The sequence below is a fragment of the Schistocerca serialis genome, chromosome 2 (assembly GCF_023864345.2).
Source record: "Schistocerca serialis cubense isolate TAMUIC-IGC-003099 chromosome 2, iqSchSeri2.2, whole genome shotgun sequence".
In the NCBI taxonomy this organism is placed as follows: domain Eukaryota; kingdom Metazoa; phylum Arthropoda; class Insecta; order Orthoptera; family Acrididae; genus Schistocerca; species Schistocerca serialis.
Genome location: NC_064639.1, coordinates 225,831,561 through 225,975,739, shown reverse-complemented (window position 1 = coordinate 225,975,739; position 144,179 = coordinate 225,831,561). Strand labels below are relative to the sequence as shown.

At 42.4% G+C, this 144,179-nt stretch overlaps 1 protein-coding gene across 1 annotated transcript; it reads left to right on the top strand.

The window, feature by feature from the left end:
- The first annotated feature begins 43,455 nt into the window (after window positions 1-43,455).
- On the top strand, window positions 43,456-143,383 carry LOC126456974 (UDP-glucosyltransferase 2-like). The gene is made up of 7 exons (XM_050092918.1): window positions 43,456-43,573; window positions 50,474-50,652; window positions 77,697-77,875; window positions 90,436-90,895; window positions 99,933-100,155; window positions 111,283-111,502; window positions 141,587-143,383. The coding sequence occupies exons 1-7, from the start codon at window positions 43,555-43,557 to the stop codon at window positions 141,855-141,857; spliced, it is 1,551 nt and encodes a 516-aa protein (XP_049948875.1). The 5' UTR covers window positions 43,456-43,554; the 3' UTR covers window positions 141,858-143,383.
- The last annotated feature ends 796 nt before the right edge of the window (window positions 143,384-144,179 follow it).

Sequence of the window (144,179 nt, the reverse complement as noted above, 5' to 3'; positions counted from 1 at the left end):
TGATAGTGAGATCAATTTTTGCAATTTTACCCAGAAGTCAGAGAGAGCAATATCTACAACATTATGCAACCTATGTAGAAACAGGGTGAGGGTGTTTTGACCACTCAGTGGAAGTGGGAACATGTTGTCATAGCTCCGCCACCCGTGAATGATGTGTAAGGTCAGCGCCAAATCAAACCTGCTCCTTCAACACAAATATTCTACCATCGTTGTTCTGAACCATCCAGCAGAGAAAAATTACAAATTATAGAAGCTCCGCTAATTTCATCCATTAGATTTTTACTGCACCTCTCCTCTGATATATCGAAAACAAATACCATCTACATGCTGGCATCGATCCTACTAAATACACAGGAGTTGATCCATTGGAGGAGGCGGCCTGTTACCAACGTCGCTTGCTGCAGGTCGTTTGACCACTTTTTTATTTCGTTGCTCCGCAAGGATGCACCAGTTCTGTGACATAACCTGCATTCGACTTGCATGCAACTGCGTCTTGTGTGTGTGACTTAGAGCACTGTCTACTTGCGATAGTTAACAGCAAACCTCTCGGTCATCAGAGGGCTTCCATGCTGTTTTTACACATTCCTCTAGACTAATGAAGATTTATGCGACGTACTCTATTCCCCTGCCACATCTTAGGCATAAAATCGAGTCTTCAGTTTCATAACTACGGTGATTCTAAGTTAGCGGCAGGTGTTTATGAGGTATTACAATACTCGTGCACACATCTGCTTGACAGATGTCCTGCTTACAGAGTTAGTTACGGAATGACGTGTAACCTCACATGTCAGACACCGCTGCTATGCGTTTGTCCCTTTCTTTGTAAGAGGTATTCTCCATTACTAACGATAATTTTATATAGGACTGATGTGAGCATAGTATAATTTCTGAACCTTGATTGGATGCGATTAGTAGGGCCTATACACCTCTGGAAAGCTATATTGTACGTTTATCGCAAGGAATCGATGTTTTAAGGAAGTAGTTTTTCATTTTATAGTTTATCGCCATAGTTTATTGTAGAGAAACCTGCAAGGAGAATGTATGTCATGCGCTGGAAATATATTTCTTACATTGGTATAGTAACAGCGTTGCTTTCCATACAACTAATAGGTCGGAAACCGCAACGATCTAACATTATAGCGTGTTATAAGTACAGAACATTGTAGCCTTAGGAGTGCATGTGTTTGTGTTCTCTCTAACCAATACCTTCTTGGTAATGACCCCAGACACTAGAACAATACTTTAGAATTGCTAGTGCTGTTGATTTACGTAAAACGCAGCAAACTCAGCACCATCATGCATAAAAACCACCCGTTTCTTGTTCTTAACCATCTGAACCATTTGTTATATCATCACAACAGTTTCATACTTACTGTACTTCGATAAGGGGTGCTAACCTCCTAGACGTTCGGACATCTGGAGAAATCTAATGCTCTTGGATGGATGTGAGACAGCAGTTACAGCCTCGGTTCGCACTGTTCCTACACGAAACGTGGAATGTAGCGGTCTAATTCTGGTCAGCTGCAGGGAGCGTTGGTCAAAGACAATGCGAGGAGGTATCTCGGTCACTAACTTTATCCTAAGGATATGTGAATGCCCTGTGACTCACATCAACATAGAGAAAGATCCTATATTACGCACTATGAACTAAGTGCTAGAGATGTGTAGGTTGCTGTCTGGTATACTTTGATGATGTAGGTGTTTGAGAAGAAACAATGAATGGACGCACTGCACACTCATCTATTTACATTCGCGATGGTACATGCAAAGTAGCGGAGGGGCTGTTTAGCGATGATACAGAAACTGCTAATCATGCTGCCGCATCATTGGTCAGTGTTGTAATTAGATAAAATTGCTAAAATTGATCGAACTGTCAACTATGATGCTTAATGTTACAGTACATCAATGGTGTCTTTTCTATCCCAACGGCCCACTGGTACGCTGTTGATTACCGCATAATTACTGGCTGACTGGCATCAACTGTTTGAGATGGAGAAAGAGTATTGTTGGACAGGGCAACACCTTCCAGGGATGGCTAACACCGAAACAGTGATTTCGTGCATGGCAGATAATGAGGAATCAATCAAATGCAACACAGTGTCATCAGCTGTTCCATCACTGTGACTGATGAGTTTAAATGTAGAGGTCGTCAATCACATTCGGACAACAGTTTGGAAACGCTCCACAATGCTTCAAAACTCTTCCAGTTTCCTTATGTTGCGAGTGCCTCTTATTTCAATCACCCAGTGGATGGGTGTGTTGTGGAATCAGTAGCACCAACATGATTTACACCGTCAGATGATTTTCTGGGGGAGCCAATGGACCAAAACATGTTAATGTCAGTTTAGAACCTGACACAGACGTCGAAGTCGTAGGGGTAAGACAACAAAATGTATGGCAGTGCACAAAGCGTGTTTTAGCAGAAAAAGTGGTGTATCAAACAACGAAACAGGGACCCTCTCCTTCGGCTGAAAATGTGTGGGAGATGGTCCTCATAAGTGCAGGCGATGAAACACTACACGGGTCTGTGCAAGCGATGTTGATAACAGACCGCCTGCTCCAATGGATCAACACCTCTATGTTTAAAAGGATCGCCACATATGCTCGATACCGGCACATAGATAGTATTTGTTTTCGATAAATCAGAAGAGAGGTGCGGTAAAAATCTATTGGATGAAATTAGCGGAGCCTCTATAGTTTGTTATTTTTCTCCGCTGGATGGTATAGAATAACGATGATAGAATGTTTGGGTTGCAGGATCAGGCTTCATTTGGCGCTGACCTTACACATCGTACACAGGTGGCAGAGCAACGACAACATGTTCCCACTTCCACCGAAGGGTCAAAACACACTCCTATAACATTAAATCAGCTCACTCTGTTTCTACACAGGTTGCAAAATGTGGTAGATATTGCTCTCTCCGACTTCTGAGTAAAATTGCAAAAATTGATCTCGCTATCAACTGCAGTGTGTATTACAGTACATTGCTCCATATCAGTGGTGTCTTTCACATCCCAACCGTCCACTGGGTACGATGTTGATGACTGCATAATGACTGACACCACTCCGTTGAGATGGAGGGAACCTTGGCAGAACACTGGATATCTGCTACTTGTTACTGTGGAACGTTGGCTTAAATGTAGAGGTCATCACCTTAATACAGTTGTTTGGAAGCGTTCCTCATTGCTACAGAATCGTCCTGTCTCCATCTACATCTACATCTACATCTACATCTATACTCCGCGAGACACCTTACGGTGTGTGGCGGAGGGTACTTATTGTACCACTATCTGATCCCCCCTTCCCTGTTCCATTCACGAATTGTGCGTGGGAAGAACGACTGCTTGTAAGTCTCCGTATTTGCTCTAATTTCTCGGATCTTTTCGTTGTGATCATTACGCGAGATATATGTGGGCGGTAGTAATATGTTGCCCACCTCTTCCCGGAATGTGCTCTCTCGTAATTTCGATAATAAACCTCTCCGTATTGCGTAACGCCTTTCTTGAAGTGTCCGCCACTGGAGCTTGTTCAGCATCTCCGTAACGCTCTCGCGCTGACTAAATGTTCCCATGACGAATCGCGCTGCTTTTCGCTGGATCATGTCTATCTCTTCTATTAATCCAACCTGGTAAGGGTCCCATACTGATGAGCAATACTCAAGAATCGGACGAACAAGCGTTTTGTAAGCTACTTCTTTCGTCGATGAGTCACATTTTCTTAGAATTCTTCCTATGAATCTCAACCTGGCGCCTGCTTTTCCCACTATTTGTTTTATGTGATCATTCCACTTCAGATCGCTCCGGATAGTAACTCCTAAGTATTTTACGGTCGTTACCGCTTCCAATGATTTACCACCTATGGCATAATCGTACTGGAATGGATTTCTGCCCCTATATATGCGCATTATATTACATTTATCTACGTTTAGGGAAAGCTGCCAGCTGTCGCACCATGCATTAATCCTCTGCAGGTCCTCCTGGAGTACATACGAGTCTTCTGATGTTGCTACTTTCTTGTAGACAACCGTGTCATCTGCAAATAGCCTCACGGAGCTACCGATGTTGTCAACTAAGTCATTTATGTATATTGTAAACAATAAAGGTCCTATCACGCTTCCCTGCGGTACTCCCGAAATCGCGCTCTGCGATTTCCTCAATATGTTTTTTTTTCACCAAAAAGGTAACAGTACCTCTTTTTATTTGTGCTACCTCATGCATATTGTGAACAACATATTCCCCCAATGGTCAACCCGGAACATGATATATGTAATCAAAGTGTGTGGCAGTGTACACTGATTGGGTGTGTTATAACCGAAAAAAACCATGTATTAAGCTGCTTATGAAGGAACAGTACAGGAAACTTCTCGTGTGATGATTGTCTTTTGGATATGATCAACCAACAGTATAGGTGATGAAACTTTACACCGGTGTGTGGAAGGAACTTCGATCACAAACCACATGCTGCAATGTACCAATATCTGTGTATTTAATAGGTTCGCCACATATGTTTGGGTGACACACATGACTGCACCCTGAGAGATGCAGATTTCCTTTCCTTTGCAGTACCTGTATGTAGTTCGGAGATGTGTCGCAATGCAGTTGCAAAATCTTCATTCTTCCTCCATAACATGTATGATGTGTAGTCTTCCTAATTTTCCAACAAGAATCACCACCGCAACTTCTTGCACTATCTCTTCTTATACTTCGTGTTATTGGGAAAGCTTCCTTTGGTACTCGCCTTACACACTGTACACAGTTGGCGGAGCTATGACACCATGTTCCCATTTCCAGCAAGTGGTCAAAACGCAATCCTGTTGCATTAACTCTGCTCGTCCTGTTTCCCCACAGGATGCAAAAAGTCTTAGATATAGCGCTCTCCAACTTCCGTACAGGTCAGACTTAAATTGGGACGATCACATAGAATAACCTGCAGGGTGGACAGGGCAGAGACATATGAGCAGTTACAACGTTCAGAGGGACTATCTAAAAACAGCGCTGGAGTTCTTGGTGTATGGGATCCTTAGCAGATAGGTTCGAAAAAAGGTGACTCGTTTCGAGGTACGAGAGTGGCACAAATATGATTCACCAGTGGCTGTAATCATTAAAAGATGTCACTACACGATGCAACGCAAATATGTGGTTGAATGGATAGAGTTGGTTCCAAATTGTGGACAGGATTTCGGACACCATTTCTCCCTGAAAGCATAACACTCTCAGCAACCGTGTGTGCCTGTAGACTCAACACCCCATTTTATGCAGTGTGATGGTAACACAGGCATTATGATCATGTTTCTAATAGTGCGGTATTTACGCGAAATATATGTTGTGGGTTGTAGAATCCCACTGTGGTCAGCTTCAGATGTCATTTCTCAATAGTGTTCCTCGAAAAGAACATCGTGTGTCCTCCATGGATTCCCAGTTGTCCTTCTTGTTGAGTGTAACCCGACTGCTCAAAAATAAATTATTCACCATACAAAGTCACTCTCATGATAAATTTAATTAATCAGCCTATCAAAGTGATATCAATGGCGTGCCACCTGGCGGGTGGATGAGATGGCTAGGTCACCACGGAATGAGTCTTGACAAGCGTTTCTTTTTTTTCATTGCACCGATATCTTTTAACAAAATTTCAATCTCCCACCTACACAGGGCGATACAGGCTCTCACGATCTGTTTCATAAACGCTAGTATGATATAGTATCACATTGGTAAAAGGGGACGTGTCATAGCGTTCAAAACAGCAGCATTCTCATCAATTATAGATTCCCGTTGTCACACGTAAAATGAATGTGTTTTTTCCAATATGTGTGCCAATGGCGTGAAGATTGCCTGAAATGTTTGCAATACAAACATGTGTGACAGTTTATTTACAGACACTGAACACGAGAGACTCTCTCAGGTCGTGTAATTTGTTCAACAAGCTGAAAGAAATTGCTAAATACAGATTCTTTTTTTCTGCAGTCGAATATAAAAGCTATACCGAGTTTTCTCATAGAACTAAAAGAAAATGTATGGTACTTTACCTATTTTCGTGGTCGGAAATGTGTTTTCCTTTCTTTAATACATGCTTGATTATAGATGCGTTGACATCAAATATCGAATTAAACTGTTTTCCATCACAGAACGAGAGGCCTATTGGAGGCGTTGGGGGCCTGCCTAGTCTGTGTAAGGTCGCTGCTGCAGGTGCGCTCGCTAACAATTGGGGGCAGATGTGTCACTGTACTTTAGATGAACAAGTTGCATTTGAGGTGGCCGTCCTTTTATCTCCTACTGTTTAGTTGACTATACACGCTACTGTATTGGAGTAGGAGCGTCGACTTAAGGCGGCGACCAGATGGTGGAAAGCCGAGTGCTGCAGGACATCTGGACCGTTCTCCGGATGGGTGGAGTTATGCCTGTAAATTTCCCTTTTGTACTAAGGATCGCCACCTCAAAGGCATGCCGCATATCGCGACTGTCCGCAGAGGGCCTGGTGAGGCCTGCAGCCGTAGGCGGATCAGCAGAAAAAGGGCAAAGGGCAGGTGGAAAAGGGTGCGAGAAGCTCTGTGTAGTATCTGGCCATTTGAAGAAGCACGTGTCCTCCCTGTAGATGGTTGAATGGAGGAGGGAGGGGGAGGAGAATGCATGAGGGGAAGTGAGAAGTCCTTGGTTTTTGGCAGTTCGCGATTGTATATCGAGTAGAATGCATTGATTGGCGAATCCATAGAGTGCTGTGTGCACAACGACCATATACGTGAAATTAGAAGGAAGGTCAGCATTGGCCGTAATATTGATGGTTTATTGACAGTAAAATCGATTTTCATTCACATAGTGATCATCTTCAGTGCTGTGGTGTATAAAATAAACTCATATAGGCACTGGTGTCCAGTTATTATCAGTAACCAAAGCTATGAAATGATCACGATGACAATAGAATGCACGTTCAACTACCACCCCCTCTCCATTCTTTTAGGACGACGATCTTCACCAGTAAATGTGCTGCATTATGACCAGTTCATTACGACTGCTGTTTTTTTTCACGACAATTTCCAAGTGTAATTAGAACTGTGTTGCATTTCTTTCCATCAGTCGTGGTAGCGTGTATTGGCTTTGATTACCTGGGCTGCAGGATGGTTTCTGAGCAGGCATCTGTAGCGAACTCTGACGTCAAAAGCGATAGATACTGTACGCTTACAGGTAATACACTTTTTAAACTCTTCTCTATCCAACACCAGCGTCTCTTCAGTTGAACGTATTTCCTACCAAAAGGAATAAAGGTAGTACCTTACACCCCTACCTTTTTCCCACCACCTCGTAGGTGTAGGGCAAAGTTTGAGTGTGTCTGTCGCTAGTTTCGAGTTTTATTGCAAAATTTTTTCTCAACAGGATAACACGAGTTGTATGGTATCGTCTGTTTTTGAGTTGTACTGCGATTTTATGCCATTCATGTGTAGCACTATGCATCACTTGTGTAATTAGGTCGAATCTTTGTGATTAATTATGTAATTAGGATCGATCTTTGCGTCAGTTTCCCGTCCAAAATAAATAAAATGCACTATCCTAATCTTCCTCTTCCGCATCTGGACAGTTTCCATGTGTTAGGGGGTGAACTAGTGCTTTCCCCCAATAGAATCTGGGTACGAGTCTTCCCATGAGTCCCATGCGCCTTTGGTTGGGGCACACATGCAGGCTGAGGAAAACGTGACGTCATCTGGGTCGGAGGTGTGCGTGCTCTGGGGTGAGCGGGGGTAGGGGTGATTAATTGGTCAATTTAATTAATTTGATATAAAAATTGCACCTGTGCCGTCAACTCCCTGGTACTTCCGTGTTTTTGAGTTTTGAACTAATTCTGAATAACATAAAGCCATAGTGACACAACACAAAATAATCATGACCTGCAGTTAATTAATGCAATGACAACAGGTGTTCTTGTTCGGGAGGTGCAAGGTTTTAGAAGCAGATAGGTAACAACGAGTGTTGGAACCAAGGGCAGTGAGGAAAGCCACAGGCACTGCCATTTCGTTCTGTTAGGATCCATCCGGTACTCAGCTTCCTAACAGATTATCATCGGCGGGAAAAATAGGCAGGAAGCATCTGTTCAGCTTACCTGGCATCTTAAAGTTACCTTAGACAGTTCAGCGTTTTCCATTTGCATGACACCGTTGCACAACATTATAACTAAGGTGTAGTGTATGGCCTATTCAGGACATACTGAAAAAGAGTGTTTGTTAGTGCACAAATATCATTTTAAATGACGGATGATACCTAAACAGGGCGGTGAGAAACAGTCTGAAAAGCTTGCAAGGATGGTGCGGGGTAGGTTGTCCTGAGCAACAATTGTTAAGGAAAAAATTCGATACGTTTCTCATTGAAGTTAACCAATCAGGCCAGTTCAAGTGCAAATTCAAGTGGCCCACCAGATACATTTAGTCTCTGTTTTTCCCACTGCCTGCACTATCATAGTGCACAAGACTGCTAAGACTTTGGCTCTGGTTCGATCCTTACTACTGTAACATGCTCGATACTTTTGTATTTCTCTCTTATTCGCTTTTAGGAGACCAAACGAGGAACGCATTTGGCGACACCGTCTCTGGCGGGTCCCTTGAATTAGCTCTCACAACGGCCTGATCGGCTATTTCAATGCTAATTTACTCGGAAATGACGGGACGTACAAATTTTTTTACTAACAATTATTTCTTAGCACTAGCTACCTCGCAGCACCCTCACTTTTTGTGACCATGGATCCCTGTTTAACACAGGAAATATTTGAACCTTTTACTTTTAGAGCATCGCTTTTTTGTCATTAGTCGTTGTTTTGTAAAATTACAGTTTTGTTCTGAAATGAGTTTATACACTCGAGATTCCCTTTTTATTAATGCATTAGCATCAAAAATGGGAGCGTCTCTGCCAAATGGGGTTCATATTGTTTTAAACATGATTTATCTCAATAACGACGGCGCACCGCCTGGATGCACCGATAATCACGACCGACGTCACGCCATACAGAGCGGTTCAATCAGGCCGGTGCGTTGTTGGCTCTTGTGCGCTGGTCAGGCATAATTTCTTAGTGAGTGCTAGTGACGTGCTTGAGAAGGAACCGCATCTCACACAGAAAACAATTTCCATTTTTCCACACGACATCAGAAGCATTTAGCGAGTCGGTCCATGTCAAGGTAAATACACTGTTCTGCACACTGCATGCACCAGCATTTTAATTTGTGGTCCATAATAGCACGCTCTCACACAGCACTACGGCGACTGTGTCGTCGAAATTTTACTATTGGTGTGGTCATCATTGACCTATCTTTCGTCGTGTTTACTAACGAAGTAACCTCTTGAAGCTGAATCCACATTAACACAGTTCATTTTTAAGTTATTTATAGTCCACTTTTCCACATGGAACCCATGATTTTCTATATAATGTTAATTAGGTAGCTTGTTCACAGAATAAGTATATACACAAACCTTCTTCTACAAATCTTACCTATTGGCAATTACATAGACATATTTAAAGTCATTTATTAGCTACCTTTTTGTGATTATGGCGGTCTTAGTCTACTAATGTTTTCCGAAGGTAACATAATGACATAGGATAGGACAAAATTGTTTATTACTGGGTAGAGTTCAACCTCTGCGTAGAATGTCAGACCAACTCAAAAGCGGAATTCGAAAAGACAAGAAATGCAACGAACCAAATACTCAGAAGTGGGCAGAGTATATGCACGTACTTATAGTTCACGAAAAGCTCGAAGTACAGTAATCATTTAAAGCCTGCTTACTCTCTTATTCTAATATCTACATGGCTTTGTCATGAGTAACACTAACAATACTTTAGTAAAAATATAAGTTTGGGAAGTTAAAGCACCTCCCTTTCTTCAGCTGAGCCTTAGATCAGGTATCTCAGAAGTGCTGGAAAAAATATTTACATTGGTGTGCGTTATTCAGCTAACTACTCAAGATTCCAAGTTTTACTGTAGTCTGCGCACACTGTGAGCAATTAGTTTATATACACATGTCAGTGTCTGCTATCTAATCCGTTCGTAGATATACTAAGATTACACGGAACAGGATCAGTGACATCTGGAAATGTGAAATAGTGAAAAGTCTCATTTTCTTTAAGTCAGTATTTCATCCCTAAGAGCATCACAAGATGTGGGACAAGTTTTGATAGACCACGTGTCCATATGCAGCTCAGACTTATACTATAGTATCTCTCAATTGATAATCCTTACACCAGCTATTCATATACGTATACATACATTGACAATTATCCAAATGGTTAAGGCAGCAGTGTGCCTAGCAGATTAGTCTTTCTCTAGATAAATAGCCAGAAAGTGAGAACTATGTCAATTTATTTTAAGTATTACCATTAGACCTCCTCTTCTTCTAAGAATTATTAGCATTCTTAATTTAAAAGTATTTTTCCTTAACGTCATTAAATATCTCACTTTCCTGTTAGAGTCTTAGCTTCTTTAGACATTACTGGTTAACCGGTTATAAATCATGTTCAATAAGTACATTTAAACAAATGCTACATATATGAAAATAATAGCAATTACTTGCGAAAATACTTCTTCAAATGTAGATAGGAAAATAATCCTTTTATTTTATTATTTATTGGACGAGCGAGAAGATAACTTCCATCTTGAGGTATCCTCATAGTTTTATAAGGACCGCTACATAAAGAGTTAACAATTACAGTTTGTCTTATGCAGAAGTTACGACTTTGGATGAATTCTTAAAAGTGTCTAATCCACTACTTGGTATATTTGCACTTGTCGTAGTTTCCTATCACAGCTTAATTTATGTAACCATACCTGTTCTGTAACTGATACTTTCCTTACCCTCTGCTCCCACGAACACTGTTCTCTGCCTAATAGTGGAAGTGGATTTATCCCTTCATCTTTCTCATTCGATATAGTTATGAGACCAACTGGAGTGAATTCTGTGTTATACAAAGGCAGGTTGTTTAATACTTGTTCAAAGATTTCCAAATTTCATTTGACGATTGTGTGCATAAGTCCTGATGAATCTGTTAAATTCTTTTAAGACACATTCACGTGGATTTCCTGCAGAATGAAAACATGAAATTATCTTTGTCTAGTAGCAGTGCAGCAAGTTTGTGAACCATTCTCTTGATAATTGGAGCTGCTATTGTAGACATTGTAGTGCATAACGTAACATACTCGTACTTGGTGACTACATCATATAAGGATACGACATACTTAAGTTCACTCCTCGCAGAAGGGAATATCCTATAATATTCATGCAGACTGTAAGGACTGGTTGTGTTGTTGTGGTGGGATCTAACGTTGTGTGACGGGATTTATTGGTAGGTTTAGATTTTTGACAAATAGGCAATGTTTTTAGCTGTTGTTGTGTTAATATTCTTGTGTTTGGAAAAGAGAAGTATAAATTAATCTTCTGTATACAATTAGACATGCCATTATGTCCCAAGCATTATGTATATACCATATTAATGTATCTTCATATGTGCTAGGAATGCAAGCACACCAAGTGTCAGACTTAGGACTGAGTCTATAGAACAGGACCTCATTCTGTATTATAGTCCTGTTTCAGTTTGTCTAATGGAAATTTGTGACAGTAATGTTTTTTGCCTTCTGACAAAAGTATCTGCATTTTGCAAATCAGCTATGTTTCTGCACATGTCTGAGTAATAGTGGTGGTAACTACAATCTTGCATTAACAGTTTTCAATAGGAGATGTTTATTCAGTTAATGCGGTGTAGTCTGACAAGGCTTGTGGTAATCTTGGCAGTCCATTTGCTACAAATTTGTGTGTTCCAGATACGTAAATAACTTCAAAATTGTTTCCCTGAAGAAGCAAAGACCATCAAACTAAGCAGAGCTGACATGAGAAAGCTCTATGACTCATGGTCACAACAGAGTTCAACGTTTTTCCATAAATATAACAGCTGAATTTTCTGAACTCTCAAACCACTGGTAATGTTTTCAATTCAGTAGCAAAGTGTGAGTGTCCACATACAGATGATGCGGGACTAGCAAAACGTTTGACTTGAATATCTCAATTTCCTTCTTCCTCGCGAAGCTGAAATAAAAAAGTTCCTAGTCCAGAAAGTGACACATCAGTAGCTAAACAGAAATACTTAGACATATCAGGATGATGTTGAGTGCCAAACTTTGCTAAAGCCTGTCTTACTGCGTTACAACCAGTCTCACAGTCACTCATTCATACGCACAGTTCATTTTTCTTCAAAATATTTAGTAACTTTCTACTTTTTAAATGGTGACTGCGCAAACACCCACAAAAATGAGCTTAAGCCAAAGAACGTCTTGCGCTGTTTCTTAATGAAAGGGTGTGGAAAATTTTTGATGAAACTAACCTTCCCCGTGTCAGGTGTTATTCCAGTAGAGGTAATAATGTGACCAAGAAATTTAATCTTTTTTCTGACAAATGTAGTCTTTTCCAAATTGTCTGTCACTTCTGCCTCTAAGAAATTGTGTAGCATCGTTTCTTGCAGTTCCATATGTTCTTCCGTTGTCTGAATAGCCTTTAGTATATGATGAGTATACAGTGTAACTCGGTGAAGCAGTTCTGATCCTAATACTGCATCTAATGTGGTTATAAATAATCCTGAACTCACATTTAAGCCAAATGGCAGCATATGGGTCTGGTAGTTCCTTCCACTGTAAATAAGTGCAGTGTATTTCCTGTACTCCTTGATGAGACTTACCTGCCAGTATGAACTTCGAAAATCAGTGCCAACGAGGAATTAAACCCCACGATATTTCTGTAATTGTTCATCAAAATTCTCTGGACAAGTTTGTACAGAGTTGGTAGTTGCCCTCACATCCAAAATCAAGCGAACACTGCATCCAGTTTTTCCAAAGCTAATAGCAGAGTACACTAGAATGACATAGAAGCCACTCAACTCTGTAATTGTTCATCAAAATTCTCTGGACAAGTTTGTACAGAGTTGGTAGTTGCCCTCACATCGAAAATCAAGCGAACACTGCATCCAGTTTTTCCAAAGCTAATAGCAGAGTACACTAGAATGACATAGAAGCCACTCAAGCATCTGTTTTATTTCACTGTTAACTGCTGCTCTTTTATAGCATGTTATGGAATATGTATCATGGCAATAAATCTCATTAGTGTGGACTTCTGTATGGAAAAGTAAGTGTTTATGATACCAAGTTTTTTACTAAATAGATGCACATATGATTGAAATAAGAATTTTTTAAATTCAGTTCGTTCTAATGATTCGGTACTTTGACCATTATATGGTTCTCAATATCTTCAACCTGACTAATTTGTACAGATGTGCTACACGTTGGTGCTGTCTTGTTTTTAATCAACTTTACTTTTAACCCTTGACAGCATGTACCATAGTATACTTTTGTCTTTACTAGATAAATTATAATTCCTTGGCAATCCATATTCAGTTAACATTTGCCTCAAGAGACGTCTGTAATTGTAACCTTCTGTCATGATCTGCACTGCCCAAAATACATTCAACTACCAGTTCATTGGTGATTAATAATGGTCATTTTGTCACTTCATTTCCTAACCTTATATCTACCTGTGCCTATATCTTGACACTGCACAATCTAAAGCCAATGGCTTCCATGATTCTACAGTTCTGGAGAGGATATGAGGGCACATTTGTTACATTGCGTATTTTATTGTATAAAATAGTTGACATAATGCTTAGCATAGCACAGGCATCACTCACAATGTTAGTGGGTGTACCTCCTACTAATGCAGGTATAGTAGCTTGTACAATCTCTTTAGTCCGTTGCAGCATTTAAACTGATCTGCAGCTAATTTTTTTCATGATATCTACATCATCATTATAATGTAGCATATTTGTTAGATTCTCTATGTTGTCCCCAATCCATTCCATGCTCATCATGTGAGGGATTAATGTGACAATGTCTGGTTTGTTGACACCGTATTGGACAGGTGTGGCTCATCTGCCACTTCAGTTATATTTGTAAGCAGATGCTGGGTTTGTCAGACTCCTGTAATAGTACAGGTATGCACTTCCACCTCATATAAACTGTTATTATGAGTAAGCATTTGCGGTTGATAATGGGGTAACGTCCTTCACTAGTAAGCAAAATGTCTACAGGCCCAGATTTGAACACAGGATTTTTGAATCATCAGCAATGGCTGAAACGCCCCCTTAGAAAAATTATACATGACTGTGCTTAAAATGACACACAAAATTTTTTAGCGCAACGCAATCTGACTTTCAATAATCCCTACAAGAGAATGGCCCTGACTAAATTAACCTACACGTTTCACAAATCACTTACCTTACAAAAATCTTCGTTACTCGAACTACTCAATACAACGAGCGCCACTACTGCCAGCTAAATAAAAGATTCAAACTAGTGAAGGCACTAACTACTGACAGGCATAGTTAGCAAAAGAAAGATTTTGATAGAGAACAAACAATGTATTTACCTTAATAGGGTTCAAAAGTCATAATATATATATCAGACGATGATATCCAATATTACAAATTTACTCTTTCTGATGAACACACGTCCAGATCGTCCGCTCTCAAAATTCTGCCATCTCTCTCCCCACATCCACCACTGCTGGCGGCTCACCTCCAACTGCGCAACGCTACGCACTGTTAACATCCAGCTGCTCAACACTACAATGGCAGACAACAATGCAAACTAGCCACAGACTGCACACAGTACAGCCAGTGATTTTCATATAGAGCGCTACATGGCGTTACCAATAAGAAAACCTAAACAGCCTACTTACATAGCCCCCAAGCTCCCAACAAAAAATTTTACAAATTGTTTTGGGCACTGGCCAATACATATCTGTTAAAATTTTTTCACAATTACAATAACAAAGAAATCAAATGCACACACTTATTGATACAATGTTGGTCAAAAGCTAAAATTTTCTCACAGTCCATAAAGACAGTCCTGATCATTCATCACAGTAAAAGTGCAGTGTTCTTTTTTTTCATGAAGTCTGAGCAGAAGTAGTGGATTTACATGCAGTCTTGAAGAAGTGGTGTTGTCCTTCAAACGGAAAGACAGTGCTGACTCTTGACATGCAGACAGGTAATGGGCCACAACAGAGCAAACCCACTGCAGAGTCAGTCGAAGTTTTGAAGAATATTGGTAGGTAGGTCATCACAGACCAGACCCACTGTAGTCCTGGTAGTGATTATGGTATTGGTGGGCCACCAGAGGTGCAGACCGAGTGCAGTCCTTGTAGAAATAATGGTATTGGTGGGCCATCAAAGATGCAGACCCACTGTAGTCCTTGTAGAGACGGCCAGCAGCCATCTTTTGCGACTGTGCAGGTGCACAATCAACATCGAAGAGTCTTGCGGAGAATATAGCAAGTCCATAAACCACCACTTGTGCATGCACAAAGTTTTTGGAATGGTCCTTAGAACCAGCAATGCTCTTAATCAGTCCCTTTCTGAATTATTAACACACGTCCAAACACTAACAGTCCTCTTTTTTCACATATTGTGCATATACTATGACCAACAGAAATATGTGCAATGAAATGAATGCTTACAAGTTACTTAATTTGATGAACTGGTGTCAATTACATTTTTATAACATTAGAATACAATAAAAAAGGTACAAAATACATCATTAAAGAACATAACAATACAGATAACATTTGTAGTAATACAGGCTTTACAAAAGAATCGAAATAACATATACAATCCTGGAAATTGAAGTAAGAACACCGTGAATTCATTGTCCCAGGAAGGGGAAACTTTATTGACACATTCCTGGGGTCAGATACATCACATGATCACACTGACAGAACCACAGGCACATAGACACAGGCAACAGAGCATGCACAATGTCGGCACTAGTACAGTGTATATCCACCTTTCGCAGCAATGCAGGCTGCTATTCTCCCATGGAGACGATCGTAGAGATGCTGGATGTAGTCCTGTGGAACGGCTTGCCATGCCATTTCCACCTGGCGCCTCAGTTGGACCAGCGTTCGTGCTGGACGTGCAGACCGCGTGAGACGACGCTTCATCCAGTCCCAAACATGCTCAATGGGGGACAGGTCCGGAGATCTCGCTGCCCAGGGTAGTTGACTTACACCTTCTAGAGCACGTTGGGTGGCACGGGATACATGCGGACGTGCATTGTCCTGTTGGAACAGCAAGTTCCCTTGCCGGTCTAGGAATGGTAGAACGATGGGTTCGATGACGGTTTGGATGTACCGTGCACTATTCAGTGTCCCCTCGACGGTCACCAGTGGTGTACGGCCAGTGTAGGAGATCGCTCCCCACACCATGATGCCGGGTGTTGGCCCTGTGTGCCTCGGTCGTATGCAGTCCTGATTGTGGCGCTCACCTGCACGGCGCCAAACATGCATACGACCATCATTGGCACCAAGGCAGAAGCGACTCTCATCGCTGAAGACGACACGTCTCCATTCGTCGCTCCATTCACGCCTGTCGCGACACCACTGGAGGCGGGCTGCACGATGTTGGGGCGTGAGCGGAAGACGGCCTAACGGTGTGCGGGACCGTAGCCCAGCTTCATGGAGACGGTTGCGAATGGTCCTCGCCGATACCCCAGGAGCAACAGTGTCCCTAATTTGCTGGGAAGTGGCGGTGCGGTCCCCTACGGCACTGCGTAGGATCCTACGGTCTTGGCGTGCATCCGTGCGTCGCTGCGGTCCGGTCCCAGGTCGACGGGCACGTGCACCTTCCGCCGACCACTGGCGACAACATCGATGTACTGTGGAGACCTCACGCCCCACGTGTTGAGCAATTCGGCGGTACGTCCACCCGGCCTCCCGCATGCCCACTATACGCCCTCGCTCAAAGTCCGTCAACTGCACATACGGTTCACGTCCACGCTGTCGCGGCATGCTACCAGTGTTAAAGACTGCGATGGAGCTCCGTATGCCATGGCAAACTGGCTGACACTGACGGCGGTGGTGCACAAATGCTGCGCAGCTAGCGCCATTCGACGGCCAACACCGCGGTTCCTGGTGTGTCCGCTGTGCCGTGCGTGTGATCATTGCTTGTACAGCCCTCTCGCAGTGTCCGGAGCAAGTATGGTGGGTCTGACACACCGGTGTCAATGTGTTCTTTTTTCCATTTCCAGGAGTGTACATCAAAAATGGTTCAAATGGCCCTGAGCACTATGGGACTCAACTGCTGAGGTCATTAGTCCCCTAGAACTTAGAACTAGTTAAACCTAACTAACCTAAGGACATCACACGCATCCATGCCCGAGGCAGGATTCGAACCTGCGACCGTAGCGGTCTCGCGGTTCCAGACTGCAGCACCAGAACCGCGCGGCCATTTCGGCCGGCAACATATACATCAGTGTTACAGAAATTATGACATAAGTGCATACATAAAAGATCATAATAACTTTTGAAACATCAACTTCACACATGAGCAACAAAACAGAACAGATAAATAAAGTCTAAACATCTTTACAAAGTAAATAACATAGTATTAGAAAAATTCTACAACATAACTCTCATCAGCTAAACACATAAAGACAGGAAAAACACAAATACACAAGGGTACACAAACACAACAGAATAACACAGGAGGAAAGGGTAGGGTTCGTTTTCAGTGTAGCATTTGGCACTGCAGCCCAACCCAAAACTTCATTCCACAGATCTTTCCTCTTATTTCAACATTTGCTCCTGCAAAAAAAAAAAAAAAAAAAAAAAAAAAAAAAAAAAAAAAAAAAAAAAAAAAAAAGAAATCAAATCTAACCCTATTAAATAAATATTTCTCATTGTACAATACTCATTTTTGCCCAAATCTTTTTAATATAGCTTCTCAATGCATTCTTTCCCTATTCCTAATAGTTAGTTTCCTACTGAGCTCAGATATATATACCAAGGGACAAGGAAATGCAGCAGCACATAACAAATTAACACAAACAGCAATGGCAAAAAAAGGAAATTGGCAAAGCAAGCAGCAGTATATCTAAATTAGCAAAGCAAATGCAATATTACAACTAATATGAGCCAATGTGTAGCAACAAGAAAAATAAATCAGTAGTAAAACTAGCTTAATACAATGTAAAATTCAGTAGAACTATGCCTGGCAAACAGCAGCAACAAATGCAATAACTTATACCTAAACATGATAAAGCTCAAGCAGAAAGAATATTTCAGTAAAGATATGAAATGTCTAATACCTATTTCAGATCTTAACACTAGAGTGATGTATCACCTTAACTTGCACTACTACTAGTCATTGACAAAAATTATGTAAGCATTTCCTGTGAGATGAAATGTATTTTGTGCTCCCTCGTTTTTTTTGTTTTTTTATGTAGATCATAAAGTTATTATTTACTGGATCTGTAGGCATAAAATATTTATATTAGTACATCTATAAAATTTTATTTTAATCAATGCTACAGTGCAGCTAGAAACTAGATATTAAACAAAATGATCAATCTCTCAACTAGAAAGACAATAGATGTAAAATGTTTCTCACCATTTCATTAGGCTTTTTAGTAAATATCATAAATTAAGAGCTCCACAGTGTAATCATATGTTTTCAAGCTTGAGCGTGTCGTATTTGCGATGGTTTCTACAAAGAAATGTCAATAGCGAGGATAATGGTCTCCTTTTTTCTCCACCTGTGCCTCTGATAGGCACACACTAGTGGCTTTTTCCCAGGCGACTGTCGCGCAGCTGGGTGCCTACAGTGCATTATGTCAAGGTCACTTGGCTTTCTTACCGAAATATTTACGACAGCAGTTTGCACTACAGTGACAGTCTCATATAAAAAATTTCACAGGTCAAGAATTGGCTTTACAAAAGTGTAGAAACAAAATCCTATTAATATAACAGTGTCCAAAAAATTTTCACTGGCATTGTGAAACATTCACGCATGTACACACATTTCATAACTCTTAAAGTACAATTCTTGGTTTCCAACATCCGTTTTCACAAACCAGAGTCCCTAACCACTACTTATTATTCCTTACTTTATTACAGATATACATATTCGTAGACACTGCTTCTATATTTTATCATAATAAATACATAACATAATAAAATTCCTCATATAGCATCAGCTTATTGATCGTAAACATACCTCAACAGCATAATACACATCGTCATCGTTATAGTAACATCATAACACCTCAGTCAAATCTCAAAATCGTCGTAGCTTCCTCAAATAATTTCAAAACCTAAAAAAAATCCTCTGCTCATTTAAATAGTGTCATCTACTTCAAACGTACTTTAAAATCATGATCCCGTACCAAACACATCATTCAAAGTTCTCATAGTATCACAATGGTTCCGAAAAAATATGAAGAGTTCACAAAGTACATACAAAATACAGTTTCATGAGTGTGAAGTTATCCAACTGTGTGACTGCGTAAACATCTGTCACTGATGTAGTAAAAGAAATGTTTGTTTCTCTGTTAAATAATCAGGTACCTGTGTAATTCTGTGTTGGAGAAATATGGTACTGATGTGTAAAGTTGTATAAGCAAATACCATATTAGCTAGGGCTCCTTGTGCTTGCAACACACATGGTACACAAAGTAAGCATGTACTCCCCTGAGGATTAATATAATTATAACCTCAGGTGTTACGGATTACAGCAATGGAATGAAATGTATCATGGAAAACCTTTGTATCATTGTAATTCAAAAATCTTTAAAAATAAATGTTTTAAGTACAAAATTAATCACTCAAATGCGTGTCCTGTAGCGCTAAATGTGCGTCTTGCTGTAAGATAATTCTGTGGAACTGTCGTAGTTATCGTCCTCTGTAAGCGAAGTTCTGCTCATAAAAAAAGTGAAATGCTTTGCATATAGATATCTTAGTTGTTACGCTTATTGCCGTGATGAAGAAAGTACTGTGCTGTAACGTATTGTTGTGCTACGGAAAAGGCTGTCTCATTGTAGCTATACCATAAAAGTTACAACTAAAACATGTGTTACTTTCCAGAAGAATTCAGAAAAACTGTGCAGATATAAAACAGATACAGCGCAAAAGCAATAATATACAGGGTTATTACAAATGATTGAAGCGATTTCACAGCTCTACAATAACTTTATTATTTGAGATATTTTCACAATGCTTTGCACACACATACAAAAACTCAAAACGTTTTTTTAGGCATTCACAGCATTCACAAATGTTCGATATGTGCCCCTTTAGTGATTGGGCAGTCATCAAGCTGATAATCAAGTTCCTCCCACACTTGGCGCAGCATGTCCCCATCAATGAGTTCGAAAGCATCGTTGATGCGAGCTCGCAGTTCTGGCACGTTTCTTAGTAGAGGAGGTTTAAACACTGAATCTTTCACATAACCCCACAGAAAGAAATTGCATGGGGTTAAGTCGGGAGAGCGTGGAGGCCATGACATGAATTGCTGATCATGATCTCCACCACGACCGATCCATCGGTTTTCCAATCTCCTGTTTAAGAAATGCCGAACATCATGATGGAAGTCGACATCCGTGGGCTACACGTGAAACTTGCCCGCACGCGTTCAACCGTTTCTTCGCTCACTGCAGGCCGACCCATTGATTACCCCTTACAGAGGCATCCAGAAGCTTTAAATTGCGCATACCATCGCCGAATGGAGGTAGCAGTTGGTGGATATTTGTTGAAATTCGTCCTGAAGTGTCGTTGCGCTGTTATGACTGACTGATGTGAGTGCATTTCAAGCACGACATACGCTTTCTCGGCTCCTGTCGCCATTTTGTCTCACTGCGCTCTCGAGCGCTCTGGCGGCAGAAACCTGAAGTGCGGCTTCAGCCGAACAAAACTTTATGAGTTTTTCTACGTATCTGTAATGTGTCGTGACCATATGTCAAGAAATGGAGCTACAGTGAATTTATGAAATCGCTTCAATCATTTGTAATAGCCCTGTAAATTCTGCCACTCATTAGTAGCGTCGTGATATAATCGTGTAGCTGTCAAATAAACTAACCACTGTGTCATCTGGTATCTCTCAGAAAGTACTTTAAATCCAAAATGTATTTTCAAGTAAACCAAAATGTTACATTAAAATCTCATTAGCAGTACTGGTACATGTTCTAAGTACGTGAGCCTTGTAGTCGTTATGTAATCGTGCAACTAACAAGCAAGAATGTACACACACAATAACACTGTGTCGTCTGTTCACTATAACAATGCACTCGTAAATACTGTCTAAATATGTTCCCTAGGTTCTAGACTGGATAGTTAACTTCAAAACATTGTTGCATGTTAACAGTTTCTCAGTGTGACAAATTGTACTAGTAGCGTGAAGTGAAAAATTTTATGGCAAAGACTAAGTTAAAAAGCTGATTATCTCTCAATAAATGGTTTTACATGTGAAATGTGGTGCAATCCTTTACTCTTCCTAGTACGCAGAGGTTCAACTTGAACGCAATTATCATGCGGTATACGTCGGTAAGGAGTGCTAAAATTTTTCTCTAGGTTACCGTCTATGTTATTTTTCTCTGAGCCAGCCGGCGCACGAGGCTGCCTGCGGTGCAAGTCATTGTCTGTCTCTTGGTTCGCGCGCGTCGTTATTGGGATTTGGAGATCTAACTTCTACAAATTCAACTTGTCGAGAGTGCCCTGCTCTGTTTGAATCCCGGCAGTTCTGATGAAATTCAGGTCTGTCGTTTTGTCGGTAGTTTACATAGTTTCTTTTTTGTTGGTCACATGGTGGAGAATTTCTCCCTGAATCGTAACTGCGTAAATGTTCAGGCAATTTGATTAAGCAAATGCGGATGAGTTCTGAGGGGCTGTAGGGGTTTGATAGGTACTGATTCTTGTGCAACATCTCTTCAAAATATTTCACAAGACTGGAAAATTCAGATTGTTCAAAATGTTTCATCATTATGATGCCATGTTTTACTCGGTCTTGTGTAGCTTGAGACCAATATGCTGAGAGGAAGGCATGATAAAATTCTTCTTCACTGTGACAATCGTGAATGACCGACCTCATTCTTACAGCTGGTTCATTCTCTAAATAGCCACACATAAATTCTAATCTGTGCTCTAATGACAAGTTGGGAGGAAAACAATGAGAGATTTGATGAAGCCACGCTTGTGGATGAATGTTGTTGCCGGAATTCTTAAATGTTTTGAATTTACGTGTAGTAATAAACAGCTTATAGTCAAAATCATTATGTCGGCGAGTCGCATGTTGGTCATTGTCACTTCGTTTCGGCGGTTCCATCTCAAAATTCGGTGTACCTTGCTAATTTCTTTTATAATTTCCGAAGTGCCTCGTGTTATTATTTTGTCGCTGTTCCGTATTTCCATGTCTCTCTTCCTGTACTGGCCGGCCGCTGGTGGCAGAGCGGTTCTAGCTCTACAGTCTGGAACCGCGCGACCGCTACGGTCGCAGGTTCGAATCCTGCCTCGGGCATGGATGTGTGTGTTGTACTTAGGTTAGTTAGGTTTAAGTAGTTCTAAGTTCTAGGGGACTTATGACCTCAGCAGTTGAGTCCCACAGTGCTCAGAGCCATTTGAACCATTTTCTTATTTTCTTCCTGTATTGGAGCGCGAGTGTCCTCTGAAATATGTAATTCTTGTATTACCTGCGTCAACTGATCTTGTACTTCCTGGATTTCTCTTTTGTACTGTGTATTGATTTGGGTTTGATTTTGTTTGAATTTTCTAATTTGTTCATACTGTTCTGTGTCAGTGAAGGCTACGGGTCTTGTGTCATTCAGATCATCATCTACCTTTGTAGATAAGTTGGTGAACTGATCCGAAAGTTCGGCTACTTTCTCCGATAGTCAACAGATTTCCTCAGTGTGTTTTTCTGAACCAAGTTTCAGAGTGTCCATTTGTGTTGAAATCGTATCTACTGTGTCCTTTAAGTTTTCCTGAGTTTTTGCAAGTTGCGTAACCGAATCGGCAGATGCAACTGAGTCAATTTTAGCTTGCAAGGTGTCGTGATTTTCATGAACAATAGTTTGTAGTTCGTTTATGGCTGCTTCGTGATTATGTAATTACGTGAAAAAATAGGTTGAAAATGCTCACAAATTTGTGTTTTTACGTCATTACAGACTTTTTGACATTTCGATTCGATTTTAAGTAACTCAGCAGTTAAACCTTCACGTGTTTGTTCAAGCGTTTGTTCCAATGAGTCTAACTTTTGAAGCTGTTGCTTTGTTTGTCTCTGATTTTGTTCCATCGTGTCTAACTTTTGAAGATTTTGTCCCATTTGTTTCTGATTTTGTTCGAGCGTTGTGTCTAACTTTTGTAGCCTTTGTGCCATTTGTTGCATTAACTGTAATAACAATGCACTGGTGTCTGAAACATGTTCCTCAGTGCTATTCGGCAGTGCATTTGAACCGGCAATATTCGCATTTTGAAAAGCAGAGAATGTGTCTTGACTTATTTGAGAAAACGGTGAGGACGCAAAACCTGAATATACAGTATTTGCAAGATCGTGTCTTGTCATTTCGGATTCCTGAGGCGAGCTGTTGCCGACCGATCGATCGATAATGCTTCCCTGTTCACTAATTGTTTCACTGTCTACACCATTATTTGCAGCCCGCTCCATTTCCCTATGCACAATTATCAAATTACTACTTTGAACATTAGTTCATTCATTACACGGTGGCGCTAACACACTGCCTTCGTCTTCACTGTCATTTCTTAGTTTACTTTGGTGCCTAGTATTACGTTTCTCACACGCCATTATTGTCAAAATATTTCACACGATAACACAGAAAAGCACAATTTGAAGAGCAAAATAAGAAAAAAAAACATTGGCATAGCACTGAAAATAATCTCTAGTTAATTACAAGCGCAGCTGCGAAATACTTGGTGCAAATCTACATGTATGCCGTAACTGTTTTACTGTACAACAATGAAAAACTACAACTACAAAGAAGATTCTCTCTACAATTACGCGCTAGCAATAAACAATAGCTACACTGATTACACAAACTACAAGAAAAAATCAGAAGATTCCAGTGAGGTATCCTCGGCTAAGGGTCGCCATATGAAACGTTCCCTTAGAAAAATTATACATGACTGTGCTTAAACTGACACCCAATATTTTTTAGCGCAACGCAATCTGACTTTCAATAATCCCTACAAGAGAATGGCCCTGACTAAATTAACCTATACGTTTCACAAATCACTTACCTCACAAAAATCTTCGTTACTCGAACTACTCAATACAGCGAGCGCCACTGCTGCCAGCTAAATAAAAGATTCAAACTACTGAAGGCACTAACTACTGACAGGCATAGTTAGCAAAAGAAAGATTTTGATAGAGAACAAACAATGTATTTACCTTAATAGTGTTCAAAAGTCATAATATATATATCAGTCCATGATATCCAATATCACAAATTTACTCTTCAGATCGTCCGCTCTCAAAATTCCGCCATCTCTCTCTCCACATTCACCACTGCTGGCGGCTCACCTCCAACTGCGCAACGCTACGCGCTGTTAACATCCAGCTGCCCAACACTACAATGGCAGACAACAATGCAAACTAGCCACAGACTGCACACAGCACAGCCAGTGATTTGCATATAGAGCGCTACATGGCGTTACCAACATAAAAACCTAAACAGCCTACTTACATAGCGTCCGACGACTCCTCTGCCAACGATCTTGTCAAAGTGGGTGGAGGAGTTGAAAGGGGTTCAGGGCACTCACCTGTTCTTGAGATGGTAAACTGTCCTTAAAAAGTGGAAGAATCAGCAATGATCAACGACATGAGGATGCAGAAGGCTATGGAAACCACTACATTACAGACAAGTAATGTGCACCCACAACACGTGGGTCCATAAGTGAAAGTGTTATAATGAGATCTAGATTGGACTAGTGACCCACTTGGACTTTCGGTAGGGGACTGCCATGGGAAAGGTGACCATGAGAAAAGCGTGGAATAATCAACGACTAGTCTGAGATTGGAGTGTCACAAGTTTAAACGAGGCAGGAAATCTGGAAAATCTGAAAAAGGAATGCTGAAGCTCAATCTAGAAGTGAAATGAAATGGAAAGAAGACAAGAATATCTTGTCAGATGAGTAGACGGTAATATCAACAGCAGGAGTACATGGAATAACAAGAGTAGGATTCGTTATGAATAGGAAGATAGGGCAGGCACTGACTTACTGTGAACAGTTCTGTGATAGTATTGTTCGCATCAGCATCAACGACATTGAGAACAGTAGTGCAGGTACACATGCAACATAAGACGAAGAGATAAAGCAATTACATGAGAATAATGAAGAGGTAACTCAGTATGTAAAGGGAGATGAAAACCTAATGTACATGAACCATTGGAATGCGGTTGTAGGGGGAGTAGAAGAAATAGTTATGGGAGAATGAGAGAGGAGAGACTAAGGGACAAAGTGATAGGACCTGTTAAGACAAGAGGGGATGATTTACTTGGTACTACAGGCAGATGTAGACGATAAAAACCGTAAGGGAAGACAGAGGTTGGAATCCATCCAGCGAATAATTGGGGAGTAGGCTGCCAGTGCTATTCTGAGGTAAAAAGGTTGGCTCATGAGAAGAATTCACGGAAGGATGCATCAAATCAATCAAAAGACTGATGAGTCAAAAAATGGTTCTTACGGTTCTTATGAGAGTCACAGTTTACATTTACGTAATATCCTGGGGAATACCGGTTGTCACATCGCTTTCTTTTCTTTAACTCAGGTGTTCTGCGATCTATGTGTTATAAATTTAGTGAGGAGAAGGTGCTGGCTGCTTTATAGCAGGTGCTCTATTGTCTCCTGGGTCGCTGTGGTTGTACCACTGCGCTCACGATGTAGAAGATTGGGCCACACTGTTGTTGTGGTTGTTTGCTCTTGAATCTTCTTTTATGAGGTCAGGAGAATCCAGCACTGACATACGTGACGAAAGTTGGTGTACTGATTTATCCCGGAGATCCATTGACAGTTAGGTGTTAAAAATTATGCGAACGTCCTGATTAGATATAGGTTCACCCGGAATTTTGTTTCCCTTAAAAATTCGGAGTGTATCCTGTCTGCCGTTAAAGGGATGTAGATTAAATATCTCCTACCTAAGTCTTTCCTGCAGTCACTCAGACCATTACTTTAATAAGAATGTTCCCTGAAATTGAGCATAATCTTGCAGTTCTCTGCTGCCTCAGTGGCCCAAAAAGCCGCCATCCCCTTCGATAAAGCCTGTCAATTTTTTGTTTATCAGTCCGTGTCCTGGATAGTACATTTTTAAAGGCCTTGATGAACATGATAGGAATGAATACTTGAACTTGTCTATGCTTAAGTATGTTTTCGTCCGATAGAATGGATGACAATAGGGGCACTACCCCTAAACTATGCAACACACGGTCAGACGATAGTTTCCATTTCTAATCACCCATTTACCTTACCCTTGACCATAAGACATAGGACAAATATTTTTATTGACTCTGTTAACAGTGGGCGAAGAATCATTTGCACAATACTTAACTTTCCCTAGCTCTTGCTCAATTTCAGGGACCTGTGACGCCACTGCGGCAGATCTTTGTCCACCATTGCCGCCCTGAGTGGCCGTGCGGTCTTGGGCGCCATGTCACGGATTGGGCGGCCCCTCCCGTCGGAGGTTCGAGTCCTCCCTCGGACATCGGTGTGTGTGGGTGTGTTTGTGTGTGTGTTGTTCTTAGCTTAATTTCGTTTAAGTTAGTGTAAGTAGTATGTAAGACTAGGGACCGATGACCTCAGTAGTTTGGTCCCTTAAGAATTCACACACATTTGAACATTTGCCCACCATTGTCTTTAGCTGTTTTCACTCTGTATTAAAAGCTTCTCCTGAACTACACCTCTATGAAAATATCTCAATAACAGATTGCTAAACTACGTGATTCATTTCGGAATCTAAATATTCATTTACAAATTTATCTTCACTTGAAAGCCATTCGCCGGCCGGGGTGGCCGAGCGGTTCTAGGCGCTACAGTCTGGAACCGCGCGACCGCTACAATCGCAGGTTCGAATCCTGCCTCAGGCATGGATGTGTGTGATGTCCTTAGGTTAGTTAGGTTTAAGTAGTTCTAAGTTCTAGGGGACTGATGACCTCAGAAGTTAAGTCCCATAGTGCTGAGATCCATTTGAACCATTTTTGAAAGCCATTCGAAAGGTCCTTGACAAAACTTCCTAGATGTGCATCGAATTGCAATTCAATGTTAGCCCGTTGCTCTGCAGTAAAATTTTCTGCTTTAGCACCTACCTTGTTAACCGATTCTGCAGTGAGTGTATGCACCTCAGATGACTGCTTCATTTTGTTAGCCAAGTCATTGTTTGCAACTTTTATTCCAGTTACATCAGTATTTATAGCGTCGTATCTTAATGATAAATTTGTTACAGTCACATCAAATGGTTGGGAATTACATCATAATGTTAACTCTGATACGTCCGTAAACAGACTCATTATTTGAGCAGAAATTTCGCTACGGAACTCATGTTTTACGGAAAATTCTGACGATACTGAAAGGTGGCTACACTGAGCCACTGCGCCAAAGAGTATTATTAAGCCGCCTACACAGTGCTTGGGGAGAGCTCGTAGTAGTGAGTGCCTGTTAAGAACTCGTGGCAGTCTGTGCTGAGATGTCGTAGTGAAGAGTGTTTGTTGAGATGAGCTAGTAGGCAGTGCTTGCTGACATGTGATATTGGAGAGTCTTGTTGAGATGTGGTAGTAGAGAATCGGTGTGGAGATATATTGTCAGGATTAGAGTGATTTTCATCAATATAAATGAGGTAACAAACTCCTTTTCTTTTTTTTCTCATTATTTCAATGTCCTGAATAATGCATCATTACAGGTTCAGTCAACAAAGCATCTGGCTTGTGTTCTTGTATTAGAGTGTAATTCTGCTTTCCTTACGCAATTATAGTATTTCTAATTTTCTTTTATCACGTCAGTATAATTGGTATTTAAAAATTCTTGTCTTGTTGGAGAAGAACCGTGCCTGATATGTACGTTGAATCACACTCCCACACACAGAACAATTACACTTGTGCTTTGGTTTAGTATGTTTTATAGTTGCTGGGGACTTAATTAATTAACTGTGTTAACGAAAATTTTCTTTCATTGTTTGTTGTTATTCTATGCAGTCAGATTGCGTACAAAAACTAGTCAGGGCCAACCGTTTACGAGACATAGCGTAATCGGACATATAGCTAACTAAAAATATTTGCATTATATTTAATTAAGCCCCCATGCACGTGGCGACCCTGCCAGGATCGTCCCTTGGAATTCTTCTGATTGTAGAAATAGTAGACAGTAGTATTGTGGTAGTAATTTGTAGTTTAGTAATTGTAGTCTATTTTGCATGTGTAGATTTAGTAATTGTCATTCTTCTAATGGTATTTTTCTCAGAATTTGATTTGTTGTCTTGTATACGCGTTTGACAATTTAGTGCAATTATATCAATTGTTCGTTAATCGTGTTTGAAGGAAACATTTCGTGTGAATGGTATTGTTGGAGATAAAGTGTCATTGTGTGCAATTTTCATATAGTGACAAGTTTTGTATATTTTGTAAATGATTACGTGATCAATGAAAAAGGCAAAAATGATGAATAGTCAGAATAACGAAATTGTTAACATGGCGAACTCGCCAACACAGGAGAACAGTGTGATGAATAATGAAGTGGAAAACAATTTAATAAGTCGGGAAAATAGTCCGGAACCATTTCAAAATTTTTCTCAATCAGAAAATTCACAGAATACGAGATTAACGACAGAAGATTCTGTAGTAGTATCGAACAAAGCTTTACAGCTATGACGAAAGAAGTCGATATCGCGGGAAACGTTATGGGTGAAAAGAGTTTCGAACCAGTTACTATGGAGCAGTTGATGGGTGCTATATTAAATTTGGGATCACGAATGGAAAAACAGTTTGAATCACTACTAGGAACAATTAGAACTGAGATAAAAGCAATGACAACACGGTTAGACTCACGAACAGGGACATGTTTCAAAAACATGAAAGATGAATCAAAGAAAGAAATTAGAGAAGAAATACAACCGATTTTGAATGCTCACAATAATAGTTCAATTTCAACAGAAATCAGACAAGAGGAACAGGACAGAGAACGGGAAGAAAAAGATCGCGTGATAGTACAAAAATTTTCAGAGTTAAATTTACAATGTGCACACGATAAGGAAGAAATAATTGAAAGAATCGAGGAATTCGTACCAATTGACAGAATAAATAACTTAACGCAACAGTGTGTACAGTTAACTACTAAATGTGACAACACCGAAACCCGAGTCGCGACATTTACAGAAGACGTAAATAAACAGAAAGAACAATTAAGTGACTCATCGGAAACAGTTAAGGAGATCTCAGATAAATTGACAAGTGTTAGTTTAGCAGAAGGGTTTGAAGAAAATAATTTGTTTCATTTACGTGATGCAACAAGAGAGCGCCAGGCGCGTGAATTTAACAATAATCGTCATTGTGACTGGGACAGACGCGGTAGGTCTTTGTCGCCACGAGGCGAAAACTTTGACTATAAACACTTCTTAACTGTTCGGAAGATTAAGATATTTCGCAATTCTAAGAATGACATACATCCATGTGCATGGTTAGATCAATTTATGTACGCACTTCCGCCAGATGTGCCACAAAGTCACAAACTGGAAATTATGTGCCGCTATTAATGTCCTCAGGGGATTCACTACTCTAAGTGAATATGTGCCATAGCGAGCATAGGGCCCCGAGCTGTAGTGGTGCTATTTCTCTTTTAGTTTTCTGTACCGCTGCCTACTCTTTTAATATTCTTTGCATCTGTCAAACCAACTCTTCGACTATCAATCTATCTAGTGAGTAAGTAAACAATAACCGGATATGACTAATTTACCCAAAAGTGACTTCGGAAATTACCGTTTGGACTTACTATATTTTCTGCAGCATTCATTCGTAGCTTAAACGAAATTTTACCTGTTTATCTTCGTGACAATATTACTTCATATGTTGACGACATTCTTATTGCTAAACGTACTTGAAGTGAGCGCAACAAAATTTTGGAATCATTATTACGTATTTTTGCAAGAGTTGGCATTACTGTGAACTTGAAAAAAACTGAATTTGGTCGTTCTCAGGTGAAATTTCTCGGTCACATTATTTCTACAGAAGGTATTCTTCCTGATCCAGAGAAATTAGACGCTATTCGTAATTATGCTGTACCTACCACAAAACGTGATGTTCGTAGTTTCCTTGGTGTCTGTAATTTTCTTAGACGCTTTGTTAGATTGGACAATTTGGCTACACCTCGTTTATGCAATCTATCTGGAAAGTTCTTTTTAAATGAAAATCGGTCGACAACTCTGTTTGGTTAGTTTGTATTCCTGATGAGTGGGTTAATAAGCTGATTTGGTATACGCATTTCAGTTATGCACACTTTGGTCCCAGAAAATGCTTTCATAAATTACGGGAAAATTGCTACTTCAGTAATATGGAAAAACGTACTCGATCTGTTCTGGCCAAATGCAAATTATGTCAAAAGGCTAAGCCGCCAACAATTTCTCACAGAGCACCGTTGTTTCCTATCATTCCAGCGAAATTAAAGGACATGGCTGCAGTCGATTTGTTCGGTCCAGTGGTTCGTTCTACTAATGGTTTTGCGTAGATTTTCGTAGCAGTGGAGTTGACGTCAAAATATGTGTGTTTTACACCTTTACGCAAAGGAACAGCTCGTTCAGTATCTAACGCTTTCATCAAACATTTTCTTAAAGAAGTTGGTCATGTTGATAAGGTTATATCAGATAATGAATCACAGTTTCGTTCTAAAATTTGGCTTCGTACTCTACGGCGTCGTAAAATTAAACCAATTTTCATTTCACTTTTTCACCCTCAATCTAACGCTTCAGAGAGATGGATGAAGGAAATCAATAAAGTGTGTCGTCTTTATTGTCATCAGAATCACAGAACGTGGGATCAGTATCTTCATATTTTTCAAAACATTCTGAATGAACTTCCTAATGACTCAACTTCTTTACCGCCAATACTGATATTAAAAAACAAAGCACCGACAAATCGCATTTCTGAAATCGTTCCTTTTCCGCCTACACGGAAACTGCGGCATTCTGAAGTTGTCAACCTGGCTCTACAAAATATTGCATCTGCGGCTGCGAGAAGAGAGAAATCAGCTAAACATCCTGGTCGTTTAAAAATCTTGTCAGTTGGTCAGAAGGTGTTAATTAAGTCTCATCGTTTGTCGCACAAAGGAAAAGGCTTGTGTCGCAAATTTTTTCTGCTTTATAACGGTCCATATAGAGTTCGCAAAATTATTCATGATAACACTGTTGAAGTAGAAACTCTTAAATCACGACGCTCTAAGGGAATACATCATATATCTAACGTTAAAATTTTTGTGGAATGAGATACTTTTGAAAAATTTTTGTGGAATGACATACTTTCGAGAAACCAACAGTTTACGTAAACATGCGGAGAGTACAAGGATACTGCGCTGTGTTTTGGCGGCGGCATATACTCAAAGCAACAGTCAAGTCTGCGCGCCGCACAAGGCAGTCGTTGACCGCAAACAATTGCTTCCTACGTCACGCGCCTACAGCTGATCGAGCGCTCAGTGCGAATGCACTGACAGCCGTAAACAAATACACAGTCTAATTTCTCCGATTAAATTCAGTATAGAGCTATAGTGACTTGATGAATTATGTTATTAACATTCAGTATTTTTCAGGATACGGTTGTATAAAATATTTAAGAACTTCAGGTAAATTCTGTGTGTCTCCGACGTTAAGAGGACGTGCTATCGAGAAAATTTCAGAAAGAATGTAATTTCGAAGAAGAAACTAATAAACTAAGAAAAAGGTAACTATTAATTGAGTTCATTTTTCAGGTAACATATTTCCACTTAGGTACGTACTTTAGACGTAATTTGCTGCTCGCAATTACGTGATTCATACTTTGAGCTGATTTCATGTTCTATGAATTTACTTGTGAAGCGACGTGCTTGTGTAGTTAACTGATTTTGACAATGATTATTAATGAACTGGGTTGTAACTTGTGTATATTATGCACCGCTTGGCTGCACTGCTTTTCCACTGATGTCATATTTTTTTATTATGTGCCTGCTGTGGTTACTTATTTAAATTATAATTGTCACCTGATTTATTGTGCTGACTGTGATTATGTACGTAAGTTATACTTTGTGATTTATCTGCTTGCGCCTTCATGTTTACTTATTAAGATGACATATGAACATTTATTTGCTTATGCTGATATGATGCTAATGACCTGTTTATTGCGTAAGAGATGTTTACTGCTATGCGTATGGATTGCATATTTATACATTTCTGTTTGTCGTCACAACTGCTCTTTAATTTAGTATATAGAAATGCTGATATACTGTGTATAAACATAGAGTTTAGGTCACACTGTTGTATTAATTATAGATTGTTCGCTTGGCAGAGCCTAGTTGTAAGAATTATGCTGCATCCACTTGCTGACATTCTGTTCTCTACTGGTATATTTACTCGCTATTGCTTGTTTTGCTTACGCTCAGTGCCTTATATTTTTAAGATAAGAAAATGAACTGCTATAATTCGACGAACGACATTGGTACAAAGAACTTCGTTGAAGTCACATGAGCTGGAGGTTTTATGGAAGCTGTATAAATTTATGCTAATAGGAAGGAAGCTAACGACATGACATACCGAAACTAGGTTTAGACCATTGACAGTTATTACACTGCATTTTTCGTGAGCAATTGAAATAGGAAGTGACACTTGACACAAGAAATACTCCACATGTTTGCTTCTGTTTGCCATAATTCTTGAAGTGGTGTACACACTGTGAAATATTATGATCATTCACACTCCGTAATCGTACTTAATTACTGAGAGTTATTCGAACTAAGTCTGTTAGAGGTCATGTATGCATTTCTTTCGTTTATAATTCATAATGAGTAGAAGATTTTGGTCAGATGGATTACACAGAGGTTGTGTGTTGACAGTGTGTCTTCGGATTATATGGGATGATGAGGTTTGTATTAGGATTTTATCTGTACTTGTTCGAGGAGACTGACTAGAGGAAAGAGTTGTTATGGAAGTGAAATGATATTGGTAATAAGGTTTATATGTATCGACGCATTGAAGAGGTATTATTGAGGTATTATTGAGATTATGTGAAGTTGATGATTATTGGAGTTTTGGTGGACAAGAGGTTAAGTAAGTGAGGTGCATTTTTTTTTGTTGGTCTATATGGAACAAGGAGGATGAAGATAGCGGACTAGAACACTAAAGTGGAAGGAAGATTGTCTACACACACTTTGTTAAATCAATAAGCAGTACATATTTTTTTTTTGGAGAGAGGAAGTATTTGCATATCTTGGCACACTGACAGTTGTTCAGCAACAGTACATTTTGATCTGGCTTGGCAAACATTGGTCTTGACATGATGACTATGACGTTGACTTAACTATTATTGACTGTTATACATTGCTGCCACTACTACTTGATACACATGATGAACATCAAATTTTGACAGAATTGCATTTACACAGTTAACACTATTCAATTACACAGTAGTACTTAATGTGGATGAAAGATGAGTGAGTGTGTTTTGTGTGTTTTCCTTTCCTAATCCTACCCACCTATCTCCTAAATACACTCCTGGAAATTGAAATAAGAACACCGTGAATTCATTGTCCCAGGAAGGGGAAACTTTATTGACACATTCCTGGCGTCAGATACATCACATGATCACACTGACAGAACCACAGGCACATAGACACAGGTAACAGAGCATGCACAATGTCGGCACTAGTACAGTGTATATCCACCTTTCGCAGCAATGCAGGCTGCTATTCTCCCATGGAGACGATCGTAGAGATGCTGGATGTAGTCCTGTGGAACGGCTTGCCATGCCATTTCCACCTGGCGCCTCAGTTGGACCAGCGTTCGTGCTGGACGTGCAGACCGCGTGAGACGACGCTTCATCCAGTCCCAAACATGCTCAATGGGGGACAGATCCGGAGATCTTGCTGGCCAGGGTAGTTGACTTACACCTTCTAGAGCACGTTGGGTGGCACGGGATACATGCGGACGTGCATTGTCCTGTTGGAACAGCAAGTTCCCTTGCCGGTCTAGGAATGGTAGAACGATGGGTTCGATGACGGTTTGGATGTACCGTGCACTATTCAGTGTCCCCTCGACGATCACCAGTGGTGTACGGCCAGTGTAGGAGGTCGCTCCCCACACCATGATGCCGGGTGCTGGCCCTGTGTGCCTCGGTCGTATGCAGTCCTGATTGTGGCGCTCACCTGCACGGCGCCAAACACGCATACGACCATCATTGGCACCAAGGCAGAAGCGAGTCTCATCGCTGAAGACGACACGTCTCCATTCGTCCCTCCATTCACGCCTGTCGCGACACCACTGGAGGCGGGCTGCACGATGTTGGGGCGTGAGCGGAAGACGGCCTAACGGTGTGCGGGACCGTAGCCCAGCTTCATGGAGACAGTTGCGAATGGTCCTCGCCGATACCCCAGGAGCAACAGTGTCCCTAATTTGCTGGGAAGTGGCGGTCCGGTCCCCTACGGCACTGCGTAGGATCCTACGGTCTTGGCGTGCATCCGTGGGTCGCTGCGGTCCGGTCCCAGGTCGACGGGCACGTGCACCTTCCGCCGACCACTGGCGACAACATCGATGTACTGTGGAGACCTCACGCCCCACGTGTTGAGCAATTCGGCGGTACGTCCACCCGGCCTCCCGCATGCCCACTATACGCCCTCGCTCAAAGTCCGTTAACTGCACATACGGTTCACGTCCACGCTGTCGCGGCATGCTACCAGTGTTAAAGACTGCGATGGAGCTCCGTATGCCACGGCAAACTGGCTGACACTGACGGCGGCGGTGCACAAATGCTGCGCAGCTAGCGCCATTCGACGGCCAACACCGCGGTTCCTGGTGTGTCCGCTGTGCCGTGCGTGTGATCATTGCTTGTACAGCCCTCTCGCAGTGTCCGGAGCAAGTATGGTGGGTCTGACACACCGGTGTCAATGTGTTCTTCTTTCCATTTCCAGGAGTGTATTATTTTATTTGTTTGTTGTGGCTTGCACTGACACCCATAAATATTATAGGTTTATTGATATTTGAGTATTTGTAATAGTTAATATGACAATTATCTGATATCATTTGTGTGTTTATTAGAATTTATATGTCTAGTGTGTAAAAGCATTTGTATGTGTGTTCAAACTATTGTTCATGCCTGAACTGTCTGATTAGTGATGGTGAATATTATGAACTGTTACCTGCACCTCTTCAACATAATGGGTGCCACTTAGAAATGTTTAATTTCTGCTGATGAACTGTGTGATCAGTGATAGTGAATATTATGGACTGTTACTTGTACCTTTTCTACATGATTGGTGCCACTAGGACATGTTTAATTTCTGCTTATAAACTTTGATGAACAGTGTGATCAGTGATAGTGAATATTATGGACTGCTCTCTGGACCTATTCAACATTGCTGAGTGCCACTAATGGAACTGATTCTATTGAAATAATGTGACTTGTTGGTGTCTGCACCTACTCAACATTACTGGGTGCACAGATGAAGCTACTTCTATGGAAATGATGTCACTTGCCGGTGTCTGCACCTACTCAACATTGCTGGGTGCCACTGTTAGAACTGTTTCTACTGAAATAATGTCACTTGTTGCTGTCTGCACCTACTCAGCATTGCTGGGTGCCACTAATGGAACTGCTTCTACTGAACTAATGTGACTTGTTGCTGTGTGTACCTATTCAACATTGCTGGGTGCCACTAATGGAACTGCTTCTACTGAACTAATGTGACTTGTTGCTGTGTGTACCTCTTCAACATTGCTGGGTGCCACAGATGGAACTGCTTCTACTGAAATAATGTCACTTGTTGCTGTCTGCACCTACTCAGCATTGCTGGGTGCCACTAATGGAACTGCTTCTACTGAAATGAATCACTTGTCGGTGTCTGCACCTACTCAACATTACTGGGTGCACAGATGAAGCTACTTCTATGGAAATGATGTCACTTGCCGGTGTCTGCACCTACTCAACATTGCTGGGTGCCACTGTTAGAACTGTTTCTGCTGAAATGATGTTACTTCTTGCTGTCTGCACCTACTCAACATTGCTGGGTGCCACTGATGGATTGCTTCTACTGAAATGATGTCACTTGTTGGTGTCTACACCTGTTGACCATCGCTGGGTGCTACTACTGGAACTAATCATTGAAAGCATTTTATGTTAATATTTGTATGTACTGATTTTTTGTGTATTGTGTGAACTATTATGTAAAGTCACATGTATGAAAAGAATTTGTATTGCTTACTGTATTTTATATATTAGGTTATTGAAAGGTCAGTGCAAAGCCAAAATTTTAACTAATTATGTGATATTTAGGTATTAATATTATCTTTTATTTTTGTCTGTATTTTTGTGGACGAATTTGGTGGTATTTTCACCACCAATGGTGCAGAAATACCATCAAATTCTGGCCTGTGGAGGAGGGGCATATGAAAGGTGGCTACACTGAGCCACTGCGCCAAAGAGTATTATTAAGCCGCCTACACAGTGCTTGGGGAGAGCTCGTAGTAGTGAGTGCCTGTTAAGAACTCGTGGCAGTCTGTGCTGAGATGTCGTAGTGAAGAGTGTTTGTTGAGATGAGCTAGTAGGCAGTGCTTGCTGACATGTGATATTGGAGAGTCTTGTTGAGATGTGGTAGTAGAGAATCGGTGTGGAGATATATTGTCAGGATTAGAGTGATTTTCATCAATATAAATGAGGTAACAAACTCCTTTTCTTTTTTTTCTCATTATTTCAATGTCCTGAATAATGCATCATTACAGGTTCAGTCAACAAAGCATCTGGCTTGTGTTCTTGTATTAGAGTGTAATTCTGCTTTCCTTACGCAATTATAGTATTTCTAATTTTCTTTTATCACGTCAGTATAATTGGTATTTAAAAATTCTTGTCTTGTTGGAGAAGAACCGTGCCAGATGTGTACGTTGAGTCACACTCCCACACACAGAACAATTACACTTGTGCTTTGGTTTAGTAGGTTTTATAGTTGCTGGGGACTTAATTAATTAACTGTGTTAACGAAAATTTTCTTTCATTGTTTGTTGTTATTCTATGCAGTCAGATTGCGTACAAAAACTAGTCAGGGCCAACCGTTTACGAAACAGCGTAGTCGGAGAGACAGCTACAAAAAAATCTAAAAATATTTTCATTTTATTTAATTAAGCCCCCATGCAATACTTTCGCTGGTTAACAACAGATTTGACATTTCAACGAATTTAGGTGATATGTCAGTAGACAATTTAGAGTAATTAAAATGGAGAAACAGTGTTGATAAGGACGCTAAATGAAAATTTTTGTTTTCGTAAGTCACTGGAAGCACGGTGACTGATTATTGACGTGTTTTGATTACAGCCATCACCATAAAATCTGGAAATGTTACAAAAAACACAAGAGTATCTCAGTGAAGATGGCTAAGAGACAAGTAGTTAAATACATTAACAGATGAATCTTTCCTACCATCTAAAATTACGCCAGCATGCTCGGTCTCATCACCACTAGATTCTTTACGAAAACGTAAGCAACAAAAATTGTATCTTTGGTTCAGTTACGAGGACAACAACCCAATTTTTGTGTTCAATTAAATAAAAATTTAATTTTCCTGCTTTAGTCTCTAGGAAACTGAATTTTTTTCACATTTTCGTCAACAATATTTTCTGCTCAAAACACTGGTTTCAAAACAAAGAAATATTATCCCGCGATAATAAGCAATATGATGTGCTGGGTTGCCGGAGGAAGGATAGCGCATTAATGTTGCCGTCATAGTGGCGGAATTATCAGTTCCACTGGTGGCTGTCTGGAGAATCTAAAGCTGCGAGAAGCAGATTACGTAACAGTAACACGAGATAGTGGAGCGCTCATAAAGCTGTCAAAGGAGGTAAGATCACGAGTAGATACAATTAAAAAATAGTCTTTAATTACACTGACGCGCCAAAGAAACTGGTACAGGCATGCGTATTCAAATACAGTGATATGTAAACAGGCAGAATACGGCTCTGCGGTCGGCAACGCCTATATAAGACAAGTGTCTGGCGCAGTTGTACTGCTGCTACAATGGCACGTGGTGTTACAGTCGGCGCGAGAGTGATGGGACACAGCATCTCCGAGGTAGTGATGAAGTGAGTATTTTCCCGTATGAACGGCCATTTCATGAGTGTACCGTGAATATCAGGAACCCGGTAAAACATCAGTCCCTGACATCGCTGCGCCCGGGAGAAGATCCTGCAAGAACGGGACCAACGACGACTGAAGAGAATCGTTCGAGCTAACGGAAGTGTAACTCTTCCTCAAATTGTTGTACATTTCAATGGTGGGCCTTCAGTAAGGATCAACGTGCGAACCATCATCGAATGGGCTTTCGGTGCCAAAGGTCCACTCGTGTATCCTTGATGATTGCACGACACAAACTTTTATACCTCACCTGGGCTCGTTAACATCGACATTGGACTGTTGATGACTGGAAACATGTTATCTGGACGGGCGAGTCTCGTTTCAGATTGTATCGTACGGATGGACTTTTACGGGGAATGGCGACAACTTCATGAATCCATGGACCCTGCATGTCAGCAGGGGACTGTTCGAGTGGTGGAGGCTCTGTAATGGTACGGGGCATGTGCAGTTGGATTGATATGGGACCCCTGATACGTATAGATCCATCGCTGGCAGATGACACGTACGTAAGCATCCTGTCTGATTACCTGTATCCATTCATGTCCATTGTGCATTGTGACGAACTTGTGCAATTCCAATAGGTCAATGCGACACCCCACACGCCCGCATCTCGTGGTCGTGCTGTAGCGTTCTCGCTTCCCACGCCCTGGTTCCCGGGTTCGATTCCCGGCGGGGTCAGGGATTTTCTCTGCCTCGTGATGGCTGGGTGTTGTGTGATGTCCTTAGGTTAGTTAGGTTTAAGTAGTTCTAAGTTCTAGGGGACTGATGACCATAGATGTTAAGTCCCATAGTGCTCAGAGCCATTTGAACCATTTGACACCCCACACGTCCAGAATTGCCACAGAGAGGCTCCAGGAACAGTCTGCTAAGCTTAAACATTTCCGCTGGCCTCCAAACTCACCAGACATGAACATTATTGAGCATATCTGGGATGACTTGCAACGTGTTATTCAGAAATGTCCCCCCCCCCCTCCCCCCCCCCCCCCCCGTACTCTTACCGATTCATGGTGTCAGTTCGCTCCAGCATTACTTCAGATATTAGTCAAGTCCATGCGACGTCGTGCTGCGGCACTTCCGCGTGCTCGCGGGGGCCCTACACGATATTAGACAGGTGTGCCAGTTTCTTTGGCTCTTCAGTGTATTTAACACGCAACACATTGTTGGACTGCAGAAGTTAGGGGGAATGAGAGCTGTTGAATCACAAGGTAAACACTACTTAGTTTATGAATAAAACTATGATAATACGGTCGTACACAGGTGGTTTGTGTCTCGTGTTTGTAGAACCGTATTAAAAGCTGGCACAGTTAAACTTAGCCCACTTCCGCTTTGAATGCGAGTACAATATTTCGAATTCTGAAACGAACAGCTACAACAATGGACAGTTTTATGTAATAATGGATTGTTAGCTTCCTTCAGTCAGCATTTCAGCTTATTTCATCAGTAAATTTAGTCGTTTCTCTTTGCGGTCTGAAAAATGGGCTTCTCGACATAAAAAAGAACTGAAATATGTGTGAAAACAGGCTCGATTAAGAACACTCGCGAAATTTTCAGGGTCAAAAATTACAAGCAAAGAGAGCACTAATGACTCTGTATAAAAACTGGCGGACCTACGGATCTGTGAACAATGCGAAACGTCAAAGAATTCCTGCATTTCGCATACCACAAGTTATTGTAGACATTTTTCAAAGAATGATTCAGACCCAAAAGAAATTTACTCCAAAACAGGCTCAACTGGCCCATGTGAGTAGGAGGAGTTGCCAGCAGATATTGAAAATATCTTAATTTGATGCCATATCGTGTGACGGCTGTTCAGCAATTACGAGAGGATGACTGTCAGAAACGTGTAGTTTACTGCACGTGAATAACATTAACGATGTTTTGTTAGACCCTTTCCATTACATCATGAGTGATGAATCAAGGTTTCTTCTTTCCGGTCATGTGAATTCACGGAATACGATGTAGTGGGCAACGGAGAACCCTAACACTGAGTGTCAGCAACCAGCAAACAATCGGCGTTTGGTTCGGTGTAACAGGAACGCGCATCATTGGACTCAAACGCTTTGACACTACCCTCAACACGATTGCATGTATGGAAATTTTTGATACATTTTTTGCTCAGCTCACTGAATATGAAAGACAATATTACTTCTTCCAGCAAGATGGGGCAACATGCCACACGGCTAGGGTACCCTGGAACAAGTCCGTGATGTTGTCACTGAGGAACGAACTGCCAGCAAACATTTATGGCCACCACGTTCACCAGTTATAACAACATGTGATATTTTTCCTGTGGGGACACCTGAAGAACAAGTCATATGAAACAAATCCACACACAATACAGGAACTGGTTGACAGCATCAGCCGTGAAGTTGTCGCCGTCGATACCCGCACTTTATGACGAATGTATCGGAATATGCTTAGATGTGCACAGCTGTGTATTGAAGTCACTTTCAGCATCTTCTATAGCTGAAGAGATGGCTCTGAGCACTATGGGACTTAACATCCGAGGTCATCAGTCCCCTAAAACTTAGAACTACTTAAACCTAACTAACCTAAGGACATCACACACATCCATGCCCGAGGCAGGATTCGAACCTGCGTGGTAGCGGTCGCGCGGTTGCAGACTGAAGCGCCTAGAACCGCTCGGCCACTGCGACCGGCTCTATAGCTGAATTCTTCACTCTATTTTTCATTGTAAGTAAATGGTAGGTCGATTTCAGCTCTTTATTCCTGTAATTTCACTGCATTTCCTTTATATTTACGCGGGTTACTTTTATCTGCGGCAACCTTTACAATAAAAATTGTTCCAAAAGTCCACACACTTGTAGAATCTTGTATAAGAGAGTTATCTCGCGCGCGTTGTAAGAATACAACATGTTTTTTGGGGAAATCTGTCCTTTTTTGTATTCTATCCAAGTTTTGTAAAGAAAACAAAGAACATGACAGCACGTGGAAATCGGAGTCACAAAGTAAAATTAATACATACTAACCATAGTTGACGGTAACATGCTTCACCTCTCTAGACGCTTTATATCTTAAATTATTATCTACATTGGAGTTATGACTTAAAGTGTTACGCTGCGTAGCACTTTAAGTCAGTAAAGTCATTTAAAAAACCAATCATGATATTCAGCTAGATATTACCGCAGAGGGCCACTCACACACATTCCTGATTTGTCAAACATTCAGGTGCGCTAAATCACACGGTCTTAGTCGTATAGAAAACGCTTGGCCCCGCGCGTAGTAAAAGTTATTTAATACTCTTAAAAAGTTGTAGGTTTAAAACACGAGAATTGCTTATGATCATCGGCAAACAATTTCGTAAGAAAATCCACGTTGTTGTAGTGACCGCCGAAGGCGCTTCAAAATGAAGAAAAATACATATGGTCTAAATAAGACTTTTATTACAGTCACAAAAGACGGTACCGGTATATAACCTCTATTACTTGTATAACTACCACTTCGGAAAAGAAGCTTAGAAATAAATAAAGCCACACGTAACAGGCCCGTATTTTGGTATCTCTACGGTATCTAATACCCTCAGACTTCAAGAAGAGTATAATAATTCCAATCCCAAAGTGAGCAGGTGTAGACAGATGTGTAAATTAGCGAACTATCAGTTTAATAAGTCACAGCTGCAAAATACTAACGCGAATTCTTTACAGACGAATGGAATAACTGATAGAAGCCGACCTCGGGGAAGATCAGTCTGGATTGCGTAGAAATGTTGGAACACGAGAGCCAATACTGACACTACGACTTATTTTAGAAAAAAAAGATTAAGGAAAGGCAAACCTACGTTTCTAGCATTTGTAGACTTAGAGAAAGCTTTTGACAATGTTGATTGGAATACCCTCTTTCAAATTCTGAAGGTTGCAGGGGTAAAATACAGGGAGCGAAAGGCTATTTGCAATTTGTACAGAAAGCATATGGCAGTTATAAGAGTCGAGGGGTATGAAAGGGAAGCAGTGGTTGGGAAGGGAGTGAGACAGGGTTGTAGCCTATCCCCGATGTTATTCAATCTGTATATTGAGCAAGCAATAAAGGAAACAAAAGAAAAGTTCGGAGTAGGTATTAAAATCCATGGAGAAGAAATAAAAACTTTGAGGTTCGCCGATGACATTGTATTTCTGTCAGAGATAGCAAAGGACCTGGAAGATAAGCTGAACGGAATGGACGGTCTGTTGAAAGGAGGATATAAGATGAACATCAACAAAGGCAAAACGAGGATAATGGAATGTAGTCGAATTAAGTCGGGTGACGCTGAGGGAATTAGATTAGGAAACGAGACACTTAAAGTAGTAGGGGAGTATTGCTATTTGGGGAGCAAAATAACTGATGATGGTCGAAATAGAGAGGGTATAAAACGTAGACCGGCAATGGCAAGGAAAGCATTTCTGAAGGAGAGAAATTTGTTAACATCGAGTATAGATTTAAATGTCAGGAAGTCGTTTCTGAAAGTATTTGTATGGAGTATAGCCATGTATGGAAGTGAAACGTGGACAATAAATAGTTTAGACAGGAAGAGAATAGAAGCTTTCGAAATGTGGTGCTACGGAAGAATGCTGAAGATTAGATGGGTAGATCACATAACTAATGAGGAGGTATTGAATAGAACTGGAGAGAAGAGAAGTTTGTGGCACAACTTGACTAGAAGAAGGGGTCGGTTGGTAGGACATATTCTGAGACGTCTAGGGATCACCAATTTAGTATTGGAGGGCAGCGTGGAGGGTAAAAATCGTAGAGGGAGACCAAGAGACGAATACACTAAGCAGATTCAGAAGGATGTAGGTTGCAGTGGGTACTGGGAGATGAAGAAGCTTGCACAGGACAGAGTAGCATGGAGAGCTGCATCAAACCAGTCTCATGACTGAAGACCACAACAACGTACTGGGAGATGAAGAAGCTTGCACAGGACAGAGTAGCATGGAGAGCTGCATCAAACCAGTCTCATGACTGAAGACCACAACAACAACAACGGTATCTAATCGTCAGTCAGTGATTTGAACTGCACAAGGCAGAGGTGAATATACTCGTGGACTCTTTTCTTCGTCGAATTGGCACAGTATCAACGATGGAGTCGGTGCTTCACGGTACTAGAGCGATGTACCGTGGGAGGTGCCCGCTTGTCTGCCCAGTATGCGTGTTTTACAACAATTAAGGAGCAACGACAAGAGCGAGAACTCCAGCTTCTGACGGACGCGAAAGAAACACTTGCGTAACTGCCTTCGCATACCCACGTGGTGGGGGAACGCGTCTGCAGTAATGGCTCTCTAGGTCAACAGCAGTAGCGGCAGGAGTTCCATGCCGGGCAGCTGGTGATCGTCGCTTTCCCGAGCGCATCGCTTCCCAACCGTAATCAGCTGTTGTTAAAGATGTCGGGATACCTTTACGGTAAGGAAATCAATCTGTTCATTATCGTCCTCGCTATAGGGGTAAACTACGCTACCAACAAATTTGGACCATTTCAAAGTATGACTGAATCAGTTATTTCCCAGTTATGATACCAGAGGACTCACTAGTGACGAGGTGCATATGGGTGGCGGTTCAGTGAGAGCTTTACGATTCTCTTACTGAGCATGAAAATTTTTCAATAGTACTTTACTTTCGTGTGCAGAATTACGAAACCGAAATTAAAAGAGGAGGAGGAGGAGATTACTGTTTAACGTCCCGTCGACAACGAGGTCATTAGAGACGGAGCACAAGCTCGGATTAGGGAAGGATGGGGAAGGAAATCGGCCGTGTCCTTTCTAAGGAACCATCCCGGCATTTGCCCGAAGCGATTTAGGGAAATCACGGGAAACCTAAATCAGGATGGCCGGACGCGGGATTGAACCGTCGTCCTCCCGAATGCGAGTCCAGTGTGCTAATCACTGCGCCACCTCGCTCGGTAAATTAAAGGAAAACAATGATTTTATTCGTACGGTAACTGCAAGATTATTGTAGGTATGATCAATGATTCAGTATCCATTGTATTTATGTTATAATGTTACTTACCAGTAGAAAATCATTCACGCACACGAACATTCATATATACCAACTATGTTAACTCACAAAAATAATGCTGTAACCAATATTAAAATGTGCAGCTAGTAAGATCCCGTGAAATGAGTGTAATCGCTTTTACATTTAAATATTGTCACGAAGAATTCGTGAAGCGAAATAAAATAACCGTTTGTGCCAAATTGCATTACTATAGCAAATTGATCCTTACATTTCCACGAAATAACTAATATTGGTTTATCATAGTGGGCTTCAAAAAAAATTAGAAAAGAGTAATGACGGCTGCAAACGATATATATCGATGACGCGACTGTCACGGAGCCAGATACAACGTTAGCAACTACAATGACAGAAGACGAACGATATGGATTTTGTTAATACCTGAATATCGTTCATTAAATGTAATTTCGCTTACCTTACTCGTCATCGATATCTTGGTTCTGTACAATTCTGCCTGATGTGTAGGCTGCCAGTATGAGTCCTTTTTTTTTGCCGTAGCTGTATACCTTAAGAAAATTGGCAAAGTCCCACAGGGAAGTTCCGTACCACGTAAGCGCAAATTGTGGAAGTACAGGCACTGAAAACTGTACTGTCCGTCTCCTAGTCGGCCTTCTTTTTTAATAGACGATTCCCAATATTTCCATAATCGCTCGATGTCCTGCGTGTGAACCGACGGAACCTCAGAAGACACGAATTACACTGAATGGTTCAAAATTCGTGGTCAAATCGTTCTTTCTTCAAAGTACTGTACGGCTTCCAGTTTTCTGTTCTTACTTTGGTTCCATACAAGATAAAGTTCTTAATAAGAGGCATTAAAGTTCGTTTATACCTGGAATACACTTTAACAATGAATTATTTTCTAGACTCTCTTTCTTTACCTCCGAACACCCAAATCTGTTCAGTTTAATTCTTGAGAAACCTTCCTTTCCCTCATTTTAGAGTTGTGATGTGGGGTTTAACTATTTCAACAATCGTTTTGACGCCACCTTTATGAACGCTGTCATCGGTCATAATTATTAACATACCTCATGATAGAAACCACAGGAAACACCAACAGTGTTAATCGTTAATTCGGTTTCCGAAGATGTTTTTTTCCTGTGTATATTCTTTAACTCAGCGGGAAACCAAGATCGTACTCCGCTGTGTTGTCAATTTACAACTAACAAAATGGTTCAAATGGCTCTGAGCATTATGCGACTTAACTTCTGAGGTCATCAGTCGCCTAGAACTTAGAACTAATTAAACCTAACTAACCTAAGGACATCACACACATCCATGCCCGAGGCACGATTCGAACCTGCGACCGTAGTACAACTAACAACATGTTTTTTCTTATACTGGTTCTTTTCAGACATTTGGTACAGTATAACCGGAATGGGAAGTTAAAATCGCTAGTGTTTGAACCCAGTTTGACCCCCATCTGTCCATTACAGTCCACGTAATTTCTAGTGTCGTGAGTCGGCAATAGATTGCATAAGCAACAGAAGTCTAAAGAATTTTGCACAGTAATCAGTCTAGGAATCAAATCACATAACGTGATAGTAATGCTACTCGAAACTGCACTGGCGTCAGTCATCTCTGTAATCAGATATTCAGTTGTCAACGAAAGTCTATCAGAAACATTCATAGCTTTCGCAACTTTTTTGAAAACAGCTGGCATGTATAACCATACGTCTCGAAACGATTCTTTATTATATATGTCTTTGAATGTATCAAATGTGTCTGCAATCCGTAAAGAAACCTTTGAAACGATTTAAAATCTACACAGTTACATCACAATGACTTTTATATTTTATCTTGATATTAACACGATACGAGAAATTTCTTTAATGTCATACTGAAAAAGTCGCTCGGAGCGTGATTCTTTGCCGCAGATTGTGCCATCGCAGTAAACGAAATCGATATCTGGCTCCGTGACAAACACGCCTTCGATATACAGGGTGTTAATAAATGTTTACCCTGTTTACAAAACAGTATAACTCTTTGTTGCATACAGTACATGAAACATGTTATACTACGTACGCCTCGACTAGTTAAGTTTTGAACTTCACATTAACACTTAATGCTGTTAAAACACTTCAACATTTAAATCACTTTAACATGTGCACCCTTCATAAAACGCAAAATTGCAAACTGTTCACGATTCGAGCGATCATCTGGTTATAGGTATACAATTTAAGACGTATGCGAACCACTTTATGCCTGTAGAAATTAGCACTCGAAAATCCCGCGAAGATTGTCTAATTCAGTTCTGTGGCGACCTCGTGAATGCAGTTACAAGTACCTGCACAGTCTCCTCTGAAATAGATGGTCTCCCGCTGCTTGCCCGTTTCTAAACCGATCCCAAAGTTAAAAAAGTTTCTATCCATTTCTGATTAACTTGACATCAGGTACTTTGTTTCCGTAATGGGGCACAAACGTTCGCTGCACAGCAGTCGGTGATACGATATGTGCGTTACACAACACAACGAGCCTTCTCCTGGGGGAAACAATTTTTACGATGTAGCTCACACAGCTCTCCTTGTGGCGAAAGTGTTGAATGAGATACAGGTCTACAGAAACTTCATGGGTTCCATGGTAGACCTGTAACAAAAAACCAAAGTTATCATCATAAATGTACTTAATATCTAATCTTGAAATTAGGGTAATCGTTTATGGGCACGCAGTACTCCGCTTGCAGGCGTTCTTGGAAATTACAAAAAAAAAGTGGCTTTGTTCAAATAACTTTTAACTTATCATTATCAAATAAGTTAAAAAAATTGAGAACTACACTTCGAAAGGCTTATTGCTTGACATATCTCTGTAGGCGCGTCACTCAAGTGGATATCGTGACTTTAGTAGCAGATTGGCATCTTTCTCTTTGTCTCTCTCTCTTTCAGTGTCTCCGTGGCAATTTTGTGTTAAATAATCAATGGCGGCAAACATCTTCCCCCATCATCTCAGTACACCGCCAGCACACATATACGAAGCCTCATGTTTTCCTTCGGATACGATAAGTGCACATTTACACGTGCATTGCCTCGTCAGCAACAGATGTCAACTGTTCGACTCTCTTCCAAAAACAAATATGTCTTTGGCCTACCCAGTAGAGTTCTCCTTCAAATGTAGCAACAATGTTTACACATATTTTATTTTATGTAACACCCTCTATTGACTGAATATTATTTATGCCCGCTCCTGCACAGCGGTTGTCCAGTGTCGGAAACATGAACAATCCCCTGCGTCAACAACGGGTAGAAACATTAAGTTAGCTAGTTTTCTTCTTCAATATTTCCAGTGTTTTATTCTCAGAAATACAACACACGCAGTTAATACAGGTATACAATGAAATAAAGTTTAAACTTTTCACAGGAAGCGCACACAGATTTTACTCCATATGGACAACAGCCGTTTTTGGTCTGAAACGACATCCAGCCACCGTATCGTAATAATGTTATCAAATTTGGTATCACAAAAACAATAAGAAATAAAATTGCAATTTTACACAGATAAAATAAAAGTATTTGCTTTACTAACAGGTGAACTACTTATTATGTTTACGTAGTGTTGGCATGTATTGAGATACTTCAAAATTCATTACTTAAAAAACTGACAAACGAAAGAAAGAAAATTATGTTGTACAGCAATGTCTCGAAATTTTGTGTGTCTTGAATGCGTGTTATTGTCTTGAACTTACTCTTTCGTTTCAAGAAGTCCTCTGACGTTACTCTTCTTCGTTTCCTTGACTGTGTTGGCTGTGCCTCCCACTTGTGACAGGGTCTGTCTATAATAGTCAGTCACCCATTCACAGTTTTTCGCTAACGTTATTTTGGTACGGTGGCTGGATGTCGTTTCAGACCATAAACGTCTGTTATCTACATGGAGTAAAATCTGCGTGTGCTTTCCGTGAAAGGTTTAAACTTTGTTCCTTTGTATATCTGTATTAACTGTGTGTCTTGTATTTCTGAGAATAAAACACTGGAAATATTGAAGAAGAAAACTAGTTAACTTAATGTTTCTACACGTTGTCAACGCGGGGGACTGTTCATGTTCGCGACACTGGACAAGCGCTCTGGAGGAGCGGTGTTTATATCTTCCCCTAGCCACACTGATTCACGTTTCGTGGTTTGCCCAACTTTGTTACGGTAAATGGTGGAAAATAGGGGGGGGGGGGGGGAGGGAGAGTGGTGGGGCATTCCTCTGTGATGGGCGTGACCGATTTTCTCTTTCATCTTTTCGTATTCGAATTCGAGCTCCGTCTCTGACAATTTAGCCGTTGGTGGTATTTTAAACTATTAGCTTTTTTGTTTTGTTTCGACATCAAGAATACCTTCGTCTGTCCTATATGTACTCCACAAATAGAATAAACGATTATAACACGAAAATTAGTGCACGACGTTCATCGTTCTGAGTAACGACAATGAAACTACAGGACGAAACACTACATGCTCTTAGATACATTGACAATGACGAGACCAAGCAATTTGAGTCTAACCTGCACAAACTAGGCCAAGAAAATGTTCAAATGTCCTTCATAATTTTCTGTGTGTAATCACGTTAGGTCATTCATGTCTGTATAATTTTATGTATACCAAGAGTTGTCTACCTTTCCTGCTCTGCAAAACCCTAATACTGAACCCATTAATTTAACGCAACAAATGAATCACTCCAAATACATGAAATATTCTATTTAACCGTAAGTTGTAATCATGAACAGGTTGTGTGAATGTTTTAATAGAGTACAGCAATAAAAGATAAGCAGCGTCGAACATTCAATCCACTATGCACAGCGTTACATAACAGGAACAAAGAAACGCGCAGTATTGTTGACTGCTTCGTGACTAAACTAGAGAAACTTCTTTTACGAATTGCCTAATGCTTGGCGAGGGAAATTTCATTGCCAATATTCCTATACGCTCATGTTTATCTGAAACTGTACTTGATTGCAAAATGAAATACAGCTGTGGCTGATGTTTGTGATACTGATATAGGATGTTTATGTGCAGTTTTGTTCGATCCCGAAACCGCTATCCATCAAAAATAATTTTTTGTACACTTGTGACAAATTCCCAGGTAGTAAATCCGAGAACTCACTCCAGGATCTGATTTTTTAGCTCGGGTTTTAAGAAGGCCGCCATTTCAGTTTTTACAGAAACAATGCAGGAGAAACAGTTTTTTTCTATTAAACTATTAACTGTTTTAGAAAAAAAATTATGCATTTTGGTATACATCCTTACAAGGTACCGGAGCAGTTTTACTAGCTCAAAAACGTGGTTTTAAAAGGATTTACTAGGTTCTAGAGGTAACGAAAATCGCTGCCCATACGTTTGTTTGTGTTACAACTGCTCATACATGTGACAGATGTGGCCATCTCAGTTATGATAGTTTCCATAAAACTCCAACATCTCTGGTTAAGACACTCCATCTTCAGGCCACAAGTGGTCTACCGGGACCATCCGACCGCCGTGTCATCCTCAAGGGAGGATGCGGATAGAAGGGGCGTGGGGTCAGCACACCGCTCTCCCGGTCGTTATGATGGTATTCTTGACCGAAGCCGCTACTATTCGGTCGAGTAGCTCCTCAATTGGCATCACGAGGCTGAGTGCACCCCGAAAAATGGCAACAGTGCATGGCGGCCCGGATGGTCACCCATCCAAGTGTCGACCACGCCCGATAGCGCTTAACTTCGGTGATCTCACGGGAACCGGTGTATCCACTGCGGCAAGGCCGTTGCCTCCCTGGTTAAGAAATACAACGTAATTCTTTTGACCTTTCACCTCTCACTACAGAGGTACACTGATGATCCAAAACATTATGATCACTGCTCACCGCGAGTTTGAATACCGCCTGGAGGCGCTGCATGCACTTGGCGGGGGAAGTCTATAATCGAAGAAAAGACGAAGAAGCCGGCCGGTGTGACCGAGCGGTTGTAGGCGCTTCAGTCTGGAACCGCGTGACTGCTGCGGTCGCAGGTTCGAATCCTGCCTCGGGTATGGATGTGTGTGACGTCCTTAGGTTAGTTAGGCTTAAGTAGTTCTAAGTTCTAGGGGACTGATGACCTCAGATATAAAGTTCCAGTGCTCAGAGCCATTTGAACCGAAATCGAAGTACAGTCATAATATGAGTTCTACCGATCGTTTTCTCTATGTCTATTGTGTGCGCAAGACTCATAGTTAGACACAATTTCAACTTAGTCACATACATTTATATCAACATTTCTCACAATTTATCACACTACAAATATTTATACAATCTTGTTTTCATAAAACCAGTTTAAGACGTGTCATTTAAATGTAACAAACATTTTTGCAGAGAAAGCACTTATCACACTTCTGCTACTTTGGCTGATGAGTCAAGCGTGTAGTAGCTCCAAGATTCTGGTGGTGTGCCCGACGCCATCCATCAGCCACCAGAAGCCTTTCCACATTTTAACCAAAGCTCTGCTCCAGAGAGGTCACAAGGTCACGTTTTTCACCGCCAACCCACTCAAGGTAGGTCTCGCTAGATGGCTAATCTTCATTTAAACGCACTAATTTGTTTGACTGTAAGACGAAGCTATATGTACTGAGGTGATAAAAGTCAGGGGATAGCGATATGCAAATGGCGGTAGCATCGCTTACACATGCAAAAGAACAGCGCTTTGACGAACCTGTTGTTTGTACTCTGATGATTAATTAGAAAAGATTTGCAACGTGGTTGAGACCGCAACGACGGGAATTAACAGACTTTGAGCACGGAATGGTAGTTCGAGCTAGACATAGGGACATTTCATTTTGGAAATCGTTGATGAACTCAGTATTCCGAGATCCACCTTGTCAAGCGTTAGGGGATTCAATATTCCTAGATCCACATTGTCAAGAGTGGGCTAAGAATACAAGATTTCTGGGATGACCTCTCACCAAGGGCAACACAGCAGCTGACGGTCTCACTTAACGACCGAGAGCAGTGTCGTGTGAAATAACCGCAGACATCAATGTGGCACCTATGACCAACGTATCTGTTAAGACAGTGTGGCGGAATCTGGCGTCAATAGAGAATGTCAGCAGACGACCGACGCGAGTGCCTTGGCTAACAGCACGACATCCCCTGCAGTGCCTCTCCTGGGCTCGTGACCCTATCGTTTGGACCGTATACAACTTGAAAAACGTGTGCCTGGTCAGATGAGTCCTAATTTCAGTTGGTAAGAGGTGCCGGTATGGTTCAAGTCTGGCGCAAACCCCACGAAACCATGGACTCAAGTTGTCAACAACGCACTGTGCAAGCTGGTGGTGACTCGATAATGGTGTGGGCTGTGTTCACACGGAACGAACTTGGTGCACTGGTCCAGACGAACCGATAATTGACTGGAAATGGTTATGTTCGACTACATTTGCAACCATTCACGGACTTCATGAGACCAGACAACAATATCATGTCACTAGGCCGTAATTATTCACTATTGGTTTGAAGAACATTCTGGACCTTTCGAGCGAGAGATTTGGCCATCCAGGTTGCCCGATATCAAACCAATCGAATATTTGTACTGCATAATCGAGAGGTCAGTTCGCGCACGAAACAGTGCACCGGCAACACTTTCTCAATTAATGGACGGCTATAGAGACTATATAGACATTACACTGCTGGCCATTGAAATTGCTACACCACGAAGATGAAGTGCTACAGTAGCGAAATTTAACCGACAGGAAGAAGATGCTGTGATATGCAAATGATTAGCTTTTCAGAGCATTCACACAATGTTGGCGCCGGTGGCGACACCTGCAACGTGTTGACATGAGGGAAGTTTCAAACCGATTTCGCATACACAAACGGCAGTTGACCGGCAGTGTCTGGTGAAACGTTGTTGTGATGCCTCGTGTAAGGAGGAGAAATGCGTACCATCACGTTTCCGACTTTGATAAAGGTCGGATTGTAGCCTATCGCGATTGCGGTTTATCGTATCGCGACATTGCTGCTCGCGTTGGTCGAGATCCAATGACTGTTAACAGAATATGGAATGGGTGGGTTCAGGAGGGTAATACTGATTGCCGTGCTGGATCCCAACGGCCTCGTATCACTAGCAGTTGAGATGACAGGCATCTTATCCGCAGCCGGCCGGGGTGGCCGAGCGGTTCTACGCGCTACCATCTGCACGAACAGTTCGACGACGTTTGCAGCAGCATGGACTATCAGCTCAGAGACAATGGCTGCGGGTACCCTTGACGCTGCATCACAGACCTGAGCGCCTGCGATGGTGTACTCAACGACGAACCATGGTGCACGAATGGCAAAACGTCATTTTCTCGGATGAATCTAGGTTCTGTTTACAGCATCATGATGGTTCAAATTGGCTCTGAGCACTATGAAACTTAACGTCTAAGGTCATCAGTCCCCTAGAACATAGAACTTCTTAAACCTAACTAACCTAAGGACATCACACACATCCATGCCCGAGGCAGGATTCGAACCTGCGACCGTAGCGGTCGCGCGGTCCAGACTGTAGCGCCTAGAACCGCTCGACAATCCCGGCCGGCCCTTCATGATGGTCGCATCCGTGTTTGGCGACGTCGCTGTGAACGCACATTGGAAGCTTGTATTCGCCATTGCCATACTGGCGTATCACCCGGCGTGATGGTATGGGGTGCCATTGGTTACTCGTCTCGGTCACCTATTGTTCGCATTGACAGCACTTTGAACAGTGGACGTTACATTTCAGATGTGTTACGACCCGTGGCTCTACCCTTCATTCGATCCCTTTGAAACCCTACATTTCAGCAGGATAATATGCGACCACATGTTGCGGGCCTTTCTGGATACAGAATCTATTCCACTGCTGCCCTGACCAGCACATTCTCCAGATCTGTCACCAACTGAAAACGTCTGGGCAATGGTGGCCGAGCAACTGGCTCGTCACAATACGCCGGTGACTACTCTTTATGAACTGTGGTATCGTGTTGGAGCTGCATGGGCTGCCGTATCTGTACACGCCATCCAAGCTCTGTTTGACTCAATGCCCAGGCGTATCAAGGCCGTTATTACGGCCAGAGGTGATTGATCTGGGTACTGATTTCTCAGGATCTATGCAACCAAATTGCGTGAAAATGTAATCACATGTCAGTTCTAGCATAATATATTTGTCCAATGAATACCCGTTTATAATCTGCATTTCTTGTTGGTGTAGCAATTTTAATGGCCAGTAGTGTATTTCTGCAGGGGACTTCCGAGTATATGCCACGTCGAGTTGCTACACTACGACGGCAAATGGAGGTCCGACACGTTATTAGAAGTATTGCATGACTTATCAGGTCAGTGTACTAGGCTTTGTGGAAAGCGTGTAAGAATCAAATTTCCATTACTGAATGTTAATATGCTAACAGTTTCTGTATCTGTAGTCAGACCCGCTGCTGTATCACACACTGTTTAGGGCATCCTGAGCGAAGCTGAAACATATACAGTGTCGTCTCGTGATCAGATCATTTTTTTACTAAGAATCGAGCAATTGTGTTGGCGCCGAACACAACAAAAATACATAGGTCTACACTGAAGAAATGTAGAATGACAAACACTAATAGGCCGCGTACTGTTTAACGTAATGCTCTGTTACTGTAAGCGGCTGTTTACAAGGGAGTGGGGCACTGTGTTGGTACTAACCTACCTACCAGTACTGAGTCCTTGTCGGATAGTCGTATTAATCCACATGTCAAACGTACCTGACGTTATCCCGAAGTGCAGTTATCAGTAATACGCTGCGCTGCAAAAACGTGAATTTGGTCTACTTAAACTTTCAACACATACACCCTTGGGGAATTTGAAAGCTAATCGATGTTGGGGAGATGCTGTTAACACTCTCTGCCATTCGGAACTTCTCACAACTCACCAGGATAGTTTCAAAAGACGAATTCTCGAAGTCAACAAATCTCACAACTTGCGAGCCGCTACCAATCGGTCATCATCGACGACAGTATCACAACACTTGAGCAGTTAACTGTTTGACAATATGCCGGTCTCTACCTGTCGTACCTACTCCAAGCTTTACTCATTAACTACCTAGGTCTAAGCCTCAGCAGTTTGTCGCCTGCAGAAATACACTCAAAACATTGATAAAGTTCTCTGCTTGCTCTACTTTGACAACGTTATTAGCACAGCATGTGCATTTGCGTTACTTATTGTGCAGTCAAGCCAGAGCGACGTTGGGCACACGTCCGCTTGTTTCAACGGCAGAGTCGCGTCTCCCTGACAATGGCACGTCGCCCCACTGCTCATGATTGTTATAAACGGTCGTGTCAGACACTGCAGTTCACCAAATTATTAAATCTGCTTCTAATCCTATCCTGCTCTACGATGTGCTGACATCAAAAGAAGTTCTAAACTTGTAATAAACACAGAGAATACTCTACTGTCCACCACAATACAATGTAAGGTGGAATATTTTTTTCTTTTGGCAGTGTCTGCCAAGTTTCATACCTGTTTCACTTGGTCGATCAATACAGGTATGGTTAATGTTGGTTATGGATGACCCTGGACTTGTCGTCTGATGATGTCCCATGTGTGGTCGACTGGAGACAGGCCTGGTGATCGAGAACGCCATGGCAACGTGTCGACACTCTGTAGAGAATGCTGGGTTACAACAACGGCCTGTGTGCGAGCGTTATCCTATTGGAAAACACACCCTGTAATGCTGTTCATGAATGGCAGTACAACAGGTACAATAACCAGATTGACACACAAATTTGCAGTCAGGGTGCGTGGGATACACCACGAGAGTGCTCCTGCTGCCATACGATTATGCATCCCAGACGATAACGCCAGGTGTAGGCAATCTGTGCCTAGCACACTGACAGGTTGGGTGCAAGCCTGCAACTGGCTTCCTTCTAACCAACATGCGGCCATGATTTGCACCGGGGCACAACAGGCTTTCATCAGATAACCCAAGAGAACTCAACCCTGTCCTCCAATGAGCTCTCGCTTGATACCATTGAAGTCTCAAATGGCGGATGTTTGGAGTCAGTGGAATGCTCGCTACAGCCGTCTGGCTCGGAGCTGTCCTTGAAGTAACCGATTCCTAACCTTTGTGTCACTGTGGTGGCAAATGCTGTTCAAATTTATGCTGCAGGTGCAGTACGATGCGACAGAGTCATAAGCCGAACACGATTTTCTTACCTGTCGATAGTGCTACAAGGCCGTCAGGATTCCTGTCTTCTTGTGACTGTACACTCTCGTGACCACTGGTCGCAGCAGCCATGTACATTGGCTATATTCCTGCCACGTATTTGTGCAATATCACAGAAGGAACATCCAGCTTATCGTAGTCCTATTACACGATCTCGTTTGACATCAGTGAGGCGTTGACAGTGGTATGTTCGTCGACTTAAAGGTATGCATTCTTGACTAACATCAATTCACCACGTTCGATCTCAAAGGTAGCTAACGCTCACGACCTTTACATCGTGTATTTAAAGCAAACCTGAGTTGCATCCTCATAGTGGCGATACGATACTACCGCCACTTTATTGCATCTGACATGAAATTTGAATAGGCATCACCTCTGAGATGTAGAAATAGGCCTACCGACGTTGGTTTACGTAGCACAACTCCTTGGTGTAACGATTTATTTACTTATTTTTTATACTGTCAGAGTACGTCTCAAAAATGAGATCGACAGGAAGTGAAAAATGGCTAAGCAGGGATGGCTAGAGGATGAATGTAAGGATGTAAAGGCTTATCTCACTAGGGGTAAGATAGACACTGCCTACAGGAAAATTAAAGAGACCTTTGGAGAAACGAAAACAACTTGTATGAATATCAAGATCTCAGATGGAAACCCAGTTCTAAGCAAAGAAGGGAAAGCAGAAAGGTGGAAGGAGTATATAGAGGGTCTAAAAAAGGGCAAATAACGGCCTTGATACGCCTGGGCATTGAGTCAAACAGAGCTTGGATGGTATGTACAGGTACAACTACCCATGCAGCTTCAACACGATACCACTGCTCATCAAGAGTAGTGACTGGCGTATTGTGACGAGCCAGTTGCTCGGCCACCATTGACCAGACGTTTTCAGTTGGTGAGACATCTGGAGAATGTGCTGGCCAGGGCAGCAGTCGAACATTTTCTGTATCCAGAAAGGCCCGTACAGGACCTGCAACATGCGGTCGTGCATTATTCTGCTGACATGAAGGGTTTCGCAATGATCGAATGAAGGGTAGAGACACGGGTCGTAACACATCTGAAATGTAACGTCCAGTGTTCAAAGTGCCGTCAATGCGAACAAGAGGTGACCGAGACGTGTAACCAATGGCACCCCATACCATCACGCCGGGTGATACGCCAGTATGGCGATGACGAATACACGCTTCCAATGTGCGTTCACCGCGATGTCGCCAAACACGGATGTGACCATCATGATGCTGTAAACACAACCTGTATTCATCCGAAAAAATTACGTTTTGCCATTCGTGCACCCAGGTTCGTCGTTGAGTACACCATCACAGGCGCTCCTGTCTGTGATGCAGCGTCAAGGGTAACCCCAGCCATGGTCTCCGAGCCGATAGTCCACGCTGCTGCAAACGTCGTCGAACTGTTCGTGCAGATGATTGTTGTCTTGCAAACGTCCCCATCTGTTGACTCAGGGATCGAGATCCATGCGGATAAGATGCCTGTCATCTCGACTGCTAGTGATACGAGGCCGTTGGGATCCAGCACGCCGTTCCGTATTACCCTCCTGAACCCACCGATTACATGTTTTGCTAACAGTCATTGGATCTCGAACAACGCGAGCAGCAATGTCGCGATACGATAAACCGCAATCGCGATAGGCTACAATCCGACCTTTATCAAAGTCGGAAACGTGATTGTACGCATTTCTCCTCCTTACACGAGGCATCACAACAACGTTTCTCAAGGCAACGCCGGTCAACTGCTGTTTGCGTATGAGAAATCGGTTGGAAACTTTCCTCATGTCAGCACGTTGTAGGTGTCGCCACCGGCGCCAATCTTGTGTGATTGCTCCGAAAAACTAATCATTTGCATATCACAGCATCTTCTTCCTATTCGTTAAATTTCGCGTCTGTAGCACGTCATCTTCGTGGTGTAGCAATTTTAATGGCCACTAGTGTACTTTTACAGGCGCTGGCGCTAACGGCGTATCCGTCCGCTTTTATCGCGCGTGTGGCGGTGGAAAAAACATGTATGAACAAGAATCGCAAATACATCCTCGCACGACCATCACTTATGCGTAAAATCTGTAGTCACTTTCCGCGATAAGAGTGGAATACGTCACAGTATGAGACTTACAGCAACGAGAACAGAGAGCGAGAGAATTAGCGACCCACGGCTTGGTGCTAGCCTCAACCCAGAGAAACAGTATGACAGCAGCAGCGTGCCACAACGCTGGAACAACTGACGTAGGTCGCACTCCGTGCTCGCACGTGGCATCAGACTGTTGTATCTGGTCCTAGACATACTGAATACTGACACTGGGACAGAATGGAACACAATAACGTCCAAGCCTGTTAAACACATGATCAATCGTCTACTGCAGAAAAAGCGCTTCTCCGCTTTATGACACTGTGTGAATTATTCGCGTTTTCGTGATTATAGAAGCAATACCTACAGTTTTATATGGAAAGAACGCGTCTATAATACATCCGTAGCCTACAGCCAGGAGGTAAAATTTCAGTTTAGTGCAGAAACGACGCTCCTCCTGGAGGGGTACTGTTTCTGCTCTAAATGTGTGCGTGAGATATCAGAATAGGAAGCGTTCTATGCAGGAAACTCTCCATTAATGTAGTTAATATCAACAATACGATGAGAAATAATGCAAAATTTTATTTTTATTATGCGGGGAGGCTTTCTATAATCAACCGTACATTGTTGCCATGTGCTCCTGCTTATCCACACAGCTATATGGGACTAAACGAGAAGAAATTAGTTGCATAAGGAAACTTCAGTCGTACGTATCAACAGAACAACGTGACCTTTATGGTGAACTACTAGCTAAACCCACAACAAATGCTGGTTTAAAATTATGTTAACAAATCTCTTTACGTAGATGTGTTGTTTTTATGTGCTCTCATTCTTTATTGAATTTCTAACAGTGTAACTTTATAATGTAACAGAAATGTAGTAAAATTATTTCCTTTTTCTTTAAAGAAACATGTCCTGAGTCGAAATTTGTGAACCATAACAAATAGTAACTTTTTTGTTACTAAGAACACCTGGGATAGTGTAGGAAAATAAGTCCTATAATACACTATCAGTTTAAAATATTTTCTGAAGTAAGAAATAAAGTTTCTGAATTCATTACAGTCTATTAAAATCGATTTACTGCTTTTTGTTTTCTAAGTTATTAATCTTTATTTTAGAAACAGCACTTCTCCATCACTTTTAAACAATTCTGTAGGCTTTTGTATTGCTCTCATGTTATCGAACAAGTTGTAACAATATTTTCACTAAGCACTAGGTAAGGAAAGAATGTCATAGCTCTCCTTTGCTCACTAGATTATCCCTTACACAATGTTTTTTTGGGATTTTCTTTTGTTTTCTGGGAGAAGCGTTGTCTCAGGAATAAATGATTCTGCTGTATAGGGGACAGATCTGCGGATCTTGTTGTCCAGAGGAGTACCTCAGCACCACGAATGCAGTTCATAGACACACCTACCATCTCTGGACGATCATAACGGTGTTGAAAAGTGGCATCATGATACTGTTGCGTGAGAGGTAACGCATGGGGGTGCAGGATGTTTGCGATGTGCCATTGTGCCATCAGAGTTCCCTCAATCTCTGCTAGAAGTCATACCCGATGGCTCCCCACTTCATGATACCCAGAGTAACACCACTGAGCCCAAAACACTGGAAGAAAATGACCTCTCCCCAGACTGCCATCATACCCGCCGGTGATTGTAATCCAGATAAGTGTAGAACCGTGATTCATCGCTCATCTCAGTGCGGCACCACTCGTGAGCAATCTGTGCTGGCTGGTCCTGACATCACTCCAAGCGCAGCCTTCTGTTTCTTGATGTTAACAGCACTCTATACATGGGAAGGCAATTCCCCCATCCGACTGATGCTGGTTTCTGACCGAGGGTTGGGATGACTTAATTTTGCAAAGAGACCATTATTTGTTCTCATATGGCAGGTGCAGATGTGTGGAGATTACCATGTGCTTGGTGCATAATACGACCATCCTCCCTTATGCTGGCTTCAAACATATAGTTTTTCCAGCATATCAAGTAGATTCAAATAGCCACCGACTATAATTGTATGATTGGGGTACCAGTTTGAAATGGGACTCAAGTTTCTCTGAAATGTTCAGCAACTACATCTTCAGAGTCGAGAGATCGGTAAAACGATCCAATTAATAGTTTAAACCGATTGTCAGGTATAACTTCTATCCATACCATTTCGCAGGAACTATCTACTTCAGTTTCACTACACGGCAAACTACTCCACCAACAATTGTATTTAATCTGTCCTTTCTGAACACTGTTAGATCGTTTGAAAAAATTTCGGCTGAACTTATTTCCGGTTTTAGCCATCTTTCTGTACATATAACTATTTCAGCTTCAGTTCTTTCGATTAGGGCTTGGAACCCTGGTTCTCTCCCAAACTATGACAATGACTACAATACCGATCGTTTCTGCAACTACCTTACTGTGTTTTACCTGCGCCCTTTTAGACGGACGCCCTTTCTGTGGTTCCCTGAGACACTCTAACCTAAAAAACCTCCCATTCCCTTCCACACTGCCCCCGCTACTCGAGTAGCCGCTTCCTGTGTGTAGTGGACTCATAATCTATTATGCGGAACCCGGAAACCCATCACCCAATGCCGCAGGTCAAGGAATCTGCAACCTTCCCGGTCACAGAACCTCCAGAACCTCCGATTCAGACTCTCCACTCGGCTCTGCACCAAAGGACCACAGTCGGTTCTATCGACGATGCTGCAGATGGTGAGCTCCGCTTTAACCTCGGAAGCTGGCAGTCTTTACCATTTCCGCTAGCCGGTTGAAGCCAGAGAGAGTCTCATCCGATCCAAAGCGACACATGCCATTGGTACCGGCATGAGTCACCACCTGCAGTTGGCTGTACTCTGTATTCTTCATGGCATTCGGAAGCACCCTTTCCACATCCGGAATGACTCCCCCCAGTATGCACACGGAGTGCACACTGGCTTCCTTCCCCTCCTTGGCAGCCATGTTCCTAAGCGGCCCCATTACGTGCCTAACGTTGGAGCTCCCAACTACCAGCAAACCCACCCTCTGTGAATGCCCAGACGTTGCGGGCAAAGAAACTTCCTCTGGAACAGGGTGGATGACTGCATCTGGTTTAGAGACATCGTCAGCCACAGTAACGCCCGAAACCTGTCTGTCAAACGAACTGGGGAGGCCCTACGAGTGGCCCCTTGGAAAGTTTTTCACTGCTCTGCCAAACTTTTGAATGATCTCCCACTCGACTACAGGTGGTGGGTCAGCCTAAGTGCAGGCAGTACCTGGGGCGGCCACAGCATTGGACCGGTCGAGGGACACGTGGGAAGCGCTCGACATCCCTCCCATCCCCGCACCTGGCCCCCCACGGTAATGCCCCTTGGCAGCAGCCTCAAGCAGTGTGATGGAAGCCAATGCGGCTTCGAGCTGTGAGCGAAGGGTCGCCAACTCAGCTAGCATCTGTACACGGCAATCACAGTTCCTATCCATTACTGCAGTTGTTCCTGTTTGAAGTTCGTAAAAATATACAACAAACGAATGGTGCACTCATTTTATCAGCAGCAGGAGTTCGAAGTGCTTTCTCACTGACGGCCTATCTGACACTGAGTTACACTAACGAAAACAAACAAAAGCCTGTACGATACGAGGGTCGATAACAACGGCGGTACTGTATGCTATGCTGTTATTAAAATAAAAATAAAAGGTTGTGCCTAGTAAGCACTCGCACAAGCAAGAAATTACAAAAATAATCTAGTATCTACACAGGTATCTGTAAATAAGTCGTTCCTGTTGGAAGCTCGTAAAAATATGTAACAAACGAACCGTGTACTCGCCTTGTAAGCAACAGGAATACGAGTTGCTTCGTCTCTGACGGTCTATCGACACTCACAGACGCATTCCTGTAACTGAAATCGGTATAAGAACCACGGCCCACGTACAACACTATCATTGTTTAAACTACGACAGACAATGCAAAATTTGAGATGAATATCACAAGATTAGGTAACTTTATATCAAAGGTATTATGAAGGAACTTTTCATTTGAAATTTCATAAATGCAATATTAAGAAACCATGTAGCGTATAAAAAAAGCTCTTTAAAATCTGAAGGTTTTTGTTTAATACTAAAAATTTTAAAAGTGATTGAAAACGTTTCCTTTACTCAAAAGCTTAACCCTTACTCAGGTGATAATACAGGTTCAAATTAAATGATTAATGGCGATACTTGAGATTTCCTGTTAACATACTTCCACATTTAAATAACGCAAGTGAATTCATCATTAATCCAGTTTATTCTAGAGGACGAGAACAACCCCAGGAACTCTGGTCACCAATCTCCACAACAGACAACATGAGGCAACCAGTGTGCACCGCACCACCTTAACAGTATGGCACTGCGCGCTACGCGCTATGCTTTCTACATGCCAGGGCATCAGCAGCCCAAACTAGTTACTTCCCGCGCAGCTTAAGACAGCATTATTCTACAGCAAGCCACCTTGACAACACTAAATATCCCTAGATACCACTTGAGCTAGATAACTGTTCAATATAACAGCCTAAGGAAGCGTGGTGCATCACATCTAACTTAGAACTAAGTGGCTGCTCTATTGGGCACCAGAAAATTCCTTATAATAGTACTTGTAATGTAACTAAGCAGAACACTGGCAACCAGTATCAAAAGGCCGCACCGATTGTGCTTTAACACAAATTACAATATATCATTTATCTGCACACACTGACTATGATAAACTGCAAATATACTCGTACTTCCTGGTGTATTTCGCCAGAACATATTAAGTGTTTAATACACCACTGGCCATTAAAATTGCTACACCGAGAAGAAATGCTAATGATAAACGGGTATTCATTGGACAAATATATTATACTAGATCTGACATGTGATTACATTTTCACACAATTTGGGTGCATAGATCCTGAGAAATCAGAACCCAGAACAACCACCTCTGGCCGTAATAACGGCCTTGATACGCCTGGGCATTGAGTCAAACAGAGATGGATGGCGTGTACAGGTACAGTTGCCCATGCAGCTTCAACACGATACCACAGTTCATCAAGAGTAGTGACTGGCGTATTGTGACGAGCCAGTTGCTCGGCCACCATTGCCCAGACGTTTTCAGTTGGTGAGACATCTGGAGAATGTGCTGGCCAGGGCAGCAGTCGAACATTTTCTGTATCCAGAAAGGCCCGTACAGGACATGCAAGATGCAGTCATGCATTATCCTGCTGAAATGTAGGGTTTCGCAATGACCGAATGAAGGGTAGAGACACGGGTCGTAACACATCTGAAATGTAACGTCCAGTGTTCAAAGTGCCGTCAATGCGAACAAGAGGTGACCGAGACGTGTAACCAATGGCACCTCATACCACCACGCCGGGTGATACGCCAGTATGGCGATGACGAATACACGCTTCCAATGTGCGTTCACTGCGATGTCGCCAAAAACGGGTGTGACCATCATGATGCTGTAAACACAACCTGTATTCATCCGAAAAAATTACGTTTTGCCATTCGTGCACCCAAGTTCGTCGTTGAGTACACCATCACAGGCGCTCCTGTCTGTGATGCAGCGTCTAGGGTAACCCCAGCCATGGTCTCCGAGCCGATAGTCCACGCTGCTGCAAACGTCGTCGAACTGTTCGTGCAGATGATTGTTGTCTTGCAAACGTCCCCATCTGTTGACTCAGGGATCGAGATCCATGCGGATAAGATGCCTGTCATCTCGACTGCTAGTGATACGAGGCCGTTGGGATCCAGCACGCCGTTCCGTATTACCCTCCTGAACCCACCGATTACATGTTTTGCTAACAGTCATTGGATCTCGAACAACGCGAGCAGCAATGTCGCGATACGATAAACCGCAATCGCGATAGGCTACAATCCGACCTTTATCAAAGTCGGAAACGTGATTGTACGCATTTCTCCTCCTTACACGAGGCATCACAACAACGTTTCTCAAGGCAACGCCGGTCAACTGCTGTTTGCGTATGAGAAATCGGTTGGAAACTTTCCTCATGTCAGCACGTTGTAGGTGTCGCCACCGGCGCCAATCTTGTGTGATTGCTCCGAAAAACTAATCATTTGCATATCACAGCATCTTCTTCCTATTGGTTAAATTTCGCGTCTGTAGCACGTCATCTTCGTGGTGTAGCAATTTTAATGGCCAGTAGTGTACTTTCACAGGCACTGGCGCTAACGGCGTATCCGTCCGCTTTTATCGCGCGTGTGGCGTTGGAAAAAACATGTATGAACAAGAATCGCAAATACATCCTCGCACGACCATCACTTATGCGTAAAATCTGTAGTCACTTTCCGCGATAAGAGTGGAATACGTCACAGTATGAGACTTACAGCAACGAGAACAGAGAGCGAGAGAATTAGCGACCCACGGCTTGGTGCTAGCCTCAACCCAGTCAAACAGTATGACAGCAGCAGCGTGCCACAACGCTGGAACAACTGACGTAGGTCGCACTCCGTGCTGGCACGTCGCATCAGACTCGGACAACCCTGACCTCATTCCGCTCCCATTCACCTTGTGTATGACCCACCACACGAAGACCGCATTTAACTTGAAGCGGCTGCTGTCCAAGGGCTTCTACAGAACTCCGGTCTTGGTCGCTGCACACGCAATAGCACCTCTTTTTTCACTATGAGAGATTTTCTCTAAATCATAAAAGTAGTCATAAAAGTAATAACAGATAAAAATATATGTTCATGAACTTGAAAAAAGTCAGCCCATAAGTTTAAGTAAACGCTATCAGCAATACAATAAGAATCAGCTTAATTTTTCACGGAACTCCTCGACAGAATAGAAGGAGTGACCCATGAGGAAACTCTTCAGTTTCGATTTGAAAGTGCGTGGATTACTGCTAAGATTTTTGAATTCGAGTGGCAGCTTATTGAAAATGGATGCAGCAGTATACTGCACACCTTTTTGCACAAGACTTAAGGAAGTCCGATCCAAATGGAGGTTTCATTTCTGCCGAGCATTAACCGAGTGAAAGCTGCTTATTCTTGGCAATAAACTAATATTGGTGACAAGAAACGACAATAAGGAATATACATGTTGAGAGGCCAATGTCTAAATACCCAGACTGGTGAACAGAGGTCGACAAGAGGTTCGTGAACTCACACCACTTGTTGCCCGAACCGCCCGTTTCTGAGCCAAAAATATCCTTCTAGAATGGGAAGAGTTACCCCAAAACATAATACCATACGACATAAGTGAATGAAAATAAGCAAAGCAGACTAATTTACGTGTCGAAGTATCACTCACTTTTGATACCGTTCGAATAGTGAAAATGGCAGTATTACATCTTTGAACAAGATACTGAACGTGGGCTTTCCACGACAGCTTACTATCTATCAGAACACCTAGAAATTTGAACTGTTCTGTTTCATGCCCGTTCTGTGAGATTAAAAAGTCAGGTTTTGTTGAATTGTGTCTTAGAAACCGTAAAAAGTGAGTCTTACTGTGATTTAACGTTAGTTTATTTTCCACAAGCCGTGAGCTGAGGTCATATACTGCACTACTTGAAACCATCCCGCACCATATTGTAATACCATCTACCAAACAGATAACTCAGAAAAGTCATGCGGAATTTACAGTGCAAAAAGGCCGTATCAACAATGTAACCACGGACCCCGACCATTGACACTTTGTCCAATAATGCCCGAGCCGCACAACGCTGATTCCGCGATGAACAGGAAGGTATCACTTGCATCAAGTCACAGGGCCGACAGACATCTCGTCTCAGGCCCAGGAACTGGATGTTTGTGTTGTCTTCATCATGTCATCATAATTCAGGAAAAGTGGTGGTACTGGACAATGAAAAGATTGGGCATTTGTACGGACGCTGATAACCACGCAGTTGAGCGCCCCATAAACAAAATATCATCATCATCTTCATACTCATCGTCATCATCATCCTGGCCTCAGCCGTGCACCGCGTGTGTTCACTCGACAGGCTAGAAGCTACGTCGGTTCCCTCTCAGCCCCCCCAAGTGCAGCGTCCACCAAACAGAAGTGAGAGTTCAGATCGCCGGAACGACGAACATCCAGCACACGCTGATGCAGGTCTAGAAGCGGTTTTTTCCACAGGGACACTAGGGAGAGTGGGGAAGTGAAGTTTTCGGACACTGTCACTGTGGTATTAAGTTCCGATGGACGCACACATTCTTCCATCAGTCTCCAATGGGCACAGTATTTGCCTTCAGAATCGGCCAGCAGTTACCAAAGGGCACAGTCCCTGTCTTCAGGCTCCGACGGCAACTATACTTCTACATCGTTTGGTACTTACTCCTTTGCTACTGGTAAACCTTTCGAGGTGTGAAGTCGTGGTCCACGAAACTCTTCTATACCTAACGTTTCGTCGAGAACTGCGCTGCTGTAGCTAATTTCTACATGGCGAAATTCGAACAGTCAGTCTTTAGAAAAAGCAAATAAGAAACCATTTCGCTGGTATTGGTCTGTGGATGACACATTTGTGGTCTGCTCACATGGCACCGAAGTTTTGGACGAATTCTTTGGTTCTCTAAATAATATAAATCAAAAAATCCAGTTCACCAAGTAAACAAAAAATGACAACAAAATACCTTTCTTGGATGTTTTAGTTGTGAGACCGACCGATGGAAGTTTGAAACACAAGGTTTTTCGAAAAGTATCGAACACGTATATTTACATAAGGGTTCTAATCATCATTCACGACAAGAGAGGTGTCATTAAAAGTCTTATGGATAGAGCCAAAAGGATTCGCACGCCGAAATACCTGGACGCCGAATCAAAATATCCAAGGCAGGGGTTAGAGAAAAATGGCTACTCGGTAAAGGAAGTAAACAGAAATCTACGACCAAATAACAAGAGGGCTGAAGGACCAGCATGAAAAATGACTTTGGAAGACTAAAGTTTCTCTCTTTATCTTTCATTAAAAAAGTAACAGATCAAATCTGAAATACCTTGCAGCAACATTACACTAGACTGGTTTTTAGACCAATTAAGAAGATAGGTCTGGCACTCCGATCCGTGAAGGATAAACGCCATCCTCTGTCAGTATGTGTGGTATGTAAAATTCCTTCTACGTATGGTAAAGTTTATACTGGAACAACCAAGAGAAGCATAAATACACGGCTAAATGAACACGAAAGTCTTTGCCAACTAGGGAGAATAGGCAAATCGGTAGTAGCAGAGCATGCTCTTCAGCAAGGAAGCCACTAAGTGAAGCTTTGTGAAACAAAAATGTTATCTACGACGACTAACTATTATCCATGGCTATGTAGAGAAGCCATTGAAATATAAAACATAGGGATAGTTACATAGGAAAGATGAGACCATGTAACTTAGCAACATATAGACAGTAGCTCTGCAGAAACAGTAAACAGTTCTTAATCTTTGACAAGATGACAATGGATAGTTAAATCTTATCTTTGACAAGGATCGTCACTGCTTATCACGTGTAACTTCAGTCACGTCCGTTTTTCTACAGTACATATGTCGTCTCAGACGTCTGACCCGTCAGTTAACAAGACTCAACAGAGGAGGAACGCCTCTGAAGATGTCCACCGCAGTTCCACACGAAATGTTACGAAGAGAGGAGTTTCGTGGACCACGACCTTATACCCCGAAAGGTTTACCAGCAGCAATGTCATCCGGTCGTGAAAGCCTTCTTCCTACACTGATCAACCAAAGAAACTAGTACACCGACAATATCGCGTAGAGCCCCCGCGAGCACGCAGAAGTGCCGCACCACGACGTGGCATGGAGTCGACTGATGTCTGAAGTAGTGATGGAGGGAACTGACACTATGAATCTTGCAGGCCTATCCATCACTTCGTAAGCGTACGAGGGAGTCGAGATCTCTTCTGCACAGCACGTTGCAAGGCATCCCGGATATGCTCAATAATGTTCATGTCTGTGGGGTTTGGGGGCCAGCGGAAGTGTCCAGGCTCTGTTGCAATTCTGGACGTGTGGTGTGTCGCATTGTCCTGCTGGAATTGCCAAAGTTTGTCGGAATGCACGATGCAAATGAATGGATGCATGTGATGAGACGGGATGCTTACGTACGTGTCACCTGTCACATTCATATCTAGACGTATCAGGGGCCCCATATCACTCCAACTGCACACGCCTCACACCATTACAGAGCCTCCATCAGATCGAACAGTCCTCTGCTGACATGGAGGGCACATGGATTCATGAGGTTGTCTCCATACCCATACACGTCCGTCCGGTCGATACACTTTGAAACGAGACTCGTCCGACTAGCAACATGTTTCCAGTCATCAACAGTCCAATGTCGGTGTTGACGGACCCAGGAGAGGCGTAAAGCTTTGTGTCGTGCAGTCACCAAGAGTACACGAGTGGGCCTTTGGCACCGAAAGCCCATATCGATGATGTTTCGTTGAATAGTTCGCGCGCTGACACTTGTTGATGGCTCAGCATTGAAATCTGCAGCACTTTTTGGAAGGGTTGCACTACTCTCACTTCGATCGATTCTCTTCAGTCGTCGTTGGTCCCGATCTTGCAAGATCTTTCTCCTGCCGCAGCGATGTCAGATATTTGACGTTTTACCTGATTCTTGATATTCACAGTACACTCCTGAAATGGTCGTACGGGAAAGTCCCCACTTCACCGCTACCTCGGAGATATTGTGTCCCATCGGTCGTGCGTAGTCTATAACATCACTTTCAAACTCACTTAAATCTTGATAACCTGTCATTGTAGCAGCAGTAACCGATCTAACAACTGCGCCAGACACTTGTTGTCTTTTATAGGCGTTGCTGACCACAGCGCCGTATTCTGCTATTTACGTATCTCTGTATTTGAATACGCATGCCTATACCAGTTTCTTTGGCGGTTCATTGCATAAGCACTCCTTTTAAGATGATCGATGTCGATAGGAGTTGCATAGGACAAAGGTTTGAGCAGACGTTATTTATTCTTACGGGGTTTTATAGCGCTATGTGCTTACTCAGCTCCATTTTTACTTTTCTCTGTCTGGCGTGTGGCCATTACCCTAGTAAACAGAGTGCAATCGTTCGCAAAAGATTGTTCATACAGTGTAAAGTGTTTTCCGTTAACTTCTTGTATGTCTGATTAACACCTCCTTGAAATAACATGATATCTGTAATTCTTTCTGCACCACCATTGAGAGCAAATTTGATCGAAATTCTTAGACATTATAATTTCCATTTTCCTTTATCAGTTCCCTGCGGCGTACCCACGAGTGATTAATGTGTGATTAAAGCAGTTGTTTCCCATGCTTATCTATACGCAATTATCTCTTATATTTCTTGTTGTGGATTGGCAGGAGAGCCAACCACGTATTATTAGAGGAAGCCGAAAGGCACGCCTTTTAGCTCACGCAGGCTGGCGTGAGGTCATGGAACAGGTCAAGGAAATTTGAATTTAGAAAAACGGACGTAGCTGGTGGAATACTTAACTTTAATCCATAAATGATGAGCATCGCTCTTGACGGTACATGTTTTACAGTATCAATAGTAACTGGTAATGGCGCCTTGCTAGGTCGTAGCAATTGACGTAGCTGAAGGCTATGCTAACTATCGTCTCGGTAAATGAGAGCGTATTTTGTCAGTGAACCATCGCTAGCAAAGTCGGTTGTACAACTGGGGCGAGTGCTAGAAAGTCTCTCTAGACCTGCCGTGTGGCGGCGCTCGGTCTGCAATCACTGATAGTGGCGACACGCGGGTCCGACGTATACTAACGGACCGCGGCCGATTTAAAGGCTACCACCTAGCAAGTGCGGTGTCTGGCGGTGACACCACATTCCTCCCCCGCAAATCGGCGGACGGTTGTGGCATAAGGCTCCCGCCCGCCGTGGGGAGGACCCCATGTGGACGTATGCGACGAGGTGGGGAGCCGAACAACAGGCGAGGCTATGCCACCCGCACCCTGCCATTCGGACCGCGGGTAGCTAGGAAACGCCTGAAAATCTGCTCCAGGGTGCACGCCAACATGCGGTGTATGCGCCCGCAGAGAGACAGGAGGGGCCGAAGGGTCGACCTCCATCGGGCCGGGGCACCCGACGGGCGAAGACGACATATGGTCCGGAGCGGGCAAGAGTTTCATGTCGGAGGACAACTGGTCACGGGAAGCGATCGGCGGCGCGTGACCCAGGGGGGCGCCCGGCGGTTGCAGCGACGCGTCCACTGCGGGCGTCGCCGGCGGGAGAACAGGCGGCGGCGGCGGCGGCGGCGGCGGCGGCGGCGCCGGCGCCGGCGGCGGCGTGTCGCCATGGGGCAAAATGGAAGGCAGCGTCGGTAACACCTGGGGCTGAGGCGAGCCAGTAGATGGGTCCCTAGGGCGCTGACCGGACGGCACCGTCGCTGAAAGCAGACGGGGAGCGGCAGATCCCGTGCGACGACAGAGGCGCAGCTGATTGAGATGCCGACGCAACTCACCAGAGGCCCCCAAAACAAGATACACAGCGCGGCCGAGGCAGCGAAGAATGCGCCCCACGAGCCAACGCCGTGAACCTCGATAGTGGCGGTAGTAGACAACGTCGCCCGGGGCAAAAGCAGGTGTCTGCCGCTGCACAGGAACCTGATGCGGCGGATGTAGCAAAGACATCAAGGTGCGATGAGGGCGACCGTGAAGCAACTCAGCCGGCGAGCGACCATCTCGGGGCTGAGAGCGATACGAGGACAAAAAGAGCAATAACGCGTCCTCCCGAGAATGCGACGCTTTCAACTTCAACATCTGTGACTTGAAAGTCCTGACCAATTGTTCAGCGGCACCGTTTGACTGTGACGAAAACAGCGCGGGCGTCAGATGTTGAATACCATTGGCCTTGCAGAATGACTGAAATTCTGCGGACACGAATTGTGGGCCATTGTCGGAAACAACAGTCTGTGGAAGACCTTCAATGCAAAAGATAGCCGATAACGCTTGGATGGTGGCAGATGACGTCGTGGAAGACATCCGGACAACAAAAGGAAAATTACTGAATGAATCTACCACAACCAACCATCGAGCATTCCAGAATGGACCAGCAAAATCGATGCGTAAGCGTTGCCAAGGGGAAGTAGCTTTTGGCCATGCAAAGAATTTCCGCAGTGTTGCTGATTGTTGTTCGGCACACACCATGCAAGAAGAGCACATATTCGTAATCGCGGCATCGATTCCGAACCAAGTACAGTGCTGATAAGCAAGTTGTTTCGTTCTCACTATACCCCAATGTCCTTGGTGGAGAAGGTGTAAGACAGAGGACTGTAACGAACGTGGGACCGCGACTCTGGACTGATCATTATCAGACCGCAACAGCAAAACACCACGTCGTACAAAAAGTCTCTCCTTGTGAGCAAAAAATAGGCGAATCAACGGATCCGCGATCCGTGACTTCGACAAGGGCCATTGCGTAGCAACAAAACACAGAACGGTAGCAAGGACAGGGTCGGCAGCTGTGGCTGTAGCTACACGACGAAAATCAATCGGAAACGATTCAACCACGTCATCGGTTTCCGAATCAATGAACATGCAAGCAAGTTCGGAGGAATCGAATGCTCTATCCTCAGCAACAGGCAAACGGGACAACGCATCGGCGTTTCCGTTCTCAGCAGTGGACCGATACAAGATATCGTAGCGGTACTGCGAGAGAAAAATATACCAGCGAATGAATTTCTGCGCTGTATGTGGAGGTACAGGCTTGGTTGGATGAAAAAGCGATGTCAAAGGTTTGTGGTCTGTGATGATGGTAAAGTGACGACCATACAAGAAATCATGAAACTTAGTAACACCAAATACGAGAGCCAATGCTTCTGTCTCGATCTGTGAATAATTTCGTTGCGCAGACGAGAGCAATTTGGGCGCAAAGGCAATAGGGCGATCGTGCGATCCATCTTTGTGCGCAAGCACAGCACCGATCCCGAAATCCGATGCATCCACCATCAACAAAAGGGGCTTCTGGGGATCGAATGGCGTAAGGCAAGTAATGGAAAGCAACGCCGATTTCAACTGACGAAAGGCGCGTTCGCAGTCTGTCGTCCAGACGAACGGAACACCTTTACGGCGTAAGCGATGAAGCGGAGCTGAAATGGAAGAGGCGTGTGGGATGTATTTGTTATAGTAATTTATTTTTCCCAGCACACTCTGTAGCTGCTTCAAATTCTGCGGCGAAGGCAAGTCTTGTATGGCACGGAGGTGCTCTGGACTGGGATGTATGCCTTGGGCATTGAGTACACATCCCAGGTAGGGTAAGTCACGAGCAAAAAACACACATTTGTCCTTCCGCAAGCGAAGACCATTTTGTCGCAAGACCTGAAATAATGTCCTGAGATTGGCTAAATGTTCTTCTTCCGTCTTTCCAGAGTTCACAATATCGTCCAGATAGTTTGCTGCAGTAGGGGCCGACGCACAAACAGTTTGTAGATATTGCTGAAACAATGCAGGGCCGGATGCACACCCGAATGGCAGTCGTTTGAATCGATACAAACCAAGATGCGTGTTAACCACCAAAACGCGCTGGGATTCTTCGTCCACCGGTATTTGCAAGTACGCATCTGCTAGGTCCAACTTCGAAAAATATTTACCAGGGCACAGTTTGTCAAAAAGATCTTCCAGGCGGGGTAAAGGAAAAGTTGCAGTCACTAGTTGTGAATTCACTGTTGCCTTGAAGTCCACACAAAGTCTCAATTTTCCCGAAGGTTTTGGCAAAATTACTAAGGGTGATGCGCAGAGAGAAGCCTGCACTCGTTCAATTACACCTTGAGATTCCAAATTGTGTAATGTTTTTGCGACCTCATCACGCAATGCGTGGGAACATTGCGTGCTCTGAAAAATTTCGGTTGTGCGTTTACTTTCAGTTCCAAATGTGCTTCATAGTCCTTAGCGCAACCGAGGCCCGGTGCAAAAATGTCTGCAAATTCTTCACATAGACGAGAAACACTGTCTGAAGGCACAGTCTGGTTCACTGATAGGACCTGATTTACTATAGACAAGTTAAACAACTGAAATAAATCGAAACCAAACAAGTTCACTGCAGAAGAAGAACGAAGGACGTAAAATGACACAAGTTTTGTTTGTCCCTTGTACGTTGCAAGAAGGCTGCACTGTCCTAACACAGGGATCTTGTGGGCTAAATAGCTAGTTAACTTCACAGTTGCGGCACGCAATGGAGGTGTGCCCAGCAGTTTGTAAGTGTCTTGATTGATCAGTGAAACTGCAGCCCCGGTATCGAGCTGGAATGGTATCACTTTGCCATTAATGTCCAAGTCCACAAAAAGTTTATTGTTCTGCTGACGACAAGAGTGACTGTCTCGTGCAGCGCAAACTGACACTGGTACAAAATCACTTGTGACTTGACGTGAGTTCCTGCGATGTCGACACACACTATTTGTGGGATGAACACAGTCACTGTTAGAGAGAGTGGCACTGGGCGGAGTGGCATGAACTATATGAATTTCCATGGGCGAAGTTTCGCGAGCCTGAATATCCTTGGTTCGATTCCGATTCCGGCGCGAAGCAAAGGGCCTGGAATGATTTTCAATCTGAGCTTTTTCTGGCAAACACCTTGAACATGTCCTTTTTTATTACAGTAAAAGCAAATAGCTTGGCGTGACGGGCAGTTCTCACGCGAATGTCTAGTAGCACACCGCGGGCATGATTTTAGCACTGCATTTGCTTGCCGGCGCGGTACACGTGGCCGAGAGCCTGGCGGCAGCGGCGCGGTCGGGCACGAATACTGTTTACTGTTCCATGCAGCTCGCCCGGCGGGCCGGTAACCTGACACACGGGTGGCGAAGTGTCAAATGATTCCTGAGCAAAGCCAAGTGTGTCCTGCCGATCCAATATGTCCATCACTTGTTGAAGGGAGGGATTGACTAGTTTCAAAATCTGTTCCCTTATACGAACATCAGAAACGTTCTGTGCAATTGCATCACTTACGATAGTATCTGAATAAGGGAGTCCACATTGACACTCAAAAGCACAATCCCTAGTAAGGCCTTGCAAGGTTGCAACCCACTCCCGATTAATCTGACCTGCCGTACGTTTTGTAAGAAAGAAGGTATACCGTTTGGCAACTACATTGACAGATTCTTTGAAATATGCATCTAATGCAGACAAAATTTCGTCGTAGGACAGAGTTGCTATGTTGCGTCGGGGAAATAATTTGACTATCACACAGTACGTGTGCACCACTATGGAGGACAATAAAAAAGGCTACCGCTCGTTACCTTGAATTCTGTAGGCGGCGAGATGGAATCCAAATTGGCGTGACCACTCCGTCCAGCTTTCCAGTGCAGCATCAAAAGGACGAAAAGTTGGTGCAACTGCGTATTGTGGCTGCGTTAGCGGTGGAGCGGCGGCTGCCGCATCGTTTTGCGTTGCACGTTGACCCTGGACGAGCTGTCCAAGGGCATCCAGTAGGGCCTGCGTCTGCTGATTCTGTAAGCGATAAAAGCTGGACAGTACATATGGAGATGGTGGCGAAGAAATTACACAAGTAAATCAGGGCAGTATAGTTACGAACGCGGTGTTGCCTCGTCGCCAATGTTGTGGATTGGCAGGAGAGCCAACCCAGTATTATTAGAGGAAGCCGAAAGGCACGCATTTTAGCTCACGCAGTCTGGTGTGAGGTCATGGAACAGGTCAAGGAAATTTGAATTTAGAAAAACGGACGTAGCTGGTGGAATACTTAACTTTAATCCATAAATGATGAGCATCGCTCTTGACGGTACATGTTTTACAGTATCAATAGTAACTGGTAATGGCGCCTTGCTAGGTCGTAGCAATTGACGTAGCTGAAGGCTATGCTAACTATCGTCTCGGTAAATGAGAGCGTATTTTGTCAGTGAACCATCGCTAGCAAAGTCGGTTGTACAACTGGGGCGAGTGCTAGAAAGTCTCTCTAGACCTGCCGTGTGGCGGCGCTCGGTCTGCAATCACTGATAGTGGCGACACGCGGGTCCGACGTATACTAACGGACCGCGGCCGATTTAAAGGCTACCACCTAGCAAGTGTGGTGTCTGGCGGTGACACCACATTTCTTTTCTCGTTTGTGTGCTCATGAAAGACAATAAACTGGGCAAATTTCGACTCGTATCTATTTCAATATTATGCAACCCTTGTAACTTGAGCAAGGCCCCCATGGCTCATTTACGAGGCCTCTCTGTATTATCCATTATCTGAAACTTTTGTATTACATATCTAAACACATGGGTAGCGTTCTGATTTCTAGAAAGTCCAGACAGAATCAGGCATTTAACCGGCAAATTAAGTTGAGACTCACGACTGGCCACTTGCAATTTTATAACATTATTATATTAATCTGGTTCGTTATTATATTTAAGTCTATTAAAAAACACATTTATACGCTCTGAAATAAGGTAAAATAAAATCTGTCTTACTGAATCTATTGCAGTAGTATTTTTACTGTTTGATGTCTATTTAGTCTCTCATCAGCTGTGTAGATTCGAATGGTGCACAGATAGTACGGAACACCGACTGGTGTTTAATGTACTCGTTGTTTATCGTATTTTCACATGACGTCGTAGTATTACACACATCTTTTGAAACCACTTTCACTGCTTGTGCAGGCAAAGGGACAGTATGTACTTGCCCTCGCCGATTAATTTCATGTTGGCAGGGTGTATGAAGCATGGCTAAGAGTTGAAATTACGAAATGAGGAAGAAACAGCTCTGAACCGTTTTCGAGAAATCTGAGTTTGAAAATTTTAGGCATGCATACAGTACTACTGTATGGTCGCTAACAGGCGAAGAAACAGTAGCAAAGTGATTCAGCCTGCCTTCGGCAGTGGTGAGGCGAGCACTATCTTTCTGCATACTGCCTGTTGTGGTGCTTACGAACGAACGAGCGTCTGTTTACTTCTGCTCAGAGTCCGATCTGATCGACCATCATGGTGTTTTCGTACCGACAAGTCACGATTAAATTAACTTTTCCTCCGGGTCCTGAACGACCAGAGGCTCTAAACATTCTGCGTGGTGTCTGTTTGTTCTATATCGTGTCTCCCTACCACTTTCGCGCAACGACGCTCTGAGGGTGTTTTTTAGAGAACTGAATAGTTTGAACCTGGGACCTGTTGCTGGTAAGGAGACGCCACACCACACATGACATGTAGAATTCAGAAGAGTTCAGTGAGACTAGCGATGATATAACCAAATACTTAATGATTTCAGCGTCAGCTCCACTGCACTCCCTGTAAAAAAATCTTAATACTAACTAAATTTAGTGGAAGGGGTTCAAGGCTTTCCTATTTTTAATTAGCTGGTAAAATAACGTCGAAAAAGCAGTTAAGTTTACCACAGGAAATTTTATTCTACTCACAAAACATCGTCTATAAATTGCACTATTGATAATAGGAAATGTTTTAATACAGGATGGTAAAAACCAACTGCGTTCAACAAAAATGTGAACGAATATTCCCTGAATGGGTTTCCAAGTTCTACAATGGATCGAAGGATGGCCTATGCCATATCACATCTATAATCTAGGTTTAAATTAAGTTTCACAAGAGAGAAAACTATCAAAATGGTCTACAGTGACCCTCAATTATCTTTAATTACTTATCTAACTTGACGTAAATTACAGTGGCTGATGTGGCTTCTCAATAACTATATAACAGAAAAATCATCGCGTTTCAGATTTTACTTCAAGTGGCAAATGTGAACACCATGAGCTCTAATTGACGATCGACATTAGTATTACGCAAAAAGGGGGTGTAACAGATGAGACTTCTGAAGTTATGAGTGAAGCCTTATGAACTCAAAAAAGCGGCATCGCGTGCGTTCATTACCTTGTCGGTGTTCGTCAGGGGGCGGCGGCCGGCGCAGCTCCGTCCAGCTCGCCCTCTCGGAAGCAACTCACTCTTAACTTCTCCTTACTACAATTTACCGAAGTTGGTTAAAAAAAAAAAAACCTATCTGGCTGTGTTTTCATCTGACCAATCAGGGTCTCAATGTTAACCTGAAGCTCCGCCTACAAAAATTCTATCTATCCAATGAGAAACGTTATACTTTTCGTGGCGGGGCAATGTTTTTAAAGTTTGCAACGTAACAGAGACGCGAAAAAGGCTCACGCTAAAACTTGCAGCTGGTGTGGTCCTTTTAGCGTTATCGTAAGATCTATACTGTTCTTCTGGAGGGCTCTATCTTTTAACATGGGCTGGGGGGGGTGGTCCTAACGTAACAGAGACGCGAAAAAGTCTCACACTAAAACTTGCGGGTGGTGTGGTCCTAGCAGTCAGCTGGCGACGTGGGTGTCCGTCCGTCCCTTATCGTAGGGCCTTCCAGCTTAACACGGTTCTGCTCTCGGCTTCTGTTCTCGTTTCTCCCCTCGGAACTGCGTCTGTCTCACGGTGGGAAGGTATGACATGCATTTAGGCATTCTTGTGTTAGTCTCTGGTATTCCATTTGCTCACTCGTTACTCGTATTACTTTGGTTAATTTAATGTCACGATTTATTCGGAGCTATGTGACATACTACTGGATTTGCTTATCATGTCAGGGTTTTCATGGAAGGTGTTGGATTTGCCTGACACCTTACAAGGCGTATGACGTAGAATGTTTATACAAGACGAAATGCGTCTCCCGACGCAAGATGTTCTCGGAATTCGTTCTTCGACTCTCAGTGCTACTGTGTACATAAATCTGGCGAAAGAAGAGCTGTGTGCCGACGTTGTGCGGCGCCATGCTAATGATATCAAGTTCCGATACTCTGACGCCCATATAGGAGCTGTCGCGGTTGATCACGTTGACTTTGGCCTCCACACGTTGACGGTCTTCGAACTCCTGTTTCGGGGTGCCTTCGGATATTGTGGTGGTCGTTTTTAAACTTTGTGGCAACGTCGTCAGTCATGTTACTGCAACGTGGAAGACATTCGAAACGTACATGTCCTCAGTGGTATCCGTTAGATAGAAACTGAACTGAGGAAACAGGTTCAGCACTGTCTTACGACGCCAAAGATTTTCCTGCGGTCGGTTCTACTCACTGTCAGTATGCTGAACTCCCTCTGGGCTAGAAAATAGTTCCGACCTTACTTTCACCTACTCTTCTTCTTTTGTTGCAAATGCAGTTCGTTGTGGACCTTCGCCTCTTTAATGATTTTCCGCCAAGTGTCTCGACTGCGTGTTGCTCCTTTCCAGTTTCTGTATCTCATCCTCAGTATGATACCATCTATCCTCCATGTATTCGATATTCTGCGCTCTCCTTTTTCCTCTGGGACTAACAGCTAGTATCTTCTTCGGTACTCCTGCATCACCCATCACTTCTGACTTAAATTATTTGTGGTATTACCTCTTCATTTGTACTTATATTTTGTAATAAAACGTAGTGTGAAAAACAAGAACTAACACCACTTATTTGTGTTACAGATTTCTCACGAAAACCTGACGGAAATTGACTTATCCGTTGCATACAATATCATCGGTGAGTTGGATTTCGTGAAAATGGCATCGCAGTCACCTGCAGAGAGTATTTCGTTTATTCGATCTGCTTCAAGAACTATGGTTCCTTGGCAACTTAATGAACCTGCAGTGCAAGATTTCCTCAAGTGAGTTTTTCATCCATTTTGTCTAAATAGGTGAGCTGTAACCAAACTTTGATGCTCCACCTAATTTAATAGTAGAACTGACCAGCTGTACAGTTGGTGTTATTTGAAATGGTGGTAATTGGTTATGTTAGTCAAATCTGATCTAATGCCACATGTAACAGCTCTAAAAATCTGAATTAATTCACCATCCCACTCAAAAGCCATGGAATCACATTCACGTAATGGTTCTGTAATCTCACTCAAAAAATCAAAACAGATCGTCAGTTATGGAAACACAGAAGCATAAAATTACGGTAACATTGTGGCTTACGTTAAGTTTAGTTATCCACAAACATGTAGCGCAAGTGCTGAAGGATCATATGGTTTCATGAATCCACAAATGCATTAACTTATATAGGGTGACAGTTATTGAACTGTATGATATAAAATGGTCATAACTTCTGAACAGTTTGCGTTAGGACGTTCAAACTGCACTGTTGGGCGCGGAACATGATGGGAGTTAGTATGATCATGTATGGTTTCGTTTAGCGACGAAGCCACTTTCGTTTGGATGGGTTCGTCAATAAGCAAAATTGGCGCATTTGGGGGACTGAGGATTCGCGTTTCGCGATTGAGAAGTCCCTTCACCCTCAACAGGTGACTGTGTGGTCTGCAGCGTCCAATCACAGAATGATCGGTGCGATATTCCTCGATGGCACAGTGACTAGTGAACAGTACGCGTAGGATTTGGAAGATGATTTCATCCCCATCATCCTAAGTGACACTGATATCGATAAGATGTGGTTCATGTAAGACGGATCTCGACCCCATCGAAGAAGCAAGTGTGTTAAGTCCTGGAGGAGCACTTTGGGGACCGCATTGTGGCTCTGGGGTACCCAGAGGCCAGTGACATGAGCCTCGATTGGCCGCCTTAATCTCCGTATCTGAACACATGGGACTCCTTTTTATGGGAATATGTTAAAGGCAAGGTGTACAGCAATAGCCCCAAAACTATTGCTGAGCTGAAAGCAGCTATTCAGAAGGTCATCAACAGCATCGATGTTCCGACACTTCAGCAAGTCATGTAGAATTTCGCTATTCGTCTGCGCCATATCATCGCCAAGGATGGCAAGCGTATTGAACATGTCATAACCTAAATCCAAATATCTGTAGTGACGTTTACATGTTGAATAAAGTGTGTGCACGCCGTAGATTGTAACTAATTTACGTTTTCATTCATATAGTTCAATAATTGTCACCCTGTAAGTAAACACTGATCTGCCAAAATAAATTATTAGAGTGGAAATGTTCACTAAAGCTGCCAAACCCATGTCTACCATCTGTCAAATTTGAAAACAAAGCCAGGTGCAGCTTTCAGCCAACAAGAACCACTCGCAGATTTTGGTACGCTAGCGCATACGCTGTTCAATGCCGGGCAGATAGTTCACTCACTTCAGAGTTCGAAATATTAGAAACTGCAAAATTGTAACCTGGAGATTTTTCAATTTGCACTGAATGACAGCTGATATGGAAATCATCAGTAGAATTGTCGGGACCAATGCACAGAAATTATGAACTTTGTAGTGCGATTTAGTGGAGCAGTACATAATAACAGAGACGATAAATATAGTAACTGTAATTTCACACCTTTTTGCAACACCATGTCATTTTGAATACCATTTTCATGCAATGCCAAATTACTGACAAGAATTTAGCCATCTGAATTATTGGTAGAACTAGAACCATTGTTTACCAACGTGCTTTTCCGAAAAAAAAGTCGTTGTCTACGTGCACATACAGAAAATCATTGACTATGTATGGTGCCTGTGTGATGGAAAGTTTAAACTAGTGGGCATAAGACTATCACATAAGGTTACCCAGATGAAAGATCGCCACTTTTATATGTGAATAGTGGAACAACATATAATAATATAATGATGCCACCTGACTGCCCATCATGTGTAACTCGATACAGACACACATAGTAACCGAAACGGATGTAATTTATAATCTGAAATGACTTACTACTGGTTCCATAAACGTTTCCTAAGTTCCACTTTGAAGGGAAAGCATGTACTTTGACTGGATCACTTTTACAATTCAAAACATTTCACTAAAGAAACTGATAACACAGCATTTCCACGGGACACTGTATAGTTGCAGTGACCGAACTTCTCGAGGCACACACACATTCTGCAACTTTGAAAACAGTCTATTGAAATAATAGGAGGAATCTTATTACTTTGAAATTGTTTGTTCGACATATAATAATGTTATAATTCAGAACATTCCACTACAAAGAAACTGATAACACAGCATTTCAAATGGCTGGTTCAAATGGCTCTGAGCACTATGGGACTCAACTTCTGAGGTCATTAGTCCCCTCGAACTTAGAACTAGTTAAACCTAACTAACCTAAGGACATCACAAACATCCATGCCCGAGGCAGGATTCGAACCTGCGACCGTAGCGGTCTTGCGGTTCCAGACTGCAGCGCCTTTAACCGCACGGCCACTGCGGCCGGCCACAGCATTTCCACAGGACATTGTATAACTGCATGGACCGTAGTTCTCGAGGCACACATACCTTCTAGAACTTAAAGAATCAATCTACTAAATAATGGAAAGAATCTCATTACTTTGAAATTGTACGACATGAGATGTGATTTTCACTGAAGTAATTATTGTGCTGAAGGCTGAAGCCCTTGCTTGCTTATCATGGCTGAACGAAATACCAATGCGTGTATAATTCCGTTTAATCTGGAAGGAAATGAAGTGTAAAATAAAGATTGAGCCTCTCTCTGGTGGCATCAACAGTCATTTGTAACGAGCAAAATATTCTTACAAGGCAAATTTATCAGAAGTCTTTTCCAATGCAATCACTATTGTGATCTGTCAGTACCGCCTCTGTGACTTAAACATCACCGGAAACTCGTCCACCGTCCTGTACATCTCCTTTATTATTCCTCATTCACTCATCCATGATTATGAAGTGATTGTTATCTAATCAACGGATACCCAGAAATGTGAAATGTGTTACTGGCCTTTCGATTTGTGACTCCTGAAGATCCTAAACTCTACAACATTATCATGAATAATTCTTCTCACCCTGTACGGTCCACAGTTCACGTAAAAATATAATGGCTTATAAATTTGCTCTTGTTTGACCTCTTCTCGTTTTCAATACTACTACGCTGTCGTTAAGAACTCGCTCCTTCTCATTGCTTTCTAGGATTATTTTATGGCGCCCCATTGTTCAACTAAAATAGACATTTCTCTTCTCCATAAGCACGAATCACTCGTTGTTGATAGGAACTCACTAAGTCCAATTTTTAAAGTTTTGAGATAAACAGAAAAATGTTTTTCCGCTCTTGTAACGTAATATGAGATGTATTTGTTTGTACGTTTAAAGTACACAAACACACGCCGTTATATAAAACCAAAATAGCATTGTTCCATAAATTACTGACAAAATACGTAACTAGACCTATCTCCTCTCAACATGGAACGAACAAGACATGCAAGCGTGCAATGAAATTCACGTTCGTGTTTTATTTCCTTTGTATATATATATATATATATATATATATATATATATATATATATATATATATATATATATGCATATTATTTTCTTCATACAACACACAGAACTGTTTATTATTTTCTTATGCGGTATATTTATACACTGACACTACTGCACTACAGTCACAGATATTGAACAACAAAACAGTTATTAAAACAAGTCACACTATTAGAAACGGCAGGTATGGATTTTCATTGACACAGCCCTTCTAGTAATTCATCAAAGAATGCTTTGCTCGCCTCAGACGTCGTGACGTAAAGATGAACCTTCTTGAGATCGTCCTGTTTCGCTGATTTGATTGCTATTCGTGCTTCCTCATTGGCCTTCTCAACTGGTTCATAAGAGTACCATTGCTTGGTTCAGACTGAGAAAAATGGAATGTTTGATGGACTGTGCTGCCAATGAAGAGAAGAGCAACCACTCTGCCAGGATGATCTGCAGAATACTAGAACTCGGAGAACGACACAGCAGCAAACAGCACCTTCGCGCTTCTAGGAACGTCCTTCCCTCTTGATTGATCACTTAGAGTTGTTCACCTATAATGCTTAGGCCACCACGCATCCACATCAATGATGTCATTTCCTTCCCCCATTTTTATTGTAACATCTCTTTTGCATTAGCAGTGATTGTACAATATTCTTTTGGGGTGTAGATTTTGTCACAGCACAATTTTTTTGAAAACACCAAAATCTTATCGCAAGGTGTGAGGAATGAGCTCTAATAGAGAAACGGTGAATAATTTCCTCGAATCTTTTATCTTCGACCAAACCCATACAGAAACGAATAAATGAATGATTCCTATTTTCGACCGGACACGCATCCGAGTACAAGTGAAGTTCTTTCGTGCCTGGTTTAATCTGTTTGGTGAGCTAGTCCAGTATGAATGTACACACCTCATTGGACCCTTACTTGGTCTGCCCCTCTCGATACCAGTGTGCTTTGGAACTATTGTCTTGGAGTGTGTCAAATCAAACACCTTTAAGCCGCCTAGTTTGCAAACTTATTTTACTTGGCTCCAGTTTCGGCGATTTACTACGCCATCATCAGGCCCCTGACTGCTGTGTTGGAAGATTCTACCTCGTTTCTGGTCAAAACAGGGGTTAGCAATATTGGTATTAGTAGATTTCTGCTTGCTATAGCGATCACATCAGCCATCATCCGCTGACTGAAGATGGCGTAGTAAATCGCCGAAACTGATAGCAAAATAAAATAAGTTTGGAAACTAGACGGCTGAAACGTGTTTGATTTGACATTCTGTATCGAACAGCCAAGTTCCGCAAATGTCTCTGAAAAGCTGGACATACAGAGACTATTGTCTTGGAGGTTGTGTACTCGTTTAGTAAATACATATACCCATAACTGCCTTTGGTAGAATGTTTTCTGATCATGTATATGAGGTACAGGTCAATTTTGCATGTAGTCAAGGGTAACACAGACTGTGTTATTTGGCTACAGGATTCTGAGGATGATTTCATAGAGGAATATAATTTGCGACTTCTACGCTTGTGAATACTTAGCTCACTTGCTAGTGCTAATTTAACATTTTGCGCTATAAGTGCAGATACTGCACACATCTATTTGGGGTCTACCGAATCTTTAGCCAAAGTTCGTATTGAAATAGTCAACATAAAATGTATATTTTAACTTCAAGATTAGCATGTTTTTCATAAAATAAATCATCCATTTTTTAAGGTTCTACCTTGCATCCAAGTACTTTACTGCTTTACCCTCGTAATGAGATGCTTTGATAGGAAACCTGAGATTGTGGTCCCGAATTTCAGTGCAGATTTCACGTGATACAGCATACATCTTCTTACTGAATCCTCTCTTGTCCACTGGGCTTTCGCCTTTCGACAACAGTTTAGCAGTTCCGAATACACGCTCCTGTGTTACTGCGTGTGAACTAATAAATCCTTTCCTACAGACATACAGACACTCCTGATGTCTAATTACGAAATATGTATGAGCAGATTCACGTTCCACTTTTGATCGTTCTCCGTTTTGATTAACAGCCCTAGATCTTCGCCGTTCAATGGGATCATCTCTGTAGGTGGATATTATGTTCATTTTTGATTTAATTATCGTAAAAAGCAATAAATACCTCCAGCCTCGATTCTTCTTGCAGTATACTGAAGCAATGACGATTGTACCCGAAACAAACACGCAAGTTACCTATGAAAAATCCTTGTTGGAAATAATCAAACTTGAGTATCAATAATCTTTCGAATCCCTTTCACGGAAGTGAAATAGTTAAACAGCTAATATTTAGGTAAAAACGATATTTTCTGTCATACCTGCAGAGAGGTCCAATGCTTTTCTGAGGAACTGCCTTTCCTGTACCCTCGATCTCTTTTCTTTATTCCTGGCATTTTTTTTTCCTTTCCGTTAACGTTTCATTCCTGCCGTAACTCCGTTGTCCGTGATGAAAATAGTTTATGAACACAACAAGGAAAAGATTAATAATACGCACAGCACAACAACCACATAGTATATATCGTCAGCGACAACACTCAATATCCATGTAAACAAAAGAAAGAAGCATGCCAATCTTGACATCCGAAACACAACAGCGCTCTCTGCATAGGTTGGTTGGCATTGATAGACATTCCATGTTGAAGCGCACTAGCTGCAGGACGAACTTCCTTCCAACACGGAATAACTGACGAGACGGCTATGGTAATGGCACAAGGGCTGCTAGAGCATTTTTCCTTTCAACAACAAAACATGTGTCTTTCTTCGCAGAACGCAAAATCACGCTAAAACGAATTTGTCAAGAATGTGGACTTAGTGCCTTTCAACAACGAGCGATCCACATACATGTCCACATTCCAATTATTCAGTGTTTGCAGGACCTCCAGCTACTTGATTCCTAAAGTTACACTTTCTACATTTATTTACAAGGAATCCTCTGGGGGTTACATTTCGTCTAATGGTGAAGTCGGGTTCTCGACCGTCGGCTAATCTTGCCTCATGCTGCTTTCCTCTTCATTCCTTCACGGATTCCTCCCCGGATCTGCGCTGCGTATTTCACTGATTTCCGCACAGTCTCCTCTTTGAACATCACATCCTCTGAGATTTCGCCTATCATCTGCAGAATATGGATTCGTCCACGGATTACACTGATTGTTTCTGTTTCACCGGTTCCCATGTTTGTGGGGTCGATGCCTCTCTCACCACTTCGCTTTCGCTTGCACACGTTGTCACGTTTCGTAATACGTTTGTACAAAGTGCAGTGGTCCCATGACTTCATTTTTGTAGACAAGTTAATCGAGCAAGTGAAAGAATGCGTCTGCATCGACCATACCATGACTGGTTAATGTAAAGTCTTTTTGAATTCGGTTAGGCAGTTTGCTCTGGCAGATCTGTACAAAGTATGCGTTTCTTTGCCTCAAACGATGTGACCAAAAACTGGTTGCTCCTCACCATTTCTTTAAAGCACTGCTTCATGTAACGAAACTGAGAACCCGCGTACGGCTCCATCATTAAAATGCCTAGTCTGACAAATTCATATTTTTCTTTCTCCCAAAATTCGTGCAGAAACGCCTCTTTAAACACCTTATACGTTCTGCACTTCGTCGTAATCCTATGCATAATGTGGCTACATCTTATCGTAGGTGTGTCCAAATGAAGTTGGTTTTATAACAGATGGACCAAGATCCCAGAAGACCATCCTGGAACAATTTTGGAATGTAAACTGTTCGACCTGTCTGGAAACATTGTGTACTTCTGAGTGAAAGAAAATGCTTTCTTATTTCGTCCTGTTCAACATCCTGATGGTATTTATTCCTATGAAGCTGAAGGTGACAATTTTCGGAATAGCATTATCACTGGAGATGAGACGTGGTATCACCACTACGAACCGGAATCCAAAAGACAGTCCATGCAATGGCGACAGGCGAATTCTCTGTGAAAGAAAAAATTCAAGATACAGCCGTCTGCAGGCAAAGTGATGTGCTCAGTCTTCTGGGATAGCCTAGGGTACGGAGAAGCTGTCAATTCAGCATGCTACAAGACGGCACTGGCTAAGCTGAAAGCCCGAATTTCCAGGGTAAGGCCAGAGAAGAAAACTAACTTTCATCTGCAACATGATAACGTCAGGCTTCATACCAGTTTTGCTACCACGCAACTCACTGCAAAATTCAGCTGCACTGTCTTACCACATCCACATACAGTCCCGATTTAGCACCTTCAGACATCCATTTCCTTGTGCCCCTGAAAGAGGCCGGCCGGAGTGGCCTTGCGGTTCTAGGTCGCAGGTTCGAACCCTGTCTCAGGCATGGATGTGTGTGATGTCCTTAGGTTAGTTAGGTTTAATTAGTTCTAGGCGGCTGATGACCTCAGAAGTTAAGTCGCATAGTGCTCAGAGCCATTTGAACCATTTGAACCCCTGAAAGATGGGCTATGTGGCGAACATTTTAAAGGCTCGGATGCTGTTGTCAAAACTGTAAGGAAGTGGTTAGCCTCAGCTGTTTCCGAGTTTTATAAGCGCGGCATGCAGATCCTGGTTCATCATTGGTCAAAGTGCAAAACGAATGGTGGTGACTATGTGGGAAAATGACAGTCTGTAACTGAAATATTGCTCTACTTAACTGTGCTGTTGTGATTTATGTATCTTATGTAGTTTCCATGATTAAAAACAAGAGGCATTACTTTCGGAACGACCCTCGTAATACAAGAATGGCACATATGGAGGTCAGGTTTCCCAAAGGGTCTGTCACAAAATCCTTTACATTAGCTGTGCATTAGCTCGTAATCCAAGGTAAATCCGCTGTTTTGAATATTTGTGCGTAGTTAAAGGACTGCTGTAAAACTGTTGTACCCAAATTTGGTTAAAAGGTATGTCATAGATTGCTCACAGCTAAGGAAGTTAGTTCTCCTCCCCTAAATATACATTTTTTTAAAAGAATAGAAGTCTTTTGGGTAGGTTAATCTGAAACACCCATGGGTCACCAGTTTAGTATTAGAGATTCGTGTGTGGGTTGGGGGTGGGGTTACAAATCGTAGAGGGAGGCCAGGAGATGAATACAGTAAGCAGATTCAGAATAGAATAGAGTAGCATGCAGACCTGCATCAAACCAGTTGGGGACTGAGGACAACCGCAACAACAATCTTGCATGTGTTTCTAAAACAGGTCATATTCGTATAAAGTCAGTACTGTTCACGATCGTGAAAAAAAGTTATAAAATCACTTATTGCTGTAAAATTGTTTCAGAAAAATCATTAGTAGAACAGAATTATTCCCATGTGCGAAATCCTGTGTTGATTGCGTTTGCACTGCATGAGGCGGTGTACACATTTTACAATGTCATTTTTAGTTTACGAATTTTAATTTAGCCTTTCCGCGGCGCTGCTTGTTGCGTTCCACTTCCGAGAGACGTTTTACTGTACCAAGATAAATACACGAATAGTTCAGGGCCATAGTCATACGGATACGCTGCACATATAGAACGTCAATACACAGTTAATCAGTGATTAGGCATTCGGGAGGACAGTGGTTCCAATCCTGTACAAGTATCCATGTTTGAATTTTCTGTGGTTTCCCAAAAGTGCTGGGATGCTTCCCTTAAATGGACACGTCAGAGATTTATTTTCCTGTTCTTCCCCAACTCACGCTTGTACTCCTTCACTTATGACTTTGTCATCGATGGACCGTTAATGTCTTAGCTCTCTTTCCTCTCCCACTCGCTCCTTTTGTAGCTAAGAGTTTAACTTGTCTTACAGTCGGTCAGACTGCCACATGCTTCTTGTGTTCTCTGTGTGGGGTATGGTACACGAACAAAGCATACATTGTAAAGTAAATTGGTGATAAACTGTTCGATAATGTAATTAAATAACTCTGGAAACGCCAACTGGTCAGTGTATTCTAGAATGTTGATGCATCGAAGCAAAAGTAAATGTTTCGAAACATAAAAAGCAACCAATGAAGAAACAATCTCGTTACAGAGGCAAGACAACTATTCAGTTAATTTGTTACAAGTCCCATAAAGCGTTTGAACGGTTCTTCTACCGAAATGATACCCATAAAGCGTTTGAACGATTCTTCTACCGAAATGATGTGGAACGAGTCAGTTTACAGGATATCAACGTGTGATTAATGTTACATGAATCAACTTACAATATTTTAGTTCTAATCATGGGAAACCGTTAAAAACTAATTTTTTACAAATTCATCTATGGAGATGTCCAGGAGAAATTATTTTAGGTTAGATTTATAAACTTGCTTTACTACCTGTCAGAAATGTTGTGTTATGGGACAAATTATCAAAATTTTTTGTTGCTTCAAACTGAACTGCTTCATGATCACCTGATAACTTAATAATGTGAAATAGAGGTCACTTTTCCTCTAGTATTGGAGGTATAGGCAACACTATTCCCAAAATGTGATGAATTAATTATGAATAATTTCACTAGCGAACATATGTATTGCATGATGTAGTTAAAATGTCCATCTCCTTGAAGATATACCAGCATGACGACCATAGGTGAACGCCACTTATTTTTCTTGCAGTTCGCTTTTGTGCAATCAGTATTTTCTTTCTAAGAGATAATAACCTCAAAAATTTGAAAGACTTGAATTGCTTATGTACTTAATAAGCCAATGACTAACTATTGAGGCAGAGAAGAAATGTGGCATGACTGAGGAAATTCAGTTATTTTTTAAATTCAGCATGCACTAAATATATAACATCATCTAAAGAATCCATGAACATAAAAAAGAAGTTTTGAAATGCAGACCACTGTTATAAAACTGTTAGTACCTCTAAAGAGTATCACCTGTGCTTGATGAATCTTAACTGGAAAGTCATTAACTTATATAAGGAACAGAAGTTGATACAAAATTGAGCCTTGTGGGTTTCTCTGTGTGATTTGTCCTAACCACTAAAATTTTCTCTTCTTTCAATATTGTTTGTATTATCCAGTATGAATTCTTGCTTACTATTAAGCATGATTCAAATCATTTGCATGTAATACCAACTAGAGTTAAGTCTTTCCTGTCACTTTTCTCATAAAGTGCTTTCACAGTTGCATGTTTCAATCTGTCCAGTGATGCATTGTGTATATTACTAAGGCTATTACTTATTAAGTCAGAACCCAGAACTCTTTCTGAAATTCCATCAACAGAATATGAGATTTGTTTTTTTCTTAAAAAAAGAAGTTTTATAATTCTATTAATATCAGTGAAGGTCACTGGGGCTCCTTCCAGATACTTAAAAATTTGTGAAATGGCATTTTTAATACATTCTATTGCTTCTTCAAATGACTCATGTTATACTTTTTTCTGGTATACTTATAAAGTGATTGTTACAAATACTTGTAACTTGTGAATTATGAATCACAACATTGCAAATTTGTTTAACTGTTGTGATATCCTGCACACTGACTGGTTGTCCTGCCCAGATGTCCACATTTCTCAACATTTGAGAACGTTCTTTAAAATATTACAGTATGTCTTATAGAATGCAAGCAATGTCAGACCTTGCCCCATTCTGGTTTGTAAATAAATTTTCCTTTTTGTCTTACATGAGATTTCAATACCTTTAGTTATCCATGGGTTGTTTTCTTAATGGACTTTCTCGATATTTTGGGAAAGCTACTTTCGAATATAGACAAAAATTTGCTATGAAATATATTGAATTTCATATTTGCATGTCTTTCTGTACTTGGGAAATTTACCTCTGAAATTAGATTTAAAGAGCCAAATAATTCCAAAAATAGAAAGTAGTCTCTGTTGCAGGTGTTTTGTTAATAATGACCACCTTTGTGTAGTTAGTGCATCTTCTGATTATTTGTAGTTAGTAATAATAATCTTCTTATGTGATGGATAAATTATGATTTGCTGATATTCTTTTTCATTCCTAATCCTGGACTCATGCAGATTTAATTTCTTATTACTGCTGTAGTATTATGCTTTTAAATTAAAGATTTCAGCTTGTGCAATCACCACTGTGAATCACTTTTCACCTTTAGCTTAGCTATCCCACTGATAGTTGCTAGACAGTTTCGCAAATAAACTATTATGTAACAAGTTTGTTATTTCTAAGTGCAGATAATCTCAAGATGAGCTAATTGCACAAGATACATCATTATTAATAAAACACTTGCAGCGAAGACCGATTTCTATTTTTGGAACATTGAATCCATGTTGCTGCATCAGACCATGATGGAATGGCTTAATGAACGAAACAATAATGCTAGTTCATGATTCCTGTCGTATGCTTTTAAGAAACCTACACTGATACTGTATTTCCACAAACTACCAAATGTTCCTTCTTGTCTACAGATAGCTCAATAATGCATCCAGATTTCGCATAAATAGATGAAAATCTTTTAGAGACTATCTGTAGATTGTTACAATCACAAGAGAAGTATTCTACAATAACAAGTCACAAGCATATGCTTTTAGATTCTGATCTCCACAGAAACTGCTTATATCAGTATTTTTGACTTTGTGTCCAACTTTTACATATGCTGCAACTACTCCGTTTCCCATGTTAACTCTCCATGAAAATGATGCTAGTCTGTAATCCCTGATATTTAAGTTCTCCATTCCTGTGGTTACACGTTATTCAGAGAGGCACAGAAGGGGTATCACTTCAGAATTTTCCACTTATTCCTGATACACAAATTGCTCATCTACCTTCTTTATCGGCTCCCTAACGTTCATCTGAAATAACAGTCTTAAATTTAGCCACAGGACAAATTGAAAACTTAGCGCAAAACTGACTCTAACAATTAGAGCTGAGATTTGATTTTCAAAGTTGGTAGACAAGGAGTATACGGTAGCAACTATGACAAACAAAACCACAAAAAAATGATAATTTTACAAATGAGTGATATTAATTGTGGGTAACCAGAAGCCTATAGACAAAATATCCAGATTAATGATGTACATACTTAGAACAATGATAAATGTCCATCATAGTTGTTGTGGTGAATGGATGCATGCCTATTTCTTTCACAAATTTTGGCAACTATAAATAGACAACTTTTTCTAGGAGGAACCACACATTCGACGTGATGATTATGGAGCGGATTTTGTACCAGGGCTACTACGGGTTGGCCCACAGGGTCGGCTCCCCACCTCTCGTCGGGATGGTGACGCTGGCAGCCTTTTCGCCTCTGTATTACGCCATGGGGAATCCCATGAACCCAGCGTACGCACCCGACGTCTGGCTGGGATTCTCGGACCACATGACCTTCTGGGAACGGGTGTACAATGTGTTTTTCTACCTGAGATGTTATTACCTGTGGTTCTGGGAAACATTTCCAGAGCAGGACGCCATCATGAGACAATACTTCGGTCCTGACCTTCCATCGGTGTATGAGACGGATCGCAACTTCAGCCTCCTTATCGTCAACAGCCATTTCTCTATGGAGTACCCTCGTCCGCACCTGCCTAGCATCATAGAGGTCACTGGTGTACATGTAGAGACGCAGGCCAAGCCACTGCCAAAGGTGAGTGCTAAACTGAAACTCTTTGATGTCGTACAATACACAGTAAAATACATCCCACCAGTTTGGTCAGTACTGACAAATTAATAGTTGAGAACATGCTGCAATAATCGCTGATCGCTGAGAATCGAGGACAGCATCTCCCAACACTCACTCACTCACTCCCCCACCTCCCCCCCCACCCCCACCCCCCACCCCATCATCACCATCATCATCACGCCCAACCCTTCCTAATACCTGCATGCACGACTGTTGCGTCACCGAATTAAACTACCATTCATATACACTTGATTCGCAGCTTTCCTAGTCCAGCAAAAACCTTCCAGCCGGACATCACCCACCAGAGTGCATTATTCAAAAATGGTTCAAATGGCTCTGAGCACTATGGGACTTAACTTCTGAGGTCATCAGTCCCCTAGAACTTAGAACTACTTAAACCTAACACACATCCATGCGCGAGGCAGGATTCGAACCTCCGACCGTAGCGGTCGCGCGGTTCCAGACTGTAGCGCCTAGAGCCGCTCGGCCACAGTGCGCATTAAGACACGGATGCAAACTAACGTTAGAGAGAACAATACTATGCAGACAAGCTTAAGAAAGGAATGAAAGTACCAGCAATTAAAAATGGTGGAGAAAGTCTAAGTACATTTGTAGAGAGAATGGAAGGCTTAAACGAGGAATTAAGAGAAAGCGTGCACTTTGGGATCATTCAACACTGAGGTGATAAAAGTCACTGAATACCTCTCAATATCATGTCGGATCTCCTTTGCTCAGTGTAGTGCAGCAACTCGACGTAGCATAGATCCAACAAGTCGTTCAAAGTTCCCTGCAGCAATACTGAGCCATGTTATCTCCGTAGCAGTCCAATACAGCGAAAGTATTGCCGGCGAGGATGTTGTGCACGAACTGACTTGTCGGTTATGTCCCATAAATGTTCGGTGGGGTTCATGTCACGCCATCTGGGTGGCCACGTCATTCTCTGGAAATGTACAGGATGTTTTCCGGACGAAATAACGAACAATTGTGGTCCGGTGATATGACGTCGTTCTTTGGGAACATGAAGCAAATGAATGACTGCAAATGGTCTCCGAGTAGCGGAACACAACCATTTCTAGTCAATGATCAGTTCGACCAGGGGACACATTCGATTCCATGTAAACATAGCCCACACCATTATGGAGCCACCACCAGCCTTGTTGATAAACTACGTCCATGGCTTCGTGGTGTCTGCACACACTTGAACCCTACCATCCGCTCTCACCAGCTGGTATGGTCACGAGCCCAGGAGAAGCGCTGCAGGCGATATCGCGCTGCTAGCAAAGGCATTCGCGTCGGTCGCTGCTGTCAAAGCCCATGAACACCAAATTTCACAGCACTGTTCCAACTGATACGTTGGTCGTACGTCCTACATTGATTTCTGCGGTTATTTCAATAAACGGTTCAAATGGCTCTGAGCACAATGGGACTCAACTTCGGAGGTCATCAGTCCTCTAGAACTTAGAACTGCTTAACCTAAGGACATCACACACATCCATGCCCGAGGCAGGATTCGAACCTGCGACCGTAGCCGTCGCGCAGTTCCGAACTGTAGCGCCTAGAACCGCTCGGCCACCCAGACCGGCGGTTATTTCACGCAGTCTTCCTTGTCTGTTAGCACTGACAACTCTATGCACAGTAGCTGCTCTCGGTCGTAAGAGAAGAACGCTGGCTTCAGTCTGGAACCGCGTGACCGCTACGGTCGCAGGTTCGTATCCTGCCTCGGGTATGGATGTGTGTGATGTCCTTAGATTAGTTAGGTTTAATTAGTTCTAAGTTCTAGGGGACTGATGACCTCAGAAGTTAAGTCGCATAATGCTCAGAGCCATTTTTAGAAGAACGCCGGCCGCTGTGTTGTCCGTGGTGAGGGGTAATGCCTGAAATTTCGTACTCTCTGCACACTCTTCACTCTGCAGATCTCGGAATACTGAATTCCTTTACGATTTCCGAAATGAAATGTCCTATGCGTCTAGCTCCAACTGTCATTCCGCATTCAGAGTCTATTAATTCCCGTCGTGCGGCCATAATCAAGTCGGGAACTTCTTCACATGAATCATCTGAGTACAAATGATGGCTCCACACTGCCTTTTATACCTTGTGTATGCGATACTACCGTCATCTGCATATTGCTATGCTATGACTTTTTTCGCCTCAGTATAGAGCTACCAGTTCCCGCCATGGAGAACAGCACTGTGCAGACAGACTACTTTGGGTCGCTCCTGATGATTACTTAGAGGTGTTTTATGATAGTTACGGTTTTCAAAATACCAACACGAATTCTCTACAGACGAGTGGAAAAACTGATAGAAGCCGACCTTGGGGAAGATCAGTTTGGATTCCGTAGAAATGTTGGAACATGTGAGGCAATACTGACCGTACGACTTATCTTAGAAAATAGATTAAGGAAAGTAAACCTACGTTTCTAGCATTTGTAGACTTAGAGAAAGCTTTTGACAATGTTGACTGGAATACTTTCCTTCAAATTCTGAAGGTGGCAGGGGTAATATACAGGGAGTGAAAGGCTATTTACAATTTGTACAGAAAGCAGATGGCAGTTATAAGAGTCGAGGGGCATGAAAGGGAAGCAGTGGTTGGGAAGGGAGTAAGACAGGGTTGTAGTCTATCCCCGATGTTATTCAATCTGTATATTGAGCAAGCAGTAAAGGAAACAAAAGAAAAATTCGGAGTTGGAATTAAAATCCATGGAGAAGAAATAAAAACTTTGAGGTTCGCACATGACATTGTAATTCCATCAGAGACAGCAAAGGACCTGGAAGAGCAGCTGAACGGAATGGACAGTGTGTTGAAAGGAGGATATAAGATGAACATCAACAAAAGCAAAACGAGGATAATGGAATGTATTTGAATTAAGTCAGGTGATATTGCGGGAATTAGATTAGGAAATGAGACGCCTAACGTAGTAAATGAGTTTCGCTATTTGGGGAGCAAAATAAATGATGATGGTCGAAGTAGAGGATATAAAATGTAGACTGGCAATGGCAAGGAAAGCGTTTCTGGAGAAGAGAAATTTGTTAATATCAAGTATAGATTTAAGAGTCAGGAAATCTTTTCCGAAAGTATTTGTATGGAGCAAGTCTTTTCTGAAAGTATTTGCATGGAGTGTAGCCATGTATGGAAGTGAAACGTGGACGATAAATAGTTTAGACAAAAAGAGAATAGAAGCTTTCGAAATGTGGTGCTACAGAAGGATGCTGAAGATTAGATGGGTAGATCACATAACTAATGAGGAGGTATTGAATAGAATTGGAGAGAAGAGAAACTTGTGGCACAACTTGACTAGAAGAAGGGATCGATTGGTAGGACATGTTCTGAGGCATCAAGGGATCACCAATTTAGTATTGGAGGGCAGCACGGAGGGTAAAAATCTTAGAGGGAGACTAAGAGATGAACACACTAAACAGATTCAGAAGGACGTAGGTAGCAGTAGGTACTGGCAGATGAAGAACCTTGCATGGGGTAGGGTTGCATGGAGAGCTGCATCAAACCAGTCTCTGGACTGAAGACCACAACAACAACGGTTTTCTCTAATAGTGTAAATGCACAGCACGGAATTTCTTCTGCTATGTATTTGCAGTAAGTTACATTTATTTACATACAGTCTATATAAAAATCACCAATCCTCTGCAGTTGTGCTACTGTCTTCTGGCGTTTCTATATTCTTACAGACAACGGCATCTGCCACGAACATCCTATACCTACAGCTAAACACATTTTCCGCAAACCACTCTATTGTCAGTAAACCTCCATTTTTATTTCTAAGTTCTCGAATTTCCTCGTTGTGATCACGGAGGAAGCAAAATGTCGCCTAGAAGGTACGCTCTCGAAAGTTCAATAGTAACCCTCCCCTGATACGCAATGCCTCTTCTGCAGCGACTATAGCTGGATTACGTTTACCGTTTCGCGCCGACGGAATGTTCACCCGTATTCACTTTTCTTGGAATCTTTTCTGTCTCTTCTATTAACCCAAGCCAATGAGGGTCCCTTGCTAATGAGCAATCCCAAAAAAATCGGTACAATGTGTGATTTGTAAACTATTTATTTCGTGGATGAATTACATTGCCTTGTTTACTCATTCTGCTTTAGATCGGTCTGGAAGGTTACTCCTAGGTGTTATACGGATGTTACTATTTCCACCAATAGTGTAGTAGAACGGTAGTGTGTCTCATCAATTTGTAAGGAACAGTCAAATGAAAATGAGATATGTAGAAAAAAAGTAAGTTAACTGTTTACTACTTCAAAACTAATCACTACAACTGTCAATACATTTATCCAACTGTGAGGTAAGACGATAACATCTTAGTGGAAGATTGTTTGCAATTGCCTATAGAACGATGCTTGTACCGAGGCGCGCACGTCTTCGTCCGAATCAAATCGACGGCCACCAACGGTTTTTTTCGTGGTATCAAAAATATGGAAATCGCATGGAGAAAATGTTCAAATGTGTGTCAGATCTTATGGGACTTAACTGCTAAGGTCATCAGTCCCTAAGCTTACACACTACTTAATCAGAATTATCCTAAGGACAAACACACACACCCATGCACGAGGGAGGACTCGAACCTCCGCCGGGACCAGCCGCACAGCCCATGACTGCAGCGGCTTAAAACCGCTCGGCTAATCCCGCGCGGCTCGCATGGAGAGAGATCAGGACTGTGTGGAGGATATTCCCAGCGAAACTTTTGCATCGTAATCGAAAAAATCTTGGCAGCATGTGGGCGGGTAGTGCCTTGCAACAGAACGATGACGTCCGTCAACGTACCTGGGTATTTAAACTTAATGGGCATATTCGAAGAAAGATAACTAATTTTTCCGAATAAACTACTTAAAAATGTCTGGAAGGTATTTTGAAGATACATGATACGAATGTCGCTAAGGTCCTAATATTATGCGTTCGTAATGACCGTAACGCCAAAACCAGACCAATAATACATTCCACAGGCACATGTAAGCTACTGTTCCTCCATCCATCCATCCGTACGTCAATAATGTTACGGAAGAAACTCTTAGCACCTGATGCAATTAGATGTGCACTCAACCAAAAGTTTCTCAGCGCCGTGCGGAATATAAATGTACATATTCCCTGCTTGACAAAAAAGTGAAGCTCCCAGAAGGGGAGGGGGGGGGGGGGAGGAAATGAAATGAAACTTCCCAGGTTGAGAGGGTATTATTGCAGTGACTTCAAAGCTACAAGGAAAGTAAATTCTTCTGGGGTGTTAGGCCACGTCATATTTCCTCTGACGTAATCGACGTTTCGACCCCTCTGCTGGGATTTTCTTCAGGATCTTCCGGTGTCCACTATTGCTAGAACACTGTCAGAGACCAGTGTCGCTTTCTCTTATAAAGGGTAGTTTTCCCGCGTTAGTCCTGGAGAAGTGGGAGTACTAGTTAAAATCTTTGTGGCTGCCATTGGTGGGTCATTGTCATAGGCTAATATTCCCGCGCTGATGCCAAAGAAGGGGCCTTATTGGCTAAACTCTTGAGGATACTATTGGTGGCCCACCGTCATTAGATAGAAAGGTACTATTATACACTTACGCTGGAGAAGGGTTATTGGTTGAAATTCCTCCTACTGCTATTGGCTAGCCGTCATCATTGGCTAGATGCGAAACGGACGGAGCAAGAGAGGCGGAATGTTTACCCAAAATACTATTGTCCGCCGAGGTGACATGCAGCGCGTTGTTTATGTTGTTCGCACACCACGCCCGCATATTAACTTCCTTGATGGCGGGGAGCCACGATGCTGGAAGCCTGTAAGAGTCCTCTCTATTGAAATAACACGTGTTCTCAGAAATTTCAACCGCTTATGGGACCTTTCTTCTATAAATATTTGTTTCTTTAGCCAGCACACGTACGTTATTAAAATCGATGTCCCGCTATTTCCGATTTTACATTTTGTTTTAGCCGCGTGTGCCGTTCGCGTTCTTTAATGCGTTCTTTAACTGTTCTTCCCGTTTCACCTGTATACACTTAGCCACAGCCACATGTCACTTGATAGACGTCTGCATTGTGGAGGCGATCAGGTGCATCCGTTTTTCGCCGGAAAAAAATCTTTTATTTTGTTTTGACTAAAGAAATATGTCTGGATTTCTTTTTTTTAGAATTCTGCCAATGCGGTCAGTGACCCCAGAAACGAATGGTAACGTAACAGGCCGAGAAGGCGGTTTCTCGTCATACAAGAGTATAGCCAATAGAGTGCCTTCTTCTGCATCACCTCGGGAATATTAGCCCATGACGATGGCCCACCAACAGTATCCACAAGAATCTTAACCAATACTCTCACTTCTCCAGCACAAACGCGGGGAAAATTCCCTCTATAAGAGAACGCGACACTGGTCTCTGACAGTGTTCAAGCATTAGTGGACACCGGAAGATCCTGAAGAAGATATAAGCAGAGGGGTCGAAACGTCAATTATTTTAGAGGAAATATGACAAGACCTAACACCCCAGAAGATTTTAACTTAAGTGACAATGGCCACGAAAGCCTGCAGACTTACATTTTACAAAGAACGTGCCGGGATGAGCCCATTCCTCAGAAAGATGTTGCACCCCACTCTGGCCTGGTTGCTTGCACTGATGCGGTTGGGAATGATGTCATACATTTGTACCCTTTCCTGAGGAAATATGGTCCCCAATTGTTGTAACTAGTCCTAGATATCGTACTTACTTCAGCTAGGACGGAGTTGATATCCAAGCTGGTCCCACACATGTTCTGTCAGTGACATATCTGGGGTTCTTGATTGTCATGGGAGTACCACAGCAACACGAAACGGTTCATAGAGATAAGTGCAACGTGGGACCATCACTGTTATGTTAAAAAATGACACTACGGTATTGTCCCTTGAGAGGCAACACATGATAATGCAGGGTACCCGTGTGGTACCATTGTGCTCAGTTACTACCAGCCATGACCTGAAGTCAAGTCACCCCCTATGGTTCCCCACATAATGAAACCAGGAGTAATACCGCTGTGCCCCTCCAAAACCTCTCTCAAGGCCGCTGCCATGATCGCAGCCAATGGTAATCCACAGTAGTGCATAACTGCGATTCATAACTGAACACAATGTGGCGCCATTCATCAGCAGTTTGTGCTTTGTAATCACAGCACTACTCCATAGGCAACAGTTTGTGCTATGCTGTTAACATTAGCCTGTGCAAGGATTCAAAAATGGTTCAAATGGCTCTGAGCACTATGGGACTTAACTTCTGAAGTCATCAGTCCCCTAGAACTTAGAACTACTTAAACCTAACTAACCTAAGGACATCACACACATCCATGCGCGAGACAGGATTCGAACCTGCGACTGTAACAGTCGCGCGGTTCCAGACTGTAGCGCCTAGAACTGCTCGGACTGTACATGGGAACTGGTTTCCTAGCCCGCTTACTGCTAGCCTCTGAACAATGGTCCAGGATGGCTTACAATGTTGCAAAGTGTTCACTACTTGTTCCTAGATGTAAAGTTCAGATGTGAAGGGGTTATGAGGTGCTTGGTGCACAATATGGCGATATTCCCTTGCCGTGGCAAGAAGTGGTCGAATGGAACCTTCACCACGAGAATGCTTGCCATCACGTTCGCATGCACTCTAACATCAGGCGGCTGTCACATCCGAACGCCTCACAAAAATGGATGTCGCACGATTCCACTACCCAATTTGGCCGAGCGGTTCTAGGCGCTTCTGTCCTGAACCGTGCGACTGCTACGGTCGCAGGTTCGAATCCTGCCTTGGGCATGGATGTGTGTGATGTACTTAAGTTAGTTAGGTTTAAGTAGTTCTAAGTTCTAGGGGACTGATGACCTCAGATGTCAAGTCTCATAGTCCTCAGAGCCATTGAAACATCCCCTTAGAAAAATTTATGAATTAATGTGCTGGTAAACCTGTTATATTATTTGATTTTCAAACAGGTGAGCAAAACAACGTACTCAGACATTTCTCTCTTTACTTATGCTGATCATCACTAAACTGACACCCAATATTTTTAGCGCAGCGCAATCTGATTTTCAATAATCCCTACAAAAGAATGGCCGTGACTAGAACAATAACCTATACCTTTCATGAATCACTTACCTCACAAAAATCTTCGTTACTCGAACTACTGCAATACAGCGAGCGCCAATACTGCCAGCTAAGTAAAAGTTTCTAACTACTGAAGGCACTAACTACTGATAGGCATACTTAGCAAATGAAAAGTTTTGATAGAGAACAAACAATGTATTTACCTTATTAGTGTTCAAAAGTCATTATATATATATATATATATATATATATATATATATATATATATATATATATATATATATCAGTTCATGACATCCAGTCTTACAAATTTCCTTTTTCTGACGGACGCACATCCAGATCATCCTCTCTCAAAGCTCTGCACATCTCTCTCCTCACATCCACCACTGCTGGCGGCTCACCTCCAACTGCGCAACGTTACGCGCTGTTCACATTCAACTGTCCAACACTACAATAGCAAATAGTCCAACAACGCAAATCAGCCGCAGACTGCACACAGCACAGTCAGTGATTTTCATACAGAGCGCTACGTGGTGTTACCAACATAAACACCTAAACAGCCTACTTACACCATTTGAACCATTTTTGAACCATCTACTACCCAGTCGAATGGAGACTCAAACCGAGGCCGTCCGGGAAGTGATAATGCTGTTTCAAGCGAGTACGCGGCATCTCCCTGTCCTTCACCGTGAGCATTCAGTATATCACGCAGTTCATGCCTCTTATGTATCCAGACAGGCCTGGCAACAAAACTAAAGACGAACAACATGAATGCAGTCTGGTGGTCGTTGTAACTGTCACAGAGATCTGGAACTCCAATCGGTTACATACCCGCCGATGGTATGCAACTCTACGATGTTACATTGACATCTAACATTTTTATTGGTGTTTCACTTCTTTCGTCACACAGATAAAGAATACTATAACAACATTTTATATTAAACATAGTTCGCTATTTTCATTTTTTCAGCGCATTCAAGAGTTTATGGATGGGGCAGCGAATGGAGTGATCTACCTAAGCCTCGGATCCAACGTGAAGAGCAATGCCTTGCCGTGGGAGAAAGTCCAGGCCTTCCTGGATGCGTTTCGTGAGCTCCCACAGCGAGTCCTCTGGAAGTGGGAGAACGACTCGTTGCCTGGACAACCAGACAATGTGATGATCAGCAAGTGGCTGCCGCAGCAGGATGTTCTCGGTAAGCTCCCAACCACTGTCTTTCAGTCTTGTTCGTTATTAGAATTTAACATGGCTCAGTTAATATTAGTGGCACTCATTAACGGTAAATACTTTCCTCTTATGAAACATAATTCTGATTAGAAGTGGAGTGACTGGCTTCAATATGTTAGAATAATTCACAGCCGATTTGTTACGCATTCAACTGTATAGGAGACAATTTAAATATTTGTGCTGGGCAACCTTATTTGCTCCAAATAGAAAAATCAACATGCTTATAAATCATGACGAGAAAATCGTGATGAGAAAATAATGAACTCAGTTAACACTAATGAACTCTGAGCCACTAACAGCTTTTTGAAAATCAAAATTAACTTTGCCAGACTTGAAATACAAAATGCAGAATACAGCAATACACCACTGCCTTAAATGTGAGGACTTGCTTTTCATGAGAGTGAATAATCTTCAAAAGATCAGCTAAGGAAACAGCTTAACTAGGAATGTCATAAGTAATGTCAACAAGGATATTAACAAGACTCCACCAACAGTATTAAGGGAAGGTCCGCCCCTGGTAGCTGAATTGTCAGCATGGCGGATTGTCAATCCTCTGGGCCCGGTTTCGATTCCCAGGTGGGTCGGGGAATTTTCTCCGCCCAGGGACTGCGTGTTGTGCTGTCCTCATCATCATCCTCATCGACTGCAGGTCTCCGAAGTGGAGTCAAATTGAAAGACTGGCACCCGGCGAATGGTCTGCCCGACGGAGGGCCCAAGCCATACGAAAAAAAAAAAAAAAAAAAAAGAGGTAAGGAACTGTTCTTAAGGCTGTAATGCAGCTGGTGACTGTCGCGACACAACGCACAACGGAACTGAATGAGTCAGATTACTTTGGGCAAAAGCCAGCTCCACATACGTGTAACAGCTTTAGGAGGAACCCAACGACAGTCTATGGGCGCACCGTTGACACATGTAAATCTGTGGCATCAGATCAGCTAGAGTCCCTCGCCCTAGTACAATCATACCTTCTGTGGAAAGCTGACCTGCTGGTTTGCTGCTGTAGTCCAACTCCTGCAGAAGAAGATACCTCAGGCGAAGCGTATCTGTTCACCTCAGGCAAGACAGCTCCAATGTTGACAGGTTTGGGCAGAAGTTTTTCTTCTGGAACTGCCAAACTGGGGCTAAATGAGTCAACAAAGCCTATCATCGTTAACAGAGAATGTACTATAAACAATATGTATCTCCTTGTGGATAGCTTTGAATCAGAGGTTGCATTGTTGTGTGAACAAATAAATAATGGGCATCCTACTTAGCCGATATTGGTTATTTAGTTAGAGCATAGTCGCAAACTTTTACGTTTCATGTAATAATTCGCCAGCAGTAGTAGTAATGGAGCTATTTACCTTCTAAGACACTCTCCATTGTTGCCAGACATCCTACCCAATTTTACACTTTAGCAACCTTTCCGATAAGTTCGCTCCCAGGCATTGGGAGCAAGATGCGCAGGCATCTGCAACCACCCCCTGGTACTGCGTCACCAACCCACACCTGTCACTGGACTCCATCTCTAGACGAACCGCCGGGGCAGTCCGTCGGTCCCTGCGCGACTTCGTAGCATCCATAATTAAAATTCCATTTCCAAAACGTTGTAGGAAGAGAATCACTGCTCAGAATAACGTCAAAATTTGAACAGCAGGGGGATAAGCCACAGGGAAAAAGAATCGAAAATTTTACCAATAGATGGCTCTGTAAGGATTAGAATATGCACACCAAGAGGTACGCTGCACATGGCTACTTCTCAGTTTGCATCCAAAACGCCCAGCATGACTGTCTCCGCGAAGGATCGTGTGCTGCTGGTAAAGCTCTCTTGCAAGAATTGCGACTGTTATCCAGCAGCCCTGCAGAAATTCTGGATATAAAAAGAGGTTGATTGTTTGGTTGATTTAGGGAAGGAGCCCAAACAGCGAGGTCATCGGTCCCGTCGTGTTTGGGCAGGAAGTCAGCCGTGCTCTCTCAGAGGAACCATCACGGCATTTGCCTGAAACATTTTAGGGAAATCACGGAAAAACTAAATCAGGATGGCTGAACGCATGCTTGAAACGTCGACCTCCCGATTGCGAGTAAAGTATGACAAAAAGGCATTGGTCCGACATCTGGTAAGGGTTTGGAGAAAATGACTGCAAAATTCGAAAAAGTTCAATGTGGTAGAAGAAGGAAGCAAAATTCGAACAGACAGGTTCTTTTGAAGTCCAATGTGGCAGAGGGAGGAAGCAAGTCAGCATTGGAAGGGGGGGGGGGGGGGGGGGAATTGAGCCGTGGTGAGCAAAGCTCAGGGAATTCCCTGACAGTCTACGAGTACAGTGGATCAGATCCTACGAAACATCCTGGTTCAGGAGCTACTTCCTGATGACCTGCCAGCAAGATAAACGTTCGCTCTGGAATTTCTTGCTCACATGGAAGCGGACCGTGAATGGCCATGGAAAATTCTGTGGACAGACGAAGCCCATTTTCTTTTCCAAGGACATGCAGAATTACAGAATATGGGCAAAGGAAAATCCGCACGCACATCAATTGCTACCACTTCAATCAGTCAAGGTGACAGTGTGGTGCCTACCGGTCCCGTTACCTATACCCTCACTTGTAAACGTCATGACAGTATTTTGCTCACCAACGTCATTCCGAACCTTCAACACCGTGGATGTGTGGGTAGGATCATTTTTATGCAAGATGGCGCTCCTATCCACATTGCACAGCCAGTGAGGCACTGCTGGAGAGGCATTTCGGAAAAGCTGGGAGTATCAGCCGCCATTTTCGTACGCCTGGCGATCCAGTACACCTGAACTGAATTCATGTGGCTTCTGGTTGTGGGGTTATCTGAAAGATGTTGTGTTCAGTGCTCCAACTACTAACGTTACCGAACTGAAGGCACGCATTGCGCAAAGCATTACGAACGTGACCCAGACACCCCCTCCTCCCCCCCCCCCCCACCAAAGACATTCCGCTCTGGTTTGAAATATGCTGTTTCTGAATTTCAGCTTGTGCCAGAAAACGGTGGACAGCATATTGAACATGTGTTACTCCAATCTCCTGACAATTAGGAACCGATGTATATCTCTTTTTATGCAGTTTTTGGTCCCAGGACAATTAAAAACTGATGTCACTTTGCTTTTCATGCGGATTTTGGCCTCAGGACAATTAGAAACCGATTGCATATGAGCTTACCAAACCAATATTGCCACAACTGTTGACTACCGAAGTTGTGCATCATGCACATTGAACAGTATGTGTGACGTAACGTGGAACTCAAACCACAGCGGTCGTATTGCGATTTATCTCTTATTGCAGCAGTGGATCCCAATTACGTTGCCGGCCGGAGTGGCCGAGCGGTTCTAGGCGCTACAGTCTGGATCCGCGCGACCTCTATGATCGCAGGTTCGAATCCTGCCTCGAGCATGGATGTGTGTGATGTCCTTAGGTTAGTTAGGTTTAAGTAGTTCTAAGTTCTAGGGGACTGATGACCTCAGAAGTTAAGTCCCATAGTGCTCAGAGCCATTTTAACCAATTACATTAAGGATGTCTGTATGCGCGGATGGTGGTCTTGATAACTACTTTAAATTGAGTGGATGGTTGATATTGAAACTTAGTAATTGAGGCATTACGTGTCCTGTTTCTCAGCTGCAAAATGCGTATGACCTGCACACCTGTATGACGCTATTGGGCTGAGCCTTGCGTCCACAATTTACAGGAAGTTCATGAACATTTCATTCCAAGTGTCTCCTGAAACCTATCAAGGTTGCGTCCTGCAAAATATGGGTCAACATTCTACGACCAGATCTTAGAAGAAGTGTCCCATGTAGCGTCAGAGGACCTAAATATGGTGCTTTAACGTCGCTGTTGATACATATTGACTAAACGAATATCACACTAGATTGGGCTATCGAACAAACTCTTAAAACTCAGTATAACAGAGTAAGCGTCCGCAGCCAGAGCCAGTTGACAGAGAAGCTTTCTGAGTATCGTATAGCGTTTCCATGTTTCGGCCACGGTTACAGTGGACTTCTTCTGGCCCTACTGAAAATTCAGCTTTAAAAACAATTTTGTTCATAATGGGAAACATACGGACACTTTCCATCAACAATGGATGTTGCATCAAAGACGTGATGTACAGCATTCGTTTGGGTCGACTCTAGCTAAACAGTACAAAGGCGAAACTGCAAATATCTGCAGACACAACAGATAAAATGAGCTTGATGATACTTGGAACAGCTCGGTAGGTTGTGAGATGCGATGGATGTAGTGCCATTGTCGGCATGACATGTTTAGGGAAATGATTCCGATTTTCAAGCGCGTTTTCCGTGTATCATTCATGAGATTTTCAAGGAATTAGGTGTTGTCTATGCCCCATAGACGGCCGAGTCATTTATTAATGTGATAGTGATTTATATGCACACTAAAGTAGTATAAAGATTGATTAATCGAATTTGCATCGACGGAGACGGGATTACGCATCTGTAGAATTTCGTGCTTACTCATTGCACGATTATTGTCTTTATACACTGCCATCACGTAGTACAGGAGACACATATCTGCACTAGCTTTCCTTCAAAATTTCAGTGTTTCTGTAAATATTTCCCTTGTTTTCACAGAGAATTTCAGATATCGTTGTTATCGTTGTGCTGGTTCCCTTACAGTAAAACACGAGCAGCCGAAAATGTGGCTCGCAACCCATTCTGTGGCACCAGCTCCATACCGCTCAGCCTGCCTGGCAGACTGCCTCTGCGTGAGGGGACAGAAGAGGGGAAAACTGCAAACGTGCTGCATTTAAATGGCAATGCAGTCGCAGTGCATACGATGTGGTTTTATAGTTCACATTTACCCAAAAACATACATCACAAATGCAACAAATTTTCACTATTATTTAATTACTTTTGGCGCCTTGAAGGCGTAATATATTTTTTGCCTGGTACAAACTGTCAGCATACGGACACATGCAGACAATTTCACAGATTTTCGCACTCAGTTTGCCACGTAATCGTCACTTGTTTAGTTTCGTAATCGGAAAAAGATCCATCATACACATATGTAATCGAAATATTCTAGCTCTTCTGTAACCTCATTTTGGAGAAACATGAGGGAAACAATATATATGTCCTGGACAGTTTTCACGTAAAAGTATTTGTCTTTAAAACGGGAATTAAATTTCAGATCAGTCAGTTATATCTGCATATGCACAGTGGCACTTTCAAATGAAGCGAGAAACGGAATGTAAAGCGTCTTGAAAACAAAAGTAACACTAAAGTTTAGAAAACTATATTTGTAATTCTTTAAAGGCCACAGTGAATTCCTCGAACGTTGCGTTTTTTATAACACCAATGAGCTTACGGAATTGGACTGTGTTTGTCAGAATTTGTCCCTTCTGCAATGCGATTTTGTTTTTAAACGCATTCCCATCAAATCGGAAATAAGTTGGCTCTGAGCACTATGGGACTCAACTGCTGAGGTCATTAGTCCCCTAGAACTTAGAACTAGTTAAACCTAACTAACCTAAGGACATCACAAACATCCATGCCCGAGGCAGGATTCGAACCTGCGACCGTAGCGGTCTTGCGGCTCCAGACTGCAGCGCCTTTAACCGCACGGCCACTTCGGCCGGGGGAAATAAGTTGTTTCTCACCTTGCAGTGCCATACTGTGGGCAGTGTGCAGTAAAATTCACTTAAAATGCGAGCTCTTCAATCCATTCCGGATGTTATAACTTTCGTTTCTGCAGTCCTTTTCCCTCAAAATTCAACAGCTGGTTTTATATCGAAAAATTGTTCCAGGCATGACCCTCGATATACCCAACGTACTTTGAACTATTATATTAAATCTCCATGCTCTACGTTCAGTTCCATCGTAAACCGTTGAAAGTGAACAATGTTTGCGACTTCACAAACTTTAGTATTCGTACCAGCAATTTCTTCACGTGCTCAGTGCTCAGCACCAAGTACTTCTTGACGTACACGGTCTTGAATCGCGCCTATCGACCGTTGTAATTTTTTGCTCTTCCATTTTCAGCTTTATCTTAAAATTATTTCTGCATGGCATTGTAATGGCGTTTCATAGCAAATTTGCGGAACCCATCGCTTATGCGACGGCATAATAAATGCTGAGCATTCTCATCCTTCTGCACGTTCATTCCCATTTAGTTATAAAGACTTGTGAAGATATATCGCCAAAGTGCCTCTTTTTGTGCAAACAGCCACTGGATCCATCATACCATGAACAAATTGCGAACGGTAAATAGCGCTGACCTCATGATTCTTCTTAAATGAACGAAACCGTTGCGACACGTATTTCGTAGTACCCCTAATATTAATGCGATGGTTATCATTTTTACATGTGGCAATGCCTTACGACAACAACACATGTGAAAGGTTTTATATGCTTTTACAGGAAATGACTTCCGCTTTTATCCATAATGTATAGTTTTTAGAAAAAATAAGAGTTTATATTTGGTGACTTTAGCTTAATCCAGTCGCGATACTGATACAGTATCAATACAGGAAGTATAATATATTAGAAAACGTTTATTATAGAGATAATTCCTGTAGTTAGATACTACAATTCTGACATCTCAAAACCTTAGTCTTTCATCTAGTTTTACATCTAAGGACCAACATACGCCTAAACTTTCAAATTATGTGAATACTTCCTTCCACAATTGCCTAATGTGCAGGGTGCAAACTCTGTGCATATATGAACCGCATTGTTTCTGTTTGTAGTGCAAAGGAGCCGGCCAGAGTGGCCGTGCGGTTCTGGGCGCTACAGTCTGGAGCCGAGCGACCGCTACGGTCGCAGGTTCGAATCCTGCCTCGGGCGTGGATGTGTGTGATGTCCTTAGGTCAGTTAAGTTTAATTAGTTCTAAGTTCTAGGCGACTGATGACCTCAGAAGTTAAGTCGCATAATGCTCAGAGCCACTTGAACCATTTTTTTGTAGTGCAAATCACAAATTTCGATCTGTGACAACTGTTATTCCTTGTGCACTGCAGCTACCATCAGGATTACAGAATGAGCCAATATTTACACTAACAAAAGAAAAGCAAATTGTAGACCATAATCGGTATTAACATTAATCTACCTACCACGACATTGCTTAGCACTATCCACGCCAACACCTCCTGAATTTAAGTAAGTAAGTTAAAGAGACAGCTGCTACTTGGAAAAAAAAAAAATTGCTGCCTCCACACTTGTACGAAATAGTTGCTATTTATTTCCTACAGGTAGCTTAATATTTATTTCAATGTACTCGTATTTTTCAAACAAAGTATTGCTTACATTGGAAACAAAGTGTTTACAGTGCATAGCTACTTGAAATATAACTTCACAACAAATACTCGTACCTTCCCTCTAAATAACAGAAGTTTTTAATTCTTGAATCTAGATTTGAAGAGTGGCTAATTAAAGGCACAATTTTAATTTTTATTTTCAAGACAAATACACTACCACTAGCTTTTAAACAACAGTATTTTTGTGTGGAAAATCCTAATCCGAGCATGGTGTAGCTCCTCACTGTGGAATCTCACTTCATGGTGTAGCGCTATTTTGCGGTACTCAGTGAGTACAGCTTTTATTCGTATGACAAATGTGTTGTCGAAGGAAGGACTATTTTAAACACGTCCATTCTGCTGAAGAAAAACATTATTTCTATATGTCCTTCAAAGCTGACGTAACTAATTTCTGCAAACGGTTTTTCACAGTAATAATCGACATTTGTCTTAATGCTTTCTCGTCCATTTCGAAATATACCTGTAAAATATACCTATAAAAACTATTCTTCTTGTAGAGTTGACCGGTAACGTTTCCCTAACAGGTTCTTTTGCTTTAAATACTCAGTGTTTTGCTTGCTTTACTTATCGGCTTATGTCACTGTATGTAGCACAAGTCATAACGCCTATTTGTGTAAAAACAGGACATTGTGGATAGAAACCGGTGTCATTTTTTTTATAAAAATATAAAAATGCATTTCGCATTGTTGAGGAATCGTTAGGAAACTAATAGTGCCTACCAGACTGATATTTTGCCTTCTATTCCTTTAAAACTGTGGAAGATTCACTGAAGAACTGTAATTCTGTCGCTTATAAAATGAAAGAACTGCCAATACTTTTGACCTGGACACATGTAGAAACGATACCCATCGTATTAATAGTAGGAATTTCGCAGAAACTAGGTTAACTTACTACTTCACGTGTGTAATAATACAACAGTTCGTTCAGTTATAAAAATCAATGCTTGATTTCAGCTGTAAATGAGGAAAGCTGTGCCTGCCAGCTCCAGTTCACATAACGCGTAATGACAGAAGATCATCTCTCTGTCCTCCGTCACGTGACTTAGATGTTGATTCGAAACCTCAACACGGCAAAGATAGGGGCGTGCGCGGTCTGTGTTATCTGTAGTCCTTAGGTATTGGTACCTGTTACTGCATGGCTATTGTTCCGCGCATCCACCGCGCCTACAGTTAACATCTACATCTACATCTACATCTACATCTACATCTACATTGATACTCCGCAAGCCACCCAACGGTGTGTGGCGGAGGGCACTTTACGTGCCACTGTCATTACCTCCCTTTCCTGTTCCAGTCGCGTATGGTTCGCGGGAAGAACGACTGTCTGAAAGCCTCCGTGCGCGCTCTAATCTCTCTAATTTTACATTCGTGATCTCCTCGGGAGGTATAAGTAGGGGGAAGCAATATATTCGATACCTCATCCAGAAACGCACCCTCTCGAAACCTGGCGAGCAAGTTACGCCGCGGTGCAGAGCGCCTCTCTTGCAGAGTCTGCCACTTGAGTTTATTAAACATCTCCGTAACGCTATCACGGTTACCAAATAACCCGGTAACGAAACGCGCCGCTCTTCTTTGGATCTTCTCAATCTCTTCCGTCAACCCGACCTGGTACGGATCCCACACTGATGAGCAATACTCAAGTATAGGTCGAACGAGTGTTTTGTAAGCCACCTCCTTTGTTGATGGACTACATTTTCTAAGCACTCTCCCAATGAATCTCAACCTGGTACCCGCCTTACCAACAATTAATTTTATATGATCATTCCACTTCAAATCGTTCCGCACGCATACTCCCAGACATTTTACAGAAGTAACTGCTACCAGTGTTTGTTCCGCTATCATATAATCATACAATAAAGGATCCTTCTTTCTATGTATTCGCAATACATTACATTTGTCTATGTTAAGGGTCAGTTGCCACTCCCTGCACCAAGTGCCTATCCGCTGCAGATCTTCCTGTATTTCGCTACAATTTTCTAATGCAGCAACTTCTCTGTATAGTACAGCATCATCCGCGAAAAGCCGCATGGAACTTCCGACACTATCTACTAAGTCATTTATATATATTGTGAAAAGCAATGGTCCCATAACACTCCCCTGTGGCACGCCAGAGGTTACTTTAACGTCTGTAGACGTCTCTCCATTGATAACAACATGCTGTGTTCTGTTTGCTAAAAACTCTTCAATCCAGCCACACAGCTGGTCTGATATTCCGTAGGCTCTTACTTTGTTTATCAGGCGACAGTGCGGAACTGTATCGAACGCCTTCCGGAAGTCAAGAAAAATAGCATCTACCTGGGAGCCTGTATCTAATATTTTCTGGGTCTCATGAACAAATAAGGCGAGTTGGGTCTCACACGATCGCTGTTTCCGGAATCCATGTTGATTCCTACATAGTAGATTCTGGGTTTCCAGAAATGACATGATACGCGAGCAAAAAACATGTTCTAAAATTCTACAAGAGATCGACGTAAGAGATATAGGTCTATAGTTTTGCGCATCTGCACGACGACCCTTCTTGAAGACTGGGACTATCTGTGCTCTTTTCCAATCATTTGGAACCCTCCGTTCCTCTAGAGACTTGCGGTACACGGCTGTTAGAAGGGGGGCAAGTTCTTTCGCGTACTCTGTGTAGAATCGAATTGGTATCCCGTCAGGTCCAGTGGACTTTCCTCTATTGAGTGATTCCAGTTGCTTTTCTATTCCTTGGACACTTATTTCGATGTCAGCCATTTTTTCGTTTGTGCGAGGATTTAGAGAAGGAACTGCAGTGCGGTCTTCCTCTGTGAAACAGCTTTGGAAAAAGGTGTTTAGTATTTCAGCTTTACGCGTGTCATCCCCTGTGTTTCAATGCCATCATCATCCCGTAGTGTCTGCATATGCTGTTTCGAGCCACTTACTGATTTAACGTAAGACCAGAACTTCCTAGGATTTTCTGTCAAGTCGGTACATAGAATTTTACTTTCGAATTCAATGAACGCTTCACGCATAGCCCTCCTTACGCTAACTTTGACATCGTTTAGCTTCTGTTTGTCTGAGAGGTTTTGGCTGCGTTTAAACTTGGAGTGGAGCTCTCTTTGCTTTCGCAGTAGTTTCCTAACTTTGTTGTTGTACCACGGTGGGTTTTTCCCGTCCATCACAGTTTTACTCGGCACCGCTGTTACTCTTCTCCCCGGACCGCGATTTTGCATGCCCGCTCGGACGATCTCTGCAGTAGACGTTCAACAGATTTTTAAAAAAACAGTTAATAAAATGAGTTTTCGCACTTGCCCCTCTGTCATCGTTTCCAACTGTATATTACTCATTATGTTTCTTGAACCAATTTACAGTAATTCTGCGGGAGTGGGGTTAAAAAAAACGCATGTAAATGCACCGATACACTGTAAATCAGACATAGCAAAAACATCGCCATGAACACTGTACAGTTTGCGCTTGAATAATAGTAGCTATGCAAAAAGGTGAGATATCATCATTGTGGACATTCTGAAAGCTTTGACGGGTATTTGTTTACCATTGGTACATCACTAACGAAGTTATTATTTCTCTTTATCGTTTGCTCTTTAACGTTTACTCTTCTTAAAAACAGTGTAAAGTAGTTACGGACGCACAACGTGCGGTGTTTAAACTTCCTCTCAAACAAACTCTATGCCGGACAGGGATTCGAACAGGGGACGTTTTGCTAGTCGGTCGAGCACTTTCCCATGAAAGGATTCGAGTCCCAGTCCGAAACACAATTTTAATCTGCCAGTAAGTATCAAAATAGTACATACTCCGCTGCAGAGTGAAAATTCATTGGCATGTGTAAGGTATTATTTGTTCTGTTCACAGCTCACCCGAAGTTGGTCCTCTTCATCACGCAAGGAGGTCTTCAGAGTATGAATGAAGCCACGTACCATGCTGTCCCGTTTCTCGTCATCCCGTTCTTCTCCGATCAGGATCACAACGCTGCCAAGATACAGCAGGCGGGGATAGGGTTATGGCTGAAATACAGTGACGTCACCAAGGACACGGTGCTGCACGGTATACGTGCTGTTTTAGGAGATACAAAGTGAGTGTATGACATTTTTAGTAATCATTCAGTATTAACACCATACACGTTGTTTACAGCGGTACGCAGACGACAATTAAATTACGGTGAAGATTATTTATTTTTGTCTTGAACGATAGCATGCATGGCTATAGAGTATTTTTCGTACAGCATTCGCACACTGACGTTATGGTAAAGTGATAAACCTTGAACACCTTGGCCTAAAGTTACAAGACTGGTTGTTGTTTTCAACAAATAAGCTTGGCATCCAACATTGCGGTGGTAGGCAAAGAACCCCACTACCGCTGAAAGTAGCTGCTATACTGAGGTAGCTTGTCAAGTACGCAGTAGCTAATCAGCTCCGTCACAGAGCAACACAAATTAAGATACATTTAATAACAATTTATTAATAAAGTGTCTATAATATTTAACTAAAGTTTCAGGCTGAGGTGTGGCAAAGATATTAACATTTCACTAACTGCAAACACTGGTTTCTCCTGAATCCGGTGGATGGTGACTAACTAAACGAGTAGATAGTGAAATCTGGCTCTGCGGCGGATACAAAGACACCGTGTGGCTCTGGAGACACCGAATGATTAGTGCAGGCGTGAGTCCGCTTAAATCAGCAACTGACGGATTAATGTTCATTTGTGGACTGTTCATCTTTTCATGATAATTATATTAGAGGATTACAATGACTGATTTAGATATTGGAACGGTTACACTATATATGGAATGCAATATGGGACTTCAACTTTTAAAGGACTTTTTAAGTGAATGGGAATGTGCGAAGCTTCTTTACACAGACGTCAAATGGCGTTGGAAGCGCATTTCATGACGAACAGACACGCCATACTGACCAATTCCAACTTCCTCCCGAAGGCACGGTATTTACAGCGGAGCTCACTGGAATACAAGGAGGGCTTGAATATTCTAATGGCTAAGATGAGCACACAGTCTTCATTATGGCACACTCGCGAGGAGCATTTTCGTTCATATGGAATGGCAAAAAGGAATACAAACATCACAAAAATGAGATCGACAGGAAGTGCAAAATGGCTAAGCAGGGATGGCTAGAGGACAAATGTGTAGAGGCGTATATTACTAGGGGTAAGACAGATAATGCCTACAGGAAAATTAAAGAGACCTTTGGAGAAAAGAGAACCACTTTCATGAATATCAAGAGTTCAAATGGAAACCCAATTCTAAGCAAAGAAGGGAAAGCAGAAAGGTGGAAGGAGTATATAGCGGTATTAACATTAATCTACCTACCACGACATTGCTTAGCACTATCCACGCCAACACCTCCTGAATTTAAATAAGTAAAGGGTGATGTTCTTGAGGACAATATTCTGGAAATAGAAGAGGATGTAGATGAAGATGAAATGGGAGATATGGTACTGCGTGAAGAGCACTGAAAGAGCTAAGTTGAAACAAGGCCTCGGGAGTAGACAACATTCCATTAGAACTACTGATAGCCTTGGGAGAGCCAGCCCTTACAAAACTCTACCATCTGGTGAGCGAGATGTATGAGACAGGCGAAATACCCTCAGACTTCAAGAAGAATATAATTCCAATCCCAAAGAAAGTAGGTGTTGACAGAAGTGAAAACTACCGAACTATCAGTTTCATAAACCACGGCTGCAAAATACTGACTCGAATTCTTTACAGACTAATGGAAAAACTGGTAGGAGCCGTCCTCGGGGAAGATTAGTTTGGATTCCGTAGAAATGTTGGAACACGTGAGGCAATACTGACCCTACAACTTATCTTAGAAAATAGATTAAGGAAAGGTAAACCTACGTTTCTAGCAATTGTAGACTTAGAGAAAGCTTTTGACAATGTTGACTGGAATACTCTCTTTCAAATTCTGAAGGTGGCAGGGGTAAAACACAGGGAGCGAAAGGCTATTTACAATTTGTACAGAAAGCAGATGGCAGTTATAAGAGCCGAGGGGCATGAAAGGGAAGCAGTGGTTGGGAAGGGAGTGAGACAGGGTTGTAGCCTATCCCCGATGTTATTAAATCTGTATATTGAGCAAGCAGTAAAGGAAACAAAAGAAAAATTCGGAGTAGGAATTAAAATCCATGGAGAAGAAATAAAAACTTTGAGGTTCGCACATGACATTGTAATTCAGTCAGGAACAGCAAAGGACCTGGAAGAGCAGCTGAAAGGAATGGACAGTGTTTTGAAAGGAGGATACAAGATGAACATCAACAAAAGCAAAACGAAGATAATGGAATGTAGTCGAATTAAATCGGGTGATGCTGACGGTATTAGATTAGGAAATGACACGCTTAAAGTAGTAAATGAGTTTTGCTATTTGTGGAGCAAAATAACTGATGATGGTCGAAATAGAGAGGGTATAAAACGTAGACTGGCAATGGCAAGGAAAGCGTTTCTGAAGAAGAGAAAATTGTTAACATCGAGTATAGATTTGAGTGTCAGGAAGTCGAAGTATTTATATGGAGCGTAGCCATGTATGGAAGTGAAACGTGGTCGATAAATAGTTTGGGCACGAAGAGAATAGAAGCTTTAAAAATGTGGTGCTACAGAAGAACGCTGAAGATTAGATGGGTAGATCACATAACTAATGAGGAGGTACTGAATGGAATTGGGGAGAAGAGAAATTTGTGGCACAACTTGCCTACAAGAAGGGATCGGTTGGTAGGACGTGTTCTGAGGCATCAAGGGATCACCCCTTTAGTACTGGAGGGCAGCGTGGAGGGTAAAAATCGTAGAGGGAGACCAAGAGATGAATACACTAAACAGATTCAGAAGGAAGTAGGCTGCAGTAGGTCCTAGGAGATGAAGAAGCTTGCACGGGGTAGAGTTGCATGGAGACCTGCATCAAACCAGTCTCAGGACTGAAGACCACAACAGCAACAACAGCAACATGGAATCACATCGTTAATAATGCCAGCAGTTAACTGGTGTAGTAGGCTACGGACCGTACTGCAGAACTACAGCGTCAGAAAAATAAAATCACTGTGCTGTGGATGAAGGGGCACCAAGGTATTAAGGCCAATGAAATTTTCGATGTCCTGACTAAGAGCGCCATTCACCGTGGGACAAAGACGTACGAACATGTTCCTTACACGGATCTTCTGCAAGAGATGTTATGGCAGATCAGGATCTTGTGGAACAATGAGTGGCGTCTGGCGTACCAAAAAAGGGCAACAATTAAGCACCTATACACTGAAATGTCAGGCATAGCAATTTGCACTTATACGTATGGCAAAAGTACCTCGCACACAAGGTATAAAAGGGTAGTGCATTGTTGGAGCTGTCATTTGTACTCAGTTGGTTCAAATGGCTCTGAGCACTATGGGACTCAACTGCTGAGGTCATTAGTCCCCTAGAACTTAGAACTAGTTAAACCTAACTAACCTAAGGACATCACAAACATCCATGCCCGAGGCAGGATTCGAACCTGCGACCGTAGCAGTCTTGCGGTTCCAGACTGCAGCGCCTTTAACCGCACGGCCACTTCGACCGGCTGTACTCAGTTGATTCACGTGAAAAGGCGACCGTGATTATGGCCTCACTACTGGAATTAACAGACATTGAACGCGGAATGGTAATTGGAGCTAGAAGCGTGGGACATTCCGTTTCCGAAATCGTTAGTGAATTCAATATTCCGAGATACACAGTGTCAAGAGTGTGCCGAGAATACCAAATTTCAGGCACTATCTCTCACCACGGACAACACAGTGGTCGACGGCCCTCGCTTAACGACCGAGAGCAGCGGCGTGTGCGTAGTGTTGTCAGTGCTAACAGACAAGCATCGCTGCGTGAAATGACCACATTGAAAAGTCTCTGTGAAGTCGTTTCATAAGACGCTTGTCGAATTCGGTACACCTTATTCACTTTACTACCTGATTTAGCTCAATTCATGAACTCTTCCAGAAAGACTGAGCACTCAAATAAGGCCTATTGAACATTATATGTGTGTTTTGATGTGGGGTTTCGGTTTTGTTTTGTGGGCACCGCTGAGTTGGTCATCGTCTACTGGGAGCAGACGATGTAGCTTCTCGTTCGAAGGAGAGCACAGGATGACCAACTTAGGTTTCCAATACCTGAACAGAGAGGTTTACCCATCTTAAGTCGAAGGCTGTTTTTGTGTGTGAGATTGGTGACGGAGGGCTACCCCTGTGGTAGCTTCCGCTGCACTGGGAGCTAGGTAATCTCGAAAGAGAAAGCGGCACTCTTCGGCAAACGCTAGGTGAGTACGGATCGTAACTCTTAAGGGGGGTTTCAGGTGATAGGAAGCAGGTTGAGTAAGGAGTTCGTTATGTTTAACTGCTGAAATACGTAAAAACTTCAGCTTAACTGAAGCGTGTGAAGCGAGTTATCTTTCCGAATGTGCAATAATTATATTGCTTTAAATAGGCTATTTTTGGGTGTTTGAATTAAATGTGTGGAAATAACTTTGTTCATTTTGAACAACGATCAAGTAGAATTTGAAACGGTAAATCTGATTAGGAAAAGCTGGTTAGGATCACTTCAACCGTGTTTTTGTTGTTGTTGTTGTTGTTGTTGTGGTCTTCAGTCCTGAGACTGGTTTGATGCAGCTCTCCATGCTACTCTATCCTGTGCAAGCTTCTTCATCTCCCAGTACCTACTGCAGCCTACATCCTTCTGAATCTGCTTAGTGTATTCATCTCTTGGTCTCCCTCTACGATTTTTGCCGTCCACGCTGCCCTCCAGTACCAAATTGGTGATCTCTTGATGCCTCAGAACATGTCCTACCCACCGATCCTTTCTTCTAGTCAAGTTGTGCGACAAACTCCTCTTCCCCCCAATTCAATTCAATACCTCCTCATTAGTTATGTGATCTACCCATCTAATCTTCAGCATTCTGCTGTAGCACCACATTTCAGAAGCTTCTATTCTCTTCTTGTCTAAACTATTTACCGTCCATGTTTCACTTCCATACATGGCTACACTCCATACAAATACTTTCATAAACGACTTCCTGACACTTAAATCAATACTCGATGTTAACAAATTTCTCTTCTTCAGAGACGCTTTCCTTGCCATTGCCAGTCTACATTTTATATCTCCTCTACTTCGACCATCATCAGTTATTTTGCTCCCCAAATAGCAAAACTCCTTTACTACTTTAAGTGTCTCATTTCCTAATCTAATTCCCTCAGCATCACCCGATTTACTTCGACTACATTTCATTATCCTCTATTTGCTTTTGTTGATGTTCATCTTATACCCTCCTTTCAAGACACTGTCCATTCCGTTCAACTGCTCTTCCAAGTCCTTTGCTGTCTCTGACAGAATTACAATTCAATTACACTTCAACCGTACGTGACTGTAATGCTGTGTCGAAGCGAGTATGATTTTTAATCTTATATTTTGTGGAAGTTGCTTTTGTGTTTTTGTATCGATTTTGTGCCACGTGTTTGGTAATCAATGGCCCTTCTGGTCCACCACGGCACCGCAATAGGCTTTATTTTAACAGTTTGCTTTTTTAATGAGCTATAATTGATGCAAGAATATCTATTCTTTCGTGCGCTTTCTACAAAGCAGCACAATAGTTCGGTTCGGAATGCACCATGTGCTCTAGTTCGGCCGTTTGCAAGCAGCAGACGCAGTTAGTATGTTGAATAATTATCGCACAACCTCGTGCTTTGGTTAAACCTCTGTCCGGAATAGTGCATGCGTAGAATCGTGATGCGGATCTCACTGAGACATTTTTATGGTATAAAGGCAAAGGAGATGGTAGTGTCATTGTTTCCCACTCCCGTTTTCTTTGTTTCTTCTTGCTGTAGTTAAATTGTGCTCTTTTACATTCTCACGTAATTCTTACTTACATATTTCTAGTCAAGCCCAGTTATGTGTAGTTAGGATGTCCAACCAAATACTTAGATACAATAAATAATTTACGTGAAAGATAAATTCTATGGTGTTGATCTTACCCACTTACTCCGATTTCCAACCCTGAATTAACGAAGTTGCTTCATGCACGACATGGAGTGCTATTTATCTGGCTACTTAAAGAAATTCGCATACTCGTAATTAAATTATTAAAGTAATTAAACTAATAATTTTCCGGCTCCGTTTTTTTCTAAATGGTCAGGAACGGCTTGGGCTGGTGGCGACCCTGAATTTCTGAATTTTTATCATTATTTGTGTGAGAGAAGCAGCTAGAAATGCGAGATAACGTATGTGGCTCGATGAGGAACGTCATAAAGATAGTAATACGTTACAACATATATCGATGTACGGACGTACAAGGAACATATCCGTCAGGAGAGTGCGAAGAAAATTGGCGTTAATGGGCGATTGTAGCAGACGACTGACGCGAGTGTCTTTGGTAACAGCACGACATCGCCTGCAGAGCCTCTCCTCGACTCGTGACCATACCGGCTGGACCCTAGACGACTGGAAAACGGTGGCCTGGTCAGATGAGTCCCGGTTCCAGTTCGCAACAGCTGATGGTAGAGTTTGAAGATGGCGCAGAAGCCATAGACCCAGACAGTCAACAAGGCAATGTGGAAACTGGTAGTGGTTCCGTAATGGTGCGAGCTGCGTTTGCATGGAATGGACAGGGTCCTCTGGTCCAACTGTACCAATCCTTTACTTCAAATTGTTATGTTCGGCAACTTGGAGACCATTTGCAGCCATTCATGGAATTCATATTCCCAAACGATGGGATTTTTATGGATGACAAAATGTCATCTCATGGGGCCACAGTTGTTCGTGATTGGTTTGAAGAACATACTAGACAAGTATAGTGAATGATTTGGTCACACAGAGGGCCCGACATGAACCCAATCGTACATTTATAGTACATAATCGAGAGGTCAGTTCGTGTACAAACTTCTGCACCGTCAATACTTTCGCAATTACTGACTGCTATAGAGGCAGCAAGGCTCAATATGTCTGTAGGGGACTTCCAACGACTTGTTACTGCACTACACCGGGCAAACAGAGATCCGACGCGATATTAAGAGATATCCCACGACTTCTGTCGCCTCAGTTTACTACCAAGTATCCTTGCACGACCGTGGGTCTACTTTGCTATTGACCGCAGAAAGTTCCTGGTCATCATGTTCTGCCTCTGCTCTAATCGCGGGCGGTCCTGATTGCACCTCTATCAGTTACAACTGATTGACTCAGCCCTATGTGATTGTGGCGTAATATTGTATTCTGACCACATCATTCTCAGCTGCCCACTGTGATACCAGGCAGCGATCTAATTGCTGCAGTCCATGATGCTTTGCGGATACCAGTTTCTACCAGACTGGCGAAACTACTCCCAGCGCGTGATGTTTCATTGTATAATATAGAATTCATTATAACTGTTTGCAAGTGAATGTGCCATCATTTACCAGTTACGTGTAAAACCAAAGTAAATATTCTAAACGAATTTTGGGTATATGCGTGTGTGTGATGTTGTTGTTGTTTCATACTACTTCTGGCAGTCAGCACTACATTCAACTTGCTCTTCAGCCAAGGGACAAGTAAAAACTAACTGAGAAGAGAATAAACACTAACATAAAGGGGAGATATTTATAATGAATTTAAAAAAATGGCTCTGAGCACTATGGGACTTAACTTCTGAGGTCATCAGTCCCCTAGAATTTAGAACTACTTAAACCTAACTAACCTAAGGACATTACACACATCCATGCCCGAGGCAGGATTCGAACCTGCGACCGTAGCGGTCGCGTGGTTCCAGACTATTGCGCCTAGAACCTCTCCGCCACCCCGGCCGGCATGAATTAAAATTTTTAAAGGTGAAGTATGAATGATTTTATATGTAAGAGACATGACTTCCGTCGGTTTTAGTTAAAATTAGTAATAATAAAAGGAAAAACTAAAGAGTAGAAGAGCACATTTTAAAAACCTGATATAAAACACTGACGTTAAAGAGAAACAGTTCAATGTCACTATAACTGGTGGGATCTGTCGTGGGATAAGGAGGCAGTGGTTAAAGGAGCATAATTTGGTTGCTGAGGAGGTTAGGAGGGCGGTGGTAGAAAGATGGTGGACAGGTACGTAGTATCGAAGAGGCTATTGGGAGACGAAGAAGGGAGGAGTGGACGGGGGTATCAGAGAGGCTGTACTTTAAAGGGTAAAAGGTGGTAGGGAACGAAGGGGCAGAAGAAGAAAATTGGTAATGAAATATGGGAAGGGGAGAGAAAGGAAGCCCTGGCTTGGCGGCGTGAAGTTAGTAGTGTGGATAAATGTCACCACAGAGTTCATGGTCTGGGATGGGGAGATGGATGTGTCGGTAGAGGCACCATTGGTTTATTGGAGTAAAGGTTTGCAGATGTTGAATGTGAGTGAGGGGAGGTGGGAAATTAATTAGATGGTGAAGGATACCCGCGAGGCAAGGTAAACAAATGCGGGAAGTTAGGCAGAGTGCATGACGTCTAAGGATCTGAAGGGACATACAGAAATGAGGTAGGTATTGAGTACAGTGGAACGGTGCAGTCCTCAAATTTGGCATACCGATAGTTTTAGTGGTTTTAGTCTATTGTGGGTTTTCTGTTGGATGAATAGTAGCTGAGATTTCCGTGTCAGCAGCCGGTCGATAGTTAGTCCAAGATATTTGAGAGTATTAATTAACTGGATAGGACAGTCATAAATGGTAAGGTACGTCATGGGAGTTGGATGGTGTAGGTGGTTTGTCTTACACGTATTGCCTGTTTTTTGGAAGGGCTGACCTTGAGGAGGCATTGGTTACATCAGAAGGCAAACTGAGGTGGACTTGGAGCGATTTTTGGGATTTATGAAGTGCAGGACAGAGGGCAAAGATAGTGGTGTTTTCAGCTTACTGTAGGAGGTAGACTGGTGGAGGTTTGGGCACATCAACAGTGTAGAAGAAATAAAGCGGAGAGAATGGAGGCCTCAGGTAGAGTATGAATGGATACACCTTTCAATCTGTAACGTATCATGTACTGGAGGTGGGATGAGCGGATCATCTCCACAGGACACAGACAAATAATAATAATAAAACTACGTGCAAACTACCCTTTAATTCATACCTTGTAAAATAAAGAAAATTGAAAAAATGGCTCTGAGCACTATGGGACTCAACTGCTGAGGTCATTAGTCCCCTAGAACTTAGAACTAGTTAAACCTAACTAACCTAAGGACATCACAAACATCCATGCCCGAGGCAGGATTCGAACCTGCGACCGTAGCGGTCTTACGGTTCCAGAGTGCAGCGCCTTTAACCGCACGGCCACTTCGGCCGGCAAAGAAAATTGAAGATTTCGATAGATTCGAATTAGAGCTGAAACAGTTTATAGTAATACATGTGGTCTTCAGTCCGAAGATTGGTTTGATGCGGCTCTACATGATACTCTATGCTGTGCAAGCCTCTTCATTCCCGAATATAAACTACAACCTACATCCTGAATCTGCTTACTGTATTCATCTCTTGGTCTTGATTTTTGCCCCCAAACTCCCCTACAACTCCCCTGGTGATCCCTTTGTGTCTTGGAATGTGTCCTAACAACCGATCCCTTCTTTTAGTATAGTTAGGCCACAAATTTTTTTCCTTCCCAATGCCCCAATTCTGTGCTGTACCTGCTCATTAGTGTTTTTAGCGTCTTTTATTGCATTAGGCCATAACTATGGCAGATGGATAGTAATATTTTATTGATAGTCCGTTATGTGCGCACTCAATGGCGGTTGACCATCATTATGTAGCGCCACACTGGAATGGCCTTACTGAGTGGCGCCCTGTCTGTGTATGGCTGTGTACTGTATTTACTGGTGGACACAGAACTGGTACCGCAGTATTTCCATGTCTGTTGACTAGTCTGACTGAAATTTCATGGTGTGTGCATTATGGCTATTGAGTGTGTCTAACTTAGCTGGAAATTTTCTGCTGGAGACCGCAATACAGCGTGGCCTGAGCTCCTACCCAACCAGTTGTTACTATTTTCAGGCTATGCAAAAGGTGTAATTACTGGCCAGCGATCTTTATTAACTGACATGACAGGCGTTTAAGATTCATCAAAATAACACCGGAGCCTGTTTTCTCCAACGTCACAACGAATACAAGAGTGTGTTAGTGGCCGTGAGGGCCACATCTCTTACAGATATTAACGATGGATATCGGTTCCAGACAGATGCAACTGTCATCTGGTTGTAGCGGAGTGACTGCAGAACGTGTGCTGACGGGGTGGATTCAGGACAACAGTGTAGCAAGGATAGAAGGCATGGTTAGTTGAACAAGGACTACATTGCAAAAAGATCATTGGATTGTTGGACTGGCTCTGACCATTAGACGTTTGACGACAGTTAAAATCTGGAAAGAGATTGCAGCAGAGGGTCACCGAGAATGGTCGTGAATACAATGCTGGAACCTGGGTTGAGGTATCGAATTGTCACGCGACATTTACTGCTGACACTATGAGACCACAGACAACAGAGACTTACATGGTGTAGAGCAAGGGTCAACTGCGGCACTGAATGGCATTCTGTGACTTTAACCGAAGAGTGTTGCTTCTGTTTGTGGCAGTTAAATAGACGCAACCGTGTGATCTGGTGTAAGGTCGGATGAAGCAGCGATTCTCGAGACCCGTACCTCTCCATCTCCTGGAATTATGTCCGTAGCTATGACGTCTTGTGGTTGGCATAGTTGCCTCTAGATCACAGGATAGCGAGTCAGAGATTTTCTTCGCTCGGGAATTGGGTAGTTGTGTTGCTCCAATCTCTTCATGTCATCTTCATCGACAGTAAAATGGCTTCAGATAGAAAGACTTGCACCAGGCGGCCAGACAGTCCCATATTGGGGTTTCCTAGCCAGCAATGTCATACGATCACTTCATTTCCTAAAATCATGGTGTGGGGAGCTGGTTGGATATGGTGATTACAATTCAAGGGACGCAAAATGTCCATTAGTAACTACGGTCACATCCTTCATAACCACTACACCTAATGTCCTAGGAAAGATTCCACATCCACACTGCCGCAAGGAATGTACAGATCCTGGACTGGCCTGTCTGATCCCCTGATTTGTCACCCATAGAGAATGTATGGGATATACCAACCTCAAAGCAACAGTCTTCAAGGAATGACAACATATTTTGTGCGCAAGGGAAAGCATTCCTTACGACGAAATTCGGAGGTTGTTTGCTTGCATACCACAACGAACACAAGTGTGTATTCATTGTCTTTAGGGATCATACTTCATACTGATATTGATAACGGACAACACTAGAAGAGTAACAGTTTAATCATTTAATAGCCGTTATGTGATGAACATCCCCAGAAAGCTTGAAAGATATGCCACTGGTGCTTGATGGAGCAACACTTACCATTCATCTGTTGGTGCCTATCCAAGGGCCATTATAGTGTGCCTTTTTATCCTTTCATGCGATTTTGAAACAGAGCATACTACTGCCTGTGAGCGACAGGTTCAGCAGTTAGTCTGCAAATTAAATATGTTTTCAGGAGCTATCGATCTCCTGTCACCCATGATGACTGATTTGTGTTCTGGTGAGACAATTTTGATTTTATGATTTCGATTTTTCAGAATAAAGTTCAGAAGTCAGTTGCACGGATATTTTTATTTCTCTTTACCAGTTTCTTCAGATCGGTTAGTCATCTTCAGAAGCCTCCAGAATTAGGGAAGTTATGAATCATTACACCTTGGCCACACATTTATGTAAAGTATAAGAATTGTATTACAAAAACTTACTTAGTATTGACTTAACAGAAGTCAATATGTTCTTCACAGAAGCGTAATGCTACGAAATGTCCAAAAATGTACATATTCTGCTAAATCAATACTAAGCAAGTTTTTGTAATACACTTCTTATACTGTACATAAACGTATGACCAATGTCTAAAGCTTTATAATGTCTGTAATTCTGTAAAATTCTGAGGGTGACAAATTAATCTGTTGAAAGTAGTAAATCGAAATACAAAATATCTGTGCAGAAATATCTGTGCTGCTGACAACAGAATTTTATTCCGAAATATCTACAACAGTATCTGAGAAAATAACAGCTATGCATAAAATAAAATTTTTTGTTATTGTTGATACCCAACTTACATCACTTTATTTTATCTTCGTAGACAAATGCCGTGTGTCCCAAACTTTAAACTGAACTAAACTAAACTAAACTACGTCCGAACAGGCCTTGGAAGGCCCAGCAGTACCGACCGGCCGCCGTGTCATCCTCAGCCACAGGCGTCACTGGATGCAGATATGTGGTCAGCACACAGCTCGTTCGGCCGTATCCCAGTTTACGAGACCGGAGCCGCTACTTCTCAGTCAAGCAGCTCCTCAGTTTGCCTCACAAGGGCTGAGTGCACCCCGCTTGGCTTGCCAACAGCGCTCGGCAAACCGGAAGGTCCCCCATCTAAGTACTAACCAAGCCCGACAGCGCTTAACTTCCGTGATCTGACGGGGTCCCAAAATGAAGGGTCAAAATTATACAGATGTACTTAACTGCTACCTAGCGGTACAGCCCCTGCAACACGAGAGAGAGCAGCGAAGCTGTACGAAATTCTCTCTGGAGCCTGGTGGTCAAGCGCTAAAGCACGAAGCTGGAAACCGAATGGTCGCCGGATCGAAACCTACTTAGCCCACTGATTTTTCATTCTGTCTCTTAACCCAGCATTTACTCTACAGTGGGGTGGAGATTAACCAGAAACGAAATATACTTCAGATACCACATTAAACTGTTGGTTTCCTTTTCTTAGTTGAGTAACTGGGAAAATACTTGCACCAGCCCTTTCAGCCAGATGATTATCATTATCAAAATCAGTGAGGAAAAAATCGCAAAGCCAAAAAAATGTATTGCTTGTCATTAAAATTGCTACACCACGAATATGATGTGCTACAGATGCGAAATTTAACCGACAGGAAGAAGATGCTGTGATATGCAAATGATTAGCTTTTCAGAGCACTCACACAAGCTTGGCGGCGGTGGCGACACCAACAACGTGCTGACGTGAGGAACGTTTCCAGCCGATTTTTCATACACAAACAGCAGTTGACCGGAGTTGCCTGGTGAAACGTTGTTGTGATGCCTCGTGTAATGAGGAGAAATGCGTACCATCACGTTTCCGACTTTGATAAAGGTCGGATTTAGCCTATCGCGATTGCGGTCTATCGTATCGCGACATTGCTGCTCGCGTTGGTCGAAATCCAATGACTGTTAGCAGAACATGGAATCGGTTGGTTCAGGAGGGTAATACGGAACGCCGTGCTGGATCCCAACGGCCTCGTATCATTTGCAGTAGAGATGACAGGCATCTTATCCGCATGGCTGTAACGGATCGTGCAGCCACGTCTCTATCCCTGAGTCAACAGATGGGGACGTTTGCAAGGCAACACCATCTGCACGAAAAGATCGACGACGTTTGCAGCACCATGAACTATCAGCTCGGAGACCGTGGTTGCGGTTACCCTTGACGGTGCATCACAGACAGGAGCGCCTGCGATGGTGTACTCAACGACGAACCTGGGTGCACGAATGGCAAAACGTCAATTTTTTCGGATGAATCCAGGTTCTGTTTACAGCATAATGATGGTCGCACCCGGGTTTGGCGACATCGCGGTGAACGAACATTGGAAGCGTGTGTTCGTCATCGCCATACTGGCGTATCACCCGGCGTGATGCTACGGGGTGCCATTGGTTACACGTCTCGGTCACCTCTTGTTCGCATTCAGGGCAATTTGAACATTGGACGTTACATTTCAGATGTGTTACGACCCGTGGCTCTACCCTTCATTCGATCCCTGCGAAACCCCACATTTCAGCTGGATAATCCACGACCGCATGTTGCAGGTCCTGTACGGGCCTGTCTGGATACAGAAAATGTTCGACTGCCGCCCTGGCCAGCACATTCTCCAGATCTCTCACCAATTGAAAACGTCTGGTCAATGGTGGCCGAGCAACTGGCTCGTCACTATACGCCAGTCACTACTCTTGATGAACTGTGGTATCGTGTTGAAGCTGCATGGGCAGCTGTACCTGTACACGCCATCCAAGCTGTGTTTGACTCAATGCCCAGGCATATCAAGGCCGTTATTACGGCTAGATGTGGTTGTTCTGGGTACTGATTTCTCAGTATTTATGCATCCAAATTGTGTGAAAATTTATAACATTTCAGTTCTAGTATAATATATTTGTCCAATGAATACCCGTTTATCATCTGCATTTCTTCTTGGTTTAGCAATTTTAATAGCCAGTAGTGTAATTAATATAGAGAAATGAAATTTGGGGAATTCATTCGTCAGCGTAACATGGCAAGAAATGAAATTTTGGGAATTCATTTGTACAGGTAAAATGGCAAGAAAACAAGTTAATGTGAGCGGGAGATAAGCCATTACAAATGTGAAATGCTGATACCTTAATAACCGGTGTAACCGCCAGAATGTCGAGTTCAAGCATGCAAACGTGCATGCGTTGTGTCGTACAGGTGCCAGATGTCAGTTTTTGGGATGGAGTTCCATGCCTGTTGCTCAATACCGGGACGATTAATACTGGTTGTGGATGACACTGGAGGTTTCGTTCGATGATGTCCCATATGTTCTCGACTGGAGAGAGATCTGGTGACCGAGCAGCCGAGGAAACATGCCGATAGTCTGTAAAGCATGTTGGGTTACGACTGCCGTATGTGGGAGAGCGTTATCCTGCTGGAAAACGCTCCATGGAATATTGTTCATGAATGTCAGCAAACAGGGCGTATCAAATGGTTTTAATGGCTCTGAGCACTATGGGACTTAACGTTTGAGGTCATCAGTCGCCTAGAACTTAGAACTACGTAAACCTAACTAACCTGAGGACATCACACACATCCATGTCCGAGGCAGGATTCGAACCTGCGACCGTTGCGGTCGCACGGTTCCAGCTTGTAGCGCCTAGAACCGCTCGGCCACCCCGGCCGTCAGGGCGTATCACTAGTCTGACGTACAAATTTGCAGTTACAATGCGTAGGAGAGTCACGAGAGTGCTCATGCCGTCATACGAAATCACTCCTCATACCATAACTCAATGGGTTGGTTCAGTGCGTTTAGGACGCACACAGGTTGGTTGCAGGCCCTCAACTGGCATCTTTCTAACCAACACACGGACATCACTAGCACCGTGGCAAAACCAGCTTCAATTAGAAAACACAACAGGCCTCCACCCTGGGCCGGCCGTAGTGGCCAAGCGGTTCTAGGTGCTTCAGTGTGGAACCGCGCGACCGCTAATGTCACAGGTTCGAATCCTCCCTCGGGCATGGATGTGTGTGATATCCTTAGGTTAGTTAGGTTTAAGTTGTTCTAAGTTCTAGGGGACTGACGACCTCAGAAGTTAAGTCCCATAGTGGTCAGAGTCATTTGAACCATTTGAACCTCCACCCTGTACCCCAATGAGCTGTCACGTGACAGCACTGAAGTCGCAAATGGCGGTGTTTTGGGGTCAGTGAAATGCGAGCTATACGGTATCAGGATCCGAGCTGTCCTTGAAATCTATTTGTAACAGTTCGTTGTGTCACTGTGGTGCCAGCTGCTGCTCAGTGGCTCATAGATGCTCATAGTAGCAACTGCCGCGAAATCTGACTAGACATCACGTTTCAGATGTGGAACCACGACTGTCAGCTTTCATTTATGCCGCACAACTCCTTCTTAGTGTTTTGATTTTTTTCCGTCAGTGTCAATGTTCTTCTACTACATGGATTATAAATTAATTGCAGTCCCCCGCCACGTTTTTTTTGTTTCTGTGTGTTAATGCTAATCTCAAGAACTAATGTGGGGATTTTCATGATGGCGCTGGAGACGGAAAGTTCTGAGGCTCAAATGTTATCTGTTCCATACATTTAATTCGTTTTGGAGCGACACCTCGAGGAATTAATTGCAGCTGCGAGCTGCAGCCCGCCTACAGTACTTCTTAAGTTTAGTTAGGCGTTAATATAGACAATGGGGACAGGGAAGGCCGGTTGAGGGAAGGTATCTTCAAAGTGTTCTGCCAATAAAATCATGTCTTTGGTTCGCCTTTCCCACAGTATTTTCTATGTGAGCGTTTCAAGTTGTTTGTGGTAGTAATCCCTAGGTATTTAGCTGAATCTACTACATTTAAATTTGTATGGTTTATCATGTAACTCAAATGTAACGAATTTATTTTAGCACGCCAACTCACGTGGACAACCTCACATTTCGTATTTCCTCTGGTAAGGAAACCCTTTCCTTGGCACGTGTTCGTAAACCGCTCATGTTTCATAGCAGACGACTTCGAAAACAATTAGCAATCGTCAGTGCTGTGCCCAAGGTCGGGTGTAGCAATTTCAGTGACTGCTTGTAGCAGTTAGTTAACAGGGCTGTGTCTGATGAAGGATGTCAAGTCAGAAAGTAAATATAACTTTTTTTCAGCTTCTTATGTTACGAATACTAACTGAAAATTACATTTCTTGGCCTCGCTGCTGTTCTTGTGCAAACTCGTGTGTTTCTTGGGGAAGTGTTCCAAGTCAAGGACACTTCAGTTAGTTCCAACAAAACCACTTACCAAGCTCCCCACCACACAGGATGTAGTGATGTTTGATCTTTCTTTTTGCACTGTTTTGTTTGTAGCTGTAAATCTGAATCGTAGAAGTTCTATTGTTGTTCTGCTGCTGTATACGGTGTAATACATACTGTCAGTTTCCGTATCTCCCCCCCTTCCCCTCCCTCCCCTCCCATTTTCGCATGTGTCCTGCCCTTAGTATTGTGGATTTGGGTCGCTACTGTACGGCAATAATTACTGCAGTTCCATTGCTTAGAGGCCAGAAACGAAATTTTAGCTCGTCTCTACTAATCTTGCTTTTTACCAGGGAAGCAGATAACGTTTCTGGCATTTAACAATGATCTCTGAGATAACATATCGTACTGTTATGCCTCATATTATACCGTTAGGCGAAATATTTCATGAAAAAGAATTTAATAATAAAAAAGACAGCAAAGTTGGTTAAAATAACTATACTACTCTCACTGGAGATACTGAGGCAAAGATAATGAGTTGTAGCTAGTTAGTGGTGGGCAGACCCCAAGAAATCTCTGGGTCACCTAGTGCTAAAACGCTTCTTCCAAAACGCACCATTCGGTGTGCATTTACAACTGACAGTTTAAAGACGCGTGCTGAACTAGAAGTTGGAGTTGTAGGCGATCACCGAGAGAAAGCATACTTTAGGAGTAAACAAGAAGAAACCCTGCCAAGTTTGAGTTGGACAATGAATCGTGCTCGAATGTCATAAATGCTAACCCACTCCTCGCGGAAACCGGTATCCGTTACGAATTCTGGTACTGCAATAAGCATTGCGTTATATTCTACGACTGAAGTAAGAGGATCCGTTCTCAGTAGTGCTGAGTACGGGTCTGTTGGTTAGAGATACCCATCGATGCACTCCATGAAGATGATAGGCTCCATGATCGATTACATAACGTGTTCGGAGACGTTATTCAATCATCTACAATGATAAAAGAGAACAGTATTTTGCTTTGCAGGCCAGAAGGAAAGAAATGTCGACATGGCTTTAGTTTCAAAAAGGTGCGCCCATGCGGAGATCGCAGAAGCAGCTTCTCTTCCCGACTTGTCATGGGTGTGACGTGCGTATCTGCATCTTGTGGGCGACTATGACGAGTGTGTGTACAGTGTAATGTTGGGTTTGTGTTGTTATGGATAAAGGGAAGGCAGAGGGTGTGATCACATAATCACATAGCCTACCCCTCACAAATAGTTCCAAGGGCATACCCAAGCTTAACGTCCCCTTACAACTGGCGCATCAACATCAACAGTATTACATGCCCTCACTACATGAGACACTGCTGGGACGTTTGGAAATTAGTTCATGGCACCGGCGTAAAGATTATAGACCAGGAACTGCACAACACCACCTCTTCTAGCCAGCCAAATATTGGCAGTGAAAATATTCCAAGATTTGGAACGGTTTACTTCCGGGTCGAAAGCCACCGCACAAGAATACGTTACCGATTACGGCTGCGGAGCAGGTTATTAATGACAATGATGAGCACGTAATACTGAAAAAAGAATCTGACTGAAACGAGAACTGAACCTCTGCGAAGTCTTAAATTACGATTGGAACATTAAATATTTCGTAAAAATAAAAGCTAATGACGGCTGCATGTATGTTGTCTTAAGGAAGTCGGCCATACCTAGCTAAAAAAAAGGGTCAACTACTTAAAGGAGAAAGACGGTAAGCAGGTGACAATTTGTAGGCTTAAAAGCAAAATATTATTTCAAGAATACAATGAAATTACAAAAATCACGTGATATCTTGCAAAGATGCATTGAGTGAGTCCCTAAAAGTAATTTTTTATATATAGAGTATTAAGATAAATGAAAATTCTCTTTTTTGTTCTGAGAAAAGCTGTATATCTAGTGAGAGCTTTCGATTGTATGAATGGAATGGAAAAAGGAAGTATAAGCGTGCTTTTTGAGGCATCCAGCAAGGAAATGTGTCCATACGATCCTCTGGATACGCTGTATCGTAATAAGGAGGAAGGAAGATTGGGTTTAACGTCCCCTTGACATCGAGGTTATTAGACACGGAACACAGCCTCTGATCGTGTCAAGGATGGGGAAGGAAATCGGTCGTGCCCTTTCACAGGAACCATTCCGTCGTTTGCCTGGAGTGATTTAGGGAAATGACGGCAAACAAATCTGGGTGGCCGGACGCAGATTTGAACCGTCTTCGTCCCGAATGCGAGTCCAGTGTGCTAACCACTGGGCTATCTCGGTCGGTCCCTAATAAGATACGTCTCCTAATGTTTCATTCTGAATTTATATGTTTTACGTATATATTGGGGAACTATCAGTTTGGATTTAGGAGGAACAGATCCACGATGGATCAGATATTTTTATTAAGACAAGTGCTAGAGAAGTTGTATGAGTATGACAAGCAACTACATCAATTGTACATTGATTTTAAGAAAGCGTACGGCAGCCAACACAGGAAGAAAATTATACACATCATGAATAATTTAGACTCCCACTAAAACTGGTCAATTTAACAGAAATTACAAGAAAGCAACAGTGTGTAAAGTATGAATAGAGCAAGATGTCTCTGGTGAATTCCAAGTACAGAGAGGGCTATTACAGGGAGATGTGATCTCTACAATGCTATTTAATTTAGTTTTGGAAAAGGTGATGCGGCAAATGCCGTTAAACCCAGGAGGAACAATACTTAATTGGCAAGTTCAAGTGGTAGCATATGCGGATGACGAAGCATTAATGGCAAGGAATGTAAAGGCATTAAAGGGGAACTACGATGCTTTAGACGAAGCAGCAAGAGAAGTAGGTTTAGAAGTAAACATAAACAAAACAAAGTATATGGTGATCGGGGAGCCCAATATAAACGGACAAAAGAATCCAATAGTAATGAATGGGGAATAATATGAAAGAGTGAAAACATTTAAATATTTAGGTTCTGTAATAACGGAGGACAATAAAGTAGCAGCAGAAATGCAAGAAAGGATAGAGAGTGGGAATCGTTGCTATTTTGCCTTGCAGAATGTATTTAGTTCCAGGAATTTTAGTAGGAATACAAAAATCAAAATATACACGACCATATTAAGATCTATAGTAGTATATGGATCAGAAGTCTGGGTACTGACATTAAAGGAGGAGAACTGGTTATTGAGATGGGGAAGAAAGATACTGAGAAGGATTTTTGGAGCAGTGAGAGAGGAAGACGGCTGGAGAGTAAGGACAAATGTAGAACTGCAAACACTTTTTGGACAGATGGACAGTGTTGTTGAAATTAAGCAGGGAAGAATAAGATGGGTAGCACATGTACAGAAAATGCCAGAAACTCGGAAGTGTCAAGAAAGTTTTCTTGGGAAAACCTGACGGGAGAAGAGGTAGACCCAGGAATAGGTGGCGGGACGATATGGAAGAAGATCTAAAGGCGACGGGAATAAGAAATTGGAGGAGGAAGGCGATGGACAGAGAAGAATGGAAGCAGGTGATACAGAAGGCCAAGGTTCTTCAAGGACTGTAGAACCAATCAAGAAGAAGAGGGAGAAGAAGAAGATGGAGAAGGAAATCGGTCGTGCCCTTTCACAGGAACCATCCCGGCATTTGCCTCGAGTGATTTAGGGAAACCACGGAAAACCTAAATCTGGATAGCCGGACGCAGATTTGAACCGTCTTCCTCCCGAATGCGAGTCCAGTGTGCTAACCACTGGGCCATCTCGGTCGGTCCCTGATAATGTACGTCTCCTAATGTTTCATTCTGAATTTATATGTTTTACGTAAATATGCATGTAATTTTGCTTTCGATATGCGTGTGTCAACTTAATTGCTGAAAGAACCGCACGTGTCTGATTTGTTTGCATCTTTTGTATTATTTTAGCATGCATGTGTTGAGAGAATGGCACAAGAGTCAAAGCAGTAATGCTGGACGCGACCAGTGAGGTCTGTAAAAGCCGTTTTGCACTTTTGCGTTCGCACTATTGTGAAATAGCGTCCCTCAATACTGTGTCACTTGTTCGAATTCTGACGTATAAGATCGGAAAGGCAAATCCACCTTGACGAAAATCCTACTCCTGGCATTACGTCGTCGTTCTCTCCTCTTCCTAAAGACTAAGACGAACACTGTCACGGCGAATGCTGCGTAGATGAATGCGTCCTCCATGTCTAAAATGCTGAGAAATGTAAACATAGATAACCGTTTGCTTGTCCTAGGATGACATAAAACGAACACTTCAGTCCATAATTCTCCATAACGTGATTTCATTGTAGCTGCACAAGATAACAAAAACTGCTTAATAAATACAAAGCTAGATCGAAATTTAAATACGAGTAAATAGCAGCTTTACAGAAATATCAAATTCGACACTCAACAAAGTAACCTATATAACCAACCCTGTGGTTCCGAATGTGTACTCTTGAGGAGCTGGTACGTACTGACACGTTAGGTGTGTGTCGTGTAGTAGGACTAACGAGACAGTTGGCAGTTAGTTACAGACTTGTACGCGCTGATACGCTGGTGCAGACTTGTATAAGATAGGCGTGTCGTGTGATACAGGCTTTAGCGCTCCAAGCCCAGCGACGAAAAGTGCTGAGGGGCGAAAAGGGGAGGGAGCAGGAAGGCTACGAACGGACGCCGGTAGAGCGAGGCACACGGCTTGAGCAACGCCAAGCGCTTTGCTAGCGAGACCATTTGAAGACGTGAAATAAAAGTCCCAAAATCGTGAATTTGAGGAAAAAGAGTTTTAAGTATACAAGACAATTAATGGCTATCATGGCAGTATCAACGTGTTTTATTTGAAAGTTAAGCACAGCATGGATCCTGTTTCCAAACGAAATTACAAACATTGTGCTGTAATAGTATGAAAAACTTACTGAAAGAGGGAATGCGATAAAAGGCTGTAAGTGCTGTAGTTCAATACCCAGGAAAAAGATAGTAAAAGTTAATTCTTCTTACATAAAATTGTAGTTGGTCATTATTTGTCGCGTACTGCATCATTTCAAATTTGTTGAATTTGCAATTTCTTGACGTCGTGTACTCGTGCTTGTTTTCTCAAAGTAGTGATATCTTACCCGGCCTTCTGATCCTAACTACATGAGTCTTATGTTTATCCAACGATAGCCACTGTACTCTGGATATGTTTAGATTTGCTGTGTTTAGATTACAATACGGAACTTTCTTGAAATCTAAGAAGGCAGATGCATTTATGTTACTGACGATGCCGGCCGGAGTGGCCGTGCGGTTCTAGGCGCTGCAGTCTGGAACCGAGCGACCGCTACGGTCGCAGGTTCGAATCCTGCCTCGGGCATGGATGTGTGTGATGTCCTTAGGTTTAATTAGTTCTAAGTTCTAGGCGACTGATGACCTCAGAAGTTATGTCGCATAGTGCTCAGAGCCATTTTTTTGTTACTGACGATGAATGGCTTTCTTTTCCTTGACTGATGTATCATGTCCTTCACATCTTCTGGAGCAGCGCATTTGGCAAATGAAGAATAAACATAGTAGCCAGTTATGGTCAGTGATGAGACCTGCCTCCGGTGCTGGACGAGCTATTGCAGGAATACATTTATTACTTGAATTTATGTATTCATTCCCTCCACTTTCCAGCTTTTCCCTTTAATTTGTCATTTCTTTCCACTCAGACTGTTATAAACATCTGCTGTCTCCGTCATTTTATCCAACACTAAGGAAGAAGCACGCGGAATGTAGAGTCTTTCAAATGTTAACAGCAGTGCTCGTTGAACCCCGTATCATCTGTTGATTGCATTTGGTACTACATTTTTATTCATGGCAGTTTGAGGCTTAGAATGTAGACTACATTTCACCCAAGACCTCAAAATTCCCTATTATGGTACTTAGCCTTTTTTATTTCAAGTTTTCAGTTGTGTTAAATTAGATTGCGTTCTGCATTACGAATACTGCGGCGTCTACGCGCTTGTCGAAAAAACCAAAAAGTGGAGACGCAGCTACATTCAGTGCCTAATTTTTAGTGTCGTTTTTAAAGTCACTCAAAGGGATTAATTTGCCATCGCATTATTATGAATTAAAAGAAAAAACCACTCACTGGAACGTCATTACAGCACTGCCCACAAAGACGACATGGTGACCTCGTCTTCTGGCTGACGAGAGTACATGGTGGCTGAACTGAAGGCGGCCATTAGGAAAAAACTAAAATAGTAACAGAATCTCTTATGATGGACGTCACCAAATATTTGAATTTATTATCTTAATGTAGATGGAGATTTATTTGGTAATAGAATTGGTGGACACGATTGATCCTACAGAAAAATTACTTTCAAGTTCATGATATCGAATATTTCGAAGAATTCAAGCCTGTCATTTGTGGACTAAACATGCCTGCCTACGTTTCAGTAACTGAAACATTTCATCATGAGTTCTCCAAAGAGATTGCAAAACTTCAGAAGACTGAAGACTGATTTCGCTTTATTTGTCGGACCATTCTCGCTCTTGGCTGCTGATGTTCCTAATTATTTAAAACTTGAGTTGATAGGAATTTACAGAACTTTTATAAAATGCTACTCCAAGAGTAATATCGTCCACTGCACAGGCAAACCATTAAAGTTCAACCAATGTTTGGATGATGTAGGTGTGCGAATTTCTTTTTCTGCTACGAAATTGACTGAGTTCCACCAACATTCAGGTTTATCAAATTTTAATTTGTATAACTCCATGTGTTTGTCTGTATCACGAACCATGATTATAGATATATTACACATTCAAAAATCGAAATTATAAATATCACAGCCTAATGTTAAATGCCTGTATGTAAAACTTTCTATATATCTGTTCACTTCATTAACACTAATGTATCGTATAAACGGTGGGCTCCATGTGGTTCTCAAGTCGTGCAGCAACCGTAAACCATAAAATTACCAAATATGCAGCAACCAGTCGCAAAATCATGTTTTATTTATTCACTTTTGCAAATCGATTTCAACTGATTAACATTAATTTTATCTAATGTTTCTCTTCGTAGCTGTTGTTCAGCAACTGCGGTACCAATTCATTTCACAAGAATAAAAATCGGTTGTCAGCAACAGCAGACGACTGATTTTTATTTTCATAAAAAGGCTTTCTAACGGGCTTATTTACTTAAGTAATAATGTTAATGCTTTAATAGAAAATTAAAAAGTTGAAAATACGCACTAGTCGTAAAATCCTGCTGTATAAAAGTATACTAAAATACTGTCCTCTTAGAAGTAGTCGCATGTGTTGCAAACACCTTTTCCTAAGTTTCCCGCTTGCGCACCCTTCTGCATATAGCCGTCTCAATCATACACCTGCTCTGAGCAACATAGTGGTGGGGGAAACCGGCGCGCTGAGCAGACTCAGCTGCACTCGGGGAATGCGAGCGCGCTCCAGGTGGGCAAATCGTGGTCAGACCTCCTGTAGAGTTTCACATGCTTCGGCTATCAAAAGGATTTCGCGAAGCCTGCAATAGCTCCTGTAGCAAAATATTATCGCTGGACCATCTCCAAAGCCGAAAGAAATTTGGTCATTTGTTGGAGCTGTAATTGGCACAAAAGTAATTTCCAAAGATTTGTAATAGCTTTACAAATGAAGCCCTGCTCACCTTGTCCAGACCCGTATTGACCGTCTGCAACAGTAACGTACGTTAATGCTTTTGTTTCAACCTTGGGACAGCGTACCAGTACTTGCGCCCAAAGGCAAGTTATGACACTAACACTGCTGACAACGCAACTCTGCAGTGTACAGCCTGAATACCATTCTTATGAAGTTGGGAACTCATACAGTAAATAGTTCTCCGTTTACAATGGCTCAAGCAGCAAAAGTTTAATTATAACCACTCTGTACCTCCTGCAGATGACACGAGTTTTATAACTGACTGAAGACAAAGTAAAAGAAGATATCGTTAACTATCTTTTTCAGAAAAATACTGAATGGTTTTCTGCAACTACTATCTTCTAATTTCCCAAAAACACAGTATTTTCAGTTTTGTACAGTAGATAGAAGCACTCTGAAAATTAATATAGCATGTGAATGGAAGTAAGGAGATTAGAATTCTCGATATTTATAAGTGCACATGTTCATGATAATGAAGTGTGAAACAGTTTGAAGTAGAGAGCAAACCTATCTTTAAAATTTGTAGAATTCAAAAGAGTCGTTGAGTATAACATATTCCTTATTTTATGATCATTATCAGACACGTCTGTCTTCCTAAATAAATAAACAAAACATAAAACTTTAGATAGTGCAAACACGTAAAAACATATCAAAACTATGTTGTTGTTGTTGTGGTCTTCAGTCCTGAGACTGGTTTGATGCAGCTCTCCATGCTACTCTATCCTGTGCAAGCTTCTTCATCTCCCAGTACCTACTGCAACCTACATCCTTCTGAATCTGCTTAATGTATTGATCTCTTGGTCTCCCTCTACGATTTTTACCCTCCACGCTGCCTTCCAATACTAAATTTGTGATCCCTTGATGCCTCAAAACATGTCCTACCAACCGATCCCTTCTTCTAGTCAAGTTGTCCCACTAACTTCTCTTCTCCCCAATCCTATTCAATACCTCCTCATTAGTTACGTGATCCACCCACCTTATCTTCAGCATTCTTCTGTAGCACCACATTTCGAAAGCTTTCTATTCTCTTCTTGTCCAAACTGGTTATCGTCCATGTTTCACTTCCATACATGGCTACACTCCATACAAATACTTTCAGAAACAACTTCCTGACACTTAAATCTATACTCGATGTTAACAAATTTCTCTTCTTCAGAAACGATTTCCTTGCCATTGCCAGTCTACATTTTATATCCTCTCTACTTCGACCATCATCAGTTATTTTACTCCCTAAATAGCAAAACTCCTTTACTACTTTAAGTGTCTCATTTCCTAATCTAATCCCCTCAGCATCACCCGATTTAATTTGACTACATTCCATTATCCTCGTTTTGCTTTTGTTGATGTTCATCTTATATCCTCCTTTCAAGACACTGTCCATTCCGTTCAACTGCTCTTCCAAGTCCTTTGCTGTCTCTGACAGAATTACAATGTCATCGGCGAACCTCAAAGTTTTTACTTCTTCTCCATGAATTTTAATACCTACTCCGAATTTTTCTTTTGTTTCCTTTACTGCTTGCTCAATATACAGATTGAATAACATCGGGGAGAGGCTACAACCCTGTCTCACTACTTTCCCAACCACTGCTTCCCTTTCATGCCCCTCGACTCTTATAACTGCCATCTGGTTTCTGTACAAATTGCAAATAGCCTTTCGCTCCCTGTATTTTACCCCTGCCACCTTCAAAATTTGAAAGAGAGTATTCCAGTTAACGTTGTCAAAAGCTTTCTCTAAGTCTACAAATGCTAGAAACGTAGGTTTGCCTTCTACTAGTTTTTCCATTCGTCTGTAAAGAACTCGTGTTAGTATTTTGCAGCTGTGACTTATTAAACTGATAGTTCGGTAATTTTCACATCTGTCAACACCTGCTTTCTTTGGGATTGGAATTATTATATTCTTTTTGAAGTCTGAGGGTATTTCACCTGTCTCATACATCTTGCTCACCAGATGGTAGAGTTTTGTCATGACTGGCTCTCCCAAGGCCATCAGTAGTTCTAATGGAATGTTGTCTACTCCCGGGGCCTTGTTTCGACTCAGGTCTTTCAGTGCTCTGTCAAACTCTTCACGCAGTATCGTATCTCCCATTTCATCTTCATCTACATCCTCTTCCATTTCCATAATATTGTCCTCAAGTACATCGCCCTTGTATAAACCCTCTATATACTCCTTCCACCTTTCTGCCTTCCCTTCTTTGCTTAGAACTGGGTTGCCATCTGAGCTCCTGATATTCATACAAGTGGTTCTCTTCTCTCCAAAGGTCTCTTTAATTTTCCTGTAGGCTGTATCTATCTTACCCCTAGTGAGACAAGCCTCTACATCCTTACATTTGTCCTCTAGCCATCCCTGCTTAGCCATTTTGAACTTCCTGTCGATCTCATTTTTGAGACGTTTGTATTCCTTTTTGCCTGCTTCATTTACTGCATTTTTATAATTTCTCCTTTCATCACTTAAATTCAATATTTCTTCTATTACCCAAGGATTTCTATTAGCCCTCGTCTTTTTACCTACTTGATCCTCTGCTGCCTTCACTTCATCCCTCAGAGCTACCCATTCTTCTTCTACTGTATTTCTTTCCCCCATTCCTGTCAATTGTTCCCTTATGCTCTCCCTGAAACTCTCTACAACCTCTGGTTCTTTCAATTTATCCAGGTCTCATCTCCTTAAATTCCCGCCTTTTTGCAGTTTCTTCAGTTTCAATCTGCAGTTCATAACCAACAGATTGTGGTCAGAGTCCACAAACGCCCCTGGAAATATCTTACAATTTAAAACCTGGTTCCTAAATCTCTGTCTTACCATTATATAATCTATCTGATACCTTTTAGTATCTCCACGATTCTTCCAGGTATACAACCTTCTTTCATGATTCTTGAACCAAGAATCATGCTCTGTGCAAAATTCTACAAGGCGGCTTCCTCTTTCATTTCTTCCCGCTAATCCATATTCACCTACTATGTTTCCTTCTCTCCCTTTTCCTACTGACGAATTGCAGTCACCCATGACTATTAAATTTTCGTCTCCCTTCACTACCTGAATAATTTCTTTTATCTCGTCATACATTTCATCAATTTCTTCATCATCTGCAGAGATAGTTGGCATATAAACTTGTACTACTGTAGTAGGCATGGGCTTCGTGTCTATCTTGGCCACAATAATGCGTTCACTATGCTGTTTGTAGTAGCTAACCCGCACTCCTATTTTTTTATTCATTATTAAACCTACTCCTGCATTACCCCTATTTGATTTTGTATTTATAACCCTGTAATCACCTGACCAAAAGTCTTGTTCCTCCTGCCACCGAACTTCACTAATTCCCACTATATCTAACTTTAACCTATCCATTTCCCTTTTTAAATTTTCTAACCTACCTGCCCGATTAAGGGATTTGACATTCCACGCTCCGATCCGTAGAATGCCAGTTTTCTTTCTCCTGATAGCGACGTCCTCTTGAGTAGTCCCCGCCCGGAGATCCGAATGGGGGACTATTTTACCTCCGGAATATTTTACCCAAGAGGACGCCATCATCATTTAATCATACAGTAAAGCTGCATGTCGTCGGGAAAAATTACGGCTGTAGTTTCCCCTTGCTTTCAGCCGTTCGCAGTGCCAGCACAGCAAGGCCGTTTTGGTTAATGTTACAAGGCCAGATCAGTCAATCATCCAGACTGTTGCCCCTGCAACTACTGAAAAGGCTGCTGACCCTCTTCAGGAACCACATGTTTGTCTGGCCTCTCAACAGATACCCCTCCGTTGTGGTTGCACCTACGGTACGGCCATCTGTATCGCTGAGGCACGCAAGCCTCCCCACCAACGGCAAGGTCCATGGTTCATGGGGGGAGGATCAAAACTATGACAAACACAAATAACCTTTGGTGCAGGATACCATCAACCTGTAATACATCTAAGTATAATACTACATATACACGCCGCAATGTACCATACGGTAGGTGGTGGAGGATACTTTGTACCAATATTAGCCGTTTTCTTTCCTGTTCCACCCATAAACAGAGCGAGGAAAAATCGATTGTCTATATGCCTCTGTAAAAGCCATTACTTTTCTTATCTTATCTTCGTGATCCTTAGGCGAAACGTACGTTGGTGGCAGTAAAACCGTTCCACAGTCAGCTCAAATGCCGGTTCTCTTAATTTTTTCAGTAGTGTCCGTCAAAGCCACATTTGCCTTCCCTCCAAGGATTCCCACCTGAGTTCCCGAAGAATTTCTCAACAGGCTCAGTAGACTGACAGTGAACCTATACAACAGGTCATATGGATTTATCGTAGTTTTATTATTCTATATCATATCGTTAATATTGTCCAACTCATGTGTGAGACATATAATTTTCTAACCAACCACATAACATTTGACAAGGCACTTTGTCCTTCAAAGATCGCTGAAGACTAAAATATACTGTTTCCTATGAAGGTCATTTGTGTTTCGAGAATATGACTGAGCTATATGGGACGATGGTTGATGTGCAGTACTCGGTCCAGGTCAAAGAGAACACAGAAATTGTTTCTTGATGAGGTCATGGTCGATTCCGTTCACATTTTCAAATTACTGCAACAACAACAAAATGTTGAAGTCTAATATTCCATCCTCCCTTCATTTTTTAGCATAACATCACTACCCTTGTCTAAATTCTAACTATACATCCCTTCTTCACTTCCTCAAGTTTATGTGGCGACAAAATACGAGGGTAATCCCGAAAGTAAGGTCTCCTATTTTTTTATAAGTAGATAGACCTGTTTCTTTCTACAGTGGTTTACATCAATTTACGTCTTGAACATGTAGCTAGTTTTCGACATAATCACCACTTCTGTCGATGCATTTTTGTAGACGCTGTGGCAGTTTTTGTATGCCCATATCATACCAGCTCGCCGCCATGCTGTTCAGAAAGTTATGAACCCCTTCTTTCACCTCGTCGTCGGAGCCGAATCGCCCGGACCACAATTAAAGCTGACAGGTACTGTGAGACTCTGAAAAAACCCAAACGGGCAATTCAGAACCGGAGATGAGGAATGTTGAGTAAGGGCGTACACATTCTCCATGACAACGCTGTCCTGTAACAGTTTCAGTGGCACATAATCCCCAATCTACCCTATAGCCCTGACTTGGTTCCCAGTGACCACCTGTTCCATAGGTTAAAAGATCATTTGGCCGGAAAGCGATTCAGCTCCGACGACGAGGTGAAAGAAGAGGTTCATAACTTTCTGAACAGCATGGCGGCGACCTGGTATGACATGGGCATACAAAAACTGCCACAGCGTCTACAAAAATGCATCGACAGAAATGGTGATCATGTCGAAAAATAGCTAAATGTTCAAGTTGTAAACTGATGTAAGCCATTGTAGAAATAGTTCTTCCGGGTTATATGGCCGTAGTCCATGGAATGTTTATAAATTTCTGTATAGGGAGGCTATTGAAATTTATAAACGTGAAGATAATTTTAATAGAAAAGAAGAGGCCTTGAAATTAAGCGAGATATGGACAGTGGCGTTACAGAATCGATAAGTGTTTTTTTATCTATGACGGACTAGTATCGATAGTTACATTTTATCTTTGACTAGTTTTCTCTCTGCTGCTATGTGCAAGCTGGACCACGCGCACTTTCCTCGGTATTTAGGCCGCTCTCCGACGCCCGACTCGTCAGTCGGCAGGACTCAGCACGACCAGTCATACCTCTGAAGATGTCTAACGTAGTATTGGACGAAACGTTAGGAATAGAAGAATTCTATGGACCACGGCCATATAACCCGGAAGAATTATCAACAACAGTGCCATCTGGTCGTGAAAGCCTTCATTATATGATTGTAGAAATAAACAGGTCTATGTACTTATAAAAAATAGGAGATCTTACTTTTGGGATTACCCTCGTATTTACCTTCCACATCCCACAAACTGGTCCTTATCACTTAGAGTCATAGCTGTTTACTCTGAAAAATAAGTTTAGTAATTCCTTGCAGACCACGTTGATCAGTTTCAAACAATTCTTGAACATTCAGGGCTAAGAGGTACTGTAGGAAGAGAGAAATGCTGATAACATTGTTTTGCTCGGCAGGTACAGAGAGAACATGAGGAGGCTCTCGTCGATATTCCGCGAGCACCAGGCGGACTCTTTGGAGCGCGCCGTGTGGTGGGTGGAGTACGTGATACGTCACAAGGGGGCCCCGCACATGCGCAGTGCTGCCCTCGACCTGCACTGGTGGCAGCTGCTGCTGCTCGACGTCGTCGCCTTCCTGCTGCTGGCAGCGGCTGCGGTTGCTGGTGCCATGTTTTGTCTCGCGCGACGACTGTTCATCATAGCAAGGCCGAAGGAGAAGAAACATTAACGCTCCATTTGTGGATAGACCTTGTGGAGACCAAACTTTCCACGTTCAGCTGCCTGTAGGAACTGGGAAGTACGGTTATAACAATATCGTTTGTGTTGTTACATCTGTGCTCGCTTTTGAAATCATTTCTCAGTATGAAGAATCGCGCTCTGATTTGGTAGGCCCTCTGATCTGGCAGCTGGTCTGCACAAGAGTGCGTCTGTCTTATGGAACAAGTGACGTTGTGATAACATATTGTTGTGACGCAGTCTGGTGATAACCGCCTCATATTGTGTAACACTCATTAGTGAACATTCCATTAATAAGGTCATGATTCATCGAGAAAAAGTTCCAATAGTTATTGTAATAACGATATATGGAGCTAATATTTCCTATAGTTGTGATGTAGTACCAATGTAAACCAAGTCCACCATTAACAGCGGCGTAGAGGTTGTGAACAAGTCATACTCAGTGTAACATCTGACACTTTCTGGTATCATACAGAGTTACAATATTCCATAACAATGGGGCGTTATTGTGGGAAGAAGGTGAAAGACAAATGAAAATTATACTAAACACTTTGTTGATGACGCCATTAAAACAGAACTATGAGTAAAGGAATGGAAATAAGCAGTATATTTTACAATAGAGATATCACTGGATTTTACTTAACCACTTTGAGGAAACTACGGAAAATGCTGCTGTTTTTACTATATTATAAATACTCGTATTAACTTGTAAATATTATATTAAGTTTCCATTTCTCTGGAATACGAGGATAGTACCTTAAGCCACTGCACTCTCTTGAGCGATGTCAACCCATCGAGCTCATGATACTGTGACAGATTTCTACCATAAAAGAGCTGTCATACGTTGCAACAATAATGAATTCAATTTCCAATATCACAAGGGCTGAACGCCAAAGTGTTTTCTTAAACAAGAACATGGCTGGTATCCTTATGCTTCCTTATTCAATTTGACGCTGTGCTTTATCTGTGATGTTTCTGTTGTCGACACGACGTTTAATTGTTTCCTTATTTTGTTTTATACAGTTTGTATGTCCACTTTATATTTACAGCAATCCATTACAACAGGGTAATGTTTAATGCTCGACATCTGATAGTAAAAAAATGAAGAAGAAGGAGAAGAAGAAGAAGAGAAAAGGAATAACAGGGTGATACAGAAGTTTAAGCATAGAACAAACAAAGAAATTAGATCAATTTGATAGTTAAATCCAATATTTCGCCCACTAAAGAGCTTTCTTCTTTTCTACAGCTTTTATTCCCTCTTCGATGGGGTCCACTTGCTCAGGATTTGTTAAATTTTTATTTTATTACCAAACTTTGTTTCTAGATGCTCTTCCTGACTCCACAGTCCTCAAGGCGACCAAATAGACGGAAATCGTGTAAGCCGTCTGTGATCCGCGTAAATTTTGTTCTTTGTATTTATGTGATGCAATTATATTTTGTCGGAGACTTACTGAGTCCCAACTTTGTCTTAGACAAGGATACAAACTGAACTAACGAATTAAAATATTTTTTACCATATTTTAACTGTTTTTTTATCTAAGCTGCAATTTGTGGAAACCACTTAGAAAACACATTCAGGATGGTGGATGTACCAGCACACGCTCGTTAATCTGCCACATAGATTAAATCTGGGCCTGGCTCGCCGCCCTGGGTCGCAAGGTAGCGCGTTGTGCATTATGCTATATGAGTAAGTCTAAAATAGCTTTGCACTGGTAGGTATAAATAAATTAACCATTGTACAGCATCTGTGGATTTTTCTATTGGCTAGAAAGTTTTATGTGTATTGGAATTCATTATATCCACAAAGTAAAATCAAAGTTATCAAGTGTTCTATACCTCTATCTCCTGAATATTTTCTGGATACTGTTGGACAGGTAATTGTAAAAAATAAATAAATAAATAAAGCATTAATACAGTGGGAGGTATTACAAGCAATATTCACTACTGGCCATTAAAATTGTTACACCAAGAAGAAATCCAGATGATAAACGGGTATTCATTGGACAAATATATTATACTAGAACTGACATGTGATTACATTTTCACGCAATTTGGGTATAGATCCTGCGAAATCAGTACCCAGAACAATCACCTCTGGCCGTAATAACGACCTTAATACGCCTGGGCATTGAGTCAAATAGAGCTTGGATGGCGTGTACAGATACAGTTGCCCATGCAGCTTCAACACGATACCACAGTTCATCAAGAGTGTTGATTGGCGTATTGTGAAGAGCCAGTTGCTCGGCCACCATTGATCAGATGTTTCCAATTGGTGAGAGATCTGGAGAATGTGCTGGCCAGGGCAGCAGTCGAA

Bases quoted from the DNA above. Each gene is read 5' to 3' on its own strand.
- LOC126456974 (XM_050092918.1), top strand. The intron at 50,653-77,696 runs GTAGGTCTCGCT...TTTGTGTTACAG, and splicing joins TCACCGCCAACCCACTCAAG to ATTTCTCACGAAAACCTGAC. The intron at 77,876-90,435 runs GTGAGTTTTTCA...AACTTTTTCTAG, and splicing joins GCAGTGCAAGATTTCCTCAA to GAGGAACCACACATTCGACG.